The sequence below is a fragment of the Vanellus vanellus genome (assembly GCF_965231255.1).
Source record: "Vanellus vanellus genome assembly, chromosome: 7".
NCBI lineage: Eukaryota > Metazoa > Chordata > Aves > Charadriiformes > Charadriidae > Vanellus > Vanellus vanellus.
In genome coordinates this window covers 30,693,407-30,823,716 of record NC_138912.1, presented here as the reverse complement: position 1 = coordinate 30,823,716, position 130,310 = coordinate 30,693,407, and the positions used below count along the sequence as shown (strand labels likewise).

At 42.4% G+C, this 130,310-nt stretch overlaps 4 protein-coding genes across 4 annotated transcripts; 1 reads left to right on the top strand and 3 right to left on the bottom strand.

The window, feature by feature from the left end:
* Nucleotides 1-10,251: 10,251 nt before the first annotated feature.
* CHAT (choline O-acetyltransferase) lies at nucleotides 10,252-39,799 on the bottom strand (the record flags this gene model as incomplete). The annotated part of the gene is made up of 14 exons (XM_082486038.1): nucleotides 10,252-10,521; nucleotides 12,129-12,266; nucleotides 16,403-16,465; nucleotides 19,617-19,758; nucleotides 21,286-21,408; nucleotides 22,576-22,704; nucleotides 22,904-23,004; nucleotides 25,039-25,208; nucleotides 29,716-29,893; nucleotides 30,890-31,070; nucleotides 33,720-33,773; nucleotides 35,210-35,328; nucleotides 37,466-37,657; nucleotides 39,737-39,799. The coding sequence occupies 14 exons, from the start codon at nucleotides 39,797-39,799 to the stop codon at nucleotides 10,252-10,254; spliced, it is 1,923 nt and encodes a 640-aa protein (XP_082342164.1).
* Nucleotides 39,800-45,081: 5,282 nt separating this feature from the next.
* On the bottom strand, nucleotides 45,082-46,674 carry SLC18A3 (solute carrier family 18 member A3; the record flags this gene model as incomplete). The annotated part of the gene is made up of 1 exon (XM_082486588.1): nucleotides 45,082-46,674. One exon carries the CDS (start codon nucleotides 46,672-46,674, stop codon nucleotides 45,082-45,084), a length of 1,593 nt encoding a protein of 530 aa, XP_082342714.1.
* An 11,302-nt stretch (nucleotides 46,675-57,976) lies between these two features.
* Nucleotides 57,977-124,207, top strand: LRIT1 (leucine rich repeat, Ig-like and transmembrane domains 1; the record flags this gene model as incomplete). Its single annotated transcript, XM_082486711.1, has 6 exons — nucleotides 57,977-58,024; nucleotides 59,179-59,391; nucleotides 113,505-113,632; nucleotides 116,214-116,680; nucleotides 120,296-120,601; nucleotides 123,222-124,207. The coding sequence occupies exons 1-6, from the start codon at nucleotides 57,986-57,988 to the stop codon at nucleotides 124,205-124,207; spliced, it is 2,139 nt and encodes a 712-aa protein (XP_082342837.1). The 5' UTR covers nucleotides 57,977-57,985.
* Nucleotides 80,750-98,367, bottom strand: RGR (retinal G protein coupled receptor; the record flags this gene model as incomplete). Its single annotated transcript, XM_082486682.1, has 7 exons — nucleotides 80,750-80,893; nucleotides 81,823-81,936; nucleotides 83,404-83,521; nucleotides 84,108-84,261; nucleotides 93,108-93,229; nucleotides 94,909-95,065; nucleotides 98,289-98,367. 7 exons carry the CDS (start codon nucleotides 98,365-98,367, stop codon nucleotides 80,750-80,752), a joined length of 888 nt encoding a protein of 295 aa, XP_082342808.1.
* Nucleotides 124,208-130,310: the final 6,103 nt, after the last annotated feature.

The following is a 130,310-nucleotide window of genomic DNA, read 5'->3' as shown; positions in this document are numbered from 1 at the left end:
TGGAGCTTAATCGTGTTATAAGAGACTGTTACTCTAAAAGGCAAACTATTTTAGTCATATTGTGTTACTGTGCCATTAGTACCATTTGACTGCCAACTGTGCAGCAGCAGGGCTCCAATCAACGGGAGCCTTTGTGTGTTTTCCATTGCAAATAGTGCCAGGGATAGGAGGGAGAAAGGCTTTTAGAGAAACAATTTTTTTCAGTGATTAAAAATACTTGAGATCCATTTCAGTGATCAGAAATGTGTCTTAATGAGACAATTAGTCAAACCATAAAAGCTGCACAGCAATCGAGTTGGTGTTACTACTGGAATAATTTGCTCCTGCTCTTTTCTTCCTCCTGATTTGACTTTATTACAATAGTTTGGATGAAAGTCACTGCAGAGAAGACTTGCAGGCTAGGTTCAGTTTTCAAATGGCCATGATTATCTGTGGGGCAGATAACCTCCTTAAAAATGAGGGAGACTTGGAGGAAAAAACGTGGTTATTTCACATATAAAAAAAAAAAAAAATTAAATGCCTTTGTCCAAGTGGCTACTACAGTGCCTTCAAACATCCAGTTGCCTGCTAGTGCCATGGCAACTAATCACAGGTAGTGTTTGGGGGATGGATACCAAACTGAAAGGGCTACTTCAAATTTGTGTTTACTTTTCCCTTCTGTAGCAAAAGCACAATAACGGGGCCTGAGATCTCTTTATGCATTCTAGCCAGCTGGGTTCAAAATGCCTGGTGGAGCTAATTTTTTATCTCGCTGGAATATACCTCACTGTCATATTAAAAATCTTTTCTCATCTGTTTCTGGTCTTTTAGAATTTGGTATATTACTTTAAAGAAAAGTCAGAGCAGTTGTTCTCAACCGTACTTGTCTTGAAGTCTGCTGCTTCTATTTCAGACCTGAAGCCTTGTGTTCCTCAGAGCTTGTTTGCATTTATTTCAGCTAAACAAGTTGACCTATTAAGGCTTAATATCTTCCTACACAACTGCTGTCATTCTAACTTGGAGGTATGTCAGAATTGTCCTTAGGGTGATGTTACACAGGGCGCTGAACACATTAAAACTGAAACTTATTAAAAAAAAATAAACTAGTCACACTGGTGAGTTCATCTGCCTGGAGCATTTCCATTGATTTTCACAGCATTCCAGGCTCAAGAAGTCTGAGGAGTTTAGTCTTTGATTTTGGGGAGTAAATTCTGCCCAGAACTACCATTATTTAAACTAACTTAGCCTAATTAATTTGAATTTACCTAAGAGGCCAATGAACAATTTACTGCCAGAGCAGCCATTTGTTGGTGTCCCACTGATAAATGCAGTAGGGTGGGTTTTTTTAAATCCCCTTCTTGTGCCGAGGGCTGCACTAGAGCTGGAGGCTGGAGCTTGGTTGTAGTGCAGACAGCCTGCTCGGTAGTTACAGGTCAGGGTCACAGCAAGGTGTGAACTGACTTGCTGCTGTCCAGGGCAGAATGAGAGCTGGGCAGATGCTGAAACCCCACTCTGCTGTCTGTGTGAACATCTGCTGCGGAAAGTACTGTTGTTATCCTCAACATGGATCAGTCTGAATGTTTTCACTTTCTATTCTTGTTACATCAGGATTGTAGAAAGCAAAAATGTTTCAGTGTTCTAAAGGGACAATATAGTTTCTGCTTCACTCGACTTTGAGTATTTTTTTTCTCACCAGAGAATATTGTTTTAATGCCTCTGTCATCTATAGGTCACTAGTAAGGGGACTGTATTTGGGCACAGAATGGTGTTATTTTAGTAACACTTTCATGTTGGATCAGTATCACTTTGAATGTGGTTTGGTTATTTGTAACTGCAGTGATTTCCCTGCAGGTTACAGCTGATAGGAGATACTGACAGGATCTGTCTTTGGTTTTATGCAGGGCAGCCTGTCTCCTGCAGCTGCGTGAGAAACTGCAGCTTTGCTGCCTAGCGCTCCTGAGCCTCAACTAATGCTGTTTCTTTGGTCACACCACTCCATTAGGATGCAAAGACTAACCCCTTCTTTCCTTCATAACTAATTATGGGCCAAACTGAAAATTGCTCTGAGTACCAGCATTCCGGCACAAGCTTATTTGAAAACCACTGAATTTACCTGAGTCAGAACTGTTTTTAAAACAAAGTTGAGGTTGGGAGTAGATGTAGACAAATCAGAAGTCAAATAGAAGACTATAAGTTTAATACTCTAGTTATCGGGGGAAAGAAATAGAGGAAAATGCAGCATTACTTTTGAGATACCTGGAATATTAGTTGTGGTAACACTCGGTCAGCTTTAATCCTGTCCTTAAGGCTATGCCAACTTCTCTCTGTACCTTTGGACTGTGTTTAATGATGCACGAACGTTCTCTGGGACATTGTGGCCAAGAGAAAAGCAGAACTGGCACACCTGTATGGATATGTATGGCTTGATCATCAGCTATTGATGACTTTGAAATTATTATCTTTGACAAAGGAAACTTTCTAAAAGTTGAAAGAATGCAAGATATCCAGGAGTTTCATTCTTCTTTTAATTAAAAACAAATTATTGGAACTACATGCAATTCACAGTTCTACATGAATTTGTAATATTCAGGGTGGTAACACATGACTGGTTCTGGAAAAGGCGGTATATTCTTATTTGGTTGACACATGGGTGTAACGAGTAAGATTATCTAGAGCTTCAATAAGAGGCATAGAAGTGTAAAGAACCAACTGTATCCTGATATTTCTAATACCTTTGCAATGCAAGTAAATTGTCTGACAGAAAATCAAGGTAAAATGGAATGTGTCCCTGTAAATCAGTAAGTATTTAACACTGCTTTTCTGTCTTCTCCACAAAGTGGATCAAATTTGCCATAACCTCCTAAAGGAGAAAAACACAACTTACAAAGCATATGCAAGGAAATTTTTTCTTATTTTACATTTCTGCTTCTTATCCTAGCATCTATATTCCTTTACATTCTCCCTCACAGTACTTGGACTCAGCTTGGCTCTACCCTGATGAGCTGTGTAATCTGAGATTAATTCAGCTTTGATCTGGATTTGAAACAGAGCAAACTGTGAATGCAGCAGTGCAGGTGATTCAGCAGACAGTACACAGCCTATTAGCCACTACTTCACTGTCCAGCATAGGTCTAGGATTGGGAAAAAAAAAAAAAGAAAGATGTATTTTCTCGGAAGAAATTTCCAGCCGGAACCTCCCAGTTCCTGGCTTGTCTGCCTTCCTTGCAGGAACAGGAAACCAACCAAGCTGTGGTGCTGGAAATGCCATTATCCTTGGTCAGTTTTCCGCTTTTGCTCCACAACTCCCATCCCCATCCCTAGAGAGGCTGTTGAAAAGTGGAGAGGTGAGAAGCAGTGGCTTCCAGCCTTTCTCTGGAAGCCACTTGCACAGGAGATAAGAAGACTTGAGCCCTGAACTTCTTGTCTCACCTGCAGCAAAAAATGATAAAAAAAATAACTCTGTGAGGCATCTGTGTTTGGCTGGGAGGGGGGAGGAGGGGAAGACAAAAAACCCAAAGAAACTGAGGCCCAAGGAAAGAAAAATATTTTCTATTTTGAAAGCAAAAAGATGTCCTAATATCTCTGTGGACCGAAACCTAGCAGGTTTTCTTGTGACTGTGTGCTGGTGCATGCAGGAGGACTCCAAACTCTCCCAAGCGTGGCCTTAACTCCCAAACCATCCTCTCTTCCTGACTGTGCCCTTCAAACTGCCTCAAATATAACAGAGTGCAGAGCTTAAAAGTGTTAATGTTGACAGAACCCGGACTGTTTATGCCTTAGGAAGCGCTTATTTCAAAATGTAAGTGCTTTCAGTGAGAGACTGCAATGAAATAAACTTTATACTTACCAATATCCAGGTCATTGACGTTGCAGTGAGATACAGTCTCGCCGTTGCCCACCAGCTCTACAGCGTTCCAGTCTGGTATCTCTTCCAGAATAAGTTGATGTCCATCCGCCTGCAGGACAGCTGGAAAGGGGGAAAGAAGCAGTGATCAGTACTGTATTTGCTTGGTTTCCTGTCAACTCCAAGTGTATCTAAGTTTTAGCACTTATGAGGGCAGGGAGCAAATAACAGTGTTAATGTAGTTAAGTGCTGTACAAAACTCCCTACAAATCCTATCAGCTTTAATCTCTGGCTTCACTATTATTACATTAATGGATCTCCTTTGAATGAAACCTCCACCCTCTGTCATTTCTCGTTCCAGCAGTAAAAGGCAAGAAATTCATTATGTACTTGTATTCGCTATTAACTGGCACAGCAGCTGTAAGAAATGCAATGCATTTATTTGTAAGTACCATGGAATAAGATTAAATTCAAAAGAAATCTCCAATAAATGTTAAGATGGTGCTATAGAACAGCTGGAACATTAAGTGAACAACCTTGATAACCCAATTGTTCATTGACGCATAATTCATTTCACTTCTGCTGAAAGAGTAATTCCTCGGGATGTTAAAGACTTGAGATTTTGTGAAGCTGAGAATCAAACCAGAGAGGGGGACAAAATCCTCTCTCGACCCACATATTTGTTTAGGTGAATTAGGTGCATTGTCGGTTTATTATGGTACATTGTATAGTGGTGTTGTAAATTAATCACAACTGGGGAAATAAGAGAACTGGCTGATAATGTAATTCCAGCAACGCAGAAACACCATGTGCTTCTGCCTCCCCCTCGCCCCCTCGGTTTACTTTTTTTTTTTTTTAATTAGTCTTATTCTATTGACTTGTTTACAAGGCAGAAGCAGATTCCTGTACAGTCAAACATTCAGGCTCGCACCTTTCCAGGTTTTTATCAGCTATGTGTTAAGGCTGAGACAGCATACTGACCAATACACATCAGTTATTTTGGTCTGTTGTTTAAAGTGAAGGCAGGTAGAGGTACTGCTTCCTCTATCCCGGCTCCACTGGGGCTGTATGACATTTAACCTAACTGTGTCCACTTGTGACAGCTGTTTGCAGCATTTTAATTCAACTTCTTGAAAAACTACAGAAAATGGCTGGGGAAGGAGTCTGGTAGATAAAGCAGCATGCTTTCAGCCTCAGCTGCTGTTTTGTCATCCTCATCAGACAGCTCTCCCTGCTTTCTAGGAAGCTGTAATGGCAATCTCTGACAATTAATTAATTTTTATAAAATGGATGAAAGACATGACATCTTTACAGTTAGCTCTAAATTTAAAAAAAAAAAAAAAGAAACCTTACTAATTTCCCTAGCCTGAGGCCTGGTCTCTCCCAGTCCATGTGAGGTACATTGCAGTGCTCTAGCAACCCCAGTAAGATAATTGGAATGAATCGCCAGTAGCCTATATATTGCATTAACTCATGCTTTTCAAAGTTTCCAGTGTCAAGCAAAGGGTGATCTGTCTGTTACTTTTATGTTTCTTTTTGTTGGATGCATCTATGTGATCTAAAGCCTTTATAATCACAAAATTTTACTTATTTGAATACTTTGTACCACACACATACAATCTGATTTATCTTGCAACCTTAGACTAATTTTGCTAAGCAGAAATTTTTATTAGCTATTAAGTGTTCTAGTTGGAAAGCATTAGACCAGAGGAAAACTGTTGCTCATTCCCTAGGTAACAGAAAATTGACTCCACCAATCTTTAATTCGTGGTGAATTGGAAATAAATACCTATACCGTCTTCGGTGGGCGATACATCACTGCAGCTTTAGGTAGGGATAGTAAACTTCTGCAAGATGAGCTAGCTCTGGGCTACCCTGGAAGCACTGCTCTTCTGTTTGGATCTTCGACGGGGCCGTTCCTTGCCCTGCTGCTGTGCCCTGAGCTGCACCCCCTGCTCCATTCCTACCTGCCGGCTCCCAGCTGGGGCTGAACTGGGAGAGAGCTCTGCTCCCAATCCGGCATGGCTCCCCCGGCCCCGGGGGCACCTGCCACCCATGGCATGTTGGGTGCTGGGGCTGAGAGGTGAGCAACAAAAGTTACTTGGTACTCCCCGGTACTTTGCTTGTATAGCTAAATTTGAGCTTAAACGTTTTCATCCTTGTTATGTGTTTATTTCGGACTGACAAGCCTGTGTTTTTAATGAGGTTTGTTTAATTGCAAAAGAAAAATATATGCGCACTGTAATATGAGCTTATTTTAGCAAACATAAGCGACGGAAGTGTTTGTCCTTTCCGAGGTGTATTTGAGGACCGTCGCTCCCCTTTCTCTCACATGCACATCGCAGTTACCAGAGCCTCCCTTTGCAGCCGCGCAAGGCCGAGGCCCGTCGGTCCACCGCCACCGAGCAGAAGCTGGGGCAAAACCCGCCGGCTGGGCCTGGGCGCAGGGACCAGCCCTGCCCTGGACTCCTCTCCCCTCCCCTCCCTCAGCGGCAACGCAGCCGCCCGGCCGCGGTGCTGCGGGCCGTTTCCAGCCTTGCGGGGCGGTCTGGGGCTTCGGGCGAGCCGGCTGCTGCGGCCCCCCCCCCCCTTCCACACACACACAGGCCCCGCACGCGGGAGGCGCCGCTCGCGCCGCCTGGGAGCCGTCGGGAGCCGTTAGGTGCCCCGCCGTGAGGGGCCGCGCCCGCCCCGCGGGGGCTCGCACGGCGGCGGGGCGAGGGGGGATCTGGCACAAAAAAGGCGACAAGATCTTTCCTTTGGTAGTTTTTATTTGCGGTGCGGGACCCCGTCCCTAAACAAGGTGAATTCGCAGTACCGGTGTACGCCTCAGGTTATATATATTCATATAGGCAGATAAATACTTTTCGATAGAGCACAAAGCATAACAGGAGCAGAATGTGCCATAAATACACATTTACATTTGTCATAAATCTATACTATTTTATAAAAATAAAAGTATCACTAAAATATTTTTAGGTCTCCTGCAGCCGCTGCACCAGAAGAAGCTGGGCTGCCTTGTCACAAGCCCGGCCCACCTGGTGGCAACCGGGCCAGGAGCGAGGTGGGCCCCACCACCCCTCAGCCACTGCTGCCCTGAACTCTCTCTCGCTTTTGTTCGCTGCGAATATAGAAATTCACAAAAACCCGCTTTTTAATTTCTGCATCCCAGTACCTTGTGTATGTGGGTGTACGCCTACAGGGAGAGAGAAACAATTGCCTCCTTAAAATTCTCTTGCAGGGGGTTTCTATGTCTCAGGTCTCACCAAGAGGTCTCATTAAATCATTGCCACTTGTTACGTTAAGGTAATTACACTTTGTCAATCAAGATTTTCTCCCTTTTTATAATGAACAATCTATTCCATCGTTTTCTGGTTGGAAACATTTTAAAAGCTTCACATTTGATTTCCATGAGTGCATGTGCACAGCCTGTTTATTTTTCAACTTCAGAAGAGAACTTCATTTGTATAATACAAACAATGTTAAGTAAGTGCTTAAGTACCTATCTCCTGAAATCCTTAATAGATGCAGCTGCAGCGTGGGATCGTATCACATAGGTGTAGGGGATTCTGTTAACTGAGAAGCAGCACAGTCCCTCATGAAGCTCCTGCTGGAAAACTGAGAAGTTTGTAGTGTCCTGAGCCATGAATTTTAGTAAGCTGTAATTCAATCAGGACCCTCTAATTTAAACATATCTGAACTCAGTCTGAAGCTTCTTGAACAAAATCAGGTACTTTGCACGTACTACTTGTAGCATGGGTAATGGCTCAGGTTAAGCATGTACGCTAATGCCTTCCTCTGGATGGACCAAGTTCATTGAAGCTGCTCGTTTCAGGTATTCAGGCTGAATGCTAAAAGCTGATCAGTCAGTATCTAAGATACAAGTATGGAATGGCTAGCTAAATAAGTAGGAAGTATGCGTGGTCACTGGCTTCTTCATCAAGTAAAAACACAGTGTTAGTATTTTCCACCACTGGTATTTTCCAGTGTTGAAGAATCCAAAACAACTGTTAATAGCAGCTGTAGACAAGTAAGGGACTCTTAATGATAAGTTGGTATAAAATTTCAGATGTAGTTCTAGTTTCTGCCTGAATTCTCAGTGACTGTGTGTCAAGTACAGTCTGAGCTACTGTTAAAATTCCAGCCAAAAAAGTAAAATGAAAACACAGGTAATATTTGCAAATAAATATCAGTACGTATGGAACTAGGAATACAAAGTAAAAATACATATTTTGTCAGAAGCAAATTAATAAATAATCAAATAACTATTTGCAGCGGTTTTATACACTTAAAATATGGTTATAAATTTAAATATACAATTCTATGAAAAAATCTTGAGAGTTTAGTGCTACATTTATGTTAAAAATGCAGAATGCCTTTGTAGTGACATGAGACAGAACAAAGCAAAATTACTGGGAATGTTTTCAAGTAATTTTCATAATTATAGTATAGGAACAATTTAAAGTTATATTTTGAACAGTGAACATTAAGTGAATATTTGGTTTAACTAACAGTTTTCTTGCTTCTTTTTTTTATTTACCTTTTTACATTTTGATTTTGGGGCAGCTTTTATGCTATAATATTATTTATATAATCTAAAAATAGATTTCATCTTTGGTTTGAACCACAGCTCATGGAGTAATGAAACATACACATTTTTAAATGAACACATTAACTTTAAAAACATGAGCCCAGCTCTCAATCACTGTAAATCAACATAGTTGATTTGCACCAACATAGCTGACTTGCTCAAATTGATTATCAGGCCCACTGTGCTTTCATATATGGGGCTGTGGATAGCCTTTATCCAGCAGACTACTTAATTTCATGTATGCAACTCCAAAGAGGCAGTAAAATAAGCATGGAGAGATATAGTCTACTGAATCTGTATTTAGAGTTCTTAGACAGAAATGTGTCTGCGCTTCTAGTTTATTGTAATAAATCTATTCTCCTGCTTTTAGGCTTGAGAGTGCTTAAGTGTGTGATTCTTCAGCCTGCAAAGGAAGAAAAAACATCTCCGCTTCTCCACAGGCAAGTAAGCAGTCCCTGGCCAGGCTTCCCAGTATGCTCCAGCTTGCCTTGGAAAGGATCTGCACTGGATTTAGTAAGTAAGCGTCCTTAGTCAGTGAGCATGTTGTATTCTAACAATGATGACTGAACACTTCTAAGCAAGGCAAATATTTCAGCTTGAGAGAAGGTAACTGAAAATATCAGTCCTTGGAAGGATTTGTAGGGAATGGAAGAGATAATGAGAAAGCCCTCAGGATAACCCTCACAGAATATGGAAATTACCAGATGCTGTATTATTTTCCCATCTGAATTTACTATATATTGCAGAATATGATATCCTGCATCTGCTATTAAAAAATATAAAATAAAAATCCCAGGTGGGCTGATGCAAAGCTGATATGAGTACCAGTACTCTTAAACTGGTATCTGTAGCTGTAGCTTGGAGACTTCCTTATATTGCAAGTTTGCCTCTTTGTTCTAGTTACTTATTGCTTTTTGATTTTGTGTGGTTGCATGCACTCCTGCTACTCACAGTGACTAAATTCATTCCTCTGCAAACAAAAAAGGTCTTAAGTAGGATTGAATTGCGCTTACGCTTTGTGCTTTGCCTCTCTGTCAGACTGGATTTTGCTCACTGATAGAAAGAAATAATTAAATCAATTCATTACGGACAAAATTCTCCCAGCTCTCTGAGATGGATCTTATCTCCAATATGCTGCTTTCAGAGTGGGATTGTGCTTGAGGCCAGTGCAAACCAGAATAAAGGCTAAATTATTTCTGCAGCATTTTTGAACTGGGGGAACATGCAAACACTAGTGTAATCTTCCTAAACTCTGTTTGTGGAAATACACAGCAGCCACTCTTAAAAATAGTCTGCTTTTCTTATGTAGGAAATAGCATGGTGGTATTAAATACTCTTCATGCAAATTTTTAAGATTTAATGGCATCAGCCCATTATTTACAATGTTACGCTCAACATTCCCGATAGGGGAAATTACCTTTTTTTTTTCTTTACATGCAAATCTTGTAGTAATAGATGTGAATATTTTAGAACTATTTGCAGGGGATATTAATTAATTAATTGGTGTGCCTTATTATTTAATTTATGTCATATACATACTTACTCAATTTTTTAAGTGATAAAATGGCACCAGCTAATTATGGTTAGAAATGGTAGTACAACACATACCCGTATTACTTCCTCCTTCATTTCAGCCAGCGAGACCAAATCTTTTTTGCTGACTTAAGCAAGAAATGGTAGGTTTAGTACTTACAGGGTTTTAAATGTTGGCAACCATGCAAAACAAATGACATTTTGGTTCTACAGGAATATATATGACTAGTACTATCTTGCCTTTGAACAACTATGTCATTGTTTCTTTGTAAGGTGGAGTCAGCAAAATAGTTCCCATAGCCTCTTAGAGTTTGCGGTCGCTCTGCAGCTGTGTGGCTGCTTCTTGTGTAGCAGGTGGTTTTGCCGTAGTAGCGTTGCATTTGCTGCACAGATCTCTCATTTCTAGGAGACTTTCTTCCACAGCTTTTGCAAACATGTCTGAGGAGGTTTCTTTACAGTCTTTAAAGCTTGAGATGCAGAATAATATATGCTCTGGCTGAGGGTTATAACATGCCCCATAACCATTGGGTACCACAGGCCCGTAGCAGCAGAACATTTCCATAGTAGTTGGAACCTGGTTGCGGGGAGAAGGTAAGCAGTGATCTCTGATTAATCAGACACCTGAAATCAGCTGGTTAGGAATGAGGAAAAAGATAAACAAATGCTACAAATGCTGGAAATGTGGTGAATCCCCCTTGTAGAATATCACTTCCTTCAGAAGTCCAAACCATTGAATGCTGACACTTGGAAGGTAAAACCTGATCTCAGTATAGAATTTGATTGCTCTGTTTCTTTGCCAGTGTTTGAAAGCTGGTATCATTTGAAGTGGATATAATGCATTTCTTTGTTTACTTTATATAGATCTTGAACAGCTATATGCTTTGTTACTGATAGATGGGGATTTTTTTTAAGGCTGTGTGTAATTCTGATACGTAAAATTATGATTCATAAAACTTCTCCAAGGTTTTTAATTTCTTAAGGTTATCTTAGGTGCTATATTTCTATTACACCTCATTTTAATCATGGCATAATACAAGAGTGAAACGCTTTCTCCTGCAGAAAATAAAAGATGTGTTAGAAATCTATATATTTCAGACTGTGTACATGGGCCTTCACAAATGGCATTTGGCTTTTTAATGGTGTAGAACAAGCCATTAGTCCTGCTAATAGAGCCATAGAATTGTCAGATAAATTTGCTGTGCAACAGCCGAAGGCCATAAAGCTATTCAGGAGCACTCTTTGCTCATGGATAGTTTCTTGGAGAATTTATGTAGTAGTGTGTTGGTTACATTCAGTCATGTCTGAAAGCCTACAAACATTATGACAAGATCAAATTACTTATTAAGGTTTTATGCTGTAGCATGATATTGTAAGTCTCTTTTGTTGCATAGTTCCAATCTGCACAGTTAGGTTAGTGTTTCAGTAAATGAATTCCTACATAGATTTCTTCTTTCATTAGGACTGCTACTATATGCAATGAAACATTTAATTTTTAGGCTGTATGCTATAAAGATGTTCCCTTATTCAGAACATTAAATATAGGAATTGTTGACTCTTAGAGTATCTTAGTATAGTTGCAAATAACTGTAAATCCGTAAATGTCTAAAATGTCTGTAAATCCAAGATGCATGCCTGCAGAGGTTGCAGTCTGAATAACTGAAAGCTCTCGAAGATTTCAAACACAACTACTTTCAAGAGTAAAATTTCCTCATGGCTCTTGGCTTCTGTTTCTCAGAGTGGCAGCCTGTCTGGCTTGTGGCTGTACTGTCACTGGAGTAAAGAATTCCCACTAAATCTGTCACCTTAGGGGAAGGAGGAGAAGAAAGGCAATGGGAAGATATGTAGTTTGGAAAATGAGGAAACACTGACCCCTCATACAAATTTTACTGAGTGAGTTTGTGTGCATTTCCAGAATTTCCAGGAAGTGCTTTGGATGTTCCAAGGGACGGAATAATTTCAGTCAGTATTTACTGTGCTGATTTTGCAGAACGAACAAAAACTGGATTAAAAGTTGGGAGAATTTTGCAAACTTCTTAATGGTATCAGCTTTGTTTTTTGGTTTTGTTGGTTTGTTGGTTTTTTTTTTTTTTATACATCTTTCTCACTGTGAGCCACAAGGTCTGGCAGAACACAAATGAATTAGCCTTTGCTTAGCAAGACCAATGAACAGGAGAAACTCACCTGGCTAGTCGAGAGGATGAATCGATTGCTTGTCAAATATGTCTCATCTGTAAATATCTCTGGCAGTTCCTTGAAGTGTTCCCGTGCCACCTCTCTGAGCCCTAGCAGATGATTGTCTATTGCCATTCCAGTAATAGCCTGTGTACAACATAAGACACCCACATTTAACTGAGTATGGAGACATTTTCTTGTCTGTTACTGCCTTGTTTTCTGGTCAGAGTTGATGAACTTGGTTAAGTGATGTAACGCTTGTAATGTTCAGATATTACTCTGCGCATGTACTTTGCTGATGGTCAGTAACTAGAAATTCATGTGGTACTCTGAAGATGTAGAAATTGGGAAGGAGACAGTCTTTAAATGTATTATGTGCTGATGTTATCTGGCATTCTGGGTGTACATCTCTCAGAGCTGAGTATCATGGGTTGGGCTTCCAAAGCTGCTGAGGGGAGCATATGGGACACCAGAAATCTCTAAGTGAGTTTTGGAATTTCCTGTGCATCACTTGGATTATATTTCAAGATAGGAGGCTCCAAAACACCCCTGAATTGGAACAAATTAATCTTTCCTTGCCTTGCTGCCTGCGTCTCACTCTGGCAGGTAAGGCATGTGTCATTCCATAGAATTTAGATCCAAAGATCTGGTAGATTTCACAGTGATCACAGAATAACAGATAGATTTGCCAGTGTTCTATCACAGATCTACTAGCATACCCCACTCTTGAGAAGACTGGGGTTAGGGACACAGATGCCTTCTAAATTTAATTCACTGCCCAAATATCCTGATTCACTCCCCTACCCCCTGTGCTGGTTTCATTGCAAAGCTGGATTATCTCAGGGGTATCCCTTACTTTAGCCCTCACTCTAATAAGGCAATTGGAAACAGTGAGCGTAGGACAGCACAGGTGGATGGTACTGTAGTCCAGGTACCATGATTCCAGAATCAAATTAAACAGGGTTTAAAGGAGGAGAATAATGTGTTTGACAAGCAAGAGACCTAGAGCAGTCTACTTGCCATCCTGCTTGACTGTGTCTCTGCTTACCATCATCCCCAGCACAGAACCGGCCATGCGTGCCCCCAAACCCTGCTCCCAAATGTCCCCAGTGTCCTCTACTGTCTCACCGTTACAGGCAAGGTGACTGGCAGCATGTGCAGTGAGTGGCTTAACGTTAGCAGCAGAGGCATGCTGGTGGCCAGCTAGCCAGCTCACAAGAACTACCGCCGAGCCTGCAGTAAGTCTTTCTGCCATGAGCTTGCTATGCTTGTGTCTCTATCCAGCTGTATCCAGCTACCTAACGCTACAGACTTAAGGAATTTATTAGCTTTAAGATCTTTGCCCTGCTAGCAAATGTGATTGAAGACGGCTAACAAGATCGCAAATCAGTAGTGGGAGATGGGCAGACAGGATGGTTACAGAGTTTGTTTCTTCAGGAAACCAGATCAAAATTTGTTCCGACCAGGCAGGAATTGCCTCAGATTAAACAGTACATTTTAAATCCTTCAGGCTAGGTTTATTCTAGCTTGTAAGAGCACTGATTATGAGGACAGAGCTGTAGCTCATCCCCAGTAACAGGCTGAAGTCACGTAGGAAGGGAATGCTGAACAAAGCACGTTGTATGACACTGAGAGCAGAACTGATATCTCCATGACACAGGCCTCTGGTAACGAGGGGGATAAGCAACCTGAGAGTAGGCAGGATTAAAAAAGGAGCACAAGTTTGGTTTTCCTCTTAAGGGGAAAATTAAAAAAAAAAAAGAAAAAATAAAAGTAAAAGTTTGCTTTTCCTCTTAAGAGGTGAATCATTTTAACCACCAATAAGTGCATGAGGCAGGGGGCTGGGAGTGTATAATCTTGTTTAGCTTATTAAGGAGTAGGCACCCATTGGTAAAGGGGCCGTTTGTTCATCAGTCCAGCCGGAGCAAGGATGCTTGCAAAAAAGTAGCATATATCAGGGCAGTGTTTATGTTGCTTTTCCCATAGAAGGAAACTGACTTGATAATCAAAGGAAATATTTTGCTATCGCACAAGATTTATAAGGCTGTTAGCAATGACATTTTTGCAACATAGATCAATGTCATGTCTGAAGAGAGGCCGAGACAAGCTAACGAAATAAACTGTGAGTCAACGCATAGGAAAAAACTGCGCTAAATTGAATTTTAGAGCTCCACATTTAAGATAGCAATGCTACTAGTAAGCCCTAACAAGGAGAAATAAAATCATTAAATTGCTTTTTGGTTTATGAAGTAGATTTTTTTTGTTGTTGTTTTCTTAGGAGCTATTACATTTCAGTCTGTTACACATGATTCAGTCAGGCTATGTAAGTCTTGCCCCTAGTTTAAAGCTACAACAATTACATTCTGCTATTCTGAGAAAGAAAGGGGAGCTTGCTGAGTAGAAATACCTGGAGATCTTTTTAAATTTAAAGATAAATTAATTTTCTAAGGGCGATTTTAATATTTTCCCATGAGCTACACTGGAGGCTGATTTTTGTAACATTTTCTGGAACTAAAGGACTCGGAGGGGTGATTTTATGGACCTTTTCCCCTTTTTTTTTAAAGAATTGTCATACAGAAATTCTATTGGTTGTGGCCTAGTAGACCTACAGTATGTTGTGTTCATTGTGAGGTTACCCTGCGGTGGTTTAGGTGAGGCAGTTGGCCTGAAGTAAGACTTGCCTCTGCTTTAGAGATGACGTGGAGTCTCAGCTTCTAAGATGTGTGTTCCCAGCACAAGGCGTGAAACACAAAACTGATTTTCTTCCCTGCTTCTTTTGTTTCACAGTCTTAGGAACAAATCCTGCCTGAAAGCAACACTTCACCTCTCCAGTGCTCTGAGTATACCTTTGAAACCACCTCTGTAAGTGAATAATTTCTTGAATATTATGAGGATTTAAACAGTAATCAGCAAAATGGGTTTGTTAGGCAATGGTCTGAGGCAAAACCATAGGTAGCAAAGTCACTTAACATAGCTGGTTATTAACATTTATTACTTTAATGAGCAGTTTGACTAAGTTTTTTGCAGAGTAAGTCTATGCTTTGTCTTGGCACAGTGGGTTGCATAGCATTACCCAGGCTGAATTGTCTCATTTTTAATCAACAGAAAATAAGTTGTATTTGATACTAAACTGATTTCTTCACTGGAGGGCGTCTCTTCCTTTTATTAGACACTGCATTCAGGTCTTTAAAAGAGAACTTACTATAATAATTCCCTCATTGTTAATGACCTTTATTAGCAATGGCATTTTGGAATACCAAAATATGCTTCCCAGACTACCAGTCTATCTGAGGATCAGGTCCCCGATAGGGGTCCCTCTAGGGAAGGGTCCCTAGGGTCTCTAGGGGAGAGTCCCCTCTCCCCCTCTAGGGAGGAGAAACATAAGTAAATGCATAAATGGTTAGGTTGTGTTTTTTTTTTTTTTTCGGGGGGGGGGGAGTTCCTGATGTGTTACAGCTGTCTTGAGCTTATCTGTAACGTTATAGCTTATGGGCTGAAATACCTGTAAATTTGGGGGGGTGGTCTGGATTTTGCAGTTGGAGTTGTATTTCTCCTGCATGTTACACAGCAGTTAAGTTGGTTGCTTTTAAACCTTCCTTACTTCTCTTCCTGATAAGGCTCTCAGCTGTCCACTTGCCATACCTCATTAGAATACCCCATTGCCACTTTTCTTGGCTATCTTCATGGCTAACATTTCATGTTGATCACAGAGCACATGGAATAAAAACTTATTTCAACTGGCTACTGCTCTCCCTTGCAAACCTGTCAATATTTATAAAACAATCCCTTTACTAAATTTTGATTGCACGCTGTTTAAGATGGAGGCCATTTTTGAATTGTTGATTTGTACAACACCAATCTTAGTGTAATCCTAATTTGTGGCTGGGACTTCTAATTATGACACAGATACAAATCATAAATGTTTCACAGATGCACATTCCACATGAATATGTTGAATACGGGGTGTCACGCTCCATTACATTTCTAGATAAGAGAGCTAATGCCCAAAAGTGATGGTCTTGCCACTGATGTCTAATACAGAGTTTTGTTATCTTGCTTTCCTGGAAGTATTTTTTAAGGTGAGCTTAGTTGAATATGGCTATTTGGAGGGTGTTTGGGTCATTAGAATTTTTCATAAGTGTGTCATAGCAGGTACTTACCTATGTAGAGAAGTCTACATTTTCTGGTGCTTAAATAGTTAATGATTGTATCTTTGTACTTTTCTTGAAAAAAAAAAAACCAACAACCTAGTCCTTATTCAGATAAAGCAGTGTTTTACTTACCAGAAGAGTGTAATTAGTCTGAGCTGCAATTGCATCCTTAAATCTCTGCATCTTCTCAGAATCCTGTTGGGGTAATCAAAATATATCTATTATTGAATAAACTGTCAAAGAAATAACACCTTCCATCAATTAACCAGCAGCCAAACAGGAAGCACTCTCAAATGTCCTTTGCTCTTGGCTCAGGTATAAGTACTCTTTACAAATGAAAAGCCATAGGAATTCAATGTCCTGATCAGCAACGGTGCTTGGTTGTGCAAGGGTTTGTTGGTGGTGGTTGTTTGAAGTCAAAGTAAAGACTTGCAGTTCCTTTCATGGATTCCTTCCATGGATTTTGGGGGTGTAGATTGTTACTAATTGAATCATTCCATTTGAAGTAGGGAAAATAATTGCTTAGTGTAATTCAGTGTTTTCAAAATGGCCAGGCAGTGTATCTTTTCCAGAATGGTTTATCTAGACAATGACAGTGATATTAATGAAAGCTATTACTGATATTTTACTAGCCAGTCAAAAAATTACTCTCCTGTATGAAAGGGATATCTAGAATTTTTCAAGGCTGCTCTACCCTCCACAGATGCCTCACATTTCAGATAACAAGCTAGTAAATTTTGACTCCTGTCAAATGGCAGCCTTTTATATTAAGGGAACAATCCTAAGAAGTGCTACCCTGCTGTACATCAAATCCGACATTGCAACTTTGGGAGACCCTGAAGCACCGAGAAATGACTGAGTCTCCCGATAAACAGGGAAACTTCAGCTCCTATGGACGATGAATGATCTTTTGAACGAAGAATTCATTTTAGAAGCAATTCAAGGCCACCGTCAGGGACCTTCAAAATACAGTCTGATATTTTTTCATAGGGCTGGAGCTAGGCCTTAGTTCCCTTATACAGATTAAATTACCAAGTGCAGTCTTTGAATCTGATTAATTTACAGCTATTCAAGCAATCTCTGCAGTGTCAGTTGCTGCTTCTTTTACAGCAGGTGTCAAATGCATGAGATATTTCTCCTGCTAGAAAATCAATCCAACTCAATCAATCTTTGGTGACTGTTCAAGCTACTGTTTGAAGACCATTTTGATTAGCATCAGATAGAAAATTGTTTTTAATTTGATTTGGATTAATGGCTATTAATAAACAATATTTTGGGCAGGTCAAGGCTACTTAAACCAAGTGATGCATCTCTGTCTGAAAAATAGAATTAACCCCTTCACATCCAGAGGCAATCTGTAGGTCTAACAAAATCACCTTGGAATAGGGTTGTGTTAAGTGAATTTTGTTTCTAATAATTCTGTGATAATAATATATGTAGTTTTGAACTGCAAGATAAAGATTTTCACACCAAAACAAAGATTTTTAAAAGTTTGTGGGAAAGAACAATCACAGATCAGTTTAAATATCCTTTGCATCTCTCAGTGGACAAGAAGCTAGGAAAACTATCAGTGGATTGGTTTGCATTATGATTGCAGGTTTTTCAGGGGGAATGAAACCATTATTCTCCCTATTTGGTACTGCCAAGGCATGCAATATGAAGATTTGGGGGCTGAGACTGAGCTCACTCTAGACATGCATGGCATTCTTCTGCTTGCTTGTGTGAAGCAGTTCAGTTTAGGATGCTGTGAATGGTGGGCTCAATCCCAGATTTGTGGGGGAAACTGGTGAGAAATGCTGAAGCTCTGGGAGAGCTGCAGAAGTCAGTAAGTGTTGGAATAAGGAATGTAGGAAGAGATTGTTGGAGGGAACAAGAAGCATCTGGCAAAACAATGTGCTAGGAGTAGGCTGGCTCCTCCTAGGAGTACAGTCAGCCTGCAGCAACGTGTGTTGGGGCTGTGAGTCTGCTGAGTGCCCAAGTGTGGAGGGGACAGTGTACAGAGATGACAGCAGCTTCTAATGAAATACGATTAAGAACCATGTTGTCAGGCAGGACATTGATATCAAATAACAGCCTCTTCTTGTCTACTGTATGGTAGTCGCTATTATGTGTAATAGTATGGTCATAATCTGCCTTGAATTACCCCCTCAGAATAGGGAATTACTTCATGCTTCCTTTGAGTTTAACATGGAACTTATTTGAGTCTTGTTCATCATGAGCTAAATTCTGGGCATGGTAATCTTGAAGAGATTGAAGCAGCAGTGGAGGAACAGAGCACTTCTTTGGGCAAATTTTCCTCATCCTCTGGATCATTTGAGCTTGGTTTACAATATTTCATTAATTTACACTTAATCTACAGCCCAGCAATACTTCTAGCAATGCTATGCCAGATTCTAAAGAACAGCCACGTGGGCTGTTGCCACTGGAGTGGTCTTACTGTGCAAAATAATCTGTATTGTGGCAGCATTTTGCATCTCAACAGCCACCTGGAAATTCCCTGTACAGCAGTGAAGTGCAGTGGGTGGAAGCAGCACACAGAGTTGTTGAGGGAGGCTCTCCAGGGATGGAGGGCAGGACAGTGCACAAAGCTGTCTGTGCAGCTATAGTCTCAGCTCTCTCAGCTGTACCTCTCTGCATGCCCATCTACCATGTACAGTACTCATGCTTCTGGCAAACAGATGGTGGTGTCTCAAAGAAATGCAATTTAATTTTTCTTTTTGCAGGATGATGTCAGGGCAGTTTGGAGAGTTGTTTTATTAGCTTGATGAACTCTTTTCATCATGAAGGTTCAGCCCCCTTGAGGATCCTATAAAACTGACTCTATTTGGTAGAAACGTACCTTTAAAACAAAAAAAAAAAAAAAAATCAGCCAGAACATATCCACCTTAGCCAGAAATCAAAGCATGTGAATTATATCACTTCACATATTGCAATCTGCAGCAGAGCTATCTACTGCAGGGGATGTGCCAGACAGTTCCCCTGCTGTGGCAGTATAATGATCCTGAACTTCACGTGTTCAGCCTAGATCTCTACAGGGCACAGAATTTGGATCTGATGATAGATCATTCAGAAGACAGTACTAAATCTAAAATCAGATGTTTTGTTCCTTACAATGTCCTGTTTAGGCACCTATGAATCTTTTCGATGCTTAAGTAATAATAAGGAAATTATTTCTATTTAGCTTAATGGTTGGTTTGCACAAAAAGCAAAATCCTGTAAGGCTTACTACCCTGCCCTATGCCTTTATGTTCTTGGTCAACATTAACAAGTGAGAAATTTGGGATCATGAATGCGTTATTTGCTTAGTGTTTTACCAAAGAAGGCAGGGGGAGCCAGACCAACATACCGATAGAGCTGTCTTGTCATCAATCATTGCTTTTACAAAAGCAAATGCTTCCAAGGTAGCAGACCTAATATTATCGACTCTGCCCTCATCAAATCGGCGTATGGAAGCACTTTCGTAGGTAGGGACAAGTCTCCTGTGGCATCTGAGAGAGTGAAGTAATAAAAACAATGAATAATTATTTTCAAGGAGTCATAAAGAGTAAAAGAAATACAAGCTTGGTATGTTGTATTGTTACAGCCACGATTTTATTTTTTTCATAGTATTCATCTTAATGTTGATAGAATTCTATAAGAAACTTAAAAAAGATGGATGCTCACCCCTTTCTAATATGAGGCACTGCATACAGCTGTATATATTTTAGTTATGCATTACCAGTAAAAAATGACTTGCTGTGTAGAAACAAGGCTAGTAAAACTAAAATTTACTGAAAGATCTCAAGGAATGTTTTATTTGTACTGCATCATAAAATAATTGTGTAATTAATCATTTACTTATGGGCATGAAATATATTTTATTTAAAATAAGAAAGAAAGTACTCTGTGTCAATGAAAAATAGAAAACTAAAAGGTGAGAAGGGTGCTGTTTGAGACTGTGAGCTGGAATGAAAACCCACATAGCAAATAGGCCAGGGTGTAAAGGCTATTGTTTAATTTGGGTCCAGGTATATAGCTACCATTCCTTGCTTCAGGAGACCTATTGTGCCTTCCAGTTGAAGCAGGGGTCTTGGAACATAACTGTCCCCTAAGGTTTTTGATGCCCACGTGAGATTTATATTATGGCTGGGATCCAGTTGAAAATCTTGGACCAGGTCATTGTTGTAGTTTGTTCAATGGAATACACAAAATGGATGTTTCACAGATGTTAATGGAGTACACAAAAAGTGTTAGGCATCTCTGGTTTTGACTAGGTAAAGACAACTTCAGGATTTAATTTGACATGCTAAAGAACTATTTGTGTAATAGGCTGTTTTGCAGGAAACTATGCAACTGATCTCTAGCTTGGAGCGTTAGTTCTTCTGACAACGTAGAAAGGAGATTTTAACTCTGATAATACCATGGAAATTAGAGGATATTATCAAATCTTGGGATGCCTTTGAAGAAGGAAGCAGCAGTAGTTACTATCCTATGCAGGAAGTCTGATCGGATATGCTGCTGTAGTATTTTTCCCTGTGAATGCTTTTCCTCCTGTGGTGCAGTGGATGCATATATTGTGAGCTATGGGTTATTGCCACGGTTCCTCCCAAGCTACCCGCAGTGGCAAGGGAGTGTTTCTGCCCCAGGAACTCGGAGTCCTTATCTGCTTCTGCTGCTGTGGGTGGCAGGATTATCTGCCACTCCCTGCCACATCCCCTCACTCATTTCTCTATGCCAAGCACGGGGACAGCTGCGGGGAGGGTACAGACTGGGAATGGCTTCTGTGGGACACAGGGATGGGAAGGTGGAGCAAGGAGATGGAAAGGGAGCAAGGGAAATGAGTACTCTGTCTCAGAACCAGGTGGTAACTTCTGCCTTTTCTGACCTACAGTCTTTAGGCAGGATCACTTGCTTCCATGCAGGAGGCATTTGTTTGGGTGCTGAAGAAAAAAAAAAAAAAGGCCCCTCTGTATGAAAAAACAAATTGTGAATCTCATCTTGTGCTACCTTGTTCCTATGATTTGAATTAACCTTACCTGTAAAATGCCAGCTGAAGAGCTACTTGAATGTAGGCATCTGGACTAATCTTTTGTTTCTTAATAAATTCCTTTCCATAGTTCTCAAACTTGTAGGCGATAAAGTCCAGATTTTTTACTACCCTGGAAAACAATCAGAGGCAGTTACTGTGGTGGAAGATGCAAGAATCTATGTTCCATTTCCATTTGCAAATAAAACCCAGAGATCATTTACTGCTTGTACCTGCTCGGAGTTGAGCGCACTCCTGCTCTGCAGACAGTCCTGTTTTTTTGTAACTTGTTCCTAGTCAGCAACTTTTATTCATACAGGTTCTAGACTGGGCTTATTACCTGCAGCCTTAACTTGAGGCGTGGCACTCATGTCATTCTGCTCATTTGAGTAAAACACCTTTTTTTTTCTTTTTTTAAAACAAAACAAAACAAAACAAAACAGCCTAGTGTTTCCACTCCTGAAGCCTAAGCCATGGCTTCCTTTGTTCTCAACAAATTTCTGTGAGATTTACTAGTTTGACAAATAGTTGGATTTAAAACCTGAGCTGTAAGCTCCTTGCAAGACTACTACCTTTATTTAAAAAACAAAAAGGAATTACTCTGCATCCTGGATCTTTTCATACTCCTGTGTAGGCTTCTAGCCACTTTAAGGTCTGATCTAATGCAAGCACACTGGACATACTTACAGCTGATCATGCAGACAATGTGCTAGTCCTCTACAGAGAGATCACAGGCCTGAGTGTTGAGATGAAATAATTTGAAAAAAAATCTCTCCTTGCCGTCCCCACCCCCAGAAATCATGCAAATCTTTTACAGTCTGGAAACACAGTCAGAAGAACTAACCTTTGTAGGAACAACATGTATGTAAACAAATTACATTCCTGAATTCAAATTGTTTATTCAAACCAATTGTATTCTACTGTCCCATATATGTATCCCCGTTGCCCTTGCTTCGGCTTTAGGCAGGTCAAACACATAAAATGGATCCACAAAAACGGAGGACATGCAGTTTGCATCCTGTGCAAATAGGACTCAATTGTTTTTCCAGTGGTCTTTAGCTTTCCTAATATTTACACAGAAGGAAAACCGTGGCAATGCAATTTCTGACTACAGTGAAGTAGCTCCAGCCCATAAAGGTGCCATCCTGCAAGGAGATGCTAGGTATGTCCAGCTTGGGAAGATGAGGAGGAACCGGGGGGCAGGAAGAGCCCTCTGGAAGGAAACCCGTGCCTGCACTCACTGTGCTGGGTAGTTCCCAGCTTGCAGTCATTGCTGAGAAAAATGAGGCATCTGTTCTACCTTTGGAGCTTTTCTGCTGATGATGCCAGATGTGCCTGAATTTCAGGGGAACATTTCCATCTTAGTCTCCGTGGAGCAGGAAGCTCGCTCACTGAATCAGCTCGGACTAATTTCTTGGAGCTTTCTTTCCTGTTAGTATGTGAGAGAAAAGTCATTAAGGTCACAGGAATAATCTATTTGTTAAACACTGCTTTTTTAGCAGGTAACTGGCTGGTTTCCAGCATTTGTATGGGTCTTAGTGGCCCTGTGCATCAGGGCGAATTTGCCACTGGCAGAGGCTTCCCAGGGGCTGGAGTGAGTACAATAGCTGTACTGAAAGGGGACTCACATGTGCTTGAGCAAGTGTTCAGTGCACTGCACCAGTACGATGCCATCAAAAGGGGAATGTTCACACACGGTACCGCAGACTCCGTCTCTTCCTACCACAAACTAAGCAAAGAAAAGAACAAGGGCAAGATATATAGGGAATAGATCATGTTCTGGGTAAGTTGCCCATGATAACAACCTAACAAAAGATGTTGTTGTTCTCTGTGGTTTTCTTGTTGCTCATATCAGGAACTTCCGTGACTTACAGACTTATCACAGGAGACTTTCTTGTCCCGTGAATGGCATTGCATTGGATCCCTTTCATTCTGCTCTTTTGGACTGAGTCCTGTGAAGATGTAAAGTTTAGCAATTCCCACTGGAGTCTGGAAATTGGATTTAGCATCTGCTTTATGGTAGAGAAAACCTGCCAGGATTCTTCCACATTTGGGGGCAATGCAACTTCTATATCTGGGAAGTCCCTTAGGATCATGTCTTATTACAGATATCATATGAAATGAGCAAGCTAATCCTTATTTCATGGCTTTCTTATCACTTGTTTTACTGTCCTGCTTCCTCTTTACCTTTTTTTGTGGTGTTTTCTTTATTTCCCTCATACTTGTCTTCATTCCTGACTTCATTGCAACATATGGTGTAACTGGTGACACTTAACCTGTAGTTCTATGATATCCCCATGCAGTTGGTTAACTCTGCATCTCAGACAAAAGCAGATGTCTAGGATGAAACTGCAACTTGTCTCACATGTTTTCTGTCCTTTTACTGGACTTTTTCCCCCACTTCTTTTGAAGTGTCTTCGGCTGGACTTCTCCCGCTCAGCTCACTGCACATTTGTATCACACATACGCATCCTGCCTCCCTGGTTCCCATGAGGTTTTCACTGAGTAAGTGTGTAATGCAGAAAGTTTACCTGTTCGTTTTCTGGTGCCTTACAGCAAAGTTAAAGAATAGAGAGAGAAAGAGCAACTCCTACTGTGAGAATGACTCGGTACATAATCTGCATTTGCATGAAAGAAAATGGGATCTTTTCCCCCAAAGAAATTCTCTTTGTCTTTAAACTACTTCTGGCCTGAATACATCTGGACTGATGAAGCTCTCCCATATACGATGCACATTTATTTGCTTTCTGCTACCTTCTTATAGTAAACAAAGAGAAAAATCTTGTTTATTCTCATCTGCTTGAAACAACTCAACTAGTGGCCCTACAAATAACAGAGGACTCTAACTAAAGACAAATGGTTTGTTCTTTAAAAATACAGCACTGGTGTTGGCTAATAATGTAATTTGCAGTGGCATAAATCAGGAATGACTACTGAAATGTATTTGCACTGGGCTAAGTCAGCACAGGTGAAATTAGTGGTTTCTCTTTTCATGTTGTTGTTCTTAGATATGGCAAGAGCAACAAGCATTGCACAAGCAATGTATCAGTCAGGGTGTTTTTCAATTTTTCATGAGGTGTCAACATTGTTGACAGTTGGAGATTAATACATTGCTTTACCCTGGGTCTGTTGCAAAAAGTGAAAATAACAGTGCAACACTTTCGAATATGACAATCAAAATCTGATTGGAAAAAAGGCTGGAGAAATCAATACTTTCAGGAAAGTCTCAACAACTCATTAAATGAGTAAACAGTCTGTTAAGTGAGAACTTAATACTAAGTTAAATACATGCTAAATTATAAGCAGTAGTATTTCTAGGATATCAGGAAAATGTGTGAGCAGAGAAAACAGAGAAAGCTATTGTGCTTTTCTTTTTTGTTCTGGAATGCTAGTCCAGCATTTTTATTTCATTTGATTGGGTGTCATTAAATGCATACTTGTTGGTTGGTTGGTTTTTTTTTTAATCAGATGTCTACATACCTGTATGTCTGTGTATCTGTCTACCTCTTCAAGTGCAAAGGGAAATTTCAGGGAAGGTGAAAGCATATGTGTTTTGGAGAAGCCCCCCCCACTGCCTGCAAGGCAGTAGGTCTGCTTGCCCTGCCTTGCAAGGAACAGCGCTGTTCACACCAACCCTGCCTTGGCAGATGCTGATGCCACCTTCCCTTCTTTCTCCTACTTCATTCTAAGTGGTCCCTACCACAAAGGCAACTGGAGTGCCTTGCCACATGCAAGTAATATCATAGTACTGTAAGGTTTTTACCTGCATAGGTTTGTCATACCAACGATTGGCACTGTTTTTATGGTAGCCTCCCCCGTGTAGCAGTTGCAATGCCATGTTGGTGTCATTGAGTTCCACCCCGCTTGGGCTGTCCAGGCACACCAAGCATATGCACCGTTCAATCATGTCGAGAGAGTCGCGGTTAGTAGAGTCTGGGGATAAAAGAGTGAAATGTTCACATCCTCTTCCTGTAGTACAGGCCTGGCTGGGAAAGCCTGCTGCCTTGGAGAGCATTGAAGATCTGACCCTGACTCTGCAATGAGCTGGTGTCTGCAGAGCTCTCTCAACAGCAGAACGTGTCAGTGCAAGGAAACATTACACCAGGGCATTCATTCTTGTGTTAACTTTTGCAATATCTTTGTGTATCTTTCATATGATTCAATAATGTCCACTTTCTTTTTCTGCTTTTCATTTCCTGAAGTAATTATATTACGAAATAGATCTATTTTAGTCTTAAAGCCTGCAATGCTTACTTATTTTATTTATCAGTTACAGAGAGGACAGGTGGAAAATAGAAAATTTCAGAGCTCACAGTGTTGCTGCAGTATTCTGCTCTAGAACAGCAGGGCCTACACTGGTTTTGTGCTGTTCTCCCATTAAAACCCTTTACTAGACAAGAAACAGCAGGGCCCATGTTATCTTTGTGTTCTTGTATTAAAACCTTCTTCTCTCTCCTGTTCCTGGTCATTTCTTGTACTTTAGAGAAATAAGCCCTGGACTGGGTATATTGCCTACATCACATGAAGAAACATCTGCAGATGAGGTCATGAAGTTTAGCTTTTGAACATGGTATTGCCAAAACCATGGGCTGCCACATTCCACTTCCCTCCTATCACTAGTGTACTACTGAATGAAACATGCTTTTTATGGCTGTCTTTCTCTGTTTCTTTTCCCTATCCTGTCACTCTTGCTTCTAGAGGTGGTCTACATAGCCCATTTTTACATTGTCCTCAGTGCTTTCCTCCTAATTTATGGGGTATTTCTGTGGCTTTTTTTTCCTCAGTTTCTTTAACTCAGAAATACTATTGAAGGTAAAGGTTTGTTTGCTTCTGAGGGCCAGTTTGAGGCATAGGAAATATTTAATTGTGAGCACTTAATACAGCTTTTAATTGAAAGGATAAAAGGGTGGAACTATAACAAGAACTTGTTTTATTTAAAAGCATATAACGTCATTAATTGCTGTTAAATGGTTGTTAACAAGATCAAAGGAAAAAGAGTTTTCAAACTTCAACTTTAAATTCCTTCCATTCTTAACAGATCAGCTTTCATCTGCTGGTTTTGCTAGATTATGGTGAAAATGGTTTTGTTTCGGAATGTTCTTAGCTAAAGATATAAGTTCAGATTGATCAAAACTTCTTGCAAGTCTATGCTAAGTTCAACAAATCTGTGCTCAATTCAGGGGATAATTTTAGCTGAAAGAATGGGAAAAAATTTAAAATGAAACAATTCTGATTTGCATTTGAAATATGGAGCCATTTCAAAATGTGCATGGTTTTGATGTTTGCAAATATGAAAAGTAGCTTGATCCTCTGAAAAAACAGCATTTTTCAAAGTAAGAAAAAAATGTACCTTCCCAAAGTGAGTAACATAGGTTAGTGAGGAGCTAGAAATAACACAGATGCTTGTTACCATCCAGGTTCATTCTCCAGATGCTGTGTAGTAAAAAAGAGTGCAAATATGCAAGAAATGAAAAAGGTGTCAAGAGAAGGAGAGTCAAGTGATAGCAGTGGCTGAGAAGGAAGAGGGGGAGCTGTGGCCTCTTGCAGGTTATGGTAAGGTACTGTCTATTGCTGACTGGTGACTCCTGTGAGGGAGCATTGGCAGCTGTGGGCCCGAGTGACAGAGGTGGCCAGCCTGACTTCTTGCAGGTTGCGTGGGGACCTGGTGGAGTGCATAGTGTATTGTCTTCCCTTCACCACAGAAGCAAAGTCCTAGGGAAGGCCTCTGGTGTTCCTGCCAGCTCCTACAAAGACTTGAGCCAGGAGACACTAATTGATGGGGCATGCAGATAGGCTGAGCTTTCTGACAGTGGTCTGTAGACAACATGTGAAACACTGATGTTCCTATGAATTGACTTCAAAAGCATTCAGAAGCTTTATAAGGGAGAAGGCATCTCCCTGTCCTCTTGGCTGTAAAGCTCTTCTAGTATCTGACACATGCAGGGCTGACCGTAATTGTGGTATTTATTCCATTGATGGTCTGGGTACATCAATGCAAAGGCTGAAAAGATCCTTGTGAATGGAACTTGCCCTGTATACATCAGCTGCTGGTATTTGTGGACAGGCACCTTCAAGGAAAGACTGGTTGGATGGTGATTTACAAACTGCTCACAGCTTGCTCAGTGTTCTGCTTTATGTTGTCTGATAGGTTTATATATATTTCATTGTGGCTGCTGCCCACACATCTTTGACAGATATGAAGCCCTTATTTTGACATATGGCTTCAGGGTATTTTGAGTATAAGTATGAGTGAATAAAGTTAAGCTCTGCTAGAAACAGAAAAGTAGGGGAAAGATGCCCTTACAGAAAGAAACAGACATGTCCAGAGAGCTGATCAAACACTGAAAAAATTACCATGTAAAGCAGGCAATGAACTACGCAAGAACTCATAGACCATGACTTGTGATGGAAAATAAATATTTCCATAAAGTGCTGAAACAGAGAGGTGTGAGAACAAGCCTAAAGCCCTGCAAGACATTTCTTTTCCTTCTTTCTTTCTAATGTACAGAATTGCATTGGATTGGCCGGTCAGCTTTTGGTTAGTAGGGGCTTTTGGGTTTTGTTTTAAAAACAAAAATAGGAGAAGACAGTTCTGAATCAAATTCAGATACAATATGCGTGGTCAGCAGCCCCTATAGCAGTAAGAATTCACTTCCTCTACTTAGAAGAATGAGTTTGTTCTGCAGCCTGAATGCAGTTAAAATACTGAATGTGTTTATAAATCATGATGGCTGGGTTTATTACCATTTCTTTGACATTTTCTCACCTAGAAGACCCATCCTCTACTTGTGGGTCTATTCAGGCCCATGTATATATCTCCTTCATAACCTTTGCAGAGCACTGTATAGGTCTTCTCTGTCCCAAAGGATCCTCTCTTGCCCTGTCCAGTACAGAACAGTTCTGGAGTGACCTTTTCCACATCACACTGCTTCACTAGCGACTTTTCTCTTCCTCTGTTAGTTGCTATTGCATGAACACTTCACCACAGATAAGAAAGAAAAAGGGCTGTTAATAATAATGTATCCATGTGTAACAGCAATGCATTATACTACGTAGAGGAGCTGTGCTAATACGGGTGGTCTAGGATGGGATTCCTGCTTAGAGTAGGACACATCAAGGTGCTGTGATATTTGCTAGTGCAGAATCTGTTTGTTTCAGCTGCATAAGTGAATTGGTTTACTTCCTCATTAAAATTTTGGCAAATGCCAGGCAATCCAGAAACACTGGAGAGATGGTTCTGCTAGTTTTGTTGATTTGTCTTTTTTTCTTTAGGATTATGTATATTTACAAAGATGATTTTGCTGCAGGTTTCAAGGTATTCACTGTTTTACTTAAAAGTGTGGCATGAAAATAAATGATTAGGTGTTCATCTCAGTTTTCATTAAACTAAAGAATCTTTTTTCTTCCCGCTTTAAAAAGACAGGGAGGGGAGGGGAAAGCCTGAAGATGAGACTGCTACCACTTAATAATGCTGTAATAATGGCCAGGACTCTTTGTGTGTGTGTGTCTGTATCTATATAAAGTTATTATAAGCACAGATAAACTTGAATAAGAAAAGGGGAGATCTTCATTGGGATGGTAAATGTATTTTGAGACTATTGGCAATTCTTACATATTCCAGGGCATTGGTAAAACAGCAATATTTTCTGTAGCATTGCAGAACCTCTTGATAAAGAGGTGAGTTAGCATTTCTTTCAAGGGGGGAAAATGAATCCCTAATTCACCTAAAATGGCAAAAAGAGGGTGTTTACATCACTTAGCTTCAGTGTAAAATATATAAGGTGTGAAGTGATAGAGGTGACGAATCCCACCCTTTATTTTCATCTGTTTTAAAGTCAGACATTTGAGTCCAGAAACTAAGACAACTAAATCCTGCCTGTTGTTGGAAGAGAGAGAGAACTATCCCCAGATAATGACTCATGCGACCTTTCCTAGATACTTACATAAGATGAATCAGCCCTGGTACTTTCTATTTTTCTCCATTGACTAGAGAAAGTACACAGCTAGATTCAAAAGGTGTTTAACTGGTAGATGCCTTTGTTAGATAAGATGAAAAATGTCTAATAGTTGCCAAAAGCTAAGAGGATACATTGTTCCTATTGGTACAAAATGGATATGAAGAAAAGGACAAACCACAAAATCTGATGTAATGTAATTTATGTGATGAAAAACAGAGAATGGAGTGAGAGCTATTTACATGGTGAAACACTTAAACATACACAGCCAAAGGGTCAAACCAAATCTGCTGCTTCCCTGGTAACACACATCTGAACACTTACAGTTATTGAGTTTCTTCCTGCTAGAAAAATTCAGCAGTGAAGTTGCACATTCAGTCCTATATTTGCTGTAATGTTTACTCCCAGCAAAGAAAGGCAATGATGGTGAGGAGGAAGAGGAGGAAGATGATGAAGAAGAGAAAGCTGGGATTGCTGCTGCTAACCTTTCATAAGGATTGTCCTGGCCTCTGCCCACTCTGTTCTTCCATCTGTTGTCAGCAGGCCAATTGGAGGCAGCATTTCCTCTTCATTCTCTGCCATTTTGGCTATCTTTCGTAACTGAGTGAAAAGATCTCCCTCACTGAGACGACGGAAATTAATGACAACATCCAAAACAAAAAACTGCAAAAAAATGACAGAAGTCAGAAGAACAGTCACAGATGGGTTGGACCCTTACTGGTCCAACATTTTGCTTTCGCTTGGGTGGGTGTTGAGACGCTGAAGTCCTGCCTGGAGAGCCAGGCCTGTGGGCAACGACGCACAAAACCACTGTGGACTCGCCCAGGGCTCACCCCTCCTGTGTTTTTACACCAGTGCAATGCCAGTTGCTATAGGGGACTTACATTGTGTGTTGGGCTGAAATAAAACATATTATTTGAATAAGCTTAAAAAAAACCTGAAGAGATAAAATCAGGAAGTATGTAAATAATTTCCATGGTAGTATTTGTTTAAAAATAACCTAGAGAATCTAGAGAACTTCCCATTGAGGTGAAGAACAGGACTTCCTGGAAAAGAGATCACTGGGATCTATCCCTTCACTCTAAGGGCACCTGTAGGCACAGCTCCAGTACTACAAATAGTCAAGCTGGGCTATAAGGTGCTTGCCCAGCCAATATACTCTGCTGCTCAACAGCATTTATTGATTGGGGCAGATTCACTCTAATGCTTCACTATTTCTGGCTGCCCCTGTACTAACTTCTTCAGGCATAGCTTAGCCCCTCCGCTACATGGGATGGTGGTATGTATGCCATGCGTTGTGTGCCAATATTTGACTGTCAAGAGAAGAGCATTTCCAGCAAATGCACTCTAATAAGACCTTTTTTTTCCTCTGTGGTTTCATCTCTGTTTAATAAACATTTTTGTTTGAATGAGAAAGCAAATGAATTCTGCCACATTCCTCCTTTCTGCATCACTGTACTTGGAACACAATGTGGGCTAAGGACAAAAATGCTGCAGAAGCATCTTTTGGAAATACTGACAGCGAATGCTTGGTAAGAAGTGAGCTCATATGTAGCACGCTAATTGTGTTTCTGAACAGTGATTAGATTAGGCTCTTCTTGAGTGAATTTAAGCAACCTAAGAAATATAGAAAGGTATAAAAAAAGAACACCCATTTACCTGATTGTTACAAGCAACAATGATGTGCTCTGGTTCTGGCATTACACTGCTTTTCTGGGCCACGAGGGTGTCTTTGGTATGTCCTGGAAGACGATAGGAAGAAAAGAGTCCATAGTATTGCTTCATACAGAGAGGATGGCCAGACAGCTGTCCACGAGCAAAATCAACAGGTAAAGCATGGCTGGAGAGAGAGAAGGAGAAAAACAAAGCCAGAGAAAAAGATGGGAGAGAGGGGAGAGAGAGACAGAAAGGAAAAGAAATCTAATCTGTCCTTTGTTCTGTTACAATTAGATCAGGTATAACACAAATTTAATAATAAAACAAGATTACAGTATAAGGGAAACAGATGAATTCCCATACCAAAGTTAAATACATCATTCCTGGCAGCTTCATGCATATTCGTTAAGCAATTGCATTATCATCTAGTGGAAATGGAAAGAATAGCACATCACAAGCAGCTTTGCAACGTGTGTGGGAAGCCCGCTTAGATGGGACCCCAGAAACTTGCCAGGATGGAAGTCAGACGTAGACTTTTTTGAAAAAAAATTACTGTTGAAATTCACTGCAAATCACAGTCACCCTGTACTGTGCAGAGTGGTTACAGAGTGTGTGAGAGGCCCTTGCCTGATGAACACAAACGACTCAGGGAAACACAGAGCCTCGCTTATGTGCTAATCCTTACTTAGACCTACGGGGGAATAAGTGCTGAAAACCTATTCCCTTTTTATTGGCAGGGATGTGAGAACACCACCTCCGAAAAGGCTTCTTTAGTGGCCAGAAAAAAAAGAGAAGGTATCACAATTAGGATTATGGATTGTAAAATATCCCACTGGCACTGCAGCAGGAAATAAAGGTGCTGTCACTCAGCAGAGGCTGCAGAGACCACAGGAGGAAGATGATGTTGTGGTGCAGTGGTTTTCCCTCAGCAAAAGAGGACTAAGCTTCCAGCCTGCCAGAGAGGGGCAGGGGCAAAGAAGCAAACAAGGAGGGTTACTGTCATTCAGCTGATACGGGGTAACTTTTTAGGCTAGTTTATCTTGTTTAACTATCTCTTTAGAACTGTTGCAGTTCTAAACTAGGGATATTGACTTTAGGTCCTGGCTCTCAAACTCTCTGTATCACTTATTTCCTAGTACAGGTGCTTTTGTTCCTTATCAGCAAAAGAGGGTTATTAGTGTTCTCATTCTCCCACATTTTGCATAATGCAGAAATCCTTATATTTAACAGAGTTGTAAAGAGCATCTATGATGATTGAAAATAGTGGAATAGCATGGTAGATTTATATAAGACAATCTGTAATTATAGCAGTTATGAAAGGGGTTATTAACCCTGATAGCACCACAAAATCTTGTACTGATTTAGGAAATGTCTGTGTAGATCTTCTAACTCTTTTATGGGAGCAAGTTGGCTTTGTTTGAAGTATTTAGTCCTAGCAACTGTGTGGAATATCTGCACAGTTAAAACTAAATGCCTGGGTTTGGGCTGGAATATTGTGCATCTGGATGTGGGATGATCAAGAAAATCTAGCAGCATACTTGCTGGTAGAAGTCCTTAACAGCAACAAGGAACTGAAAATGTTACAATTATGGTGTCCTCATAATTATACAGGAGGGGTGGTAAGCAAAAAGTAATAACTGTATGAGGACACAGAAGTGAGGATTTAAATGCTTATTGATTTAAGGCAAGCAAATCTGATCACAGGAGTCTTTGGACCTAGAGTAGTGAGGTCAAAATAATAAGAATTTAAATTATCCTTTGAGCAATGTGGTTTCTTTATCTTGTCTCAGATGCTGTCATATAAAGATGCAACGAACTACATTAGTATGCAATAGTACTTCACAGCACGTCAGTGCTGGTATATGCAGTTGTGTGGCATATCTTGGACAAAAGCACGTGTTCTTAAATAAGTACCTCTTCTATACTTTCTGAGTAGCTGTCAGACTTTGGAAGTCAAAAATCAAACAGCCCCTTCCTCTTTCTTTTATCTAATTCATAGATGATAGGGACTTTGTTGTTTGAATATGGACTTTGCCTTCCTCATCCAAATAAGCATTGGTTAAAGCATATCACATAGGTCTCTTGTATTTCCAGACAGAAAAATTACCCCTTCTCCACTATGGTGTGGTGGTGTTGTGCTTGGCTTTTCACTGCTGCAACTCTTCAGGGAATAGTGATCTCAGCAGTAAACTTGGAACGTACTAGGTGAGGTTAAAAAGTGCTATGTAAAATGCTGTTATGAGCTACCTCTTACGTGACCATGAATCATGGATTTTCCCAGTGTTTATATACAGAAAGTAACAATGGCATAAGTAACTTCTTATTTTTACTAGCCACAGAACCAGCCTGGCTGTGATGAGGCTTCCTTCTCCTGGTGGGATGTTATTTCTTTTTTGGGGGGAGGGAGGCAAGGGGGCTGATGTTCTAAATGAAGGGTGCATTACATTGAGGATGTGCAGCACCCTGACAGGGGTCAGGTGCCGGGGAAGGTGTGCAGGCTGTGTAACCACAGTGCTGCTGCCCTTTGAGTCTGGGGAGGACAGACTTCTTACTGGTGTGTTCTCAATAGCTCTGTTCGGTTGATTGTCCCCTTTGCGCTGCACTGAACGTGCAAGAGTGATGACTACCAGGCATCAAAACCTGTTAGATTGCAGTAATAAAGCAGAAAGAGCATAAAAAACTGCTGAAGCACTTGTCCTGAAGCATGCTGGAGCCTCAGCCCTTCCAAATGTTGGTGAGGTGCAATGCAGCCTGACTTTGGGCATGTTAGAGCACCCTTGAATCAGAAGCCCTGCGGATACTCAAGCAGCAGCTCTCTTTCCAAGCTACTTACGTGTCCAGTAAAGCTTTATAGTCTTGCACTCCTGAAATGAGATTGGCGGCAAACCTGCAAGTAGCAGATAGAAGTGACATCAGTCTTTTGTCATTCAGCAACACTGGGCTGTTTCTAAGAGACAGAGGAGAACCTGAATGACTGATGACACAGCATAAGAAGAGAAAGTCTTCTGGCTTGGCAAGAAGAGCTCCCTGCCCCCACCCAAAAGCTAAATTAATTTATGTCAAGAGAAATATGAAATCCTAGAGATGGTCCCTTCAAATGGTTAAACAGACTACCACAGGAGGAAGCCTGAGAGCATTTATTTAGAGAATGGGAACAGAGGCTGAATATTTAATAGAATCCTTAACATGGGTTTCAATATCAATACTCATAAGCTGTCCAATTTATTAGAGTACTTCCTGTCCTAAGCAGATATTCTTTCTGCAGAGCTGTGGACAGGTGTTATTTCCTGACACTGCCCATTTGCACTGTCTGAATGGGAGGCTCTGAGAAAAATATTTCCTTGTTAAAGCACGTACATTAGAAAATGCAAAGTGGAGGTTTTTCAAAAGCTGTGTGCACAATAAATTTGGTCAGTAATGAATGGAAGCATTTATAGTTATGTTTAAAGTAAAGTAAGAAGATACATTGGCTGTCTGTGCAAAATGTTAAAATAATACATATCGGCTTCAAGGTTCTGGCTGTTTTATAATACCATAAATTCACATGCAGTTAATTCTTTCAGTAATGAGCAGCTAGAGAGTGCTAAAAGCAAAGAGGAAAATTGCACTATATGAAGGTAGATTTGATCTGGTTTACTGTTTTAAAAGAAGATGTTTTGGCAAAGGCTGAAGAATGGAATCCTGATTTAAGGGTGTCTGGAGAGGTATATTCTGTGCTTGGCTACTTGTTTACCTTTTTACTTTTTAAATGATCGTAATTGCCCACAACAGCTCAAAGGAGAAATGTCAGTTCAGGGCTGGGAAAGATGGGCCTGAAGGAAACAGTGTTCTTGAGGAGGACTGATTTCTAAATTCTTATTCTTAGATCCCCTGTGTTTCTGGTGCCCTTTTGGGCGCCTGAGAGGGACAATTTAATGCCAGCATGGCCTTTTCAGTTTGCAGGGTGGATACAAGTCATAGTGATGGCATGTTAAAGATTTTTTTCCTTTAAACACTGTGTCAGAAATTGGTATTTCTTTTTTCCATCGCAAAATGGTTTACTTGAATTATACAATGAAAAGCTTTGCAAATATTCCTTAAAAAAATTATAAATCCCATGCCATTTTGTTTTCATGCAATAAATGTAATAGCAATGACACTTTTATTTCTGAATATCAGTATGAGTAACTCCAGAAACGCTGCCCTCGGTCAGCATGCCTATTAGGAAATCATTTAATGGTTACAGCCCTTATTTTTTAATGAAAGTTGATTGTCTTTTTGCAAAAGCAGTACATTTAAAATATCCTTTCATTTAGCAAAAGCTGCAAAGTTGTAGTACATTACCTCAGCTGGTCATTTACATCCTTGAAATACTGACGAGCAAAGATAATTGCTGGGCTGGAATTGACTGGAAGAGCTAGCCGGTTGTTGAGGTACATGTCATCCAGCCAGTAGTTAAACACCTGAAGGAAGGGGACATGAAATCTTAAAGCTATGAACAACACGCAGAAAGGCAGTCTGGGGGTGAGGGGAAAGTGCTTGGTGCTGCTGGTGTCAGGCAGGGGCTCTGATTAATGGAGCCACTGAGCATTTTCACTCTGTGACCTCAGCTCAGCTGAAATCAGCCACAATTCCATAATCCTCTTTTTCAATCAATGGCAATTTGCAGTGTGTTCTATTAAAAAGTAAACAAGCCCCATATTGTGGTGGTTTGGGTATTTTGTTGTTTGCTTCTCTCGACAACAAAAAAATGTTGGAGTACAACATGCTGACTCTTGAATAGTGGTTGGGATATACTTAAGAGAGGGATAGAATTTTACTAGTGATGCCTTGTCTCAGGGGGCTTCAAATATTTGTCAATGACGCCAAGATGCTCTGTTGTTAGCGATCAGATACTGTTCTGGAGCAAGACAGAGCGGGAAGAGAATTTACTGAGCTCAATGGTTCAGTCCTGCAGATACTGGCATGTGGATAGGGCCCCTGGAGAATTCCCTCTGTGTCCACTGACACAAATGCAGATTACTGATGCTTTACCCAGACAGACACACATATTAAATTTCTAACTATTTTTATTGAAAACATAGATGAATGGTAACCACATTCCTTTATGTCTGAGCAGAGTTTGAAGAATCATTATTTCGAAAATGGAGGCTTTCATAAAAAGATCAAATGGTCTTTCTGAGTTTAGCAAGCATGCTTTGCATATAGTAACTATAAACAACAATGAAATTATGCAAAAATAATTATGAACGCACGCATCAGTTGAAAAAGTTTTCCTCTGAGATATTTCATTGCTGTTAGAACAGATGCTTCTGCCACAGTCTCTGGAGTCTTCAGGAGAACGGGCTAGAGCTGTACTCCTGGCAAGTTAAATTCCCACTAAAAACATTTCTAGTTTATCTTAAGAATCAGGTATTTAATTTTAATAACCAGTATTTAAAGTTGAAACATTTCAGAAAACGCTTATATATCCTTCCTTTGTAATTTTCATGCTGTAAGTGGTTAAATGAACAGTTGTCTCCTGGAACACTATTTGTTATCAGGAACACTGTTTAAACAATGGTTAATTTAGCCACCAAACCCATGAAGTTCTATGATCAGAATAACAAAATGAGATTGAGCAGCATTTAGTGGAGCCCTCAGACTCCACTGAGCACTGCCAGTACTGTAGCCTTTTTTTCTGCCTGTAGCAGCAATTTGGTGGAGTTTTTCTTGTGGGTCACACAACTGAAAAGTTAAGGGAGAACCACACTGCACTGACATCAGTCTGCAGGATTTCACTGAATCCATGAAACCATTCAGTGTTGTCCTTCCTTCCTGGGATGGAAGGACTTCAGTAAAATCAGTGTTTCTAGTTTTCAGCTGCCATATTCTAACATGGTTAATGCAGGCAGGATGAACTGTGAGTTTGTGGAATGACAAAATCTATTTAATCTACAGCTTATTTGATTTTCCTGTCTTGGGAAGCAGAAAGCTGGACTTTTCTAAAGGCTGAGATCCCAGCATGGTCTATGTGATAGATATATATTTATAAGTATACTTGTGAGTGTATATTCAGCAAAGTTCAGGGTAACTACATTGGTATGGTGTGGCAATGAATGGCAAATAATAGTTTAACTTAAAAAGAGTAATTCTTATCCTAAAGGATTCCATTCCAGAATAATTTGACTGGATCAGAGCTAGATGGGCATGAAAGGCACTTTTCATAGCCCTATCAGAAAGCATTTTTCATTTTAATAAAAACTCTAAATCCTGTTATTAAAGTGAAAGGAAAAAATTACATCCAAAAAGGATGTAATGTAGTGCTTCCTACAGGTAGGGCTGACACCTGTGTGCATACACCTGAGGTGCATGAATTCTCTCATTTATGTCAACAAACTGTTGATCTGAAAACATAATGATGACATGGATTTTGACATCATTTGAAAATTCTAGCCTAATATGTCTGAAATATTCATTCCCTTTGGTAGAATCTGATGTGACTCCTGTTTGCATTGACCCACTGAAAGAAAGCAGTGATCACATATAGAACATCACAAAGAGTTTGTAAATGAGCATCATCCAACACAGCAATTATTTTTCTCATCTGCATTTGCTTACCCAGTTTGTTGTCTTTTCCCTTCTTTCCTCGAGGATTTGCTGCAAGGATTCCCCCAGGCCTCCAGCAATTCCAAACTGCTCCACGATGACCTTGGTCTTTCTAAATTGCTCCTCTGGCACCAAGTGTTTCATGCACTGTAGGTACATGCGTAAGGTCTGTTGCAGTGGTGGAACTGGAAGTTTTGGAACTGCCTAATCATAAAAAAAGAGAGATTATCAAGTAATTCTACTTGTTTCCAAACTCCCCTCTTTTTTTTCTTCTTTTTTTTTCCCTTCTGTTTCTGATTAATATATTGCATCACTTTTTCAATACATTTATTCTGGTTTAGCAGTTGAGATGGCTGATTACTGTAAATGAAATTGTGTAACTCCAGTGGACCTTCATTAAGTCTTAAAGTTTTAGGATGTAGTATGTGGCTGTATGCAATACTGAAGCAGTGGTAGCTCTCCAGTAGCTCTATTTGTAGGCCTTTGGCCAATGAGGATTTCAAATGGATAGGCCAGGAAACGAATGGAAAATGGGAGAATATTCCTTGGTACAAATTCTAGAAATCCTAGGACAAACAGGCAGATAGGCATGAACTAGACTCTAGGAATAATCTTCAAATACATTAGAGCATAATAAAATAACGCATTAAAAGAAGGTATTTCATTAGTAAAGAAGTGCATTTAGCTTGTGATTAGTAAAACGGTGGGTTAATACTTGTCTGATTACTAATATGACTGGTTATAAAATTGCAGAAATAGAAAACATGCAGGTCTACCTGTTTATTAGCACTGACTACATACAATCCTCAATAAACCTCTGTTTTATCATGCCAAACCTCTGCTGTCAGCCAGTCTGGAACACTCCTAGAAGACTTGATAAAACATTTCTGTTTATACTTGCTTTATCCTTATCCTGTTTGGAGCAGTATCTGGGAAGAAAACAATCTTATGCTGTCCATTCAATTCAGATTTTTTTGTTTTTAATGTAGAATTAACCATGTGAAGTGTAATTAGTCATTTAAAAGCCAGAGGAATTATGGGGGCAGCAGGAAAATCAAGCAAGGAAGTAATCCATGAAAGACTGGGAAAATTCAAGAGGCTGTGATGCTCTAGGCATGGTTCCTCAGGGAGGTGGACATGTCTCCCAGTTGAGAAACTGTCATCTAATTCAGCTGTGCTTGTCCATTAATGATTAGTGTAGACCATAAACTTTTGGAGGGTTTATTTCTCTAATTTGATTTTTGCCTGTCTCCTAAAGCAGGTAAAGGTCAGATTTTTTTACCAGCTCTTGATGTAAAGACCTTCATTTTCACAGGATCACAGGGAAATAGCATGATTTCAGTTGGAAGAGAGGTCTGACAGTCACCTAGTCCCACCTGCTGCTCAGAGCAAGGGTAGCTGCAAACTCCTTTGCTAGTGCATGCAGGGAGGGAAGGGGGCAGGAGAAGTGCTCTGAACAGAAGGCAGGCAGTGGGTGTCCTCTCAGCTCAAATACCAGCTCTGCCTTTTGACATTCACAGAAAAGTCCATGCTGCATTATGTTTCCCTATCTAGAAACCAAAGATTTCAGATACTCATAAGAAGTGTCATAGGATTACCTGTTATTAATGGAAACACAAATCCAATTTAGCCTGTAATGCACCCCGGGTCTTAGAAATAAAAGAATGGTAATTCTACAGTCTCAAGCTATGTTTAGTCAGGGCATATCTCTTCTGTCATTGATTTCTTGGTCAGTGGAAATAGATGTGCCAAATAGTATTTCTTTTGGATAGCTGGCTTTGGCCCTATCTTTCTGGGTAAGGTTACAGTACAGTTCATGACTCCGCTTAGGAAAAAAGCTTTAAACCCAAGGGGTTCACTACTTATAGGCATACACATCCGGCATCTTCTAAGCCAGCTTGAAAATGAATCATATGTGATAGTTTGATAGTTCTCTAGTATTAAGAAATAATTATATGCCATCTCTGACTGTGTAGTAATGCATCTGCTGTTGTGTAATAATATTTCACTTACTGGAATTCTTCACAGGATGTTGGGAGAAAGAGTGTATTTGGATATGAGAAGCACTAATGTTAGATCAAAGTTCCTGATTATAAACTGCTGCAGGCTAACTAGTGTTCCCTGAAATGAAGAAATCAGCTCTGGAACAGATGTTGGTTTACAATTATTATATTAATTTACATTAGTTTACAGCATTAAAATCTGTTAAGTTGTCTATCTTCAACCTTTTTTTTTTCTTTTTTTTTTTCCATTTTTCTTCTTTACCCAGAAACAGTCACTTACTGTCTCATCTTTACTGCATGTATCTTTCTCTTTCTTCTGCATGTTTTTTTCTAGGACAGGCATTCCTGCATTTCTTTTGATATCTTTTGTTGAGTACAGAAATTGAAGCCACTTGGGGGCACTTATGGAGCCTCACGCCTCAGTTCTGGAAATAGAAAAGATTTAAAGTCCAGTCATTACCCATTATTTACAACCAAAATGTACATGGGGAGTATTCCCTGCGCAAGCATACACAGAAGCTTCAGAATGCAAAACTGAAAAGAAATAGAAGTACAACATTCAAAAGTAGCTGAACTGAGCCCTGTGGAGATTGCTCTGACATTGTTTGTCTCATTTCGCTATAAATTTCTTTATCCAGAACTATCTGATGCACATAAATGGTCCCTTCTCAGCATGGTTTATTTTGTCACTCTAATTTACTTTGCAATGTATTGTGCCCTGATCTGCACACTTTGTATTACTGTTGTATGTTAGCTGGAGGAAAAAGGTGACTTTTCTTTCAATGTACTTATATCAACACAGGTAATACAGGTTGCAGTTTTCTATCTAAGGATTTTATATGTCCTCCCTTTACCATTTTATATGAAAGCACTGCAGTCTTTAAATGTATTTGTCATTGCACAGTTCCATGGACACAGTGAGGTGCTGTCATCTCCGCGCTAAAGGTGTGGAAAGTAGCTTGATGGAGACGTGCCTTTGCCCCCTGCAGGCTAGAAGCTCGCAGGGTGCCAGCACTTTGGGGCGTAGCTCTGGGCTGAGGGACCCCATGAGCCCACCTTGGCTGGCAGGCTGGCTGTGGGAAGACTGGGAGGGGTGGCATACACTGGCAGACTGGCTGTGGGAGGACTGGGAGGGGTGGAATACACTGCATTTGAGCCACTTTGCACAGCAGTCTTTCCAAATAGCATATACCTATCCAGGGAGACAGCTTAACCTGACAAAGTCACCGAAGTCACCTGTGACAGAGTAAATACTTGTACTTGTCTCTCTCTGGTATTGTGCTTATCCTGGTTTTCACTTCTAAAGATGCCTCATTCATTTTCTGTACAAGAATCAGCTATATGGCGCACATATTTCTTACGATACGAGAAATATGCCCACACCAAGCAGTTGTCCTTCAATTATGGTGGTACACCTAAAGCAGAGTAAGTTCTATGTGTTCAGTCAGTTCTTGATGGATCATAGTTTTTTGTTGTTTTTTTTTTTTTAATTACTTTGCACTGTGTGTATGCAAAGTATAAAAGACAACATGTGTTGGCTAAGTAGAAAAGAATGTCGTATTTCTGTTCTGAAACCCTTGGGACTATACATCCAGGGCACTTGAATTATTTCAACAACAGCTTTTAAAAACAATTTGGATAAAAAACTACACTGTATGAAAGTGAGATTAAGAGTTCTGGATAGCAATGGGCAGGGATGGCTGTGCATTATTCTTCTCCTGAGGAATCGGCTTGGCTATTCCAGCCTTGCGGCTCTGCCGATGTGTATGTGGTCACTGACATCTTGTGCTCATCCTGTCCTTTCCCTGTCCTGCGCCGGCTGCCAGTGGGGCCATGTGCTGTGAAGTAGGTTGTATAAGGTTGAGAGATGTCCCTGGGGCCCTGCAATGAGCCACACAGCAAACTCGTGTTGATCTGTCATCTGCTCATGATTTCAACCCAGGTGAGAGATGATTTCCCTAACGGAAAGGACACATTAACCCGCTGCACTGCTCCGCTCCCTCTCGTGTGCTACACAGGTCTCATCGCTTAGCTGTGCGCTCTACTCCTAGCAACACAGGCTCAAAGCACTTCAAATAATGGACACATCCTGTAACTCCTGGAAGACTGTGGCTTGCCCAGTTGTTTGTGGGCTGGCCTCGGCTACGCACCTGTGTTCAAATACATAGCAGCCATTTTGTCTTCAGAGCCCCTAAAACTGTATTCCCCTAAAGAAAAAAATCCAGCTGGTATTCTTCTCAGTGGGACTTCTGTTCTTTCTTTCCTTATGTTTTTTGTCAAACTGCAACATGGAGTCACAGCGACTACAGATCCATACTGGTTCTCTGTCTGTGGGAAATGCTACTAACAACAGACTCGCATATCTGTAAAATCAGTGTGATAAAGGTTTTGGGGATGGTAGCCTGAACTGTACTTTTCTCTGTCCTGGGGATGAACGGAGGCTTTGTCTCTGGTTCGAGTGCTGCCAGCTTAGCATCATGCCCAAGCCTGTATTTGCTTAATAAATGACGAGGAAACTGACACAAGAGAAAATCCTGCAGAAATTCAAGATGACTTCAAAGTTGCTCACTCAGATGGCTGTGAGGTCCATTGTCAAAGTTATTAGCCAAAAAATTTAAATCCTAGCTGGTTTTATTTACAGCTGGCTTAGCTGGAGGGCCGGTGTGAGCGGCTTAGCAGAGTGGCTGCGAGTCACGGCAGGCTGAGGAGCTGGGTGGCCTTCCCCACAGCTCAAAGCAGCAGCTCAAATCCACAACAAAAGGTACTGATCTCTCCATTAGCAGATAGCAGAGAAGGACTGAAATAAGCCCACGTGCTTATACACTCACACATTGTGGGCTCGGGAGGCAGCTTGCAGTATATAACATCATTGGGGCACCACACTCAGCCACCATCTATTCCTTACTTTCAGTGCTATCAGGAAGATAAGCTTAAAGTTCTCAGGAATCTATGCTTAAAGTTAAGAGCAATGTGTGTTACCAGGAACACATGTGTGAAGCGCACACTGCTGCGGAGCCGGGAGCCGCCCTGTCGCCTCCTGTGAGCTCCCTGTGGGCCGCCACAGCAGTGGGGCCCGTCGGGGAGCACTCTCGCTCCGCCGGGGGCTGCCGGCGCGCCCCGAGACCTTCCCACACCTCAACCCCGAGGACCCCCTTCCCTCCCGGGCCGCCCGTCGCGGCGGGACCGGGGCGGTCCCGTGGGTGCCGCCGGCGCCACGGAGTTTGGCGAGGGGAGCCCTCTCGTCTCGGCTCCACGCCGCGGGACACGCCGCCCCCGCTCCCCACCTCCCGGGCCCGCGGCTTTCCCTCCCCGGCGCTTGCAGCCGTGCCGTCGGGGCTGCGGGGCGCGCAGCCCGCCCGCCCGTACCTGCTCGTCGGGGCGCTCCGGGACCGGCTGCCGGTCGGGCTCCCGTCGTCGCTGCGGCTCTGTCCAAGGTACCGCCGCCTCCTCCGCGGCCAGGTCCCCTCTGGGCGGCGGCGTGCGGAGCGCGGCTCGTCCCCGGCGCCGCCTGGCTCCTCCCCGCCCCGCGCCCCCGGCGCCGCCCGGCCCGGCCCGGCCCGGCCCTGCCCGCCCCGCCCGCTGCGCGCAACAGGCGCTGCCGCCCTCCCTCCGCGCCCGGGGCGCCGCTCTTCTCCGGCCCCTTCTGCAGGCTGTGCCCGGCGGTGGCATCGGCGACAGCTCGCTCCGTGCTGGCTGTGTCCCGGGAGGGCGGGCGGGAGGTGCCGGGCACAGCCGGGCTCGCCCGCGCCCCTGCCGCCGTCGGGGTCAGCTGAGAGGCTCCCCGGCGGCGGCGGCAAGGGGAGCCCCCGAGGGTTACAGCTCTCGGTGACCCGCGTTGCCACTGGGGTTGTCGCCCGTGTCGAGCAGTGTCGCCGCGGGGCATCTGCGGCTGCTGAAAGATCCGTGGCCGAAGAGGGCGAGCGGCGCTGCCAGCGGGCTGCCGGCACAGGGACCGGGAGGGGCCCGGGCACTGCGGGAGCTGCCCTGTGGCCGGCAGCGGCAGTGGGCCGTGCCGTGCCGGGTGCGGGGCGAGCCCCGGGGCGGCGGGCCAGCGGAGGCGCCGCTGGTGCTGCTTACCGCAAGGAGGGCGGCTGCGGTGTAGGGAAGCGGAGCTCAGCTCCTTCGCTCCTTCGCCAAACCCGCCGTGCCAAAGCACCGCCGCGGTGCTGCCATGAGGTGTGCGCCTCCTCAGCAGCCACTCGGCCGCCCCGACGGGAGCTGCACCGCGGCAGGGCCGCGCCTCACGCGTAGCGCGGCGGAACGTACGAGCGGTTTCTCCGCGTCTCCTTCGCGGCGCCCAGCTCCCTAGGGACGGGTGGGGGCCCTTCAATAGTTGCTGTGGCCGTTTATATATGTTTTTGCTCCTCTTGAGATTATAAGTCATTTATTTTGTTTTCTAATGAGTTAGGAATTTAACCAAACGATTTTATTTTATACCAAGATAAATTTACAGGGCTAAATATGCACTCTGGTTCCACTGTGATTGGATCGAAGGTTTCCACTTTTTGCAACGGTTTAAATGAAACACTTCACCCATCTTTTGTTTTGTTTAATCCCTGTCGGCTACACAGAGGTGGGCACGTTGCAATCGGGGAAGCATTCAGCACCAGAAAGGCCGTTTTCCAGTGTTGTGTCTCTTAACTGCCGGTAATGTAATTTTTGCAATATTCGGAAATAGAAATTCACGATTGTGAGAATTAAAACTGAATTCGCATAAGAATACGAGGAGCTGTTTTTAGGCAATCGATAGCATATTTGCAGCACAATGTTGTTTGCTTGGACCCGTTAGCATACATTTTGAAGAATGAATGAGAACATTTTGCACCAGGCTTTTCTGCTGTGTGATTTTGGTAACTGGTGCGGTTTGTATTATGAGGAATTGTTACCGTAGGGGTTACACTGAGCACAACCAGCTCCCTCCCTCAAGCAGCTCTCAACAATGAAACAAAGACAATTGATCCCCTTCAATTCCATTTATTCAGATCGTATTATTCTTGTAGTTTGGACTTCAACATAATACAGCATATTGCACTTACTGTAGAGCAGCACAAGAGAGAAAAAAAGTACAATACTTCAGTTTATTCCCAAGGAAGAACAAGACGTTGTGATAGTTGTTGCTCTTCTTAAATATATGAAACAAACAGAAAATCTAAGTATATGTACACAAGATTTACTAAGTCCCTGAATATGCCATTCGAAATTTTACACAGACTTTTTTGCTTTTCCTATATTTTTTTACAGAGATATACAGTATGTCACACACAGTTTTAGCTTAAGAAAACTTTGCACAATTATACCCCACCTATGAGGCTGTTGGTTTGTTTTGTTTTGTTGGTGGTGGGTTTTTTGGAAGGAACACCCCCAGATTTATGCCAATGATTTTTTGGATAATTTTCTTAAGGATTGTCCCCCCCATTCCCCACACCCTCCACCTTGCCATAATGCTGAAGGAAATACTGATTAAAAAGAAGTCTAGAAGAAGGAAGCCATTACATCATGACAAAGGTTAAACTGTATATATTGCACGTCGGTACAGAAACATGAAGCAATAATGCTTTCATCCCCCCCTTTTCCTCTCTCCCACATGCCCCTCCTTGCTCCTGGGGCTGGGCCACGTGGGGGAACCTAACTGTACTCATAGTCTGATGAGTCCTCCTCGGACACCCCTGTCAGGTCTCTGCGGTAGGAGTCTGTGCCATTCTCCTCCATCTCACCCGCTGGCCGGAGGCTTTTGCCCATGCCTTTGCGCTCCTCCATTTTGATGGTGTCGTAGAGTCCCTTAGGTCCTTCTTCAAGGAGGATGTTCCTCTCTGAGTGAGAGGGTTTCATTTGGCAGACATTTTTGAGGAAGAGGAGGACAGGGGCGTAAAGCACGTTGGCAAGCCCCATGCCCAGGTTGAGCTGCGCGAAGCCCATGGTGTGCACAATCTGGCCGGCCACAATGGGCCCCAGGGCATACGCCACAGAGTAGGAGATGTCTGCGATGGCGTAGACACTGCCATAGACAGAGACGTGACGCACGTCCACCAGGAAGGCCAGGGTGGGCAGCAGGGCTGTGTCCACCAGAGCGATGCCGAAGCAGATGCCGCAGAGGGGAATGATGACCTGCCCAAAATTCCTGCAGGCTGGCACCAGGCAGGAGCTGGCACCAATGATGGCCATGCCCAGGGCCCCGTAAAACCACTGGAGGTGGGGGTACGCAGCAGCCAGCCGAACGGTGACGTAGACACCCAGCACGTGGGGAAAGAAGGCGGGAAGCCAGGTGAGGCCCACCTCCCACTCGCTGGCCCCCATGGAGTCCTTCATCCAGTTGGCAATGGTGGGCTCCAGGAAGGCCAGGGGGATGTTGCAGGTGGCCAGAGCCCCCGCCACCACGGCGATGTAGGGGTCGACCATGAGGCGGTGGATGGGCGTGCCGACGGGCATATTGGCCCGCGCGCCAGTGGCGCAGGGCGGCGCCAGTGCCAGCAGCAGCAGCCCGTCGAGGAGGCAGACGCAGGCCAGCACCAGGAAGGGCACCCGCTTGCCGGCGAACTCGTAGAGGACGCCGCCGAAGGGGGGAGCGGCCAGGCTGCCGAAGGAGATGCAGGCCAGCGCCGTGCCCAGGGCGCGGCTCCGCGCCGGCTCCTCGGCGTAGCGGTCGGCGATGAGGGCGATGCCGGCCGTGTCGGCGAAGGCCGAGCCCAGCCCCTGCAGGCTGCGCGCCGCGAACAGCGTCGCGTAGTTCTCCGCGAAGGCGAAGGTGGCGGTGGAGAGGAACATGACGGCCAGCCCGGCCAGCAGCGGCGCCTCGTAGCCCACGCGGTCGATGAGGGTGCCGCTGAGCGGGTTCACCAGCAGCTGCAGCATGGCCTTGGAGGCGAACAGCACCCCGATCTGCACGTCCTCATTGCCTCCCGCGGCCGGCGGGTACCGCGCCGGCAGGAGAGTCCGGTTGCCACCGCCGCCGCTCCCGTTGCCCCCCGCGGGCGCGGACGGGCCGGCGGCTCCCCCCCCGCCGCGCATGGCCGCGATGTAGTCGGGGATGATGGGCACGATGACCATGTAGAGCATGTTGTCCAGCAGCAGAGCCACGCACACCACCACCAGCAGCAGCCGCCGCTGCCGCCGCGCCTCCCCCATGGCGGTGCCCAGCCGCCGCCGCCGCTCGCCCACCGCCTCCGAGAGCCGCGCCACGGCGGCCCGCGCCCGGCCCGCGCCCCCCGCCTCCTCCGACATCGCCCTCAGCGCCGCCGCCCCGCCGCCGCCCGCATGGGGCACGGCGGGGGCGGCCCCGCCGCCGCCGCCGCCGCCGCCCGAGCCGCCGCCGCCGCTCACCTCCCGGCGGCCGCCGCCAGCCCGCGCCGCCGCTGCAAGGCGGCTCCGAGGGGCCGGCCCTCCATCACCACACTAATAAGCGCCGCGCACGGAAACCCCACCCGCCCCCGCCACCGCGCCGGCCCCGCGCCCCCCCGCAGCCTGCCCGGCCCGGCCCCGCCGCCCGCCCGCCCTCCGCGCCCCGCCCCGCTGTCGCGGTAAGGGGGCTGCGGGGCGGGGGTGCTGCCGGTCCCTGCCCCCCCACCCCCCCGCGGGGGGTGTGCCTGGGGGGGCGGTGGCCCCACCCCCGAGGTAGGGGCCCGCCGCTAGTTCTCGCCGCCCCGACGGCGAGGCTGCCCGCGGACCCCCTGGCGGAGCTGGGAGCGGCCCCGACTTCCCCGGCAGCCTCCCGGAGCCCTCGCTCCGACGTTTTCCTCTGGGCCTGAACGGCGTAGGGCAGCGGGCCGCGTCCGACGTGCGCCCGCCGGTGCTGCGGGCAGCGGTCCCGTGTCCTAGCCGCCCTGCACCGCCGTTGCCCCGGCGGGGCGGTCCGGAGCCCGGCTCGCCTGCGGGGATGGGCGATTACCGGCTCGGTCCCTGCGCGGTCCGAGCCGCAAAGATCCCCGCTGCTCCCGCGCCGGGGCCGCAAGGAACCGCTGCCGCCTCTCCGGCCGCCCTGTGCCTTCGCGGCGCAGCCCGGACCCACTGGCTGCCGCCGTTTGACCCGAGAGCTGCTCGCCAACAGCCGGCGCAGCTCTGCCGCCCGGGACTCCCCCCCGACGGCGTGGCCGGAGCAGGGCAAGGCGCGGGGGCGCCCGGGGGAGATCGGGCTAACCGGGAACGGGGCTAGTCAGGGGTGTGTGTGTGCCCCCCCGGGGACAGCGCTCCCACCTCGGAGGCCACTGAAGCTGCACTGGAAAGCAGAGAGTGACACAGTAACCATCGTCTTGCATGCATGCGTATCTGTGTGTAGCAGTCAGACAAACAGCAGGGATATAATCTTCAAGTGCAGTGGTATTACATGCTTCCCGCGTTTTGCCAGGGCCCGTGCTGCAGCTGGAAGCCCTGTGGTGCAAGGGCCCTCACTGGGTACAGAGGCTTTGGTAAGAGGAAGATAGTGCTGGCATAAAGTAGAGGGTAGATGTCATTACTCCTGTAGCAGAAACGACATGTGGGCTGATCCAAGGAGGATCTCTGCAGAAAGCTGTATGAAATAACTGGATCTCTCAGCTGAGCAGTTCCTGAGTAGATGTGGAGTTTGGGCGCCTTCATTTGCTTGCGTAGCTGGGCGTCCGTGGCTGAAAGGAAGATGATTTATCTGTCAGTTGCTGTATCTTGTTCTGTTGCAAGAAAACTGTCTAGATGGCCAGAAAGACTTTAAGATGGATCCCTGCATGGAGTGGCATACAGATCCGATTGTGCTTACACAGAAGTGGAGTCTTAAAGCATACTTAAAATAACAATACCTCTAGACATCCGTATTGTCATTTTTATCATTATTTGTTATTTGTCCCCTACCCTGGCTGTAAAACTGCAGAAATACACCACTGACAATAGGAACAAAGCTCTTGACCTGGGACTCTAGAGAAGCTATCACCCTAAATGCTTCAAAAGATCTTTTCAGAGTGTAGAAGGGAAGTATCTGAGAAGAGTGTTATTGGGAGGGCGCTGAGCTGAAGGCCGTGGCTGCTGCACTTGGCTGCATGGTTCAGGCTACTTGTCACCTGCAAGACTGATTTTGTTGGGGAAAAAAAACCCAAACCCTGCAAAGCCCATCCTCCTCTGGTGCCTCAAATAGACCCTGGGGTAGCAGCTGGAGAACATGTTTCTGCAAGGGACTGTGGGCACAAGAGGAGCAGCTCCCAGGATGATAAGGAAACTGCTGAAGGATACACCTCCTGTTTGGGATGGATATCACGTTTGCAGTAAGCAGTAATGGGTTGGGGGTAGATATGACTTTGGATCATTGCTGTGCTGCAGTCAGGAGTATTGGAATCTTGGCTCTTGCTTGATGAGGCACTTTATTTGATTAAAGTTTCCCTTTTAATCAGAGATATGGCCATTTCCCGTCTCTAAAATGGAATCTGGCTCTAGGGGTCATGTCTGGATAATAAAGGGACTGGTTCTCTTGTCTCAGGGGAGCTGATATCGAATTTATTACCATCAAGGGAAAGCAGAATTATACTTGTAAAATGTTGCATAATAAATTTAGCCTTCTTAGTAAATCAAATCAGCGGATACCCTTATCTGCAAGAGATGCGTCATCGCTACGTGAGCTTGTTTGACTAGACAGAACTAATGGGGAGAAAATGTACCTTCAAATGTGGTCAAAGTTGATGGACCCACAGTAAATTAAAATTAACAAAAAAAAAAGTCTCCCTGGTGTTTGGCTTAGAAACTCATAATTATATTTGGGAAGGGACTTCAGGGTGAGATGAGACGACTTTTAAAATTTTGTACTTTTATGCCAAAGCCCATAAGATGTGATGCTTATTTGGTTTGAGAGGAGGAATGCGGAGGAGGTGATGTACTTCATTTGTCCTCTAGTGCAGAACATGTGGTTTTGGAAAGCCACTGTAAATGAGATTTTAGGTCTGTATAAAGAAAAGAGTTGACTGCACAAGGACTTCTTACCACTTTCTTTGTTCTAGAGGCTGTAGATGAAGGAAAACGCAGATCATGATGACTGTTGTGCCACAGAGAGGAATTTATTCTTGAGTCAAAAAAAAAAACCAAAATGAAATTACATTAAGGGTCTTCAAGATTTCAGAAACAACAGAAAATGTACAACACACATATGAGCATATAAACTTACACATCCATTGATGGTATCACTTCAACTTGAACATGAGGGGAAAGTGGGGTTTAGTATGACTAACTTTGGTCACACTTCTAACACTCGCTTTAGTTTAAAAAGAAAGATCTACCTACCTTGGGAATTTTTGAAAAATGAGAAAGGTTTCTCTCCAAACATCAAAATAAGTATCCATGTAGTTAAACAGAAAAAATGACTTGTGTACAATCTGCGCTTGCTTGTCCTGCTACCCACTGAATTGATAGTCCTTGCTCTTTGGAATGACAGTTGTTTTTGATGCTGTATCAGGGTGATTTTACAGAGAGAGAGAGAAGCAACAACTGCTGCGATGCACTCTACTGTCAGGAATGGACTTAAGTTAATCGTGTATCCTTAGGAGTCTTTTTTCCACAGGAGAAAAACTTTTTGCTATGAAGACTCCAAACAAAATGAGTCAGAGAGTTAGAGTTCCTCATGTCTGCAAAATATTAATTTTCTTAATGGCCTGAGTACTTAATGTCTGCAATGGAGAGCTTGTCCTCTTAAGGATATGGCAATACTTTTTAGCACTTAGTGCTAAACTAATTATGTGTTTCTTTTCTAATTTTAATTTCTGATTAAAAAACCTGCTAATCTGACCCTGCCAAACAGGAGAGCCTCACCTAATTTGACAAGTACGTTATAATCTTTAGTAGTGTGGTAGAGGAAAAGGGAGGAGATAGAAAGTAAAGTCCATTTTCAACAACTTAATTTCAAAAGCACTTTTGTGCACAAAATGGTGGGGCTGTCAAGCAGAAATCAATAAATTATTGCCATGAGTGGAATTATTGAGAAAACACTGGCTATTTTGCCTCAGCCATTAACATATTCCTGTATGTCAGTGGTAAGCTGGGCTTCCTGCCCTTCCTGCTGGGCACTGAAATCTTTGTTCCCAAGGCAGACAGACACAGGGGTGCAGGCAGAGGCACACAAAGGCACACACAAGAGCTTTGGACAGCAGAGGAAAGAGGGAGTTCTGGCAAGGGCTGGCAAATGTCATGGCTGGTGGTGCCATGTGGTGGCACTGGGTTTGGGGGGTCGAGCCAGGCAGGGCTCGGTACCCCTGGTCCTGCTCTGGGTTGCCACTGGGTAAGGCTGGTTGGCAGTACTGTCTGGGCAAGCCTTAGCACCTTCAGCTCACAGGACTTTTGGCATTAGTGGGCATAGGCACCAGGCACAGCCTTCTGGGGAGACTGTGTCTGTTGTAATTCTCTGTCAAAACTTCATGTGTGATACAAGTGTGACAGGGGATGGGGACTGTATATGAAAGTGTGCCTGTCCATTTCTGGAAAAGCTGTATTCAATAAGGAAAACTGCTCTTTAAAATGATCTGGGTTTTTTTGGCTGTGCGTTTTTTTTTTTTTTTTTTTTTGATGTTACACCCATACTTCATGCTGCTTCCCTCTTTGGCAATAATGCTTAGAGAGAGACAGGAAAATAGATGAGAAAGAGAAGAGAGAAAGTAATTCAAGGGTTTGTGTCTAAGCTTATGTTAGCTCTAGCAATAGATGATGTTCGTGTTAGTTTTAATAGACAATTGTGCAGCTAAGAGTTAAAAAAGAGCTATTATATTATAGCGTGTCTTCCAACTCTCAAAGTACAGGGTATTCTCTACAATAAAGTCACATCTCTACTTCTAAATGGCTGAGCAAATGAGGTTTCCACTTCCCCCCTTGGAGAATACTTAGCTGTCCAGTAAAATTCATGGCTTGAGTAGTCTCCTAATGTTCAGTTTGAAATTTCTTTTCCTGTTTTATTCCTGCTATGCTTATGTCTACTGTGTGTGCCACCTTGAACCATCCTTCTCTCTTCTTTACATCCTTCAAACATTTGTTCTGTCAGTCCCAGACTAGATGAGAACTACAAATGGTGTCCATCTTTGAGCTGCAAGAAGCAGCTAGAAGATCTGGGAAGATCCTGCTCCTCCCAATGATCGCTTCTCTTCCTAGTACTTTAGCATCATTTTTGTCCTATCCACCTTTCCTTGCTCTTTTGAGGAAGCCTGTCAAAATGTTCTCCAACCAGCCTAAAAATATATTTTTTTTTTCCAAAGTTACCCCGTTTTTCAGCTTTTCAATTGCAAACATAAACTTTTGCTCCAAAACCCCTCAAGTTCACACATGCACTCATTTCTCATCCAATTTTGCAGGGAACAGGAACTGAAGAAATGGTTTGATGCTACTGATTCTTAACATGCTTCTTCAGTAGCCGCTCATGTCGGCATACCATTTGGGGCTTTGCTGTAACCCAAATCAAATTCCTCATTAGTGCCTCACTGCTTAACAGCCTCTCAGAACTAAGACAGCAGGAAACACGTCTTCCACACACTCACAAATAGTTTCTGTGGCTTTAAAAGTGGGATCAGATTGGCAATCTGATTTGCTGACAGTTTAAATGTAGGTTTCCATCATGCTGGGCATTTTCTTCATGCTGGCAACAGAAGGAGGATATTTCAAATAGCCTGTCAGATATTCCGGTTTGGTAATCTGTAAAGTGATCAACATTGTCCTGAGCAGCATGAATTGAATATGAATGTTTTACTTAAATGGGGAGGCAAATCTCTTGGCAAAGAATTAAAAATGTGTTTGCAGGATATATTGTATGTGACATATCCCAGTGACAGGATTTCACTTAAATAGTCAGCTTGTATTTTCACACTATTTAAGTGAAATTTCATTGTCAAGGAAAGCTCTGGCATCTGGCAATTTTGTAATGCCTTTCTACAAAATTATTGCAAAGGAGACAATTCTGAGTAAAGTATGAAATAGGTCTTAGTGTCTGGAGACAAACAACATAATGTTGTAATGGATCCTACTTTTCCATGTGACTTATAAAATTCAGAAAAGATAAACATTGATAATTACTCAGTGCCTTAGATATTTACTCATGTGCATACACTATAGGCATGTTAGGTGTGGCTGTGGCAGAATTTATCACTGGTCTTGCATGTCTTTTCTCATCACATTCTTGTGTTGATAAGAAGTTACAATTCTGTAGCTTTCATCCTTTGCCTTAACATTTTGAACGGCTGCAGCATTTCAAAGCATTGCAAAAACCCTTGAGAACAAGAGAAGAAAATGCTCCTTTTTGCAGAATAGGTAAAATCAGTGGAGATTGAAGCCACCTTGTAGGTACTTACAGGTGTGTAGGATTAGTATCCACACAAATTTAGGAAGGGACATCAGGTGTGCATCAGGGCTGGTTCCTCATGAAGCTATAAGGCTGGGTCTTACTCTGCTAGGGAGGATGGGCTCAGGCCACAGGTGATGCCAATCTTAGGCTGGGACAAAATAATATTGCTTTGAAGCTGCTGCTGGAGTGAGGGTTTGGGGTAGATTGTAAGTAGAGGTAGAAGAATGAAGGTAGTGATTTTTTTTTTTTTTTTTTTTTTTTGTCACTTGGACTATCTGCTGAGGTCTCTGTTGCCAGTGCTGCTTCGGAGCAGCATATGGTCCATGTGGCCCCTGTCAGCTGGGGGCTCTTCTTAGCAAGGTACAAAGGGTAATGGCTCCTGCTGGTGCTTTTAGATCTATCAAAGCAGCCTTTGGTATTTTTGAATAGGGCTGAATAGTAATCCATAATTAATAATACATTAGGTAAGGTTTTGGGGGTCTTTGTTCATTAATCATCTGAAGGTACTTTTATAGTTGTCTCATTTATTTTGTTTGCAAATGTTGTGAGTGGCTCTCAGCATGAAGATTGTTCTCAAAGAACTTGCTGTAAATATAAGGTGCCTGATTTTAGAAAGCTGGACTGCACTGACTGGCTCTCAGGGGCTGTGCACCTCCCGTTGCCTCCCTGCCTGGGCTGAAAGCATGTGGAGTTACTGCCAGTTTCCCCTCTTCTTCCTGGTGTCTCATCCTTAGCACGTCTATGCTAATGCAGGGCTTTGGGAAATCTTTCTTGGGGTTGATGTTTCTGGAGACCCTTGCTGGGTGAGAGCTGGGCTGGGCAGTGGAGTGGCAGGCAGTGCTGGTCTGGCTGGTGCTGTGGGGCCGTATCCTGCACCCTGCCCAGGGTGGCCCTGTCCCAAGCCCAGGGGCTCCATGGATGATACTAGCAGACTCCAGGCTGTACAGCACTGATGGAGAGGCATTGCTGACTGTGGCCTGGCTGCAGAAAAAGTCAGATGAGGTAAGAAAACTGTGAAAGGGCCGGTGTGTCGTTGTTACTTAGTTCTGGAAGTGTGTCCCTGCTCTGACTGTGGGAATGTTTTTCCTCCCCAAAGCTTCTACTGCTGCTATCAGTTTGGTCACTCTTGGGGCTTGTTGTATTTGCTCTTCTCTTTTCTTGGTTATGTCCAAATCAGTTTTCCCTCTGCTATGTTTAAAGGGTCTGAGATGAGTCTGGTACTTATTTCAAGAGATCATTTCTGCATTTTTTTAATAAATTTTTATGTAAGTTCCTCCCCTCTCCCCATTGATTCTGAGAAGAGTAGGCCACAAGTGGAATACATTTCTTAAGAAGCGCTGAGATTTGGCAACACATCCAGTAACTTTGTATTTAGAAATTGTACTGAAAGCTCTCTGGAGGATTTGCAAATCTGAGGAGATGAAGTCCGTCCACTAAGCAAGGTGGGACCAGCTGGGTAGCAGGAGGAGCACCTGGGAGAATCAGCTGAGAGAGCTCCTATGCTGAGCCCTTTTGCTAGTGGGAAAATGCATGGGACTTGCTGTCAAAATGTGATGGGGCTGGTGGTGTCCCGGTTGTAATCCCAACCAGTGTCTGGTTATGTAGGTTATAGTCAGAATCAGAACTTCAGGTTTTTTTAGCAGTTTGGCAAAGTGTATGTGTGGGAGTTGGTGGGGTTTTGTTTGTTTTTTGTTTGTTTGTTTTTCTAGAAGCACAAAGTTAGGGGGCAAGTTTTCTTTGACTTTAAGTGAGCTGGTGGCACCTGCAGAGGAACTTCATCCTTACTGAATGTATCTGATTTAATTTTGAACACGGGAATAGAATGAAAAGTACCTTGGATCTGCAGGTTGTCCTATTTTTTTCTAGAGTTTTCAATAGCACCAATAAAAATTTGAAAACTCTGTTTTTTCAACTATCTCCATAAGATCTGAATGTTATGTTTCCTGTGCATTGCATGGCCTAAACTGTATGTATGGAAAGGAAGGCTGTTCTATGCAGGCTTCTGCACCATGCACATCACTTCAGTAAAAAGGAGATGCAGGGAACATGCAGCAGTGAGCTAAAGGAATGTTGAACATAAACTGTGAAGGAAAGTGCCTCTTTAAATGAAGACAAATGAGGTTGCCTTTGAAAGAAACCCTTTACCTCCTGACGAGGTTTTAGAATTTCAGTGGGCTCCAATAAGTTCCTAACAGTGAACTTCTAAAGAGATTTTCCATTTCCTTGATTGCAGCTATATTTAAAGAAGATGGCACTTGAGAATCGAGAGCAGGAGGCAATGACCTTACCTTACCCGCAACGCTGGTGGAAGCTGCCTATTCTTGGTGCGGTGTAATTCTGCTCTTGCTGTGAGGCTGCCTTTGATTTCAAGGCAAAAGGCTAGAGCTCCTGTATGGGAGACTATTGTCCCGCATCTCTTACAGAGCATGCATTAACTGGAGAGCAGGCATCTGATTAACAGCCCTAGTGCTGTCATAAATCAATCTGTGTATGCTTAAACAAGTTACATCAGCCTAATGGGAAAAGATGTGGCGAGACAATTAAATGAATTAACCCAGAGCAGGGGGGTCAATACCATGAAATAATCTGTTGCTGGAGTGTGACGACCAGGCGCCGTGATAGTTCTGGCAGGCAGTCCCTGCAGGAACCAAGCCCCAATCTCTCTCATGAGGAGGCTGACGCATTTTCAGAGGATCTGGTGATGTGGCTCTGGGGCTTCCAAATGTTTGAAGGCTGATGAGGTTTAATTATTTTTATTATTAATTTTTATTGCTCTGAGGTGGAAAGCAGCTGTGTGTGAATGAGTTCACTAGCGTGTGTGTGTGTGTAAATAAGCCAGCTTGTACCTTTCCTACCAGTGGTATAGGAGCATAAGCAATAGGGTGCAATCAATTTTAGTGATTTAATACTGTCTAGGTAAGCTTTTCTTACCCACTGACTCAAGAAGGTTGTCTTGCAATATTGTTCTATGCTTTAGTGAGTTGCCTAAATCAAGCAGTGCAAATGGCTACCAATGGAAAACAGAAACTCAGACTTCTTATTAGATTTAGATTGCAGCGGTCATTATTGTGAATTTAATTACCAAAACAAAAAAAAAAAGGAGGGAGAGGAAGTTTCTAAAAAAGCAATGGGTTTGTTTTCCTAAGCTTTCCCCTCCCCCCTTGTGAAAAGTCAAATTGATAACGTGTGCCTATCATGCTTATACCCTTACAGCATACATTGCAAGCTCCTATTAAAGTTCAAGAGAATTGCGCATGAAGCCATGTCTTCCCCAGCTGGTATTCATTGCCTGAATCCAGTTCAACCAAGCCCTGTGTGAGTTAATGAAAGCCTCTGGTCCTCCATTTCCCTTGAGTCTGCTTGAGGTTTCCTTGGAAGATTACTTTTGTGTGATGCTACTCATAGGAGGAAACCACAGTCAAAGTAGTTCTGCTGGAGCCAACAGAAATCTCCTCCTTTCCTGCTAGTTCAATGTAAAGGAAGTCAAACTGTGTGCTGAAACTCAATGAGTCATGTGAGTCTGTCACACAGATGTGTTTTGGAGAAAGGCAAGAGAGCCAAGACATCGATAGGTGGTGTAAAAGGATGCTCCCAGCATTGTGGTTGTGTACTTGACCCTTGACTTTTTGCTGCAGCTCTTATCTTCCTCAGGCAGAGAAACCTGTGCTTGCAGGTCACCTTCTCTTCAGAGTATCCCCAAGCAGCAACAGCCAACTGCTACTGGGGCCATAAGGGGTGACATAAGGGCCACCTCTTCGGAGGTGTTGGGGGAACTCCACTGTGTATCTCGGGGCGTGTGGGGTTGATGTTGTGAGCCCACCAGACCACCAAAGCCTAAAGGGCGAGGTTAAAATGGTGTCAGTGCTGCCAAGAAACCAAGTTGTTGGCTGTCTGACCCTTTGTTTAAGCGTTTCTCTTGGGTCAAGGCAAATCAGCTAGGGCTGAGACTCACTTTGCTGCTGCTGTACTACGGGGAGCTAAGGGTGCAGTGTCCACTATTTCCAGAGAGGCTGTGGCAATGGTTGTGAGAGAGCTGCCTGCTGGTGCTGCTCTAGGGGCTGGGGTGCTCAGAGGGATGCTGGCTTGCTGCAGAGGTGCCCAGGGGTTGGGAACAGGCATCTACTACTACTTCCCCTGGGGGAATGAGGCTGGTCCGAAGCTGCCTTTAGCAGCAGGCAGTTAGGTGCCATTTAAGCCCCATAAGGATATCCTCAAGACCAGCTGCTGGGTTTGTACCTGGAAAATGGGTGTCCTACTGTGTGATGAGAAAGCAGTTGGTGTTGAAACATGTACAGGGGCCTCAGCTGCAACGCAGGCACCTCTGTGGAGACAGCAAGAGTGTGTTTGCTGACTTTGCAAGGGGGAGTATTTGCACTCTCTGTGTTAGGCAGTGGCTAATTTAAAGTGCTCTAGTTTGCCCTTCTGTAATTACCTACCTTTCCCTGATGGCTGATAGGGAAGACGGCTATCCTTCCCCCTCCCTCATATATCCATGACTTAATTTTTGTATGTGCCGTACTTAGATGTATTTTTAGAGGACCTGCTGGAGCAAAGGAAGGCTCTTGCTGGCTGAGGAGACTGGGAGCATGGAAAGGCTATTGGGAGATGCAAAATGAATGCTGCTCCTACTCTCTGTTCACTGTTTTGAAGCATCCTGGCAGTGAGGTAACATGCAAGATAAGCTTTGTGGCTGTTTTTCAGTGTACCAATTACGTATATAACAGATCTCAGCTGGGAAACCCTACCAGGACAGGGGTAAGGGTTAGTGCAAACCCGGCTCTGACCCTCCCCTAGCAGCAATCCAGATGCATCTTCTAGCATAATGCCTTTAGCAAAGATCTATAATCATCGAACTTTTGACCCCAGTCTCTGAAGTAATGCCAAGTATGTTTAGCACACATACAAATGAAGTGGAAATCATTATTGGCTTGCTCATGACCTGCTGAAATATGGTTCCCCTCTGGGGGCTCTGTTTGCATTTCCCTCAGTCTCTCTGAGCACTCAATCTTTCAGTAGTTTCATGTGCCACACACTGAGCATCACTGTGCTTTTGATCAGAGCTACCTGCCATTGTCTATTCACTCCAGACCTTTCCCTACTTTACGTTTTCTCAGGGCTCATACAGAAATACTCTCTACTCCCCTCTCCCCCCATGTTTGTGTTGTGGGTCCAGGTATGGCTCTTGACTACATCTAACTCATGTCGTGCTGAGAGTTGGTCTCAGTCTGTCCTCTCTGTCCCTCCACCACCAAGTCCCAGGCAAAGGAAATGCAGACTTATGGGCTGTCAGGAGGCTGTGCTGATCCAGATGACTGGCAACCCAAATGGTAAGGCTGCTTCCAACCCTGAATTTTCTTTCTCTACTTCCCCTCTGCATGCACATACTCATCTTGTCTGGGCTGCCACGTGGATGTTGGCAAAGCTGATGTATTCTTCAAATGTCCATCACTGGAGCCCCTTCTTTCTCTTCAAAAGAAAGAAACCTCCAAACACTCAGAAACCTCTGAATCAATTTATGTGAAAGATGGGAATAAAAAATATATTTTTCTCTATCTCTTCCCCAAGCAAAGCTACAAACGAGCTTTGTCCTTATCTCAAAACTTATTGAGAGAATTGCTATTTACTTTGTGTAAATACAGAGCAATCCCAACACCTGGATTCTTTCTTGCTGGAGTCTCCTTCTGTGTTTGTGTGGAAGTGATCACAGAAAGAAGGAACTCGCCTTGTCACTTTACCCTGCATTAGAGTTGAAGTAACCTGAATGTTGATCCTTCCACTTTGCAACTTTGGATGCCTACATTTTTTTTTTTCTGTTGTAATTCTTAGCAAATAGCAATTTCTTCTCCCAAATGTGTTCTTTTTGGTGGGGTGGGGTAGCACTAGAATAAAATAAGACAAGACTTCACTAAAAAAGAATAATGACCAACTCATTAAAATGGAAAATGAAATAACCATGGTGAGCTATCTTAGCAAAAAAAAAAAAAAAAAAAAAAAGAAAATTGGTTTCAAAGTTCTTTTCTGGCAGTATGCTAGAGTCCATGTTGACAGCAACTGTTCATGGGCAGAGCACGATGCGTTGGCATGCTGTTGGCTAGCTGCCCATCAGACAGCTCAGTTGGCAGCAAAGCCCGCTCCTTCAAAGAGGATGATGTGGCTGTGACTTGGTGCAGGGATGTGGCAGGCCAAGGGGAGCAGGACCCTGGCTCTCTTTCTCTGCTTGCTCCACTGTTTGCTGCAGTCTGCTTGGAAATGTCACCATTGTGCTGAGGGGTGGCTTGGGGCCAGGCAAGCTGTGCCCTGCCCTTCACTTTGTGCAGAGGTGAGTGTTGCTCTCACAGAATCACAGAATCATCAGAGTTGGAAGGGACCTCTAGAGATCATCTAGTCCAACTCTGTAACAGCAGATTTTCCAGTGTATTCCCAGCATCCTTTTGCCCTCTTCTTTTTATGTCATGGGACAGCTCTTCTGCATCCACAACAGACAGCTGGTGGTGCAGCCGGAACAATGCCAGTCCCAGGGTGTCCCCATTGCTCAGGAGTGCGTATCAGCCCCAGGACTGAGGCGAGCAGGGCAGATCTGGAGCAGCACAGGAGGGAATCAAGCCTCCTACTCAATTGAACCACGTAGAGGAAACTTTGAGGGCTCTGAGGCTCTCTTTGGTGTCAGTGTGCATGTGTTGGGGTTTTCTTTCTGAAACTTCAACCATCTGAAAGATGCTTCCAATACAAGCCTGTGCACCCAGGATGCTTTCTGTTGCACTTGGATAGGGCTCCAGGCTGTGGACCAGTTACTGAGATAACTTTTCTCTCTCTGTGAAGCCTGTGCTTGGGCAATCAATGCAAATGCATCCCTGAAGTTATACAGAAACACTATAGGAGAGGCAAGATAGCAGCGTGGCCCTCGGACTTGCTGGAAACCAAAAGAGAATCTAGCCAAACTCCCCATTTCCTTGGTGTGACCTTTTTATTGGATTTGATGTGAGGAAGTGGTAAGGATCATGGGAACCTGTTCCTCTGAAAGTCCCCTGAGTTTTTGAGGTTCTGTTCCACTGCTCACATGAGACAGTATTGCATGTGTTGTACACACTAAGCAATGTGGGGTCCTTCTGAGTCCTGTAGTTTCAGTGGTCTTCCAGAAAAGCCAGGGCAGATATTCCAGAGGCCAGTTGCACAGGGAGAACGGACAGGAGGGAAGAAATAAAGCATTTTTATTGCCAGTGTCACGTGAGTTAGTTATTGCCTATATTGCTCTAATTCCAGGGAGCTTACCCAAGTGGTAATGACAAATTTGTAGCTGTGTGAAGTACACAGGACTTTTCCCTGCTAGGCTCTGTCAGGCAGCCGTTACGGACACTTGGAGCAGATCTGTGAAAACTTAATGCCACCTCCTGGTTATAAATATAATAGCAGAGATGCTCTTTAAAAATTAGTTTGTTACCTTTATTTGATAAACTGGAATAACCAAATATCGAACTTCTTTAGGAGCTTTCTTGAATACTTTTTTTTTTTTAAACACATTTTCTACAGAATGACATGAGCAGTTTCCCTTGAATTGCTATTGATAAAAAATACTGTTAAGAATAAAATCATCATACTGGGATCTGCTCCTGCTGACCTTAAAGGGAGAGAGTCAAAGTTACAGAAGAGGGCTTGCCATCCCTGCTACAGAAAATCTGCCACAGCGATTTTTGTCTGTCAATAGTAAAGGCTCAGTTTTCAGTAGCTAGCAAATGTTTGTCCTCCTGACATGTTATTTAATGATACATGGCTACTTACGTTTTTTTTTTTTTTAGTATTAAAATGGCCTTTCTACCCAGCACAAGAAGTCTCCTTCCTTATAAAAAGTGAAGAATTGAGTGACCTTGCAAGAACATGATCATAAAATAAGTAATTTTCATCATCTTCCCTTATTATTCATTAATCCTATGTGTAAACTTTTCACTAACTGCAACTAAAGTCAGTAGATGTTATGACTAGAATCGAATTGATATCACGGGGTTAAAAGAAATAAAATGTTTAAAATGAAAACCGGTGGACAGTAGTTAAATGCAGGAGATGGGGGAGGGAAATCTCCTGCCACGACTAGCCGGGCCGTTTGCTCGTGGCCCTTTCCCCAGCAGGGGGTGCAAAGGGATCGTCTATTTTTTTGGGGGGGGGGGGGGGGAACCCTTTTTCATCTCAGCCCCAGATCTGGTTATGTACTGCCTTGCATTTAGGGAAGTCTTTGACAGCAAAGGAAAAAGAGAGCATAGGAGAAGCAGAGTATAAGCAGATGGAGAAGCATTATTTGATAGAATTTCATTTCACTTTGCACATATGCCACTTGCTATAGGAGATACAGCCTGGCAGGGAATGGGGTTCCTTCTATTTACTGTAACTCACTTCTATTTACTAGATAGTATTTTATTGTTACTGACAGCACAGAATTTCTGCATGCCTTTTTGGTGTGAAAAGGTATTTTATTTTCATATTTGAGCTATGGAGCAACTGCTGCTTTTTTATTCCTTAGCACAAAGATCTGATGCCACATTTTGCATGTAAAAAAGACTTGCTTTTCTGGAGGGAGAAGGAACTTAGTTATTGGGGCATACCAAGAAATTAATTCTGCCTTGAGGTCGACAGAGATCACTTATTTAATATATCCTCTGGCATCATAGAGTGTTTGATATATAAACTTTATTCTCCATTACTTACCAGTATAAGTGCTGATTTGCTGCTTTAATGAGTATTGTTCTTGACTGGTGTATGCTGACACCCAATTCTGCACAGAAACGTCAACTCTCTGATTTCATGCCTGAGACTCTGATGGCAGTTGCATATGTTTAGAAAAATTGTTAATAAATCTTACATATTCTCACTAGATCCTGTATAGAGTAATGGTATGGATTTAGTGGTAGAAGTATCTGAAAGGAATTAAGAATTATAAAGCAGCATTTTTGTCATAAAAAGTAATGCATTCTGTGACACATGTTGGTATCTTTGTGCTTGACAGAATATTTAGCAACTACTTCTTCACATAGGAATTACCTTAAAGTTATTGGCTTCAACAGGAGTTTTGTATGACAAAGTCTTAGTTTTGTATTCTCCAAACATACATGAAGATCATAATAAAGGTTTCCTCTCTCTGAGGATGAGTATGCTATGTTTTGTGACCAATGGAGACGCTAATTTGGCTGTGACATTGTCTTTTTTTTTTTTCTATTGTCACATCAGTACTGCATTAAGATGATGTCAGTGAAGATGTGTCACAATGTAGGAGATGAATTGTTCAAATGATATGTTTGGTGAAAGGCAAACAAATAGATGAATCTTAAAAATTAAGTTTCTTAGAGAAACAAATTTCTTTCTGGCAGAGTTTGTTTTTATTAAGGGCAATTTCAGATGCTTGGGTATCATCATCAGCTGTCTTTATTTGCTCCCAGTTTGTCAAATCTAGATTTCACAGTTAAATCTGCAGCATTTATGCAAGAGCGCAAAGCGAACGGCAGCTGCTCTGTTTGGGCTGCTTAGAGCAGATTAAGCTGCAGTGAGGTGTGCTGCCAGTGGCTGTTGGCCTGAAGAGACCGGACAATGAACCTCCCTCTGACTTGTTATAGACAGCTATGTCCTGTAAATAAATCAGAAGCTGAGCTGTGGCTGGGTTCCTTAGCTGAATGGAGGGGCCAGCCAAGGCTTTAGACGTTTCAACAATTTTGTAGCTGCAGTCTGAGATGCACCTCTGTGTCTTGGCCTTCTTCCAGAGAACATTTTCAATGTTTTCAGGCATCATTCTAGTGCCACCTTTGAACTTAAACACCCTTTTGGTTCTGTTCTTACTTATCCAGTCTTCCTTTTCATACAGTTTGGATGTGTGCTGGGAGAGAACACAGTGATTTCTGCAGGAAATCATATAGTCCACTTTGACTCAAAATCCAGCAGAAACAGCCTCTGCTAAAGCTTCAGCAAAGACTGAAGGAAATGGCAGCTACCAAGCAATTTCTAAAAGTGAAGGAGTAGTTATCACAGAGATCTGTGGCTTTCCCTTCTCATTGCTTGGCTTTCTGCCACTTTGTGCTGTCAGTGTGGGACTGATGATCTATATTCAGCAGCTTTCTTCCACATAATGTTATTTTTTGAGAGGAGGCACAGCACTGAATGACCTTTCCATCTCCCAGCTGTGCATGCAAGTATCTAGTCAGCAAATCTTTGATGTGGTGTATTTAGAGATGACCTTGTGGTATACCTTTGAGCTGGCAGTGGCAGAGGAGAGCTGTTTTCTGCGCTTGACCCAACAGAGGGCATGAGTTGGCTCCTGGGATCCGTGCCAGATCCAAGTGTGTGTGAAAAGCACAACTCATTATGCATCACTGTTATTTTCTGCCACTGATAAGCCCCAATAGGGTGTGTATTTTGGAGATTATCATGCTTCTTGGGTCATTAAAGTCCAGAGGCAACCTAAGGTATGGGATAACCACTCAGAAATCCACTGCCAGGTGGATCTTGTGGTTTAAGTAGATCATGCCATTTCCTTCTGTAGTTCTGGAAGCTGCAGCAAGAGGCAGGTGCTGTCATTGCTGTGGGAAGGTGGGATGCCCAGGAAAGTGGAGACCCCTGCCGCAAGCATGGCTCTAGCCACCCAGGAGCGAAGGTGGCTTTCATAATGAGCTGGGCTGGTCACATCATGCTGCATCTGCTCCTCCTGCTTCTCGGATCCGCTGTGTCTGCCAGGTTGAGCTAACTTGATTATCCCCAGGATGAGATTACCTAAAGGTGATTTTTTTCTTTTCGTGCTGTGACAGGTGATGGGAATTGACTCTTTACCTTTGGAATCATGCTGATGGAATAGGGTTTTCTTCAGGAAACTAAAGACAGCATTTATTTCCCAGGAACCATAATTGTGTTTGTGTTATGTATCCCCTCCTGGCTCACTTTCCTATATTTATATCTTGCATCACCAACTCCCTGCTCTGAGCAGGGGCTCTCAGACTCTGCTGCTTGGCTGTTGCGAGTGCAGTGGGACAGTCAGGGGGATGTGTGACAGTGAGAGCAGCCCTGGCTTCTGGCTCTGTGGAGAAATGTGCAGGTGGAGATGTTTGATGGGGTAGGCAGTGCCAGTTCCCTCAGAGGAGAATGTCTTGGACTGGGTTTTTGTCTCTAATTTTGAAGCAGTGTCTGTGCCACTGTTGGTATATTAGTATCAGAACAGCAGGATTAGACAATGCTCATTTTTAAAATGAACTTTATGTCAATTTATTGATCATATTTAAAACAGCAGTTGCAATGCTTAGAAGAGCAACCGTGAGGGAGTTATGGGTTACATATGATACCTAGATGTGGTCCTGTGTTGTCTGCAGTTCTGCAGGATGGTGGGTAGGTGAGCCTGCAGTGCACAAGCTGGGGAAGTCATCAAAATGTCATGTATGACACATTAGGAGAAGTAAATCTAATGATTATCGTTGCAAAGAGTATGTGCTGTCATTTAATTAGCTCTTTCTATCATATGCTGAAACAACATGAGTTATGTGACATGTTGGGGATAAATATGATTTTACACTCACTTGACTTTTGATGTGACATGCTTAATTACTATAGAAAGGTATGGAAGACCTTGAAAAGGAAAATAGCATAATACAGATATATTTAATAACAGATCTTTGGATCTTAGTGTTTTGTAAGAGATCAACATTATTTTCTTTAAGAGAAAAGAAACTTCTACCATACAGTGACACAGAATAGTACACCTGTTCAATAAACCAGGTAATCTGTGGTCAGAGGTAGTCTCTGCACATTTCAGCAGGCCCTTGAAACTAACTTTCAGGGACCAACACTGCTTTTGCTTCAGTGCTTAATGATAGTCAAAACCCCAGAGAGAGAGCACAGGGGAATAAGCCACCTGGCTGGGCCTCTCCTCTCGACTGGACAAGTCCCCTTTCCTCCTGAGGAAAGAGACTGATGGGGGAATTTGTATTTTCTGCTTCAGAGGATGAAATTAATTTTGTAAAGTTCAGCCTGTTTGGGGCTTGTCTGAGATCCACCTACAGAGAGTGTGCATGTGCCTCTAGTCAGGTGGCCTGTAGAAATGCTCAGCTGTGCGGAAAGTAGTGTAATGGCAATGAACGAGCCACAAATCCGCCTATGTAGTTGCATGTGCTGTGGCCATGTCATACCATTTTCAGTGTCTGTTGGTGGAAGTTTTGCCCCAATTTCTTGTCTGTTTCCCTTTCAAATAGTCATTCCACAAATGACTGTATGGAAAAGCTAGATTAAAAAGTCACATAAGCAGCTTTAGCAGCCATTAATTTAAATACATTCAGTAGAGTAAACATTCATATGCCAAATCAATTCAGTAAATGGAGACAGGTCATTGTATTAAATGGACTTAGGGATGCTCAGGACACCAGATCCTTCCCCTCAGCAAGCGATGCAGGAACTGTCCTCTCTTCAGCACTTTGCTCTAACTAGAAATAGTTGATTGGGGAAATGATTTCTTTTTTTTTTTTTTTAATCATTCTTTGGAAGTGGTCCCCCTGGTTAGAGACGTCTCTAGGAGATATAACGTATCTCCAGGACTGGGTGAACAGCGTGTTCTTCTACAGAAGGATTTGCCATTTCAGTGTTCTCTGGTAATGGTAACACAGGGCCAAATAAAAAGAATTTGAGTTGGGAGGGAGAAAGTTTTCATTTGCACACCAGTTCAGGTCAGTGTTAATTATTTCTATGTACCCCACAAATAGTTGTGCAGGTAGTGAACTGTGGTAAAGTAGTAATGAGTCGTTTTCCTTGAAGGCTGCGATATTAAGGAAATACAGTATGGAGCTAGCATGGAGCGGTGTGTGGCGTTACAGTGGCACAGCTTGGGGGCTTCTCCTGGGTAGATGTGGACGTAGCTTCTGGGATGTCACTGCTGTGCCTCGGTCATCCCAGCTGCCCTCTGCAACCCATTACCCCTCTGACTCGCTTGCTACACAAAGTGATTACTCTCACTGTCACACACATAGTGGCTGTATTGTTTTCTTAACCTGGAAAAATACATGAAATACATGCTGACTCTTCACTTGGGGAGCGTCCCCACTTGCATAATAACATTAACATCTTTCCTCCTGTATCAAAGATTGAGCTTTCTTTCCTTTTTTTTTTTTTTTTTGGAATTGCCTTGAGATAACCCTTAAGCAAATTACGGAAACTGTAGTTATGGTCTGGGTTTTTTGATGGTTTTGTTTGTTGTTTTTTTTTTTTGTTGGTTGGTTGGGTTTGTTTTTTTTTTTTTTCCTGCTCTTGTTGGTTTTGGAATTTTTTTTTTTAATGTTTTTTTCTGTGGGGGTTATTTTGGGTTTTTGTATTTTTGAGGGTGGTGGTGGTTTTATTTTTTAAAGAGGAGAGCAAAATCTTTGCAGCCTCTTTTAAGTGGCATGCTATTTCATACTATGGCTATGCCCTATAGTATCATTGCAAAGCCTAAGAAGATTAAACTAACTTGTATTTCATGAAGAAATAAGAGCATAGATAATTGCTTAACATGTTAATCTCTTTAAAAGTATGAGTGAGCAACTTTTAAAAATTCTGCAGAATGAAAGTAAACAGAAATGCTTTATTCCAAAGTTTATGAAACTCAGATGACTCCATTTTCTAAATTGTTTAACCTGCTTGGGATGTTTATCCACCACCTACTGCAGGGGATTTGATCTGGGTCAAAGAGGTTGCTGAAGTTGAGTTGAATAGGTTTGCAAATTGAAATATAGGGAAACTGGAGAAATTTCTTCTCTAAATGTTTAATTCTACCACTATGTCCTGGTCCTTCATCTTTGTATCCCCACTCCTCTCTGTGGTGTTGGTTCTTTCCTTGTGTCTCAGTGAGACCGAGTGCCCATCAGGCAGCGATACTCCTGCTGGGGTCCACCAGGTGCTCAGTCTAGCCTCAGGAGGCTCAAAATAAATATTTGGAGCTTGTATTTCTTCCTCATATTTCCTGTATTGATTACTATCTTATTGGTCCTTGGTTTTGTATCCAGGAGTAGTTGAAAATATTTTGTTTACTCTTCTACTATACACCTTGTCCAGAAAAAAAAAAAAAGACGTGATGCTTCTTAGGGAAAAACATTCTAGAAACAGCATGAGGGTTGTGTTCATTTCTGTGGGCTCTGGATTTCATGCTTACAGCCAGTTTGATTCTGCTTTTGTTTGATGTAGGACCCTAATACCATTTTTTCAATGTGTTTGTTTATTTTGCTGGGATTTTATAATTTTTTAAACAGAAGCTCACAAAATTTCTCAGTAATGGTCACGGCAGTTCACAAGAACATTTTTTCTGATTCATTATTTCTCCTTTGACCAGGTCTATCTATCCTCTCCTTATACTCATCTGTTAAATACATATTGGATCTTGGTAATGAACATTTGAGAATATCACAATCTGTGTGCGTGGCAGTCCTCCAAGTGAAGGAGGAAAACTCTGTGGGAAGAGCTCCTGGGTACTCATTTTACTGCTCAGCTTTAGGCATCTGTTTAATTGTTCCTAACAAGTGGAAGCAAAATGGACAGGCAGACACAATCAGATACACTTTAATTTGCATTTCTGTGGCATTTACCATGCCAAGGTAGGTTTTGGCAGTCATTCTCTCGCTGGAGTATAAGAAAATGCCAGGCTTGCTGAGGGTGGACTTCCCTTCTCTCCTTGTGGTGCCTGAAAAGGGCAAAGGTACGACATGGAGAAACTTGGAGCCTTATTAAATCCCTGCACTAAGTTTTGAGATGAACCTGTAACTTTGAGGGTGTTGCACCTGATGGTTGTTTACTTCAGGATGATTGGGTTATTTGGATTCATTTGCTGTTATGCTCATCACACAAACTGGCTGATGAAAAGACATAGTCCAGAGTAAGTGATGTTGCAGAGGCAGAAAGAGAACTTATAGGTTAATGAGTAAGTATGTAACCTAAAAATTTCTAAGTTAAAACCCATGGACTGAGCTCTGGCCCTGGCAACCTGGATGTACCCCAGTGGTAAAGCTGGCTGCAGTCAGCAGCAGCTGGCACTGACTCCCTGGGGCCAGTTATGGCTATCCCTGTCTGAATGTGGGAGACCTCTGCTCTCTGGCAGCCTTCCTGAACCCCCTGCTTTGACGATGAGGATCTATTTCTTCCTAAAGCAATTGCCAGGTTAAAGGTAGGGTTCCCTGCAGTTGTTTTACTGAAGCCATTCCTGTTCTAGGTTTTGAGCTTGTTTTAGCTCTTTTCACTAGCAACTTAGGATGAGCTAGTGGTGGTTCTTCCCTAGTTGAGGCTTGTATCGGTTTTCCTTGTGAATGTCTCATGCCGCCTACAAAGGGCTCTTCTGGAAAAATTACTGGGAGTTTGATTCACAATAATGCTTGGATGTTCAGTGTTAGCCATTTGCAAACATAGCCAGGATAAAGGAGCTGCGTGAGCAGCCCCAGTTTCTTGTTGTGCTTTTTTGGATGGCTGTCTGTAAGGGTGAATGCTGTAACCAATCTCTCTGTGTGTGGCAGACTCACAGCTCACAAGTCCTAGGTTTCCAGGAAGCTGTTAGAGTGTTCACCGCTGTTGAGGTGATCTATTTATATGCACTGACCAGTTTAATGCCTTTTTTTTTTTTTAAGTGTGGGAATACTTCTAGATTTTTTTGTGGTTTTTTTTTTTTAATGACTTCCTGTGTAATAACTGGAGTCAACTTGAGGTTAAAGCTAATTTAAACTGGATACTATATTTAACATTTATGGTGCTAAAAGGATTATAGGAAAATAGATACTACATAAGTGGCCATAATCTTCTCACCGTTTGTGATACTTGAGTGGCAGAGAATGGGGTGCCAATCTGAGATTAAAAATCTAATTTTAGGGAGCTAACAAGAGTCACATTGAAGCAAAAAGGTAAAGATGGATTAAATTTTGTGGACTTAAATTTTTAATTGGGCCTCAGACCTGCTTAAAAACTTGCAAACAGAGCTTTAACCAAAGCCTGTGATTCCAAATTATGTGCTATTTCCATACACCAATTTAATAAAATCAAACTAGACACTTCAGTTACACCCTTGATGGAACAGCCAGGATGAATTTTCAGAGGTCAGTTTTTTCCACCGCTTGAAGTTTGACAAGTCACCTCCGTGCCATTATTTTTGATTGCTGAAGCCTGTACTTAACCAGCTCCTCTTCTGTGTTACTTCCAAAACGACAGTGACAGGAAAGCCCAGCTCGGGCTGTGAGAAACCAATGCAGATTGCAGCTCTGCAGCTCCAGTACTACCCCTTGGTCACAGTACAGTCACCTTGCCTGAAAAGACCTCCCAGTTAATTTCTTTTCCACCACCTGGAGAGAAAAAAAAAAAAAAAAGGAAGAAATAGATGTGTGAATAGTAATACCATTTGCAGCCCTGGCCTTGCAGCTCTGTCAGGAGGATGGGTTACTTCTGAAAACAGACGCAAACAGATATTAAAACTGGAAAAAACCGATCGTTGCATTGCAGATGAACCAGTTTCTCTGAGTTAAGTTGTCAGTGCAACTGAGAAAGGACTGGCTGCTAGCACGTAAACACTATAGGAGCCTGGTGACTCAGTGAGAGGTAACGGACAACATTGGCTTACTGGTGTTTGCTTACAGTAACTGGGAGTTAGTCCACCTTCTTTCAATAGTACTTAATAGCTGCCAGCAGGAGGAGGGATGGATCTTGCATTCTCAGTGTGTCCAAAATGTAAGCAAAATTGGCATCTGGAGAATACCTGAACTGGGCTCCCTTTTATTCCTGCTTGTCTGTAGGCTTTAAAATAACAATTAAACCCTCTTAATGGGATTTGTGTACCATATGGCATCTTCCCCACAGGATGACTCTTTCTGTTGCTATCCTGTCATTTGTCCATATCTACAAATAGTTCTCAGCCGGAAAAAACAACACGCACCATTTAAAGACACCCAAGGAGAGATCACCATCTCTTTGGATAATTCTTTATTTGTATATCCTGTCTGAGGCATAGTGTTCTCTTGTGGTGGTCAATGGAATAGACTTCAGTGGCAAGCTCAGGCCTCTGAAATGTTATAGCAAAAAGAAGTTAGTAAATGCTCAGTGCAGGATCTAAGCATAGACTATTGAGCAATAGGATACTGACATGTGTCTAGTCCTGAATTCTTCTGTTTGCAACACTCTCTGCTGGTAATGAATTCTCGGAAAGGACTGCAAAAGGACACCAATAAACCAGTTTTATTATTTGGTCAAGACACACTAAGGTATTGCTTGTCCTACTGACACTTGTGATGCTTGCTTTTCCTTTTGTTTCATCCTAATCCCATTTCAAAGCACTGAGGTTCTGCTAGCAGTAGTTACACAGCTGTTTGCTGGTAGATGGAGCCTTTAATTATGGGCAATGCCATGGGACTAACAGTTCTAATTTCAGCTGCTGAGTGGGTTTTCACTAGAGTCAAGAACCTTGGGTTTTTCCAGTGATGTTTCTGGTCTAAACTCATTGCTGCTTCATGTGTTGCATTTATAAGTATGGCTGCTACATAACTTTAATTTCAAATGCCATCTTTAGGTGATAGTAGCGAGGGTGCTGGTGCCTGCTGTGGGATAGACAGATGGGGAGAGCAGAGTGTGTCTGTGTGTCTGCAATGCCCTCCAGTGTGCAGTCTGCTTGTGTACCTGTCACAGCCTGCAGTGTAGCTTCATGGTGCCAAGTGCAGGCCACAGTGGCTGGATAGAAATCAGGCCATGGCAGTACTGCTCTTGGAGGGTGCATTGTTGCACTGCCCTCTGTGCTTATCTGAAGGTGGGCTGAGCAGTCCTCTGCAGGACCCTGCCTCTGAATGAGCAGAGGGACCATAAAAGACCTGGTGCCTCCTAACTTTTTAGACAAGTGAAGTTGGCTAATGCAACACCCTTCAGCAAGCAATCTGATTGGGATCAGATCTGACCATGTCTGTGAGGTACTCCACTTTCTAACTGCCCTGTATGTGAGTTTGAGGAAAGCAGTGGAACGTTTCAAAATAGCTTTGGCCGGCGTGTAAAGGAAAGCTTTCTTAGCTTCACAAGGGTTGAGCACTGTCCACTGCTATTCAAGAACAAAGTTTTACACTTGGTATGCTTTTTTTTTTTTTTTTTTAAGTCCTGTCCCAGATACCATATTGCAATTTAATTTTTTTTTTTTCTTATCTGCCAAAATAAAGTTGCTAGTGGCCATCCTGCTGCTGTGGCAATTGCTCATTCCTACCTTAGGAATGGATCACAATCTCTCAAACACCTGCCATCAAAATCCTAGCTGATTGTAAGGGCTGTCTGACTGTATCAGAACAGGACATAGGAGTGGGTGAAAGCTGGAGTTTGCAGACAAGCAATTTTGCTCAACTGACAGGGTTTCATCTTGTCTTGGCTACCTTCATGTAGCCTGGAAGTCACTGCATTCACTCAGTTACTCCTAGGGGACCCCATGTTATCTTATTCCAAGTGAGTATTTTTTCTTCCCTCTTTTATACTCCTGTTCCAGTGACTTCTGAAAGGAAGAGAAAACATACTTGGGGTAATATGAGAGAAAGAAAAAAATTCAGGGACTATAAGATCATTTAGTTTGACCTCCCATGTATGGCAGGTTAATTTGTTTAAAGTTCTTGTGGGATGTCTGTTGCTACACATAGCTGTTTCTGGGACTGCAACATAGATGCGCCTGTTAGAAGAAGCAAGATGTAGAGAAAAAGATACTTTTTTTTTCTTGTTTTCTTGGTTTGTCCACCTGATGCTTCTGTCATATCAGAGTTGGAAATGCTTTATCTCTGTCACCCCTTCTCCCTGACCATGAGGCCAATGTGGCCCCACAACGCTAACTCTGCATCCTTGCCAGTCGTAAACCCTGTAGCATCATTTGAGCCATCACAGGAACATTGCAAGCATGTTGAGTACAGTGTAGGCAATTTTGTTTCACCAAGGGCTGAGGAAATAAAGGTATGCATAGGGGAACTAAGGGTTCACAGCTTACAGAGCTAGGAAGAACAACCATAATCATCTAGTCTGAAACTAGGCTAAAGGTGTATCTTCAGAGCTATCTGTCTTTGTCTAAAAGACTGCAAGTGATGGTGGTTTCACTAGTTCCCCTGATAAGCTGTTCCTGTCTTTCATTACTTTACTGCTGGGAAATTTTCCCTTATTTCAAGGTTGAATTTATCTAGCTTCGACTTTTATTCACTGGATTGTTGTCAGCTAGATTGGAAAGCTCCTCACGTATGTCTTCCCCAAGTGCAATTACCTACACAGTGTGATGAAGGTATGTCTACGCTTTCTCTTCAGTGAGCTGAATATGTTGAGCTCCATACCCGTCACGTCAGAAGGCTTGGGCTGTTTTGTTAAAACCAGAGAATTCATTTGTGACACTCACTTGAACTCTGTCCAATGTCTTCAAATCCTCTTTAAAATGCAGACACCAGGACAGGATTCAGTAACCTAGTAGGGGTCTTGGCAGTGCTGCCCGGAGATGCTGGAATCCTTCATTATTTCTGTTTCATACTCTTTTTTTTTTCTCTTTCTTTCTTTCTTTCTTTCCTCCCCCTATATTCAAGAATCTCATTAGTCCTTTTTGCTACAGCATTGCCCAGACAGCTTATATCGAGGCGATTATCTATAATGATCCCAAAATCCTTTTCTGAGCTCTGTTTTTCAAAGCAAAGTCTTCCATCATGTAAATATAAGCGACTGCTGTTCTTGGATCTCAAACACTTGGTCTTACCAAAATATATTTTGTCAGGTCATAGCTATTTACCCTGGTGGCTCAGGTCATCCTGTAATGATAACCCATCTATCCCTTAGTTTACTACTCCAGAAATTTTTGTCACCTAAATGTGTGACTATAGCATAGAGAAGCAAAAAAATTTGGATCAAGAAAAAGTCTCAAAATGTCCCCATTCAGTGGTATCTGCCTACCAGCTGTATTTTAAGATCTGTCAGTGGCTTAGTTTTTAGTCCATAGAATATGTTATGTGCTAATTCCATAGGAGGCGTAATTTGTCATATTTTACTCATCCTCACAAGTATCTTGGAGAAATTCAAGTGTTCATTAACACCACACAAGCCTTTGCATTTTTGTTCTGGAAGCAAACATCATGATCCAGATTTCTTCCCTTCTAGTCAAGTCAAATCAACCCCAAATTGCTTGTTTTCGTTTTCTGCTCCTTCAGTTGACAAAATTATTATTATTTTTTTTTTTCTGCAAAGGGTATAGCATCAGTAGGGAAATAGAAAAGTTTTGCAACAGCCTGGTGGCTCTACTGGGCAAGAGAAGATGCGTGTGTGACTGCCATCAGGTCAAAGACAAATGGATTTGAATCCCGCCATTCCCAGATGAGTGCTATTGCATAAAAGCATCTCTTTTGGCCATAACGGTGATTTCTTGCTTGTTATATGAAAAAGCAGACTTCAAGTTTTTGGTTTTGAGTCCTTGCTGAAAACGGGTACAGGGAAGTTGCTCAACATGGTGCCAAAGGCCAAGCAGGCAGAATATGAAACAAAAAATACTTTTCAGATTTATAGTCTAAGATGCTTTTCCTTAACTTATGTGTGGATCCCACTTTTGGGGGAGTGCTTATGTACCGAACTTAGGCTTGGGGACTACCCATCAGAAGCTGGATATATTGCATATCTGTGCCAAGTATTTCAATATGTAGTCTCTTTGTAGATAAAGGGCTAACTCTGTAAATCAGCCCACTTCTCTCCATTAAGATTTTTCTTTGTTAGCTGTTTTGAGACAGTTGAAACCTTCCCAGTGAAGGAAAGGATGCAGACCCCTCTGGGAAATACAGCATTTGATCCATACATCAGAGGTGCCATTCAATGTGATATCTAGGACATGCTGCCACTCAATGCGTTGCTGGGCCAGAAGCATAATTGCGGAGTGCCAATCAGCTTTGAGGTTTGAACTGACTCCGGTTCATCAGTGAAAGAGATGACAAATATTGCCATCAAAGCACTGCCTTTGTCTTCCCTCGATTTGTTTAATGGCGTTTTTCCTGCCCCGTCTGTAGTTAATAGAGTCCTTCAGGTTCTGCTTGTACAGCTGCTTTTCAGAACAATGACCTCTCATCTGTTTCATATAATTTGATTGCAAAACTGCCTGTATTTGAATGATAGATTAGTTTATGGTGAGAGAAATCAAGAATGCTGCCGTAGCAACTTCTTGTGTAGTTCAGTGGAACAAATCTTGGGGCAGTGGACGCAAATCATTGCACACCATGAGGGGAAAAATATGTGTTATCTCACTGTTCACTAAGAAAATTCAAATAGTGACTTCTCCAGCAACTAGAGCCTCCAACAGTTGTCTGCCAAAATACAGTTTGTTTTCACTGTCAACATCTAAAGCGCATTGAAAACTTAGCACTCTTGCTGTTAGGACTTGAAAGTTTGCGCTCTGGTTCCAATGATGTAATTTTCTTTGCTGGTTTTCGTATCTAAGTGAACTATTGCTTTCACCATTTCTGTCCTTTCTTAAATAAGATATGTGTGTTTCTAGGCCACAAACATTTGTCTCCCTATGGTCACATTCTTGTACTACCAGTTAGAAATAATTGTTTTTAGAACTTATGATAGCACTGTATTGGGAAATTAGGCCTTGCTTTATTACTACACAATTATTTTCCAGATTCCCAAGAAAAAAATGTTATTAAAAGGAAGCACATTTTCTACCATTAGAGACCTACTGAATTAAGTATTGTTCTCTGAAGCATATTTTTAAACAGTGTTTAATTAGTTTACATTAAAAACTTAGGTTAATTAAAATTAGATTCCTTTAAAGCAGGTAATTGAATCTGCATCTGAAATACTTCTCAACGGGAAATCAACATTTAGGTGTAAATTCTTAGTTGTATTGACAATTTCTGTGGGCCAGGGTCTCAAAGGAGGCAGCAGCTTGCTTCAGCATCCTTTGCCTTGTCTCTCTGCCTTTTTTCAGGGGAGTCACCTCTAACCAGTGTGCATCTCTATCTCAGTGCAGCGCCTTTACTCAGCCCAGCTCTCCTTTTCTGACAGGTCTATGTTCTGATGTTGTGTTCTGAGCAAAACCTGCTTTGAAAAACTTCATACATGGCTCACACAGGAAAAAATCCTGCCTGTGGAAATCCAAGGGTCTTAAAGTATTAAAAAAAAAATTCTTAAGTCTTGCACGTACAATTTTAATTGTATTCATAATCATTCAAACTTGCATCTTATTGAGGTCTTCTTAGAGTTTTTGTGCTTTCTGTTGCTGTTATTATTGGATCCTTTTGTCTTTTAATGATCCACAAGAGATCACCTTACATTAGCAAATTTCCAAAAACCATCTAAAATAAATGTGTGACCACCACTGTTCACCATTTAAAAATTCTTATTATTTTACATAATAGTAATGCAACAGGTCCATCCTCCTTTTTTCTCTGCAGAAAGTGGAATGCCTGTTTTCATAACAAAGCACCTTCTGAGTATTCACTCTGTTAGCCTGCCTAGGGTAGCCCATACAGACCATTGATTGTCATCCTCCTATATGTATACCAGGCAGATGGTATCAAGTAGTTTTGCATTTTAACTCCAAAATGTGAACTCTCAATATCATAGGCTGAGGTATGAGTCTTCACTTATGTCGTGGTTTAGGCCAAATCCACCACTGGGGACCCGAAGGACCCCAGACGGGACCGACAGATGCTCCCCTCTACCCCTCTACAAAGAGAGAGGCAGAGGAGGAAAAAGAGACTTACGAGTTTAGAAGAAACTAAACTACTTTAATGAAATATTAATAATAAAATAAAAGGAAATAATGAAAAATATATACAAAACCGTATCAAGCTCCCGAGATGACAATCCCGTCACCGGCTGGTACTGGGGCAGTCCCAGGCTGGACTCAGTGACGGACGGGAACTGGATTCCGGATCTGGAGTCAGGATTGGGATCACAGGCAGAGAGAGAGTCCTCCTCAGACGTCGGCCATTGAAGGAAGAGCCCGTGACCCTTTGATCCCTCAGCTTTTATACTGAGCATGAGGCAGATGGGATGGAATACCCTGTTGGTCAGTTTTGGGTCACCTGTCCTGTCCGCTCCTCCCTCCAGGTGGGACCCCACTATGCTTTTCTGCTTCTGACCCTCCAACGTGGCAAATAACAAAGTTGGTTGGCCTTGGCTGTTATGGCAATAAGTGTAAGCAGGAGCCTCTCTGCGTACCATGCCTGGGCATCAGCTATAAACAATTGGCCTTATCACTCTGAGAGAGTGAACACTGTCTGCACAATATGCAGTTAATTTCAGTTGTTAAAAGAGGCCCAGCTAAGAAGCGAAGTTACTGAACAAAATTGGTTCTGTTTTACCTCAAACCAGGACAACTTAGTCACCCTCGCAGGTGAAACATGAACAGAAATTTAAGTGAGACATGACAGGATGGATAAATACTTGTGACTAACACTTGCCATCATCACATTATAAGGATTTTACATTATGCTTTTAGTCTCTACCCCGATGTGTTGAACCAAACCAATCACTAGAACTTTGGTCTACATTTAGGAATTTGGCAATCATTTTTTCCCTGTGGTGACAAAACCAATTCACTTCACTGTTTTACAGTAATGCAATTCAAAGTAGTATATGTTGATGGCCTGGGTACTGTGCAAATTCTTCCCCTCACCCTATTCCTAAATTGGTTTGTAATGCCCCAATCGGATGCACAAGAGGTGCTAGGAAAAATACATCAGAAAGTGTATGGAGCACATGAAGAATGTGCACTGCAGAAAAACTCAACTGCCTTTTATTAAACTGCAGGGTGTTTGTAAGTGTGGACAGTGCAGGAAAGCTGAGTCAGCAAGGCCTTGATTTGCAGCATTATTGAGGACACAGTAACTTGGTCTGGAGTTGTGGGCATTTAATAGCTTTGAAAATAGGGCTGCAAGAGATGCTATTTAAGGTGTGAGGCATTTCTGTCTGCTGAAAGAAAACCTGAAGAAATTATGCTGTTTGTGTCTAGGGATAAGGAGGAAGAATTGCCTTCCATTTTTTCTTCATAAGTCTGTTTTTTATCAGCACGTCAAAATATTCATTCTGACACAACCGAACAAAATGTGCACAATTAGGTGGACTGTGAGAGGGATAGTAGGATGGGTTGGTAATATTGGATATAATACTGCAGGTCACTGTGAGTTAAGAGTGGTTGGATACTGAATCAAGTAATTGAACCCTAAGGAGAGGCACACTTTCTGCTTCCATTTTGATCGTGAATAATTGTCCAAACCCTCCTCAATAAAGGGCTGCAACAGCTAACCTGAAGTAGCCTGAAGTGCCATCTAATTATTACAGGACAGATATTAATCACTGATGTGAAGATTGTCTGTTCCAGATTAAGCTGAGTTGCTGAATGCATCCAAGGGTTCCACTTTTCTCCTTTTTTGTTCTTTTTTTTTTTTTTTTTTTTAATTATTTTTGATAGTACGTGGGATACTATCTGTATAGGAGTGTTTTGCAGCCCCTGTATAACCCCTAGGGCTGTACTTTCGTTAGGGTAATATCAATCCTGTTTCCAGCCACCTGTGATTCTCTAGAGTGTGAAAACATGATGGGATTTTGCATGCCTTAGCGTAACCTACTCAAGATACAGGACCTTGTTGTGACAGGCTTCATCAGGTTGGTAGCAGATATTCACTGGCAAAATCTGGACAACCAGCAGTGTCAGAGGGCACCGGGTCAGTGCTGTTGTGGTGAAGGCTGACTGTGCTAAGGATAAACTGTGTAATTAACTGGAAGCGTGTGTTGGGTGTCTTGATGCACTGCAGTTTGCTTTCAGGCATTTTTCTGAAAGAAACACAGCATACTTGTCATCAGCCAGTTCTTCTTAATGTGGATAAATTAGTGGTGAGAACTAGTTATAGCTAGAAGAGTACTTTTTCCTTGGTGACCAATTCCTGGAAACTTTTATGTTTCTTTCCATCTCTTTTTTGTTTGTTTCAAATTTTTTTTTACAGAAAGTGCGAGATTATCCATCATCCAATAAATGAGCCAAGAGCAATCTCATTTCCTCCACTTCTTGGTAGGAAGTCAGCAGCTGAGGCGGCATGAACCAGAACCGAGGAGGTGTTTAATTCACCCAGTTTGTTCAAATGCTTTATGTGCCTCTCTTTACTCAGTCAAGAGCCTTTGTAATTTCTTGCATGAAGGAGCACATAGGCTGGGACAGATATGGGTCTGAACTGGCTGAGAAGCATTCATTTAAGGTATTTAGGGTGGAGATGGAGGACAAGAGAGATGGTTCAGGTTTTAAGTACATCCTTAGGTTCAGAGGTGCGGAGTGAAACTTGGTGGGATTTCTGAGTAGAAGGGAACAACTGGAGCTTAAAGCTACTCAGTGGAATGTGCTGTGGCACAGGGAACCATCTGAAGTGAGGTGTCACTTCGGAGAGCTTTAGGAGGCCTCTCTTGGGTGGGACAGTCTGTTCTGATGTTGCCGTAATGCACTACACTGCCTCTGCTGTTGTCTCAATTCATAGTACCATGTTGGGCTAGATGAGCATGTCCCATGTTCTTCAAAGCATGTCTGTAAGTTGCACTATCCCTGGGTAGGTCTGAAATATTTCAGTAACTTTGTTACTTTGCATTTCTTCGGTGCAGCCATAGAGGACAGCTTTGATTGCAGTTGAGGACAGAGGCCCTATTCCTCTCGAGGCTCACTAAATACTCAGCTTTACCCATCACTAGTTTTCAGTAATCGAATATGAAAAAGAATACACAAACCTAACACAGGCACATTAAAATTTGTAGCTGCCCAACAGAATGAAGAGACAGCTCTGCTGCTTTCTACTCCCACAATAAAAGGTTTACAGTAAAAGCAAGTCAAAAACCAATCTGAAAATGCACTAAGAGCCAAATCCTGAGATGAGTTCCTGAGGTATGCTTCCTTTAAGCCAAAGGGGACTCAGATCCTAACAGAATGTCTTAACCTGTTATTTATTACATTATGGTATTGTTATATAAGCCATAATGTGTTTCAGTAGGCAAACAAGAACACTCCTCAAACCACAAACTTCAGAAAATACACAGATCAATTTAACTTTACTGCGTATCCCGTCGTTCTTGTGCTGTTGGAAGCAGCAAATGGTCATTCCATCTTCTCATCCCCTGGACCCCTGGCTCAATAAGGCTGTCTCTGGTCTCCTTACCAACTCCCTCTTCTGAGCCATCATTCTCCTTCATTTCATCCCTGATGTGTTCAAGCTTCTCCTTACGTTTGATCATCCCTGTGGCCCTTTTCCAGCTTATCTATATCCTCTGTGAGCTTGAATGACCCAAACTCTGCACCCTATTCAATAAATCTGAGCACAGTGGCTTTCAAGTGGTGTGACCACATGTCCTCTTTTGCTTCCTATTCCTTTTTTAGTGTTTTGTAGCATTCTGCTGGGATTTGTCAGTATGACCCTGCTGATGAGTGAACTGATGATTTCAAGACCTGCCCAGGTCTCTTTCCTGAGAAAGAGATTATTACGGATGCAGAACCTGTCATTGTAGATACATACTTAAAGGTAATTTGGTGCGCATACACATTATTTTGCACTTATCAGTGCAAACATTTTGTCATCTGCTCACTTAATATTATGTGTACCAAAGATGTAATTTTCAACTGTCAGCTTTAGATGTGATTATTCTGAATAATTTTGTCATGGCATTATTCACTGCTCTGTCAGGTAGTTTGTGACTATATTGTGCTTTGGGAATTGTGAGGCTCATCTCTGATGGGATCCTGCTGGCTAACTTGTGACAAAATGACATTTATTTCCTATCTCTAGCCATGAGAAGAACGTTCCTTCTACCCAGTAATTCTTTAGCTTCCAGGATTGCACCATCTACCCTTTTGTAACCCATACACAACCATTTTCCCTTCTAATACATTGGAAAGCATCATAGGGACAGATCAACTTTTTCTTTGATGAGCTTCAAAAGCTCTTTCACTGTCAATGCTTTGAAACGAACCATATGATCCCTGTAAGAACTAATTAGGTTTGGCTTTTTGTATGTATAATCTTTCTTATTGTGTGTCGTGCACATATTTTTTTTGCAAATGACCCATCTTGTAGTAACAGGCAAAATCAACTGGCAGTTTTTCATCCTGTAGGCAACATGAGCAAATATAAATGTTTAAACTGGACATTTCTAATAGTTTAAAATATATATGAATTCCGATAATTGTAAAATTAGTGGCTTTTTAATTGCTTAGACTCTTTAGTTGCAACCTATTCAATGATTGTTCTCACTCTTATAGAGCATAGGGGAATTTAATGGCAGGTGTGAAGTTAATTTTTATTCTTATGACATTGTTAGAACGGAATCTTACCCATGCCTCCCTTTAGTTTTTGCTCAGTGATCAATAAAAAGATGAATGTTTTTATGATGGACTAGGAACTTGTTGATTGTCCTGGTAAGCAGAATCTGCAAAATCCGATGCAGTTTGGTGTATGACAAAGCTGAATGTCACACACTAATTTGTTTGAATAGGACCCAAGCTAATATTCCTTATTGAGTAAAATGCCCACTGAAATGTTTTTATGGAATTAGGATGGTGGATTCATCGTGGAAATTTGGGTACTCCCATTTTGGGTGCATTGAAAATGCGTTGTTCAGTTGAACAAGCTATTTATACAGACATGTGGTGTAATACTGGATACTCCTTTAATCTTTCAGTAATCCAGACATTACCATATGGACAAACTGCACAGATTGGTTTGAGGAGGGCCCACTGGATAAATTAATACCCTACTTCAGTTAATTTGCTGAGCTTTTATGTTAGTCTATCAGGAAAAAAAAAAAAAAAACGCTTTCTAGTACATAGTTTATTTGCAGTGACATATAAAATGAGACTGATGACAATCAACACAGGTTTAAGGCAGCTTGTTTGACAAGCAGCTTGTGATGGTTTGGATAGTTATCTGGAGGGCTTTCTTTCAGTACTTCGTTGCTTGTAGCCTTTCCAATGTGGAACCACCTTTGCACGTACGTATCAGAGAACGCACACAGTTTCCTCTACCGTTTTGCTTTCAGTGATGTACCTGCATTAATTTGGCTTAATGCTGTAATGGGTTATTTAGTTTTGTTATCAACCTCTGCTTTCTCAATCTTCTGTCCTGTGAGGAACTGCCATATTCCTCCTCTGTAGTTCTCATTCCCCAGGGCATATACAAAGGCATCCACCGTTGGCACAGTCTTGGCAATAACAGCAGGAATCTGTTGCAAGACACAATATTATTAATAGAAAAATGCACCTAGGATCTAATGGGCTGATTTTAGCTGCGGTTTAGTTTCCCTTTGCCAAACAAATGCCTGTCTTTGATAGCAGTAGCTTGCTAGCCCCAGAGAGATGAGAAGTAAAAGCAAATTGGTCAGTTGGAGACCCTTGCTCAGGAAATTATAGTCTCCAGGAGAAAGACTTTAGATCAGCATTGCCTGAAACTGGGATATTTCACTTGAGAGTGAATACATTTAGGAGGAGGGAAGGGTGTGCCATGGACACCTTTTGATGGATAAGTGGGCTAATATTGCTGACACATTTTATGTGTGATACTGAATACTTAAGTACAGTAATGCATTTGGTGACCTGAGACTGGGCTGATTTTTTGGGGACTGAATGGAAGTTGAAAGGTTTGATGTGATATTACTGAGTCCCAGAGGGAGTCTCAGAGCCAAGACTCATAGAAAAAATGGAAAAAAGGAGGTAGCATAACCTTAGGAGTGAGCCATTGCAGCTTCCCTGAGGAGAGGGAAGTATTAGAAAAATGAATGAGACAGGATATCTTCAAAACTGAACATTTTTAGCTGGTATTTGACTCTGGGAAGGATACAAAAAGCTCCTATGAAGCAGTACAGGCTACAGACCCTAAACTGACTGCTGAAGAAAAAAGCCCTGATTTCCTCAACTGTTGTTTGTTCAAAGCAGTAATGCCATGGCTGTTATATCCCTGTGCTTAGCTGTTTTGCCTTAAAAGTGGTAGATGAACAGAATGCTTTGAGGAAACCATCTACTTGTTACATGTGTTATAACAAGTAAACTGAATTGTGAATAAATTGTCATTGTTCCATAGGAAAAGAGAGAGGAGAGTAAGGAGACTGTAATTTTTCAAATTCCCCGCTGTTTGAATACAGTAGCATAGACGTACCATGCGGTATTTTGGCGAAATGAACATTACATTTTCAACTGCTGCGTAGAAGCATAAAAGGCAGTAGGGACCCCAGCAAATGACCAGCGTCTTCAACGGTAAACCAGTATTAAACTGAAAAACAAGAGCAATGAATTCCTTTGTATTTCACAGCCACACAGTACAACAAGTGGATGGGACAGATGCTGTGAGACCATGGTTTGTGTTCAGTAGCTGGAGAGGATCAGCCAGCAGGATATGCTGTGCCATTGCTGCTTTGCTGTCCATGCTGGAGGTGTGCAAGCACAGCTCCCTCTACGTCGAGGGCTGCCTGTGCAGCAAGCCCCCAAAGCCCTGTTCCTGGGCGAGGAAGTGGCAGTGGCTCCTGGGCAGAGGTGACAAAGCACCTTATGGTAGATTAGTTAAATCAGAGTGTGTGCTAGACATAAAAGCCACGGCCAGTAATTGCTGCTGAAGAGGGAGGGCAATGTGTAAATTTAAAAATTGCTGACTTGTTAGAGGCTCTTGCAGATGACTAAACTGTGTGAAGCCACTACTACAGTACAACAGATGGATGCAGTGGCATCTGTGTTGTGGTAGCAGGATTTCTGCGTCCTTCATGCTAAGGCCTTGTCCGTGATGTTTGTGGCCAGGCCAAATATTAATGACAGGGAAGTGATAATTTCATTCTTAAATTTTCTGCATTGTAGCTACAGAATATCATAAAAAAGAAAGCACTTGCTATTGCATAAACTCACTGGAAAAAGAAAAGGTAATAGACATACTAACGAACACTGAGATTTGCTCAAGAAATATGTAGAGCGCACATATATATTCCAGACAGCTACAAACCAGTCTGCCTGACTGCCTCTTTGCCGGTATAACATCCCCCTTGAGAAATGACTGTCCTTACTGAGTGCAGGGGTCGGGTTTTGTCTGTCAGCCATGCATAGTGCCCCAGATTGTATCGCCGGCACCTAAGGAAACAACTCATATAATCACCACATTACATTCCCATAAACCTGCCATACCAGAACAATTCCTTTGTTTCTAGCTCATAAAGATTTCTGAATTTCCTCAGCCAAGTGTAAACATGGCGTGTTTAGGAAGGCCCTTCTCCCCCCCACGGGGTTCCTGCATGTTTCCTTGCAGTGCTGCAGTTCTGGCTGACTTCCACAGCGATAAGCTAAGAGCCTGTAGCAAAGCAGGAAATAATGATCCTTCCTGAGCAAAGGTTCTCTGGATAAATATTGATGTGCTATTAGCAAATATTTTGCATGCTACATGTTTGTTTTGTGATGAGAGTCAGACCAGTGTTGGTGGAGGGGGATCGTCAGGGTCACTAGTCTGACCCCTGTTCTGATGGGGGACTGTTTACAGCACCAGTTCAGGGCAGATGTGGCTGGCTGGTGAAATCTTGACATCTCTAAGCATGGGCTTTCCACAAGCTTTCTAAGTTTACTTACTCAAGTAACACTGGGGAGTTAGACAGAAGGAGCTGAGCCAAAGCCTTTATGAAAGAAACTTTTTTTGAGGACTGTCTCTGTTGGATGCAGCCCTATTTCGGCAAGGCAGTTGCAGAGGCTGAGGAAGCTTTCTTACCTTATAGTGCCCGCTTTTCTTGAACTTCTGGTGTATGGACTGATAGGCTGTCAGCATGATGAAGCCCGGGATCATGAAATTGAAAATGGACAGAGCAAAAAGGAATGTGACATAATTTCTGGAAAGAGTGAGGAGGGGGGGAAAAAAAAGAGGTTGTTAATTTTTCTCTAGGACATCTCTGTAAACTTGCTATAAATATTCATTAACTTGTATTTTTTAAATTGCCAAAACCAGTTTTGACAACATGCTTTAGGTGCAGCATTTGCTGAAGGCTGGTTAAGTTGTGCCATGCTGTCGTGTGCGGGCTGAATAGTATTGCAGAAAATCACAACAGCTGTTTGGTTTCTAAATACAAGCATCCCTACTCAAACTTCAGTGCTGGACTGCATAAAACCAAAACCATTTGGAAAGAGCATCAAGTCCTAAACCCAGAAAAGATTCAGCTTATAATTGACCAAGGAGTAAGGGAGTAGCAGAAACCTGAGCGTCAGCCTCTCCCATGGAGGAAGCTGACTTTAGCCGTTCCTGCATACTGCCATGCGAGTCAAGGCACCTCTGGGTCATGCCTGCCTTGCCCCAGCCACTGGGGAGGGACGTCTGCCCCAGCAACAATGATGGTGGGGTTTTGATGTGCTGCTGGTGGCTTACTCCAGGGGATGGCAGACTCTACCCCCTCTTGCACAGGAGCTGACCCCAGCCCTCACCTGTCCCCTTTGCTGTAGTCCAGGGTGCAGCAGGTTCGGAGGGGTTCGTAGTCATATTCCCCCCACCCCAGCAAGGGCATCACAGACCAAAAGGCAGCAAACAGCCAGGCGAACACCATCATGGAGATGGCTGTGCTCCACTGCATCTTGCTCCCTGCAGGAAAAGAAAAGCATGTCTCCACGCCTGGAACAAAACTGCCGGGCAAAGCTGTCCAGCTCTGTGGGGCCAGAACCAAGTGCCCTGCCCCCTGGGCCTCGGGCAAAACCAAGCAGTTGTTAGTGTTTTGTAGCTTGAAGCTGACCTGAGTCTGGAGGAATCAACCTTGCATAAAATTTGAAGGAAGCTTTTAGACTTTAGGAAACAGCAAATTGTATTTCCCTTTCACGTGCTTTACTTAGACAAATGCGCTTTTGCTGTTCAGCCTTGTACCACACAGGAGATACAGCTGCTGTTACAAACATATTCTTGTGTTTTGGGAATGTGTTTAAAGGCTCAGATGAGGCAGAGAGTAGAAGGCATGGGGTGATGCAGTAAATTGTGTTTGAGCAATTAAAGCCCAGCTGCAGGGTGGGGTCAGATCAGAAATGTGGCTCTGCAGGCACCCCCCAGCCCCTGCCTACTCCCTTCCGCTCTGCTGGGAGTGCGAGGCATGCGTGGATATTAAATACACCCTGTTCTAAAATCACTGCTTGTCAATATCTGTGTGAATATATATATATACACAACCTGACAACAGGTCTTGTTCTAAAAATACTGCTGGTCAAATTATTCTGCCCTTAAGATCATTGCTTAGCCTGAAAGAGGAAATGTGAAGCTCAGCATTAGTAATTTTTTTCTAATTTTATAGTAAAAATGATGTGTCTATCTCATCCAATTCTGTAAAATACCATAGGTCAACGAATGAAATGAACCTTCAGAATACACAGGAAGTATTTCTTCATGGAGAAGACAGGCAGGCTTCCCCACTGCTGCAAAACATTGTATTAGCCTCACTGCTTGCGTGCAAAAAGGCCTGGATAATTTTGTTATTGAGGCTAACGTCCGTAATTATGCCCGTGCCGAATAGCCCATGGCGCCAGCTGCACCAGCAAGGAGCACAGTGACTTTGCCCACTACTCCTTTCTAATCAAATCACCCATTAGGGAGAAGTAATGATGTAATTTTCACCGAGGCTGGGAAGCAATCTTTACGTCTGCCCTTAACAGCAGCATCATGATAGCAGGCCAGGAAGATTCAGGCCAATTCTGACCTTTCTCAGAAAGGTGAAGGATTGGAGGTGAGGCCCTACTATGGGACCAGAGGTGGCTGGCTGGTGGGTGGAGAGCACGTGGGGGCTGCAGATCCCCATAAGGCAGCAGCCCCGGGAAGGGCTGTAAACTCTACGGTAGCTATTTTGTGTTGTACTGTCCCTGTTTATTTTAAAGAAGGATAATAAAGTAGGTGTGTTATTGAAATTGCCCTTTTACAGGAATGCTGATTCTACATCTGTACTTTTTCTTATCTCCCAGCAGTTCTTCAGGGAAAATAACTAGAGTTTGAATTGCATTAAAAATCAACTTGAAAAAGTTGTTTGGTGCAGATGTTCAAAAATTAGTTATGGGAAAAGACATTGCAATTTAAATACCAAGGAAAAAGTAAAGAAAATCCTTTTTATTACCTACTTTGTGTTTTAATATGGTAGTTACAAAAAAATCTACTGATTATTTTTTTTTAGTAATTGAAAACCTTATTTTTTAATAATCACTAATGAAGAATGATTAATAATGACTAATATCTGTCTTTTCTGTGATTCATACACAGAAGATATATTTCGGTTGCAAAGGCTCAAATATTGCTTTATAGTACTGATATAATACAATGCTCGAATGACACAGGTGGAAATAAAGGAATAGTTTCTGATTCAGGGTCTAGAAATACAAGTCAAACTTTTTAGTAACTTGTAATTATTCTTAATCTCCCAGTCCAAAGAAGCACTGTAGCCTAAGTTGTATCTTTCAGAACTGCATCCTATTTAGGTGTATGCTCAAACAAGCATGTTAGAGTTGGTACTCATCCAAGGTTTCCATTTCTATTTGTCTTCTACATAGCAGTTCCTGTGGCTTAGCTTTATACAACTGTAACTTGAAATTCAATCAGGACAAAGCTTATTGTACAAGCTGTCGGGTTTGTTTTGTGTTTTACATATTCTAGCAACTTTTTAAAGGCATTATTGAAAGCAGCTGCACTGAAACCTGGATCTGAATTGTGTTTCTTTTAAACCAAGCTAGTGCCAAGAGTAGCTTTATTGCTTTGGGAATACAGTTTTGTAAGTGGTAAGCCCTCCTGATACTCTGAAAAAAAACCAAACTAAATCTTGTTTGTGGGTTTTTTTTTTGTTTCTCAGCAAGTCCTGTAAAATAGTTACCACAAAAACTAATTGGTATTATCTTGTGGCAGATACCTTGCTCTCTTTCTACCCCATCCTTCCACTTCATGAGCTACTACAGTATCCTGAAGGTCTCAAAACGCGATGGGCCATGACTGAGGCACTCCAGGGTCACTGCGCCCTAGCCACACACTGGCACCTTATGGATCTTTGCATGTAAAGAAGAGATCCTTGCATTGGCAAAATGTGCCCTCAGCTGCTGGGGCAGCGTTGGTGGGATGCTGAAGGCAGCCTGTGGGTGTCTGCACTGACAGAGGGTGGCTGATCCAGTTGCCTGCACGTGTTTGCAGGGGCATGGTGGAAATCTCAACGTCTCTGCTGTCACCTTGCACAGAAAACCAGGGGAAGCTCTTCCTCCACTGGCTCCCACCACCGCCAGTGTCTTTCACAGTGCCCAGTGTCTTCGTGCCATGTCTTTGCTCTGGACCCATGTGCTACCAGCTGGGGTGCACACAGGCAACGAGTTGTGAGGCCTCTTGCTGAAATGGCATGCAACTATTTTCTGTCGAGAGTGGCTTTAATAAAGATTTCCATGTCTAATTTTTTAACCAGAAAAGTGCAGGCTATAGGACACTCTAGGGGAAAACTCCCTGTGCTTTTGGCTGGTAGTGCCCTGCCTTGGTTCCCTCCTGCTGCAGCTGGGGAGGCCCCCGTGCCTGGCAGGGCCATGGGCAACACAGCAAGACTTCTCAATTTCCATTAGCTTTCTCTCCCCCCTTTTTTTTTTTCCTAATTTTTTTTGCTTTAACATTTGTGATTCTTCTATGAAAAACTGTAAAAGAAGTTTTAGTTACTTTTACATGGGTGTTAGGGAACCCCATTTTCTTATTAGATGTTAGAATAAAAGGACCATGCAATAATGGAGTCTGGGACCATTGCGTGTCTCAACAGCCTGTGTTTGGAAAGCTCATCTCTGCCACTGAGTTCATGTTCTCTCTCCTCACATTTAAGGAGTCCCATTTTGGATGCTAGGAAAGGAGAGAATAAGAACTTAAAAATTAAATTTTTCCTTCTGGATTTGGCCTTTTGCAAAATTAGAATAATGATGAAATAGTCCTAGTGAAATCAGCTGCCTGTTGATCTTCCAGAAAACATTTAATGACACATCAGAAGTAGCTAAAAAAGTATGAATGTAAAATTAAACAAACTTGATATTATTTTAATTTTACCCAGAAAAAATACTTTCAGTACAAGAATGGTGGAAGAATCGTGCTCTGTTCACATGGCAAAAATGTGCTTTCTTTGAGAGGACTGACCACAAGAGAGCAATTCAGTTGATTTTGTGCATTGCTTTACCTTAAAGGCCTTTTTTGGCCTGATAAAATTTAATGTAATAGCCATGTGAGTCCTCATTCAGTTAAATGAGTATGTATGGAGTTCAGCATATGCTTAAGGATATAATTCCTAATTTAGGGCTTAGTACTGGCAATTTGGTCCTATTAAGTCTAATCACTCTTGTGCTCTGGCTTTCTCACCTTGAAAAGCAAGAGGGAAGCTTCTCTTTTCCATAAAGTGAAATAGTAATATAGGGGATTTAAAATGGCTTCTGTATTCGCTTTGGAACAGAAAGAGGTCACTCTTATAAACACACACACCCCACCCCCACCCCCCCATCATTTAAAGATTACTAAAACTGTGATGTTGAAAGCTTAAATTTTAGGAAGTTCCAGATAGAACATGGAACAATCCTTTTGATTATGCTGGCCAATTTTTAATGACATAATCATAAACTGTTTCTCCATCTTTAGTCTGTGGGAACATTTATGAATTTAGGTTTTTTGAAGATTTATAAATTGGTCAAACATTTAGCTCATTTTCACAGAAAAAGCGAAAAATACATCTCTGACAGTGGCTACCTTTCATCTAGATTTCAGGCTGGTGTTCAAAAGGAATTTCTCAAAAGTTCAACAGGATTTTCTAGGATGGAGGGAAAATTCTTCCTCATTCTCGCAAAAGGTTAATTTATAATAGCTGATATATTCCAGAACAATAAATATGGCTTGTACCAGACTTCATGGCATGCATCACTTAAAATTGGCAAAGATTGTCAAAGACAAAAATATCTGAAAGTCTTATAAGGGAAAATATGTATCAGTCATAAGTATAAGAGGTGTTGGTACCTACTTCATCTGCAGTGCGAAAAGCACCAGTCACTTGTGTTCACAAGCATTCCTTTTTTTTGTAGGAGTAAGAAAGCTGCACTGCATGATAGCTTCTTTTGTCTGTATCATTAGAAAAAGCTCTTTAAAATAACCTAATAAAGGGATTTTTTTACTCCATTAATTTTTTGCTGTGGTTCTCTGCGATTGGAAAGCTGTCTTGGTGATTACCTCCTGCTTCGGTGAAAATGCAAGATCTGTATAAACACTGGCATTTTGTCAGGAAAACCTGATGCAGGTGCAAGACCAGATGAAGGAAGTGTGGCAGGGTGGCTGCAGTACCTGTGACAGGAGGTAAGGACATGCTCCTAATTTGACAGAGCTGACAGTTGCAATTGGAGCAAATGGTAGTTTGCTAATCTTTGAATACTGATATAACCTGGATTTCCTTGAATGTTAAGGATTAGATAAAACTCACTGCAATTCTACTTCTTGAAATTGAATGCTACTGCAAAATCCCTCCTGATTTTGTTCATCTTTTCTCTTGTAATAATGAGAAAAGTACTGACAGAAATCGCTTCAGTTTTTCCATTTCCCCCTAATTCTTAAATGCAAGTGTAAAATCTTCTAGACTTTCTTCTTTCCTTTTAAAACTGTAACTGTATGCTCTGGTTATGAAAGGAAAAAACCTGACCAAATCCTTCCCCTCTCCCTAACCTGCTGACAGCAGCATGCTACCCTCTCACCAGAATGAACTGTGTGTTAGATTGAGATGCCTTCAGCACAGATGTCTCTGTGGTAGGTGGCTGCCTGCTTTCAGACCACTGACCCCCTGGGCCATCCACCAGCTGCCCTCTGCCTGCGTGATCCCAGTTCTAGTGAGACCTCCCAGGCTTGCGGCTTCCTTCCGCCCTTGCTATGTTAAGAACATAATTCAGGACGTTTTCCTCATTTGAATCGCCAGAGAGGGAGAACTAACAACGTCTACCTTGGCATCAAACGCTATCTTCTGTCCTGAATGCTTGACTATTGACAGGCAGCTTCCTCAGATTTTGCCCTTTCCACTTGCACTGTCAGGCACTAACTAAACTGCTTCTGTTTTCTCCTTTTCCACCTAGTGATCAAATTTTGAAATACAATAATCTGTTTTCCCATCTTGCTAGTGATTGCCATTCAAACCCTTCAGACCCCCATGCCTTTTTGCCTCCTATGTATACTTTTAGACTCCAGATTTCTGTAGTTCTCTCCTCCTTGCTGTGAAAGTAGCATCTCGTAGGCCCCAAAACCACATTAGGGGATGAAAAGAGAGTTGCCCAGCATAGTTGCCTGGGAGGAAGAAAGCAAGAGGAGGAAGAGTAAAATGTCTTGAAACTCTAGCTTCTCTGTCATGTGTGGTGGTCGTACTATTTTCTTCCATATGTCAATCAACACCAATGTGTTTGCTGATGACTGACACGTCTAGTTATCCATACACTTTAAAGTATAGCACTTTGTCACTGACAGTTGTATTGACTTCCAAATTTAAAAACTTGGTTAATTTTCAGGATGTTGGTGAACATATTTGTGTTATTAGCATCCAGAATGGCTGAAAATTCCCTTTTTTTCTCATCATCATAGTAATCTCTCACATTCTCATCAGTTTGTTCTTCCTCAGAAATATAGATAGTGGATAATCAAGTGTCAAACTGATGAATGCCATAGCAAAGGTTTTCTCATAAGCTGTTAGGATGTAACAAAAACATTGGTGATGATGCAATTGAGTACCAGTTGAAGGAGTACCAGTTGCCAGGGAATGAAGATAAAAGGTTGATAGCTTTGTTTTTTAGGCCAAGGTATTCTGTACCTTCTCTACAGGCATGCAACTCACACCAGTGTCAACAGGAATTTAATGTATGGATTGAGAACACAGTATAGCCTGTAGGCTTGATATATCAGATCTATGAAATATGACTTAATCTTCCTCACAATCAGCATGTGAAGGATGAAACTAGAAGTGGCTGGTTTTACTGGAATAGCCACAGAGCATGCGATTTTAAAACCTGCGTTTTTTTGTTGTTCAAAATGTTCAGTACTAGCAGCAATGTTTGGCCAACAGTAAGTAACAATCTTAGCAAAGTAAAGAACCTTGTGCCCTTAGGGTCTGTCTGCCTGTGCTCTTAATGTAGTATGCTCTCGACTGGAGGAGTGCATGACATGAAAGCATTAAAGTCAATGTTGCAGAGAGTAAAATGTCTTTCCACAGACATGCTTATTTTCAGGCTGTCTCTTTTGTAAAATACAGATGCTACTCTTCTAGCTCCAGACACATTTTATCGTCCAAAGGGTGTTGGTATGGATTTAGCTTACAGCCTGCATTATCTGGGGCCTTTGTCTGGACATGAAAAAAAACCCAAACATTTCTTTGCCTGAGCTGAATTCTTGACAAAAGTTGAAGAACAAAAATTTGGCAACCTTTCCACCCTCAATGGGATCATCAGATTGAACATGTTCGCAGTGTGCTCTGGGTGTGTTTTACCACTTGCTGCTTTAATCATATGGAGGCCATGCCTGAAAGGCTGTGTGGATGCTAACAGCGGAGGGGATTGAAGCACTGCAGCTCAGCAGTTTCTTCCCCAGCCAACTTTACACTTTCATTTAGAAAATGTTTTGTGAAGTGGTCTGAGCAATCTGTGCTTTAGCACAGGAAAAGGAGAGTTGCATTTATCTATCACCATTGCCAAAGAGACACAATTTTTCGAGGAACAGTGCAGTCACGTGGGGTGCTCTGGGCTCCTCACTCCTCTGGAAAGGGCCTGGCTTTAGCAGGAAGCATGAAAGCTGCAGAGCTGCATGGGAGGACCTCATCCATTTCTCCCAGCAGGCAGAGCTCCCGCACAACTACCAAAATTGCCAAATAGTGCAGATTAGGGCATTCCTGGCATTACGGAGTGCTTAAGATTGCCTTTCAGAGTAAGCTTGTGTTTCATGTCATGTCTCTTTCCTTTTTCCTAATGAAGGCCACGAGATTGTACACCCTGCATTTGTCACTCAGTCCTTTCCTAATAACTTTTGAAAACATTGGCTACTTAGAAGCAAACTAGAGAGGGAAGCAGGGACAGACAGGTACTAAGTTGCTGCATTTACTGTGAAAATTGGTGTTCAGGGAGAGGTGAGACTCCATGAAAGCACCCATAGAACAGTCAGCACAAGTCTATCTTATTAGACAAAAGCAAACATCATCCCTGTGTGCCATATTCACAAGAAAGCAGGTTTTGCCAGTTCCGGTGCTCACAAGGCTGCTACTTTGTTTTACAACAGATGGTAATGCCCCTCACTGTGCCCCCGACTTCTGTGCTAAGAGAATACAGTTATTCCCCTCTTCTCCCCATCTGTGGTGGTTGCTGAGGCACAGCTGGAATCTCTGCACAAATCCTAGCAGTGTCCGCAGACACCAAATCCAACTCGGCACCCTAACTCAGCAGAAATTTCCACTCATGGTACCTGAATGCACAAATCCAGTGCCGCCAAAGTTTGGGAGGTAGTTCTGTGATAAAAGACAGAGCATACCTATCTCTATCAATCCATATATTTGACAATCCTGTCAATTCTGTTTCTCATCTGAATCAAAAATGTGCTTTTATAAGTCCACAGAAAGGCAGATTTATTTTCCTGGGTTGATCTCCCTGACTAATATTAGATTTCCATTAAATCCAGCTAAGATGTCAGAGCTAGTTAAAAACTAAATTGCAAAAAGAAACAAAAAACTGCCTTCACTAAGAGAAGAAAAATAACATATTCCTCCTCTTATCAGTACTTAAAAATAGCTCTGCCATTTTTATTGAAACTTGCAGATAATTTGTTACTTGCTTGGGAACAAATTTACTAAGTTCCATTCTTCATAAGAGAGCCTGGAACGTAGCACGAACCCCACAAATGGCTCTGGTGCCCCAAAGTGCCTGTGTGTTGGACAGTGGGGCTGCTGAGTTCTGTCTGCCTGATCATACCTCTGTAGAAGTGCTTTGCTGTGGGCTCTGTTCCAGCTGCTCCATCTGCAGAGGCAGCTCTCTAGGTACACAGAGTTTATCTGTAATTAGTAAACTCTGCATGGGCATGAAGATCTGTTTGGTACGCAGCAGGGTGTTGGATGGAAGCCTGAGGTGCATAGATTTTTCTTTGGTATGAGGAGTTGGATTTTGTTTGGGACACTGAAGTTTACTTATGGAGAAGGTGAAAGCATGGCAGGAGGGTCAGGGCTTGGATGTGATCTGGAAGAGAAAATATCTCCTGAAGGTGGTTGGTTAGTGCCCCCTGTACAGGAAGAGGTCCTCAGGAGGCATTGTTTATACTTGCTCTATCTCTAGTGTGTAGGATAAATACACTTACATATAACATATAGGCAGATAACAAATAGATGTTTGCTTTGATCCTCTGAAATCTAATCAAGCTGCTTTATAGCAGGATCTGGGCAAAGTTGCTGGGTAAATTGTAGCCCTTACTTGTACAGTAGTGATGATACCGGTCCCAGGCGACTGCAGCACTGGAACTAATGCTGGCTAGTGCTGTCAAGAAGCCCTGGAATCCATGAATTTGACAGCCGTCGGAGCCATAGGGCCAGTATCTGTCAACAAACAAGGAATATGCTAAGAAAACAATAGAAAAAGATGAAGACATGTTTGGAAATTGCATTAACGGAGGGAGTAAAATGATAGTCTGCACATGTGCTTTGTAAGTCTGAGAAACATTGTGAAAACTGTTACTGTGGTTGCCTTTAGGTATTTGCTAGCATCTATCTTGCTGTGGTATCTGATATAGTACAACAGTTATTTTTACTCTTAATATGGAGAAGAAAATCCAGCCCTGCATTTATGTGTTGGAAAGTTGTTTTTTCATTTGAAATCTACATTTCATCCAATTATCTGTATCTTCAAAATTTGCACCCACAGGGAGCAGCCAGTTTGTCAACATGTGAAAGTAGCAAATGAGTAATAACCTTTTGGAAAATCAGTGTTTACTATGCAACAGAGTACAAGAGCTCACAACAAATAAAAACACTTCTGATAGCAAGACCAAGGCCTCAGTCTCAGCAAGACCTTGGTCTTGGCAAGACCATTTGTTTGCAGACAGAATGAAAAGAACCATGAAGTGGTCTGATGTAGCAGATGTCTGCTGACATGTGCCTTCACTATCCTGGTGACACATAGCAAGGACCCATAGCTTTTTTTCTCTCTGTGTTCGTCTAACCTGACTCTTATGCTCATAAAGCTGTCTGTGAGGTGGAAATCTTCAGCAATCTCCTTTCTTATGTATTTACAGAACACCAGTATAATTCGTTAGGAGGCTACCCCTGGAAGTCCTTTTGAATAGGAGATAGCTGACTTCTTTGGAGGCTGGGAAACTTCTGCTCCCATTTAAAGGAGAAGGTCCTGCAATTATTAAACCCAACCTCATTTTGACATATGGACCTTAACTTTTCAGCTCCAGTTCAGTAAAGGCACCTTTATGGGCTTCAGTGAGACATAAGTGTCTGAAACAGAGGAATGGCCTATACAGGAGGTAAAATAGTGTTGAAAAAGGCCTCATTGGAGCTTATTATTGACTTGTTAGTTTGCAAAAAATTTTTTATAACCATTACGAGAGAATAAAATAATCACACTCTGGCTTGAAATGTATTTTTGTTCTCTATTAAAGGTATTTCCAGAGTTTAAAAATATGCTACTTAGGTGGAATTATTCATATGGTGGGTTTTCTTTGAGTATGGTTTGCTTGTGATTTTTTTTGTTGTAATTATTCACTGAAATGCTTGATATTCTTTCTGTCCTCTGGTTAAATGATTGACGTGTGAAAATATGGAAAATCAAATGTGTCATAACTGATGTGAACTCCCTGCTAACAGATCTGCATTTTCATTTCCCACAACCTTCTCAAATAAGTGCTTTAATGGAAAGGTTCATAACAAAACAGAAAGACTTGCAGATAAATTTGGGGTCAATCTAGAGGTTTAGTCAAATGGAAATACACTAGTATTTTGATATTCAAGTAGCTTCTACTATAACCACTGGTAATGCTGTCCAGTTAAATGTCTTCTATAATCGGTCTTATAATCTGTCAGTAAAGACTGGTTTTTTACTTGCCTAGTAGAACTATATAGAGTTTCAGTTTGCTGTTTCAGATTGAGAGAATGAGAAGGTTGGTTATGTGGTATGGTAGGGAGAGAGTAATTAATTTGACCTCTTGGAATGTAAGCTGCTGATTTTCATGTGGTTCTTCTGAGCATCTTTTAGGAAAAAGAGAGTATACCTTAAGAAGCTGGAAAAGGCAGCAATGAATGCGTTGATGCAGATCCCACAGTCGGCCAGTGCAATGCTGAGAACCAGCAGATTGCTGGGTGTTCGGAGTTCTTTGATTTTTCGGAAAGAAATAATTGTCAAGCCATTCAGACAGAAACCAAGCAGGGCTGAAATACAGAATTGTTTGGCATGATTCAACTGGTAATGGAAAATATCTACAATGATACTGCTGAGTTTTTTTTAATGAGAGAACAATAACTACTGTGGAAACTTATGTGCAGGGAATATATGAGAAGCGGTCACAGTCTGCATGCAAGTTACAAACACTTTCCAGAGAGATGTCATAGGTGACAGCTGAAGCCAATGCCTCAAACTGTATCAGGCATACGGCCAGTCATGCGGAGCAGAAATGGTTTAATCTTATTTGTAATTCTGCCTTTTTTTTTTAATAGAGAAATGTGATTGCCAGGCTCTATCCAGGGAAAGGTGGGTCAGAGCGAGGGAGATGGAGAGGAGGCAGCTTCAGAGGGGCTGACAGCCATCACATGCTGCTAGTGCACACGTCTCCAGGCCTGTCTTTGGTAGAGAAATGGGCTGTGTTTAATATCAATTGTAACATTCTTTTGTGTTTAAGCATAGAAATCCCTCAGCCATGTTTCAGTCAGCCTGCCTCCCTTTGGGCTCCTGTCTAAAGTTAGCCTAGACAGTGCTTGAATCACACCAATTGAATCTAATTACTGCCCTTCATCAACAGACTATATGTGGAAAGGAATAATCTAATTATAAAAAGCAGTGACTGAAATTTAAAATGGTAAGTTAATGTTGATTCTCAAAGAGGAGCATCCAAGCAACCCCAGCTGTTCACCCAGCACAATGCTGTGCTACCCTGAAAGCCATTCTTCTCTGGTTTAAACACAAGTTTTGCCCTTTAGTGTCCTTTTCAAAATGACCTGAATTATTCTAGCTCTGATGAGGCTCTGACTCAACATCCCATCTCTAAGTCTCAGTTAGATGAAAGGTAGTATGTCTTTTTCTTTGTGTTCTTCTTGGAAAGAGAAATGATGAAGCGCAGAAAAAAATCCATACCTCCTAATTCTGTAATATAGTGTAGTTACTTATGCTTATTATCTTAATTCTGCAGTTACATAAGATGGATGATTTTGTCTAGTCAGAAATCCTGCTCCTACCTTAATTGCATTAATGGCTGATGGCATAACCATAGTAACAGCTGATGTGCGTTTTCCATTACACAACATATAACAAAATATTTTCATGAGAAATTTTTGGAGCGATTTGAGATCTGCTGTCCTTATTTCTTCCCTGCCAGCTTACCCACTGGGTAAAACTGCTGCCAAGTCTCCCAAATGCAATCAAGCCTTTAGGAGAGCTATGTTGTGACCATATTTAGAGTAGAACTCAAGAGTTATTATGATATCAACTTTTTTCTATCTTTCCCCTGTTTTTGGAAGCTCCAGGCTTCACCCCACTCTGCTTTCTTGAATCACAGAATCATAGAATGGTTTGGGTTGGAAGGAACTTTAAAGATCATCTAGTTCCAACCCCCCTGCCCTGGGCAGGGGCACCTTCCACTAGACCAGGTCGCTCAGAGCCCCATCCAGCCTGGCCTTTAACACTTCCAGGGATGGGGCATCCACAGCTTCTCTGGGCAACCTGTTCCAGTGTCTCACCACCCTCACAGTAAAGAATTTGGCCTTCAGGCCAGCATGAGTGAACAAATAGAGAACTTACTAAATTAAAAAAAAAAATAGCTTTGAGTTTTCATTTTTAGAACAGCAAATATGTCCAGTTAATAAAGTGAACGCAAGGTTTTCCTCTTCCTCAGCACTTTTTTGCAAACTGTACTTAGAAGCTGCAGCAAAAAGGAGGTCTTCATTGCATTTCTCTCAGAGCCTCTGAGAAAGTGAATTAATCTTTAATTATTCAGTTTCATCTTTTAAGTCAGACAATAAAGTATTATTGCCAATCTGCTGGGCACGTTCTGCCTAAAACCCTATAGAAGATAGTTGTGTTTAGTAAAACATAAATGTGTTAGACCACATCTAGTCTTAAGTGAAGGTTACCATCAGGTACTTTGCTTGGACTTGAGCAACAGCAGGTCCCCGTCAGGCTGCGGCCCTGGGGCACAGCTGGGTTGGCGGGCAAGCGAGGGCCAGCAGGGCTGTGATACCACAACCAGCCCATCTCCAGCAGGACCCTGGCTGTCAGGCTCTGCCAGCACCCAACAGTGTCCCTGTCCTCCTGCTGCATCTCACCCCTCAATAACGCAGTGCACAGTCATGCCAGGACCTGCCAGGCCCTGCAGATGGCTTAATGGCTTTTGGCCAGGTTTAGCACTGTTTAGGCAGCAGCTCACCCCTCGGCCAGTAGTAGAGGCTTTTTATTCTCTCTCTCTCTACCAAGGAAGAGTTTCTGACATGGCTTTTCCAGCTTTCCTTCGCAGGCAGATAGGACGCTGCCTTCCAGCTGAGCTTGCCTTCAAGGAGCGGGTGAGCATCGTCCTTTCTCCCATGCTCCATGTTTGTGGGGGGAGCTGATGAGCATTTATCCCATTCTGCTGGTGCTTAGAACTCCTCTGCTGTTGGGTCCAATGATCCCTGCATCCCCAGCTGAGCAGCACTACGCAGGGATGGGGTCCCAGGCCCCAAATGGGATGTAGCTCAGAAGAGACGCCGGTGACTGACACCGAAATAATCCGAGCTACAAGCCTGTCCTTTTGCTAGCCAGGTAGATACAAATTCACAGTTTTGTTGCAGTGTCTCAAAGTGGCAAATGTCTTAAGAAAAGACCACGTTGGCTAAATTAAATGACTATGGTCTCCTACCTCAAATTTTGCTTCTTAACACTGTGAGAGATTTTGAATCTCATGCAAGTATATTTCTGTTTATTACTTTTACCCAGCAGCCATTAACTGCAGTGTTACCAATGCAATCTGGAAGTACATTAACAGTTAACAGGCTATTTTGGACCTATAATTTTTGATTATAAGAAGGCCATCACAGCCCACAAAACAAGGAGCCCAATTTTATTGAGAGATCATCAGTCATTTCAACATCCTTCCTCCGAGGAAGACAAAATTGCCTTTAAAAGTCAACAACAAAGTCTTAAATCCAAATTCTTGATAAGAAAGCTAAGTAGCAAGTACTTCCCCACCATAAGGCAGCTGCATATACAGAGCAGATCTTCACTGAAAACAGCTTGTAGCTCACCCTGATTTACTCACCAGAAGTACTGGTGATGTAGCCACAGTAACCACCACAGGTCTGGGTCAGCATACCACAAATGCTGTTTGCTTCAATTTTCCTTCCCCCTCCCACCAGGAATAATAGTGGCAAAAATCTTATTGCTGCTGAGGTCCCACACTGAGCTTACCTTCTACCAGCAGGGCAGTGCCGATGGCAAACACCTCTAATTCAGTGAAGCCTTCAGGGAGAGGGTATGCAGTGACCATACTTGCGAGAAAAATGCCAACAGATTTAACCTCTGCCCTCTGTTACAGCTGTAGGGCTGCCTTTTCTCCGGATCCCCCTTCTCCCACTAGCCCAAGGCTTCTTAAAGGAGCAGCTCACGTGCAGACACATGCTCATTATTATATAAAAGCTTTGGGGTTTTTACTCCCACCGCTACAATCCCTGCAAGAATGTTATTAATGATGGGACTAGCATCAACCCGCACTCCCCCTTCCCCTGCAAATCGTATTTCAGACACCAGCAAAATGAAAGCATTCATTGCAATTACAACAAGTTCTTTGTAGAGACAAGATTAAGAACCCTGTCCCGTTAATTCTGCAACACTGGAAAAGAATTAAAGGTTGTGGAACGAAGGAAACGTAATATATAATTGGGGAGTGACCTGAAAAACAAAGGGGCACTCATTGAGTTGGTAATGAGGGGAAAAGTACAAACCACTAATTTCTGCAGCATACAGGTCTTCCCCTCACCCCTTTCTTAGAAACTGGCCAGTGTGTTTTTCTGTCAATGACTATTCTGTATATTAACATGTCTCTTCATAACTGAGGCTTAAATTAAGGTGCACACTGGCACAGCCTGATTAAAGGCAAACACTTACAATTACTGATTTTTGGACCTGGACATACAAGGATGTATGTAAGTTGCCCAGTTGTGAGCACTCATAAGAATTACCTTACTGGTTTTTGGAGATGTTTGGGGAATGGGGTCTCGGTGTAGAGTGGCTCTGGAATATGTGCAATGTGCAGCTTCTCCAGCCTCCAGATCCTTAACTGCTGGCTGACTTCCCATCACATGATGGATCTGAGATGTGCATGAGCTCTCATCATTTCCCAGCAGTGTCAACCATTTTCTTTTCATTTCTTTTACTAGTGATTGATTAACTAACTCTTTGGGAATTTGAGTGCCTGGATCCTGCAGAGTGCATTAAAAGTGAACATCTTGGCCATACTTCTCAATTTTTAACCTACATTTAGAGTAGCAATAGCTATGATAACTACTAGATAGGGTTGTTTTCTTTTCATGGTACTTTATTCCACCTTTTTTAGTGCATTTGTTTCCTTTTTCTTCACTTCTCATTCCTTACTACTTTTCCACAGACCTACTCATTGCCTTAACATCAAGGTGCCACTAGCATGACAGTCGCTACTTTGACACATAATTTTCTTCATCCTTATAATCCTACTGCAAAATGGGAGCAAAAAGGGAGCTGAAGCATAGGGGAGATTGGCTTCCCCCACCTCAGGCCCCACACTGTGCTGACCTGGCTCCTGCTTGATTGAGATGTCAGGCAGAGAGAATTTGTTCCTGATGCAACCAGACCTTGTTCATGGTTCTCCTGACTACATGGTGGAGGTGCATTCACAGTCAGGGTCTTGACTGAAGACAGTGGTGGATTTTTTGCAGTTTTCCTGAAATCCGTGTTTAGAGACTGTGATGCCCAGGAGAACTGATCGGAGCTTCAGGGCTGTTGTGAAACCATCTTACTGTGTGTTGTGATTTCTGGCATTCATTTTACAGGTGTTTTTGATGTAGGTAATTGCCTTGATGGATATGCTCTTGGATTTTGAAGTAGGATTCAGGAGGGCATGATATTTGTTAGGCTATACAGATGTTTGGTTTAAGCAGAGCAAAATTGCATTCCACCTCATAAATCCATCGTTATGTTTGTCTTTCACTCACCTACATGTCTTGATGACAAAGAAGGTGACAGCCCTGCCTCCTAGCAGGGCAAATGATGGATCTAAGCCTGTGTTTTAATAGTGATCCATTGTGGGTTCTTGCAAAAAATTAGTGCTAGATCTTGTAAATGTGCTGTAAATCTTTTCAGTGTGATTGTTTTGAAAATAGATGGCTCATTGTAATGCTTGTCAACATAAAGCTGCAGCTCTTCTAGTCTATGGATAAAGGGCACGAATATTGTGTGAACTGCCCTCATGAGGGCTGTCAGGTACTTTTGGTTGCTTGCCACTGTACTTTGCCCTCACTCCCAAGCAAACCTTCCAAATACGCTGCTGGTATTTATTTTTTTTTTTCTGTGTGGCGTGTATTAAAGCCTGTGGTGCAGACTTTGCTCATTCCAAAACTATTTTTTCCATGAAAGTCTACCCCAACGGCTTTGGATTTAGCAGATCTTTATTAGAATGAATATCGTGAATATTGCTTTTCTTCAAGCGTCTTAAAAAATTTCCATGTCTAAACCTTATTTACTTTATCAATGCTGAGTCTAAAAACACAAGTCAGTCACAGGCAAGCTTTTCAGTGGTGGTTCAGCATCTGACTCAAGTGCAGTTGTTATCAATGGAAATTTTATGCACCAGGCTCTTAATATCCATTTTTGATGCTGGGTTAAGCTGCTTTTCTAATAGTACATTGGGATAGTATGGGGTGATATATGGTCTGATATGGCTGCCTAATTTATTTATAAGGGGTTTTATTCAAGCCAAGAGGAGGTGTAAATTGGGAATAAATTTTTGAGTTTGATAGAATCTACTAATGATAGTTCGTTTTCCAGTTGGTAAAACAGAGCTGCATTCGCTTCCTTTCCCTTCTTTTTATGTAAGTCTTAACCTTGCATTGTGTATTCCTGTGAAGTCAGTGAAAACATGCAAAGGATAACAAGTTTACCAAAGACATTTATTAACTCCTTAAATTATGAAGGTTTTAGTGATCTCTTTCTACTTTATGCACTCTTTCAATAGCTACTTGCTGTTTCCAAATTCAGAGGAAAAGGTCTTTCACTCAACCTGATGCTATCTTGCAACATCGTATTTTGAATTCCCACTGATCTCCTCTCTGCATCAATAAAACATCCATTTCATTTTACCCTCTCACTTAAGAATACTTCACTGGTTACTAATTTGTTTGCAAGGAACATGCAGAAACAAGATCTGATAGGTTTTTGCCAGATGTCTCCATGGATTTCATAAGACTGTATGGATTTGGTGGGAGCATATTAATCTTTGTAAAATAAGTATTGGTACAAGCACAACAAAAAAAAGGTGCACTGTAAAGATAACAGAGCACTCATGCACTCTGAATTTTCTCCAAGCAATCAATGCAGATTACTGACAGACTTTTTTATATTCACAGCAAGAACTTTGCTAAATTGATGTATTATTATTCCTCTGCCTTCCTAATCCTTTTTTCTGATTCAGGTTTGCCAAATCGTCTTTGACTTTTTATATTCAAAAACACCTTTAAATGACAAACTGCAGCATTTCAGCTGAAGCGGGCTAGGAATACAGCCACACAGGACTTTGGTTTGATACCATGGAGATGAGTGGTAGTCTTGGTCCCCATGGGAAATGCTTCTCATCAAGGAAAGGAAACCAGAAAGCACATTGCCTGGAGACCTTCTAGTTGCAGTTGTGTAAATTTGGTTTGATTTGGAAGTGATTGGGAATACGCCCCAGACCATGAATAGGCACCTGGTATTGGCCTGGGCGGGACAATGCAGGGGACAAGCCTGCAGAGCAGCATGTGGACAGGCAACAGCCCTTTGGACAAACCTGCAGCTATGTAGTAACCATTCTCCTCAACAGTCTGGCAGTCTAACGTGCTCCTCAATCTGATGTTCTCTGCAGCTGCATCCAGAGCTGTTTGGAGGAAGAAGTAGCGGTGAAGGCATGGGGATGGCCAAGAAGGCTTGAGGGATGCAGCACCCAGTGGCTGTGCTTTTGGGGGGTGAGCATGGCAGCCCTGGGGCCAGTGGGGAAGATGCGAGGGTCTCCAGAGCAGGGTTTGTGATCTCTGTGGACAGGATGGGGACCACGGATGGAGGTGCTGCCTGCGTAGAGGAAGGGGGTTGCTTGCAGGTGCAGAGAGCCAAGATCAGGGATAACATCCAGGGAAAGCTCCTTGGCCATGCTGAGCCAAAGTGAAGGCTGTAAATTCAGTGGGAAGTAAGAAAGCAGGAGGGCTTCTTCAGAGTCAGAGCCAGAGTGGTGCTGTGCGAAAATCCCTTTAAACAAGGACACAGCTCCCTCATCTCCTCCCCAAATATCCTGCGTTGACCCTGTGCTTGTCTACACAAGGATGCAATGCTGCCTGGGGCTAGGCCGCATGGAACCAGGCTGCACTGGGGCTGGCTTCCCTGCACACTGCTGCACTTCAGACATTAGGGAGATGAAACTTGCTGTAGAGTTGAGAAGCATCGCCTTTCCTTCCTACTGTTTGAGTTGTCCATCTAGAAACAGGTAGCTTAATAGCAAATTGAATACATATTTGATAAATATATGTATAATCACTCAGGCTAGAAAATGAATAAAGTTATTAGAATGTTAATTGCGTCCTAGACCTCTTAGGCTTTGCTGGACACACCAATCATGATCGTTACCAAATATATCTAATTGTTGCCTTGATCTGTTACATGTCTCTCAAAATGAGACAAGAGGGTACACATACAAGTATCTAAAGGGTGGGTTGAAGGAGGATGGAGCCAGGCTCTTTTCAATGGTTCCAAGTAACAGGACGAGGGGTAACGGGCACAAGTTAGAACACAGGAAGTTCCGTTCAAATACACGGAAAAACTTCTTTACGGTGAGGGTGACAGAGCACTGGAACAGGCTGCCCAGGGAGGCTGTGGAGTCCCCTTCCCTGGAGATTTTCAAGACCTGCCTGGATGCAGTCCTGAGTAATGTGCTCTGGGCAATCCTGCTTTAGCAGGGGAGTTGGACTAGATGATCTCTAGAGGTCCCTTCCAACTCTGAAAATTCTGTGATTCTGTGATTCTGTGAAAATGGATTTTATACACCTATAAACAATGTTTTGCTTTCAGTTAGCCTACTAATTTTAGGGTCATATAGATATTCACAGTATAATGAAATATGCTAGATCTCTCTGCTGAACGGCAGCATATTTCAGGACTTCAGAGGAGAAGGCAGTCCTACAGAACATAGGATATACCTGACACTGTTTGTTTAGTTTGTCCTGTGGGGTTTAGGCCTTCCCACAGCACGCAGAATAATAACTCTTTCAAGAATTACAGTTCAAAGATCAGTACCCAGTTGTCAAAGGAAACTCTGCTTTCAAGAGGAGCTTTAGTTGTATTAAGAGAGGATTTGTGCACCAGCTCTCCTGTTTACTGTTGCTCTTGTAGAGAAGCAACGGGACTCTCTCTCAACCATTCCTCAATGCGTCTCTGCTACTGACCATGTATGTAAAAATTTCTAGGCCATGTATGACAAAAGCACCTAATTTTTTCTGTCACTGTGATATTGTATATCTTGCTTGTCTTAGTAGTCTTCTAGCAGTGTCTCTCTGTAGAGATTTCTCCAAAGTGTCTGCTGATAATTCCCTCATGAACATTAATTAAGCCTGAATTCTGCATAGCTTTCTTTCACTTCAGTATAAGATCTGTGTTTACATTGAGAAGGATTAATCACATGTAATTTTTTCCATAAAAACCCCAAATGTGCTATTTATCGAGTCTAAGCTAGGCTCTCTCTACTGTTACTGGAGGGAATGGGCAGCTCCCAAGCGTCACCTGTCTTAGGGCAGGACAAATTGTGCTCTGGAGACACCTCTTCCTCTTCACTGACTGTTGAGAGAGCCCAGGGGCTTCTTCAGATTGATGCCTACCTTTGATGGTGGCTATATTAAGGAGCAGTCCAATCGTTTGCACTAGAACATAACAGATTTGGGGTTTTCCACTTCTTTTGAAGCTTGAGGTTAACTACAGTCATTGCCTGCTCCTCTCTTCTTTAGGCTTCTTTCTTCTCCTGAAGGCCCCTGTGGAAACCCACCCAAATATACATCACTTACAATAGATGTATCAAGGCCTCTTGTGTTATCAAAGCGCATTTTTTAGTGCACATTAGGGACAATCAACAAAACTATTGATAAACCATGCCTGTGCGTTAACCAGGACTGCCCCCCACATTTCCATAAAATAAATGTTACTGTTTTTTTAAAGATTGCCTAATTGATTTAGCTTCTGTTATCTAGTCCTTTGAGCTCAGTGTAATAAGCAATTTCTTCAAGCTAAGTTGCCTTTTATAATGGAGCGGAACAAGACTTGTAAAAACTACATTGTTATCTCACAAAACAAAATTAGTCATGATGAAGGCAAAGCCTTCAGTTGTGCTTTTGTTGTCATCTCTAATGTGAGAATGTTGCTGAAATATTGTTTGTTTTGTAGCTAGCTAATGAAGGAGGAGAGAAGTTTTCATAATGTGCCATTTCAAAATGATAGTTCCGGGCTCTCTTATTCAGCTTTAAGTTACTTTAGTCCTGGTAATTTTTTTCTTTTTACAGAAAAAACCCCAATCATTTCCTGAATAGAATCTTCGGTAGGCAGAATCTCACCATAAAGTCTTGATTAGGAAATTGCTTTTCAGACAGAAAAAACATATGAACCATATGTTACATAGGTGTCTTACAAGTAATCTACCAAGTTAGAACAAGAGAGAACGCCCAGGAAACAAACTGTTTTGCTTATGCTCCTCCAGTGAAGTGAAGTAACCTGCCAAACAATTTACGTAAGACATTGATGCAAATATTTAAAATTTAAAAACTCTAATGGATGCATTTACTTAATAAGGTAGAAGTGCCTAGAATTCTTGGGGTTAAAATACAGGCACTGATAAGTAAACTCTCAAGAAAACAAGAGAAGCTTGGTATTTTTTTTCCAATATATTGGTTAAAAAGCTCATGTCCATTATGATAGATGATTAAACTCTGCCCAGATGGCAGGACCTTCTGAGGACCTTGTACAGCCCTTCGCTTCTGTGGGAATTCCTTAGGGAAAATCCTCACCAAATCTTCTTGCAGACTGCAACACAATCACAGAATCACTGAATTTTCAGAGTTGGAAGGGACCTCTAGAGATCATCTAGTCCAACTCCCCTGCTAAAGCAGGATTGCCTAGAGCACGTTACTCAGGACTGCATCCAGGTGGATGCTACAAGTGCTATCTCCTGCTGTTGCTGTTGGAGCATCAGCCTTCCCCGTGTTTCTTCTGGTCTGAGTGGGACTGTAGGTCTGCTTTTACCCTAGCAAAGATTGTCTGAAGTGAATTGAGTTTCTCTGAAGATGGGTCTGCAGGGGTTTAATATTACTGTGTCTGCAGGCAGACGGGACAGGGAAGTCAGCGTTTAGAGGAAGCTCCTCATCATCATGGGCTTCCCTCATCTTCCCAGGTTTCTTTCTCACTCTTATCTTGGTAAGGATAGGTCATCAACATTAGGCTATTTATGTATCTTCAAGAGTTGAACAAATGAAGGATGGGCCATGAAGCAGATCAGAAGGACCGAAGCATGGCACTTTGGCACTTTTCCTTTTTGCCTTTCTGTGGGTCAGTAGGACAGTTGGGGGGGTGAGAGGTTACCTGAGGCATGCCTGATTTTCTGCCATTACCTCTCTGAACTTCCCCTCTCTTATTTCACAAATAATCATATTTGAAAAAAAATACTATATAAGGAAGCATTTAGTCCAAGAATAATCAGAATAAAAATAAGAATAATTACATAGGCAATGTAATTCTCCTATTATGATCCCACCACATGCATATATATACATACATTGCATCACTGAAAACAATAGATTGAGAGGAGCTTATTACTCTGAAAAAAAAATGTTAAGAAAATAGGATACACCAGGGCAAAAGCTTTGCTTTTCTCTTTCTTCCTACCTTTTCTCCCTTCTTCTGTTGTCTTCTTTTTTTCCTATTTTTCTTGGTGCCTGCATGTAGGACTTGACTTGCAGCTTTGAAGAGGTTTACTAGAACTGCCATAAGGGCATGTACTTGGCCTGTAAAATCTTGAAGCCGTAGGCAGGTAAATCAGAATAGGAAAGCTGGTCATTAGCAGAGTGGAAAGAGGGCAGAGGGTTGCTGTGTCAAACGGTATGCTCCATCTGCATTCAGGAGCCACATAATCAGTGCTGGAGGTTTCATTCTTCTTGCATGCCTGAGGAGGCAAAATAAAACAGGCACTGTTTCCTAAGCAGAGGTGACTCTGCAGGGCTTAGACTAATACTATTAAGGTCCAAATCAGAAAGGGTTGTTGCAGTCAGCAATATTGCTGCATGACCCCCTCTGTCATGCAGCTAAGGATGCTAAGCCCAAAGTTAGATGATTTTGTTAAACTATAGGAACTTTACTGGGTTTTAAGGAATGGAGGTACAATAAATTAGAAGGGCCAGGAATATAAACCTGAAAAAGTGTTACCCATTTAAAATACATATGTTAGATATGATTATGATATGTCTCCAGTCATCAAAATGGACTACAGTGGACTGGTATGTGGCTGTGGCATCTCAGAGAAGAATAGTATTTTTTTCTGTGAGAATGGTGCTGCTGGACATTACATTTATGCTGTTCTAGGTGTATGTTTTTGTAACTGTATGGGTGTGTGCATATGTGTACAGACACATAAGTACTTCTCCAGTCTCACTGTGTATTTGGTTTCCTTCTTTAGAAGACTTGTGAAAATTCCCCTTTAGTTACTATTCCAATCAGAAATTACTCAAGAGCTTATGACTAGCAGAGCATATGTATTTTTCTATTCATGATAACCTAAGCTTTAAATCTAGATGTTTATATATGTATATATGTACAAGTCAATAATACACTTGATTTGTTTATTTGTTTCTTTCCTTAATCTTTGTGTCATGTCATACAGGTGTTGGTCTTTGATAAAAACTTTTAGACTGCCTACACTTTACTAGAGCTCCTGAGCATGGTTTCACTACAGATGTGAAATAGTAAACACTTTCCAGCAGTAAAAAATTGCTGCAATGCTTCTCTCTTCCTCCTTTTGTCCCTCCAGCTGTAATGTTGAGTTGGCATAGCAGAAAGCTGATAGATGACTGTAGCATGTATGTGATACTTGTTTTGAGCTTTAAAGGTCTTTTTGTGTGTGTAACAAAACTAGTCAGAAACATCAGTATCCTCCAAAAGATTCACTCTATGCTAAACTCAGTTGTGTTTTTCACATTTGTGTTATTTTTTTGGCATTGCCTTGGTGGACAGTTTTATGGTAGTTAAAGTATTTATGGACATGGAATTATACATATTTTCTGTGCATATATTGTTTGTGGGTAGAAGCATCTTCCAGCTTCCATCTAGTAGGCAACACGAGTTCGCCCTCTCATTAGTGCTCAAGACTAATAGCCTCTAAGATAGGTTTGCAGAGGGCTTTTAAGAAACAGATAGTTCATCTGCTGTTTTCCCTCTGCAGATGAGTTTACAGAGAGTTTGTCCTGGAGGCTTTTGCTCTGGGGTCCTGTATGTCCGACCCCAGTGGCATTTGCCTGATCCTGAGAGGCCTTTGGAGAAGAAGAGTAGAAAAGTGATGGCTATGGCGGCTGGTCCACTCCTACCTTAAAGAGAGGCAAGACTTAGTGTCACCTCCTCCACCCTGGGGCCAAACTTGCCTTTTTGGTTACTGAGGGGATCATTCTCCCATTGGCCCTGGAGGTCCTGGGTCATGGACACCCAGCACTTTAAATTTGTGTCAGTCATGACGAGGCCTACCTAGGTACCCGAGCCCAGAGGGAGGAAGAGGTGAGGTGGATTGGTGTACAACTCCATCTTCTGCTAGACTTTGCCTCACTGGGCATTGCTGGTTGCAATGTGGCCTTGTGAAGCGGCTTCTGCTGCGCGCGCGGACAGAAATGGGTCAAATGCTGCATTCATAAGGGAGGTGTATGCATTTATCTCCCCCTTGGGTTAGAGGTCTGTACTCACTTCTGTTATTCTGTACTGGCTATAACAACCAAGGTAAATGTATGCGTGAAAGAAATACCACTGGTAGACTTTTAATGCTCCATGCCAAAAACTGTTTGGGTTTCAGCACGCCTAGATGTCTATTAATGACTTCAGTCCTGTAAGTCTGGAGGAGCTTCCTTCATCAGCATTAAGTGCAAGATCCAATTTAGAATGACGTAAGATGCTCTCAACTTGCATCAGTGGGAAGGATTTTCCACTTTACAAGATGTGCCCTGCCAGAATCTTCTTGGAGATGCATTTACCTAATGAAATTGATTTAGTGTCTGGCCTGTGTTGCCTGCTAATAAAATCTTTCATACAAAATCATGATAATAAGGTATTTTATGGCTTTCATTTATGATAAAATATGCCAGTTTGTTTGCTTTATGCAATATTTCTCTAAGTATGGGGAAAAGAAGTAAAAATTAATTCTGTCCAATGGCCATAATAAAAATGAGTGACTTAGTGAGCATGATGGGTTTGTCACTAACATTTTGGTGTTGAGTTTGTGAGTAGAATCTGCTGATAAAACGTTTGTGGGCTCAAAAAGTCTACATGGGAAAAGAATAGAAACTATAATGTCAAGTAATTAACTTATATTAAAAACAAAACAAAAATTTTTCTTTAAATTGTACACTACTTAGGAAAGATAGGAAAGATTGTCATGTGCTGAACTTTGCTGACAGTAGACTTTGATCCCATTTGCTTCACATTTTCTTACACCAAAAATATAAACAGGGAATCTGGCTATTCTCAGAGAATGCAAACCAAATTCTTACACGCCTGCTGAACGACACTTGCTGGCTGCTTCTTTGTATGTTTTTTTCCTCAGCTGATGTTTGTAGCTTGATGCAGAGAAGAAACTCTTTACTTCATAAGTAAGCAGCAAGGAGCACTATTTTTACAATATAGAGTGCAGAATTGTGCCCATGGAAGTGAAGGGCCTAACTCCCACTAGTTTCATTATGGAATGGAATTGCCTGTCATGAAAAAATTGTTTTTACTCTGCACTGGTACCTTTGGCACTTGCAAAAGGTGATATTGATTTTAAAAAGTCTGATATAAATATCACCTGCACCTACAAGAAAATTAGCTAATGAGTGTTCATTTTAAATTAAGTAGCATAACGTGTGAATAACTGTTCAGTAGTTGGGAGGAGATAATACACTTAAGCCTTAAAAACACCATGGAATATCTAGAAAAGCTGCTGCACTGCAAACAAATGCTTCAGGACAAACCAGAACTATGTGTAAAGTGAATACATAATTTGTTGAATACAGTAGCCAGATTTTGCTTCCAGTTTTATCTCTTCCATTTCACTGAATTAGGGAGGGAACATGGATGTAACCAGAAGCAGCATCTTCTTGCAGCCCACTCACAGATGCTGCCTTGCACATGCTTGCAGCTCCTGTCATGCAGTCCTGAATGCAAGTACTGGCATCTACCCTTATGTTTTTAGGCATCTCATTTCATTGCCTTCATTGTACCAATTCTCTCTCTTCTCTTCTGCCTGCTCCTTTCGGTTACATCTATGAAGCCTGTGCACCAGAGGAATATACCTGATCCCTGTGCACCAAGGCCTTCCTCCTCCTCCTTTTCCTCCCCTCCAGTTCCTTATGTCCAAAGCCTACCTGAGCTGGTTTTCTCCTGATAAACCTCTTGTTGAGTTTCCTCATGGTGAGGCCAGTCCCCACTCTCTTGACCATTCAGATCAAGGGCAACATGGTGGTATTTGTGGCTTGGGTGCTTACCCCATCATTTGCATCATTTGGTGGTAAGGTACCAATGAAGAATTATAAGAGAATATAGCCGATGGGGAGAAAAACCTCAATCATGGAAGTGCTGATAAAACAGAACTGGGTTATTAGTTGACTGGTCCTTTTCCCTCCTTTTTCTACATGTCTCTGACACACTTGCAGATACACTCTGAGGTGAGAAAAATGTTAATGTTACCACTTTTATTTTATCTTGTTTTATTAATCTCTCAGCCTACCACCAGGTCTTTCTCTTTCTTGTTCAGAAGCGAGTCTGTCATGTTAACTAAATAGCAGCTTCCTTGACAAAGTGCAAAGCGTTAGCAGCTGCTAAGGCGTGCTTTATTGATTGCTGTTGTTTTTTATAAATTAAGTTTACTTCTACTGCTCCCAGCATTTAGTTGTAACTTAGATGTTTCATTTGTGAGGTAAATTGAGGTTTGTGAAAGCAAATCTTACCATACAGTTGCTGGCTACTGCCTACAAGTTTATTATTCCAGAGGTCCAATGGAGGGAAACCACTTCGTCAGATGCATTGAAAAAACAGAGGCAAGAGGTTAATTATGTTGAACTGCTTTTTCAAGTAGAATTTAACTTCAGTAGGGAGAGAGATGTTTCAGTCAATGCGGTGAGTATTGAGCTGAGGCAGAGTCTGGGCAACAAGGCAAGTTGACCAATGCGTGCACTAAAAAACCCAATGAGCTTGGTCTTAGCTTGGAGATCATTAAGGGAACTAAGTAATCATTAAATCAAGAAATGGGACCTAATGGAAGTCGATGAGAGAACAACTATGGATATTTAATGAGCAACACTGCATCATGTTCTCATCTCTTCAGAAATAAGTAATGAGATACTTGAATTTCTCTTTGAACAACAATAAATATAGAATGTGAAAATAGCATAGGGAAAAATAATCCTTTGGGCCATCCTCAGTAAGTGATTTCTACAAGCCTTAATTAATTATCGGAGTTACTTGTGAAACAAGCTTGTGTGAAACTATGGCAGCATAAAATGTCTGTTTAATAGTTAGCCCCAAACCACATCTAGACTACCTTGAAACTCTGAGAGTTCATTACCCAGAATTATTGAAAAATTGCCAGTGTAATTTCATTCTGCTGAAGAACACAGAATGAATTCTGCATGAAAACAGCTATACACCAGAAATCCTGGTAAGCAATCTTTGTCAGGAACAGTGTTATTGCTGCACTTCTGACTGGTAACTTCTGATTAAATATTTGAAAGGAAAAGCAAAACCAACAGGTCCACAACAGGGAGGAATGTTGGAAAGGAGAGGCAGGAGGTGAAATTTGGACCTGGAGCTACTTCAGCCAGTTTATCCCATATGAATCCTCCTTGCACAGGTGGATCATCAGCCTGGGCAGTGGGGAAGCAGTGGAGATGTGAGGGTAGCTACTCCATGTAGCCTTCTGCGTCCAGTTTAGCTGGGGAACAGTGCTCCCTTAATTCCCCCTGTTGCCAACCGGAAAACTCAAGTTGCCTGTGTTACACTTATTTTGGAACATCCTGTCCATCTTGACAGCTACCTTAGACTAGTCTTTTGCTGGGGATCTGCAATGGCTGCACAAACATGGAAAAAATTTGAGGTTTGAGCAGTAACATCCATAGCAGCTCTTCAAAACCTGTCTGTCTCTCATAGCAGTCTCAGGTGGAATCTTTGCGTGTTGAATGGTCGCATTCAAACCCCACATTTAAACCCCACATTCATGATGGGGTTTTTTGTTTGTTTTTTAAAAATCTTTTCTGCTAACCTCCAAAATGTCTTTTGGGCTAGTTTGTTCATATTTCTTCCTTGGCTTTACAGCAGTTAATATGGTTTGATTCTTCTATGCATCTCTGTAGGAGGGCAGCTGTAGATACAACCAGGCTTTTAAAAAGGTGCAGAGCTGTAGTTCTCTCCTAGGGAAATCTGAATTTCGATGGTTATCTGCAAGAGGTGGACAGAAGAACCGTGGTGTCTTCAAACACTGACAGAAAAGACTGTGATAGGCACTTTTTCTGATCAGTATGACAATAATTAAGATCCAAGACAACCTAATTTTTAGAGAAATGTTTGCGGTTTTAATTCCTTTCCCCTTCTCTAACCTTAGGTAAAGAAAAGGGAAGCCGGGAAGTGACCGGTGCTGAAAGGCCAACAGGATGCCAGGTGATTTCTGCCTCAATCAGCTACATTTGATCCCACACTCCCATTTCTTTGGGTGAAAGAGATAGCAGAGTTCCTGTTGAATTAACAAGGTCCAGGATTTTAGTAGAATTGCTCATGTTTTACACTGGAGTGAGGCATCTAGGACTTTCCCCTGTAACACTGTGGGGCACTGAGGCTTTCCAGAGCTCCAGAACTGAAAGAGAAATATTTTCCTAAAACACCTCTGAAGGAGCAGTGTCTGGTTAGTGCTTTATTGCTACCTATTCAGCTCCATTCAGTTACTCCTCATTTCTGTTAACTTTTAACTTGTGTTTTCTGTTTTGTGTCTGACACAGGGGTCAATTTTTCTGCCAAAGCTATAACGCAGTATGGCTGGGAAGTGGGGGAGTAGCAATCTGATCAGGTTGAAAGCAATCATCTATTAGTTTCTCCAAAGCTTTTTACTTTTAAGGGAGTATTGCACATTTGCAGTGTGAGTGATTTATATACCTTCACATTCAACAGAAAATAATTATCTATATAAACATGAGATGCCCTTGCTAGTATGTATAGAATTCTGCTCCCATCTCAAGTAGCAACTTCTGAAGCTTTATATTTGTGCTCTACTTTTCTCACATGTATTGTGTTCTTTGGAGTCAGATGAAGGCTGCTGAAAACACGGGTAGTCTCTGTCAGCTTTGCAATTATGGCTGCCTTTGCTATAGGTGGGAAACAGCTGTCTTCATGGGGAGCGGACAAAAATAATTTGTCACTTGGTCCTGGGCTGTCCTTAAGACAGAGCTGAGCTTTTCTTGGCATTTCTGAAGCTGTCCCATAGCCCTGCATCAGGTGGCATACCCAAAAATGGTCCCTGGTCTGGGCTTTGCTGTATCAGCAAGTCAGAGCACAGTGCTCAGACCTGCAGGCATGTGCTAGCCCTGAAATATGTGCATATTTACTAGCTTATTCATTGTTTGTTAATCAGCCTTGTTGCCAGCAGTTCAATAATCACTTGATCAAACTAGGGGTTTTTAAAATAAAATAAACCTTTTAATAGTATCACTATATATTTTAGTATTCTTATATAGGAGGCTTACGTTCCATCAGCACAAGAGACTATTTTTAAGTTCCCTGTGAGGAAGTAAATTATTCCTCATTCCCGGTCAGATAACAGTTATCTTGCCTGTGATGCAGGACCCAAAATGTATGTTTGCTTTTTTCTTGCACAAGAGCCAGAGATTGCCCGAGGAAGGTGTTTTGATGGGGCTCCCCGAGGGAAGAAATGCTGTCAGTATGGTTCCAGGAAGCAATAAGCACCTTCATGAAAATAACTCAAGTCCCCATCCTTAATCCCTGCCTATCCTTTTTTATCTGATGGACTCAGCGAGGGCTGGAAGATCACAGTGCGGCTGAAAACGAAAGGGAGTTAACAAGATGTGACCGGTCAATGGATAAAACAATAGACGAAACCCTCCACGTTGTCTAGTGCCCAGGTGTCCTTCCCATGCACAGGTAGCCATGTGGATCGTGGTGAGTTTGCTCTGCTGCTTAATGCTCGGAGGGTTGCCACGGGCGGGCGGCTCATGCCCATCACAGTGCAGCTGCGCCTTCCACAGCCTCAGCGAAGGGACGAAAGCCAGGTATGCCGATACTCTCCCCAGGGGGTTGCCGCTCTTTCTCTGGGTGTTGGGGGTTTTATTTCTTCTCCTCTTGTAATGATGCTCGAAGGAGAAAATATTGCATCCAGACTTTGTGTCCATTATTTTTCCAGTTGCTTTGCGCTCTAGCTTTATTTGCAGGGGATTAGCTTCTGAAAACGCAGTAAGCTGATTTCAGAGAAAGCGTTTGGGCATCTCCTCTGTGAGAACAGAAGTGACATAATTACTGCTGGTGCAATGGCAAAAAGGGAATAAAATTTAAAGAACATTTCCTTTTTTTAACCTTTATGCTGAAAATGCTAGTTTTAAAAGGCTTAATTCTGCTCTGCTGGTTTGTTTCTAAAGTGTAACTAGGTTTGGTTTGTGTTGTGGTACCCGAATGCAATTCCATTTACTTAAAAAGTCCTTCAGTTGGAGATTTTAGGCAAAGCGATAGAGTCTAGATGGGAACGAACCAAAAAAAAATAGGTGATAATAATACTAAAAATAAAACCAGATAATTATCAGACTGGAAACTTTCAGTTTAAAAAGAAGACAAGATCAGAAGGGCATCCATTTTTGAATGCAACGCCATTGTGCAGACACTTCTCTGGAGGACTGTAATAAAAACGTCTTTCTGAAGGGTAATCACAAAGTAATGATCTGACTTAATGAAATACAGGCTACATTTTTATAAGGTGTGGTTCACAGGAGAGGAGATTTTGTGACAGAGATACAGTATATGCAAAATCCTTTGGAAGAATTTTTTTATAGACAAGACCACAGTACTGCAATGAAAGGCTGTCTGCTATGTTTTGGATCCCCATGAAATAGATCTACTTTCTTATCTCTTTTATGGCGCTATATATTTAATACCAGAAAGTTTCCCAGTATGAAGCATGGTAGAGACACAAGTAGTCTGCAATTGTTAAAAGGGAGTGCAATAGCAGGAGAACCAATTATTGCTCCATAAATGTCACAGTTCCCAGGGGAATTTCCTCTTAGTGACTGGAAAAAGCTGTAGTGTGTTTTTGTAAAATAAATAATAAAGCAAACATCCATTAGTGCCTTAAAGAGCATAATGTCACCTATTTTTTTTCTGCATTATGATTCATATTTCTCACTAGTAGAGGGAGATTATCCCATAGCTTAAATGTTTAGTGCTCACTGACATAGTTTACGGACACTATGAGAAGCACGCTGTTTTACTGCTATACTGTCTCTGTTATTAAACATTTTGTGTCATGCCTACACGAAAAAATGTTTTATTGCAAGAGGATTTCTGGATTTTTCTTATTTGATAGATTTTTGTTATTTGATAGATTTTTCTCTTCCTCAAAATCTCAACTTTCAGCTGAGGATGGGCAGGATTTAATGCCACAATAAAAGTGCTGGATGAGAGTAATGTACTATGCTTTTGATTATAAATTAACAATTTAACTGTAAGCTAAAATAACATTTAACTCTGGGAAACTTGCATGAGCAGTTCAGCGATTTGTTTTTGTTGGTAGTAGAGGAATAATTGCTTTCAGCCAAAACCAATCTGCTTTTGGCAGCTTTGTAGTATTCTGTTTATCAGCCAGGCAGTGTGACAAGAAAATGTTACTTGACTGATCACATTACATTCCTTGCAGTATCTTGTTTAGCATGTGGAGTGGGACATGCCTGTCTAACCTGTTACCTTTTGCAAGGTGGCTTTGTATTTTAAGAACTTGCCTTTCTCTCCTTGCTGATAGGCAAATTAAAGTGCAGTCTCAGAGACCTGTTTTGTCTCTCCATTCCTCATGGCTATCTACAATCCCACATATTGGCAAAGTCAAAGTCACAATTTTTTGTACAAAGGATGCAAAAAAGCAGTGTAGGGTTTTCATGATTTGACCTCTAGAGATTAGAAATGGGAAGGAAAGATTATGACACATAAATCTGCCTTGCTTTTAGTATAGCATTTTCCAAAGAGTTAATTTTCTGCACTTTCACTCTCATAACTGTACATGCCTGAGGTGCAGTGACTGCTACCATCTGTACACATCTTCCAGACTATTTCATAGTAAAGCAGAGCTTGCTGTGGTGTATTGCCAGTGAGTTGTTAGCTGATTTTCTTATCCTCATTTCACGAACCAAAGATCCTGTGCCATATTCAATCTGTATTACTTCCTGCCATCCCACATGTCAGTAAGGCTTCTTTTTGTATGTCTTTTATTGTTCAATTTGTGGATCCTTTTGTTTTAACCTGCACTGCAATCCTATGTTGTGCATGAATGTCGTCACTGCTATCATAAGTACTCTAAAAAAAAGGGAAAGAAAAAAAAAAGCATATGGGCCACACTCTATGGGCCAGACTCAGACTCACACCACTCCAGGAGAGGCACAACACTGCTATCTCTGCCGTCAAAAGGTACATACAAATTACTGCAAGTTGATGTACTGATGGTGATGATGTAGAGATCAGCAGCAAGTAAGAAATGACAGGAAGAAAGCTTGTGAAAAAAAAAAAAAGGCAGATCAAAATCTTGCATTAAAATAAAATTTCAAAACCTTTTCAAAGTACAAGAAAGTCACATCTGTGTTTGTGTTTTCCCACAAGGACTGTGCTGTGTAATGACCCGGAGATGACCCTCACTCCTGTGAACATCCCTGTAGATACATCCAAGCTTCGGATAGAAAAGACAGCCATCCGCAGGGTTCCAGGAGAGGCTTTCCACACGCTCCACAACCTGGAGTACCTCTGGATGCCCTATAACTCCCTGGCCAGCCTCAGTGCGATCACCTTCAAGGGCCTCCGTCGCTTGCAGGAGCTGAGGCTCGATGGGAACGACTTAATATCATTCCCTTGGGAAACCCTGGCTGACATGCCACAGCTAAGGCTTCTGGATTTACACAACAACGAACTTACCTCAATCCCTCCAGATGCTGCTCGTTATGTCAAGAATATCACATACCTGGACCTGTCTGGCAATAAGCTGATGACTCTTCCTCAGGCTCTTATTGCCACCTGGGCCAACCTTCAGGCTGTCCCTTACTTTCCCAACGATAACTCCAAGATCATACTAGGTAAGAGAAGTGCCTGTCATTTTGCAGGGGGCACAAATGTCAGGAGCTCTGCATCTTATTGCAGCATTTTCACTCACAGTGGTTACCACAGCAAGTATGCTGCTGTATACAATTTAATACTCCCTATAAAGTGTGCAAACTCCTTTACATATTAACAAACTCCCCTCAGGCTCCCCCCCACAGCTTATTACACCATAAACTTCGTCACTTGCTTGAATCTTTGTAACACGAAACCAGTCGCTCTTGCTCAAGCCCTTTTTATTTATTGACACTGCCATTTTTGACAGAAATAGATGTGATGAGAGCTCCACATCATTCCTGTGCTCTTTTCTAATAACAGTTACTATGGAATTGATCCATTTTAAGCAGCATTAAATACAAAGATGGATATTTATTAGGCCCAAATTAAACACGAATAAAGCCATCACTGAGCATAAAATCTGGGTCAGGACTGCCAGTTTGTCTCTTTCCAGAACCTTGTCTGTCTGTTCATGCAGAATGAAATCCTAGCCTCCCCAAAGCCACCAAGATAGTGCTGCCTTCAAGGGCAGCCATAAAATTACAAGAATCCACTTTTTGGTGACCATTTGGGGCTCCTCAGAAGTATGGCTTTGGGGCAATTGTCCATTTTGGTGTCAGAGGGTGTATTACAAATGACTGTCTTGAATCTTCTCAGTTGCAGTATCCCCAGATGAGGTTTCGAGCACATTTACTAGTTCAGGGGATTAGTACTCAGCCTTTTAGTCATTGTGCACTGGTTCAAATCCATGGCAGGTTGATGATGGTTCAGAGTTGCTGCCATCTGCTCTCTTTGCTTGCTACGAGCTGACCCAGCTCCACTGACTGTGTCTGATCTGCAGGGTTTGTGCATCTGTGTGTACTGTCTCTACAGCCATGGATGTGAGTTCAGGCACTTGCTGATAATCTCATCAGAGACATTGAAGTTGTGTCTCACTCTGGGATGTACCTGCTGCTCTTTGTTCTCTGGATAAATTTAGGGTGGTAAAGTTTTTAAAACCAGATTGAAGTAGAAAGAGAAACAAGACTTAAAAAAGATTCAAATTGCCACCTACAAGGCTTTTATTGTCCTTAGCAGATGTTGTTTAAGGTTTCATTAGCATCAGGAGAGGAGCAGGTGTTTCGTCATCTTGTTTTGCCAGATGCGGTATCAAGTCCTTTAAGCCAAAGCTGGCTGTTTGGGATTGCCCATTTCATTTGTGGCATGACAAGACACTGCCTAGATCATACTCTTTTCTTTATTTTTTAGAGTCAAGTCACATGTAAAAATGTTATTTCATTCAATATAGATTAGGAGAGCATTTTGTCAAGAAGAACAGATCATGCTTTGATGCTTGTGGCCAACCTGAGTGTTTACGTAGCCAGCTGTGCACAAGTTGCTTGTGCCAGGATCCTAAAAAATTAATGTAGGCAAATGAGTATAATGCTAAGATTAATACAGTAATGTACAGATGCTCCAGCTCCTAGGTCCTATTCTGCTGACACCCATAGGGACCAGGTATATGAAACACATGTCCCTCGCAGGAGCAGAATGGGAGAACACAGCTGCATGTTTCTGTTTCACTCTGCCCATGACTGTGTCTCATGGAGGCATAAAAAAAATATCTATGAATAATAAAAAGTCAGCCCAGTCCCTTCCTTTGTCTACAATGCATCATTGTGACTCCTCTTCAGAGCCCTTCCTTGTAGACTACTTCAAGAATAAGTACTTCCAGCGGTTGTTTGCTGGCTGACAGTCTGTGCCTAGGCTGCAAGCTTTTGCACATGAGGATTGCCCACATGAGCCCACAGGACTGTGCTGTGCAGGGCAGCAAAGGGCTCACTGGGGCTTTGGGGGTGCCGTGGCATCACCGGAGGCTGGGGCACCTGCCAGGGAATCTGGAACAAATTCTAGTGCATGAAGTCAAAAGTAAGCTGCTAGCAAAAATGCCATAAAACAACAAAGCCAAGCTCTCAACTTTCATTCTTTATAGTCCCCTTAACTTTAATACATTAATTTATAAGAAATGCCCTCCCACCAAAGTCCACCGCTTTCAGATCCCTTCCAAGCGTGGGTAGGATGATATGCGGTGGTCTCAGCAAGAGATTTTTCAGCAGCCTTTAAAACAGTTTGAGACCTCAGGGGCTTTTGATTGACCCTGTGTTTCTGTTAACTCTAGCAAATTCAAGCAGTTCCTTTATGCTCATGGAGCCTTGTGGTGCACCCTCTGTGCTTGTGTCATAACTGGGTTCTTGCTGGAAAGCCATTGCTCACACGACTACTGTTGCAGGGCACCAGGGGCCAGCAAAAGTGGGCACCGTAATATGGGCAGCTGTTGTTTCCTCCTGCTGGGAATTGAGGGAGTATTAGTACTCTCTACTTTCGGGCAGTTGCCAGCCCCAAGCCATGTTTTTGCGGAAAAGAGGAGGTGAAGCTCCCTTGGAGGAAGCAGAGCTCACTCCCGTGGCAGGCAGGAGGCCTGGGACACTGTGCTCCAGGCTTCAAATGCATGCCTGGGGTTAGGTAGTATAAATATCCCCCGTGCCAATTTTGCTAGCTAAAATTGTTAGAGACCATAAGCAGTCCACAGGACAGATGAATATGAATATTTGTAAGTAGGATGACACAGATTTAATCAGAATGCAGTAACTTCTGTTCGTGCATTGACCTAGTTCCTATTTTGCTTTTTCAGTACCATCTTCACAGGTCTATTTTTAATAGAGTAATGTCTCATTTTTTTCAGAATTTGAGTTCAAGAAGCGCACACTGAGATAGCAGAAAAAAGAAAAAGGGAAACATTCTGGGACTCTGAAACAGGAGTATATTCTTCAATATACTCCTTTCTCTGTGTATATTCTTCATATAGTTATTGTCTATTTATGTTCTTTTACATACTATAACATGTATATTCTTTAATTTACTCCTTAAAACAGTTCTTTCATATTATCAAGTATAAATTAGCATTTCAGGAAAAACAACTGATTACTACAATAATGAAAAAAAAACACCTTAGGATAACAGGGCTGGAAGAGAACTCTTACAGTTAAGTAGGATCACCTACACCTATTGCAGTCCTGACAGTTGGCCCGATAATCTGGCTAATATTTTAATAACTTCCAGTGAAAAGAATTTCCTAGCCTGTCTAAGGAAGAGACTGCATAGTCTCTTCATACCAAAAAAATCCACACCCCAAAACAAACCATCCCTCCCCTATGGTGACTTGTTTTTTCCATCCTGGAACCAAATGTGTCTATAATAACTTCTTGTTCTGCTTCTTTATGTGAACAAATGGTGATGTTTTTATGGTATGAATAATCCTGCTTTGAATTTAAAGAATATGATTTCAGCTCCAGATTTTGAGATACCTTAGCAAGCCATATTTATTCCCTTCTACTAACTGGCAACTATGGGATCCATCAAGCTCAGCCAACAGCAGTGAGGGGCTGCCGGGGCAACACCACCTCCCCTCCTCCCCCGCATACCCTTGCATATGCACAGGCAGTCCTTGCTGGCCAGATTAGGAGCCTATCAGTTTGTCCTCCTGAAAAATAGAAACAAAAGTGGCGGAAACAAAAGGTGCTGTTGGAGTGACTTAGTGCTCTCGTTTATTTTGGCAGGCTTGCAAGACAATCCTTGGGTATGTGACTGCAGTCTCTATGAAATGGTCCATTTCCTGAATTTCCAGTCTCCTAACATAGCATTCATTGAGCCCAGGCTGAAATGCTTCACCCCCCGGAGCCTTGCAGGAGTCTTCTTCAGCCAAGTTGAGCTAAGGAAGTGTCAAAGCCCTGTTGTACATACGTCCGTAGCCAAAGTAAAGACCATCCTGGGCAGCACTGTGCTACTGCGATGTGGGACAACGGGGGTGCCCATTCCTGAGCTCAGCTGGAGAAGGGCTGATGGTGCTCAACTGAATGGCACAGGTGGGTTTGGTTTAAGCTTTTCTCATACACAGGGAATGAATGAGGGAGACTTACACCTTTATTTTCTACGGATTGTACAGCAAATGGAAGCTTCTGTGACAATAGATCATTCCTGCTGATAAAAGACCCAAAAAAAGAAAGTGATGCAAAATGAAGATTCACTATAATTCACAATAGTATTGTGTGTAATTCACTATAGCATTGTGATATTCTCTAAACTATAAAACTACTTACATGTTGATCTAAATATCATCAGATAAATGTATACTATTGTGTAAAAAGTTGTTTTTGCTTTGTTTCATAACAATTGTGATGGTGGTGAGATGAGTTGAGGGGTTTTCTGCAAATCTGTTGGAGCTGAAGAAATTAAATACGTCCAACCGTAGCAAGAGGCTTTTTTAGGTTAGTTATTTAGTCACTGAAAAGGCTTCCCACTGAATTATTTTATGGGTCTTTGAGTGTAATGATGAGCTACTATTAATAAGTCAGTAAACATCTCTGTCTGATGTGAATTCAACTGGGATTCAAATCTGCTGTGGCAAAGGAAGTAAAGATCACAAACATGCTACGTTACTGATACATTAAAGGAGAAAAGAGCCACTAAACTGCTGAAGGATACAATACAGCCCAGAGAAGCTGTGGCTGTCCCATCCCTGGATGTGTTCAAGGCCAGGCTGGATGGGGCTTTGAGCAACCTGGTCTAGTGGGAGGTGCCCCTAGTGGGGGGTTGGAACTAGATGATCTTCAAGGTCCCTTCCAACTTAAACCATTCTATGATTCTGTGATTCTATGAATACGTCAGTGAAAATGTTTCCAAGAAGGGGTTCATTTCTGATGGATTGACAAGGTGTCTTTGGAAAATGCTCTGTGAGAGAAATGTTGACCAAGTCCCTCTTCTGTGCTCACCCTTCTCATGGGGGAAGCCTTCACTGTTTTTGTGATCATGTTTTCATTTCCATTCACAAGAATGATTGGACCCCAAATTGTAATGTTGGTGCTTTAATGTTTGGGGAACTTAGTGAAGAAACCTTTGCAGTTGTCCTTAGCTTTTTGCCCTAGAGGTTCTAGATCAGGACCTGAACCTTCATCACTCTAACCTTCCCTGAATGCTACTGTCTCCCAGGCCTGGTCCTGACTTTCATAGAGGGCCTAAACTCGGCAGATAAATTGCTAAGTATGGGGTCTGATCTTCAAAGGGATAATGGGCTCCTCAGTGCACAGAAACAGGGGAGAGAGCATTTTTCTTTCACAGCGGTAGAACCACTTGTAATAAATATCCTTTTTTGGGATCTGCACAAGTCATTGCTCTGTTGTGGATGGTGTGTAGGATGTAGCAGAGCTGCTCCTCATAATGACAATGTCTACCCCTGCAAACATGACAATGTCTACCCCTGCAAACATCCCTCCTACACTTGAAAGAGAACCACAGCAAAAAATAAAACAGAGAATGCTTTCCTGAAAGCGTATGTTGAATTTACTTTGAGCTACAACTGAGAATGATGTATTTTGTGCCCCTTTAAATCAGACTTTAGCACCTTTCAATAAAAAGTTGGCTGAAAATATACATTATTTCTCAGCAAAGGCAGCTTCTGTGCCAGTGCTATAATACAACTGTTAGAAATGTTGGTGTTCTGAATAGAAAGGAGTGAGAAACAGTCCACAGTCTGTATGTATGGGGAAGTGCCATAGGAAGACCGGTAGCTTTATGTTTTATATAACCATTCAATAAATAATTAAACTGAAAAAGTAACTTCTGCTGCCATTGTATTTCACTGCCTTTGGAATGTCCCCTGGTTGCCAAGGCTGGATCCTGACCCCACGAGGGCTTGGGATAAGTTTGCGTCCTGTTTTACCTTTGCCTTTCAGACATTTCCCCTGGTTTACCTGTAAAATGGGAGAGGGCAGAGATAGTACGTGCTCATCCTAAGGAGGCTGGTTAAACAGTGAAGAAGGTGCTTTACCCTTCTGCATGATCCCAGCTTTGTTTTTCTGCACAAATAGAAAAAAAGCAAAAAAACCTAGTTTTAGCCTCCTGGTAAACCAAGTGAGAAAATCAACACTCAGCTGTGTGCATATCGTTCAGTGGTAAGTGATCAGACTTCCCTGTGTTTGGTTCAATATAAAAACCTGCACTAATTTAGCAGTAAAAGGGATATTATTTTTCAGTTATTTTTCTCCATATCCTCTAGACTGGTCCCTATATGGTTTTTAGAAGAAAGTCTCCACTGTTTGTATTTTTTGGTACTCAGAGGACTGCATCTAATGTTCAACTAGGTCATGTTACTGCCTACTGCCTTCACTCATTTTAGTACTGCATAAGAGCTTTTAAGATTTTATTTTCAATGGAAGAACTTTTCCTGTTTTGTTTTCAAACTGTACATCAGTTGGGAGGAAATAGCATCAAATGCTTTACATATATTTGTTCTGAAGCAGTGTAAATCCCAATATAACCTAATTTTAGTGTTAATGTCCTTTTCTTGGATTTACTTTAATTTTGTGGCAAAAAGAAATTATGATTCTACTGCAGGCATTTGGCTGATTAAATCTTAATATTTTACAAATCATGTTCTTAATTCTATTGACTCTTGCCTATTTATTTAACATTTTTCCTTTCTTGCAGTTCACCAAGAGATTTCCAGTGATGGGATGAGCTGGTCAATTCTGGGCCTGCCTGTAGTCTCTTATCTTGACTCTGGAGAGTACATCTGTAAAGCAAAGAATTTTCTGGGGGCAACAGAGGCGTTCATATCTCTCATCATCACGGACTCAGAAAGCACGGATGACCCCAACTCTAATGCCAAAGGCGCATGGAGTGGGAAGGCAAGTGGGATGGAGGCAGCTGCCTACAATGACAAGCTAGTGGCAAGGTATGTTATCACCACCTCCACCGTGCCTACCCTGGAGGGTGGAGTGGGCACTGGAGAGGGCCTCCTCCTCCCAGATGTGGCACAAGATAGCAACCCCAGAAACCTGCTGGTGAGCCCGCCTACTGGTCAGCAGGAGCCAGAGAGAATCGTGAGGTCCGTCCGGGTGATAGGAGACAATGATCAGAGTGTCACCCTGGCCTGGAAAGCACCTCTGGCAAAGAACACAACAGTGTTCAGTGTCCTCTATGCCATCTTTGGAGAGAGAGACATGAGGCGGATCAACGTGGAGCCAGGGAAGACCAAGGTGACCATTTATGGGCTGCTGCCAAAGACCAAATACATTGTTTGTGTCTGCGTGAAAGGGCTGATCCCCAGGAAGGAGCAATGCATCATATTTTCCACCGACGAAGTTGCCAGCGCTGGAGGGACCCAGAAGCTCATCAATGTGGTTGTCATCAGTGTGGCCTGTGTCATTGCTGTTCCTCTCACGTTGGTGGTCTGCTGCGGAGCACTGAAAAGGCGCTGCAAAAAATGCTTTGTGCGGAAACCTAAGGAAATTCAGGAGTCCTATGTCACCTTTGAAAGCCTGTCTCCTGGGGCCAAGGTGAAAGGCGTAGAAGGAGAATACTTGACTAGACATACCCCTGATGAGTCGAACAGGCTGCTGTCTGCCCGATCCAGCGTGGACTCAGAAGCAATACCAAAGATAGAGGGGCAACCTAATGAATACTTTTGCTGATAGTAACTAGACTGATTGTCAGCTTGCTAGGTGGAAAGCACGTGGCTGTATATATGACTCTGTTCCAGCACTGCAGGCCACCCTGTCGATGCTTCTCTCTCCAGCATGTTCTGGAGGAGGATGCAAGAGGGTAGATGGTGCCCAAACTTTACAGAAACATGTTACTCATCCCACTTGGGGTTTGCTGTTTTGTACCTGGTCAAAAGCTACTATGATAATGGCCTCGTTCTCCTGGACCACTTTTATTTTCGTAAAATGAAGCGTGCACACTGAGTGTGAGGACTTTAAGCAACATTTCTGAGTGCGCTCTGCTTGGTGTTGTTTAATACCTGCTCTGCAATATGATAAGTATTTTATTCTAGCTCTTTTGATGTTCTTTTGGTTGACAAACAGGGGAGTGTTTAGTAATTCTAATATAAATATCTTTGAAGGTGAAGATCGAGACTCTCACCTTTTACATCCCCCATGTTTGCATGAAACATGCAGCTTGATGCTTAATAGATCACTAAACACAGATGTACAGCAACCCTTTCTAGTATGTCCAACATAGTGACAGCTCTATGCTCTGAATTCAGAGAAATGTGCAAAGGAGATAGAAATCAAGAGACAAAACCCAATCCACTCCTAAGAATACATAATAGAGAGCGTTTTGTGATTGCATTTTGGCCCTAACCACTATTCCTAAGATTTTTCTTGAACAACAGTACTGCACAGGTCTTTCAGTATCAGGCCTAGCTGGCATTTTCTAGCTGTACTGTAATTAGTAGAATATGTTTTAGATCAGCTGTGCTAGTTAAATATCATACAATATCCTACTCTGCAAATTGTGTGTGGCGTTGTAGTGCTTTGTAATCATACTGAAAAACCTACATTAGACAGTTCTGCAAAAATCTCTCAGACCAGCCCTGTCATTGCTGTGGCTCCCCTGACAAAACTGGTGGTGAAGACCAGAGGGCTCAGCCACACACTTGTGGTTTGGTCATGAAAATGCCTTGCTCCGTGCAGAGCAGGGATATATGATGCAGTGGTAGACTACTGGCCAGGCACACATCAGCCCGGTGGTGGTGTGGCCATGTGTTCCAATCTGGTGTCAGCGGTGGTAGAGGCTCAGTGCGGACTTTCAGGTTTCAAACATTTTTAAAGTTCAAGAACCCTGAAAACAACTGTCTAATATTCATCTAAATGTACTTTCATATCCAGGGTGAGCTAATCAGTTATTTAAGTCCTGCAGCTCCACTGGAATTTGGATCTGAGTGCTTATCACAAAGCATGTCCCAACTGTAAAATTTTCCACTCCAGTCCCTCATGTAGTAATACTGTATATAATGTTTTTCTCTTTGTAATAAATATTCTTCATGAAGAAAATTATATATGTTCTGCCAAATGTTGAACGGGAGGGATCCAGCCAAGTTGAAATGATAACTGATAAAGCTTGCTGAATTGTTTTGAAACGTGTAAATGTATTGGAAGGATCTCTGCTCACATTCTGGACATGTACATACAGTGTGGGTTAACAAAATTCACTGGTTGGAATGGAGCCCTGCAAGGATTTTGCAAGTCCTCCTTGTACAGAAGGGTTCCAGTTATGACACATTACTTGGCCTGATGGAAAAAGCAAGTCATTTGATCTCAACATAAATACTAGCAACTGGGTGCACATTACAATAGTTTATGATAGGACTCCCTGTATTCCTTATGTTAACGATAAAGAACTACTCTTGTATTGGGAGAATTTGTGGATCCCTGTATAAAATAATGCATGCTACTTCTATCACTGGACTGAATAGTTTTTCAGATTTACAAATAACATTTTGCAAAATTATGTAATTTAATACAGTAATTAATTGATTAAATGTTGTATGTAATAGATTTATTACTTATTTATACAGTTGCATTTCCCAGGATGATTTTTAGAGTTTCTCTCCAAGGTAGAACAAAAATATTCTGCCAGTAGCAGTTTTTGGGATGAGTTGCAAGGATTTCTGTATTATTGAGCCTGATCCCTTCCCACATCTGCAGCAGTAGCACTGCGCTGTGCAGAAATCAGCCTGACATGGTCCTGGATGGATAAGCTCACCCTGAAGTATCGAGGCTGTCCTGAAGCTCTCCTGTGGTCAACTGAGTGGCCTACTGTCCAAGGACTTTCCTGTAAGTCATGTTTGCAGGAGCTCACTGGGAAGGAGAGGTATCTATCCTTTGGCTGCCTGGAGGCATGAGCTGGGTAATTTGTAGCATCCAGCCCTGGCGAGGAGCAGCTCTCACCTGCTCCACTGGTGTGTGCTCTGACACACGGCCTGTGAGTCGGCAGTGGAAAAGGCACCGGCTGGGCCAGTGCTGTGCTTGCGGGGAGGGGAGGATGGAGAGGTCATACTGCGACATAAACTGCAGATGTGTTAAGTTTTACAGACTCTACTGGGTATTTTTTGCAGTTCGAATGAATAGCGATCCCAAGTAGAAGAAACATGTTTTTTCTTTTCTATTTCCTATGGCTGTTCTCACTTTCTCATAGGTGAGGCATCACCGCTTAACATCTCAACTGCTCATCTCCAAAACAAGCTTCTCTACTGCACTGGTGATTCACGCAAGAGCGGCAATAGACAGAAACTTGCATAAGCTCTGTGTCATCTGGTGTTGGTCAGAAGAGAAACCTGATAGTTGCTAAACTGCGGGTGATGGTTCAAATGGTTAAGTAAACTGATTTTCTGCTGAACATGACTTTCAAGGCTCTGGGTCAGATTTTCAGTGGTATGGGGCATGTAAAGAAGCAGATAAATACCTCACTGGAGTTTTTTTTTGTTGTTGTTTTAACCGAAGGGGTGTTAGGCACGTAGTTTCAGCAGGGTTAGCTCAGGCGAGTTTCCCTCTCTGGTCATAAGACACGTGAATGGAGCCGGCTCAGAGTTCAGGCAAGGAGAAAATTCGTCCCTGGAAACAATTTTTTACTTGGTTTAAGTCAGTCGTCAGACAAACATGTGCTGTAAGAACCGAAATTGACACCTGAGTATCTTTTGGAATTACTGCATTAGTAGCATTTAAAATATTTTTTTGACACTTTGTTACACTCTGTTTTATTTTTCCCTGGAAAATGTTTCCACTGTTACTAATCTCTTTGTGTCAGGGTTTGACCAATTTGTTGCTTTTTGAGGTCTAGTTCAAATATTTTGGCACTGTCAAACAATGTATTTTGGAATCTCTTGGATTACAACATTCCCTACTTTTACTATTAAACCATTTTAAAATTTATTCTCAGGTGATTGTTGGACCACTTCAGTAACACTTAGGAATAAAGGAATTGTCCACCTGCGTTAGGCGGAGTTTGCGCCGGCTGCCTGGGCTGCGCGCTTTGGAAAGCAGTATGAGCCACTCCTCCATGGGCACATCATATGATGTATAACAAAGACACGCTTCTCCTTCCACAGCAGCTTTTTATACTTATTTTGGAAATCAGGTTAGTGTAAAATCGCAAAATCAAGGATAAGATTTCAAAAAGAAGGTAATAGTGTTTTAAAAATTAATCCAAATAGCTCTGAACTGTACTGAAAAATTGTTATTTCTTTTTCTTAAAAGGATCTGGAGAAAAGCAGCTGTCAAAATGAGGGAACTGGGCAGAATATAAATTAAATAATATGCCCACAGTAATTAAAAAGGAGTACTGCAAGTAGTTGAAGTGCAAGAAGAAATGTAAAAAACATGTTGGAGCTTTGACATGTGTTTTTCCAAACATCTTAAAAAGCATCCAGGTTATCTGGTGAGTAGATCCAGACAAAGGCTAACTCTGGCTCTGCAATATTTTTAATGCCACATAGGTATAAAAATTTCACAAATGCGAGATAATGTTCAGGTTGACAACCACCTTATTTTCACATTGTGATTTAAACATGTTTGAAGGCTCTGATTACATTAAGTGTGGTCACTTTCAAATTTATTTCTGTGTGCCCAGAAAGAATAGTCTTTAAATGATTAAAAAATGTAGGACACAAAAATGTGCCTGTGCATATATATAAATTTGTGGGGGAAAAAAAAAGGAAGAACCCAAAAATGTCAAGGACAGAAAACATTTTCCAATACATTTTCAAGACTTAATGGACATTGAAGGATGACTTTGAAAGTATTCCAATGGTAAAATAAAATCTAGAGGTTAAAAAGCTCCTGAAGAAGCTGACATCGAAGTCCCTCAATGTCAGAGTGTTCTGGGAATGTCTGAAATGTTTCAGGATGTATTTAATCAATAGTGAGTGCTGCAGTACTGTGGCTTAGTGGGAGCTTCACCAGCTTTAAAGTCCATGAATAGAAGACACAAATTGTTGTCCAAAACAGAGCAAAAGAATTACCCCCCCCCCCCCCTTTTACTTTCCTATTAATCAAAATTAAAAAGAAAGACTTTCACAATTGCCAGCAAAGATTCAAGCTGGTGAGAAATGTGTGTACACCCCAGAGAGAAGGACCAGAAACTTCTCAGAGGTGGCAGCGAGCCTTGGAGCAGTGCCTATGTTTCCCGAGGGCTGGGGGATACTGGCAGTGATGTGGGGCTGCTGCAGTCACACCCCACGGGAGTGTGTTGGCCCCTGGTTTTGGCGTGGAAGATGGACGCTGCCTCTGCTCTGAGGTGCCCTGAGCAAGGCATGAAGCCTTTCCTTTCCTTGGGAGGGTGAAGGGGGGCGGGTGGTGTCCCTTTGCCAGCTCTCTGTGGGACTTGCTATGGTGGAGCTGGAGCTGCAGTGCGCCAGGGGACCCTGCCAGGGGCATTGGGCTGCTTAAAAAAATTGAGGAAAGACCTGCAAGTTTGTACAGCTGCTGGTGGTGTTGAAGGCTTGTGAAGGGAAAGTCTTATTTACTTCTTTTCACGTCACCCTCCTCTGTTTTCAATGCTGCTTTTTCAACCATGTACCACTTGGTGTTACACGCACCGTATCTGAAATACCCAACTGCAGCCCTCACCTCATATGTCCTCTCCAGCAGGGATGTCTAACGCAGAGGGACTGGGATTGCAAAGCATCAGCCTGGACTTGATTTCTTACAGCCTTGTGTGTGCCTGTCGTTTCCAGCCGGAGTACGACTCGGCGCCATTGCTGGGAACACGCGGTGGGCATCCTTTCGGCGTTTGCTTTGGCAATAAGCGCAGTCTCTCAGCCTCCACTTCCCATAGATTAGCAGACAACGTCTCTATGGAGATTTATTTTGACAGCTTGCGTTTTAGACAGCTTGTTCTGCATTTTGGCTTCGGCCAGGATGCCACATGACATTAAAGAGCAGCTGAACTGAGTGGACATCTGCTGTCACAAAAGTGACCATTAAATTTACAGGCAGGCATAAACTGGGCTGAATTAAAAAGGCAACAAAAATCCCACTCGAGTAGGGAACATAAACATAACAGCTGCAGCTAACAGTGTTTGGGGGATTTTTGTCCTTTTTTTTTCTTTCTTTCTTTTCTTTCTCTTCCTCTCGCTACCCTACAGAGTGGGTATACTCTCTACCCGCTAATTCATCTGATTTTTGATAAGTAATTCACCACTAGTTTCTCAGGTTAATACTGGACCTTCTGAGTACAGCTGGGGTTTGTGAATATTTAGAGAAATGGCCTCTCAAGCAGCAAATAAATATCATCCTGAAAACAGCCGGCTCATTGGCCGTGGTACTGACTGATACCAGTCTTGAAAAGGCTGTTTTCTGGCCTTGTCTACAAGGTGGGACCGGGACAAGAGCCCACGTGGGAGAAAGAAAACAACTGCAATTCTTTTTATTTCTGTTAATCAAATAATTTATTTAAATTAATGTATTTCTTTCTAACAGAGAAGCCTGGGTGAAATTTTGCTTTCTGCATCCCAGGACATTGGGCATTATTATGCACCTGTACTGTGCCCAAATATGTATGGAGGGGGGCACCAATAGTTTTTACTATATATAATGTTAATAAACTGTTAATAATGCTTTTCATGAAAGATTCCTTTTTGAGGCCACAGCTGTCATGTACTTTAAGACCCTCCCTTGCAGGCCATGGAGGAGGGATGTGAAGGTGGCAAAGGAGGTGCCTTCCCTGCAAGCAAAGGAGGTTTTTGCAAGGTTGGGCCTTAGAAGCAGTGAATCCCTCATGCTGACCTGCCTA